At 44.0% G+C, this 144,179-nt stretch overlaps 1 protein-coding gene across 2 annotated transcripts; it reads left to right on the forward strand.

The window, feature by feature from the left end:
- The first annotated feature begins 9,533 nt into the window (after window positions 1-9,533).
- LOC115109542 (uncharacterized) lies at window positions 9,534-105,943 on the forward strand. 2 transcript variants are annotated; one of them, XR_003860527.2, is made up of 3 exons: window positions 9,534-9,631; window positions 65,422-65,658; window positions 103,776-105,943. XR_003860527.2 is itself a non-coding variant. In XM_065009800.1 (3 exons), exon 3 carries the CDS (start codon window positions 96,499-96,501, stop codon window positions 98,185-98,187), a length of 1,689 nt encoding a protein of 562 aa, XP_064865872.1. In that variant the 5' UTR covers window positions 9,534-9,631; window positions 65,422-65,658; window positions 96,307-96,498; the 3' UTR covers window positions 98,188-98,488. The 2 variants fall into 2 exon arrangements, 1 of the variants encoding a protein (XP_064865872.1); XM_065009800.1 differs by lacking the exon at window positions 103,776-105,943 and adding an exon at window positions 96,307-98,488.
- Window positions 105,944-144,179: the final 38,236 nt, after the last annotated feature.

The raw sequence follows: 144,179 nt of genomic DNA on the forward strand, positions 1-144,179 counted from the left end.
CTTAAACCACCATTCCTCACCGCTCTCCTAACCGCCACCCTTAAACCACCATTCCTCACCGCTCTCCTAACCGCCACCCTTAAACCACCATTCCTCACCCCTCTCCTAACCGCCACCCTTAAACCACCATTCCTCACCGCTCTCCTAACCGCCACCCTTAAACCACCATTCCTCACCGCTCTCCTAACCGCCACCCTTAAACCACCATTCCTCACCCCTCTCCTAACCGCCACCCTTAAACCACCATTCCTCACCCCTCTCCTAACCGCCACCCTTAAACCACCATTCCTCACCGCTCTCCTAACCGCCACCCTTAAACCACCATTCCTCACCCCTCTCCTAACCGCCACCCTTAAACCACCATTCCTCACCCCTCTCCTAACCGCCACCCTTAAACCACCATTCCTCACCCCTCTCCTAACCGCCACCCTTAAACCACCATTCCTCACCCCTCTCCTAACCGCCACCCTTAAACCACCATTCCTCACCGCTCTCCTAACCGCCACCCTTAAACCACCATTCCTCACCCCTCTCCTAACCGCCACCCTTAAACCACCATTCCTCACCCCTCTCCTAACCGCCACCCTTAAACCACCATTCCTCACCCCTCTCCTAACCGCCACCCTTAAACCACCATTCCTCACCCCTCTCCCGAACCCCTCCCTTGAATGCCATTAAAAATCGAGGATGACACAAAAAAGTTTTAAATGTTTTTTTCCATTGTGGTCCTCGTGAAAATATATGGAGATGAATATATACACAAGATTATAACATTTACGTGTTTTTTATCTAAAATTAATCTCATCAACAGGGAGGAAACCGTATAAGGAAAACAATACATTACCTTGTAACTTTCATTGAAACAAATATAATTTTTTAAGCCTGTGTAGTTTTAAAGCATTTAGTATATAAACCATTTCTTAAGGTTTACATTTAAACTCCCTAGCGTAGGGATGGATTTTATATGGTTTGGTACACTATTCCATTCCACTGTAGCAGTGTTAGGGAAAGAGCTTTTTCCAGCCATGCTCCTTTAGCCCATGGGTCAGATATTGGCAACACTGGCTCTGGTGTGATGGCTAATAAAAGTGTCATAACCAGATAGGTGACTGGGGGCAAGGTCATGTATGAATTTAAAAACAATCAACAATTTGACCTCCGCCACCTGGAGATCAACTGGATGCCGGTTCTGCCCTGAAATGATTATTCTCATTAGTTTGTTTTGGGCTGGTTGAAGTTTGTCCTTCCGATTACTTGTTATGCCACTGCACCATGAGAAACAAGCATAGTCATAGTGGCACTGTATCAGAGATGTTGCCAGGGTCCTCATAGTCTTTGTATCCAGGAACTTGGCTACCCTTGCCAGGAACTTTGTCCTGGAGTTTACCTTCCCAATGTTACATCTGCTTCTGCCAAGCCTTCTACTTCTCAACCTGTGCCTCCCTAACCTCTCTCTCTGTGTGTGTGTGTGTGTGTGTGTGTGTGTGTGTGTGTGTGTGTGTGTGTGTGTGTGTGTGTGTGTGTGTGTGTGTGTGTGTGTGTGTGTGTGTGTGTGTGTGTGTGTGTGTGTGTGTGTGTGTGTGTGTGTGTGTGTGTGATTGTGTGGGCGGAGACAGGTGTGCTGGAGGCAGAGCAGATCCCCCACCAGTTGTAACCTGTTCCAAAATCAAGACCTCTACAAATACTCAACCCTGCCACTTCCGCGCTGCCAGATCACAACCTCTGCTCAGCCAGTCTGTGATTTTTAGAAATTTGATCCTGCTTAAATCCTGTTTTCATGTTATGCTTGTTTTCCCTTACCTGACGCTGTTTTCCTCTCCGTTACTGTTTTGCTCGCTCTGACTTTGGTATCTGTCTCCAGTCCCACGTCTCATCAGTCCTGCTACACTGTCCTGGACCCCCACTCCACTGCGTCCTTGGATTCCTCTCTGGACCTGCTTACCCTGTCCCAACTCCCCTCGCTCCAGCCTCGGCCTCCACACTGGGCTTCCTGCAACCCGCCCGAGCTTTCCCTGGCCTGCAACCCATATTCCCTCTGTGTTTCAATGAATACCTTGGTTACCTCATTCCAGTCTCCTCGTCTGAGTCTGCTCTTGGGTTCACCTGTTCCGCTCCGCGTGACACTCAATGACCTTTAGAGCCATGAGTTCACCTGTCATGTCACTTTCCAAGTATATAACAGAAAATGTTTCCTTAAACGCCACACCATTACACTTGACCGAGGAGTTGGAAGCATTTCTCACTTTGTGTTTGGAACCAAACAGGATACTTTCTTTCTTGCCTAAATGCAAAGACAGTTTGTTGTCGGATAACCAGTTACTGACTTGAATCAGTTCGCTGCTTAGGGTCTTTTCAACAGTCTCCTTTTTCTTATGTAAAACCAAGAGGGCAGAATCATCTTCATACAGGAACAGAGAGCATGAACAGGCAGAGTCCATGTAATTTAGGTAGAGCAAAAAAGCAAAGGCCCCAAAATGCTCCCCTGGGGGACACCACAGTTTATTGCCTTTAGCATCAGCCAGTCCCACCCATATCCATCCTTTGGAGCTCATCAGTTAGGTATGACTTCACCCATAATAAGAAGTTTGTACAACAAAATATCATGGTTCACAGTAGAACATGCTTTTTGTAGGTCAAGCATTACCATACCACATAAATTGCCCTTGTCAATGTCTTGCTTGATAAAACCTGTCAAGTACAGTAAACAAGTGTTGGTAGAATAGCATTTTCTAAAATGGACTGAATATAAAATGTTATGGTCTTCAATGTACTTTAGGATCTGTTCTGCCAATCCTTTTTTGAAACCTTGTTTCGTAGGTGTCTATTTACCACCACAATCCGATGCTGGCACTGAGACTGCATTCAATAGCAAACAAGAAAATGCGCATCCAGAGATGGCACTCCTAGTGGCCGGTGATTTTATTACAAGAAAACTGAAATCCGTCTTACCTCATTTTTACCAGAATGTACCTGTGCAACTAAAGGCGGAAAAACTCTATATCAGCTTTACTCCACACACAGAGATGCGTAGATCTCCCTCGCCCTCCATTTGACAAGTCTGACCATAACTCTATCCTCCCGATTCCTGCTTACAAGCTAAAACTCAAACAGGAAGTACCAGTGACGTGCTCAATATGGAAAGTTCCAATGAAACAGATGCTAAGCTGCAGGACTGCTTTGCTAGCACAGACTGGAATATGTGATCGAAGTATTTTGTACTAACAACAGCAGTCAAGCACCCCTGTAAAGACCTTTTATTATACACAGATTCAAAATAGATATTGATAACAAATGTGTATATTGTGGTTGTGACCAAGAGCCTCTTGATCATATATTTTGGGACTGTTATATCAGAAGAATTTGAAGTGAGTTAGAAGATTTATATTTTAAAATAAACTACTATTAACGTTATTTCATGACAGATTCTTTATCCATAAAATGAGGTAGGTGGAGAACAAGCCCCTCTTCACATTGTTATAATTTAAATTGTTATCATTGAAGATATAATTGAAATATTATTTTGAAATGATCAGTAAGTGTAAAAACAAATAATCTATGAAAATCTAAAATGTTTTGAAAAATAAAAAATGTATCTCAATATGTAATGTCTGTTATGTCTGTTAGGTTTATGTATTCTTGTTTGTATATTTCTGTTTTTGTTCATAATAATAATAAAAAACAGTCAGGCACCCAAGCTAACTTGCTAGCTACTTCCAGACACAAATTAGAGAACAGCTCACTGAACATATTGTGTGTGTTTGGGGGGGGTGATATTTAACAATTTTAGAGTGATTATTTTTTTAATATGATTTTTCAGTACATTATGTAAATGTTTTGCTGATACAGTGGTTCAGTGGTCCAGCAGAGCTGGTTAGGCTGTTATGTTATCCAGAGCGTTGGTGACTGCAACTGTGCTGTCAGATTGTCAGTTCGTAAATTCAGAGCGTTTCGCTCTCAGTGCATTCAAGCACACACTGGACGTTCTGGCCAAGGAATAGGGTTGATCCGAGTGTTCGAACCTCACAACGGCAGTCAAGCACCAAAGCTAACTGGCTAACATTGGCTAGCTTGCTAGCTACTTCCAGACACATAATGAGAGAACACCACACCCCACCCATTTTACTCACGCTAGCAGAGCTGATTAGGCTGTTTTCATGTTCTCCAGAGCATTGGTGACTGTAATTGTGCTGCTGGCAACAATTTAATTACACGTTTACTGACACTGGCCATATTCAATGGGTGTTGAGCGTTAGTAAATTCATCAGTTATTCTGTGCTCTGGCACACTCAGATGAGAGTCTTTTGTTAAGACATGTAGCTAGCTAGGTAAACAATGAACTATAATCCCAACTAATGATGCTGCTACCCTGCATGAATCTGCAGGTAGTTAACCGACCCTGTTCAATGTTAGCTAGCTAACATTAGGCTATAACTAGTCAAGCAAATGGGTCTGAGATACGAATAATAAGAACATCCATGTAAAGTTAGCTAGTGAGCCAGCCAGGCCTGATCACTGACGACGATGAGACAGCCTACAGGGAAGAGGTCAGACACCTGGCAGTGTCGTGCCAGGATCAACAATCTCTACCTCAACGTCAACAAGACAAAGGAGACAATGTGAACTACAGGAAACAGAGAGCCGAGCATGTCCCCATTCACATTGACGGGGCTGTGGTGGAGCGGATCTAGAGCTTCAAGTTCCTCTGTGTCCACATCACTATGGATCTATCATGGTCCAAACAAAGACTTCAGTCAAGTCATAGACTGTTCTCTCTGCTACTGCACAGTAAGCGATACCGATGCATCAAGTCAGGAAGCAATAGGACCCTGAACAGCTTCTACCCCCAAGCCATAAGACTGTTAAATAGTTAGTTAAATAGTTAACCGGACTATCTGCATCGGCCCTTTTTGCATGAGCTCATCACTGCTACTCTACTGTTTACTATCTGTCACTTTATTCTTAGTTATATGTACATATCTACCTAAATTACAAGATACCCCTGCACATTGACTCTGTACTGATACCCTTGGTATATAGCCTAGTTATCGTTAGTCATTGTGTATCTATTAATACTTTTATTATTATTATGAGTTTTACTTTTCTATTATTTCTCTATTTTCTTTCTCTCTGCATTGTTGGGAAAGGCACGTAAGTAAGCATTTTACTGTTAGTCCACACCTGTTGCTTATGAAGCTTTTGACAAATAAACATTAGTTTTGTTTTATTTTATTGAGTTCTTTCTGACATTATTTAAATCCCTACTGTGATTGCTGTAGGCCTGTTGTATGCAGCCATGACTGGGCGAGAAGTTGATATTCTGTAGACCTGAAAGTGTGCATGAGAGAGGAGGGGAATGCGTCTATTTGAGCCGCTGGGCCAGGGGGAGATAATGGGTTTATGGAATTGAAAGATGACCATACGGCAGGGAGTGTGTGTGTAAGTTGTAAGTATAAGTGAGAGGGAGAGAGGAACCCTGCCAGATTCTCAGTGGCTAAGTAATGACTCATGGGATCAAGGCCCCCTTGTCCATGAACAGGATTTATCTCAAAATTTGGCCGCTGAAATGCACGCCAGGCATGCATAGTCTGCGTCTCAAATCTCATCATATTGCGTACGTAGTGCATTACTTTTGACCAGAGCCCATTGGGCAATAGTGTGTGTGTGTACTACTTTTGACCAGAGCCCATTGGGCAATAGTGTGTGTGTGTACTACTTTTGACCAGAGCCCATTGGGCAATAGTGTGTGTGTGTACTACTTTTGACCAGAGCCCATTGGGCAATAGTGTGTGTGTGTGTGTGTGTGTGTGTGTGTGTGTGTGTGTGTGTGTGTGTGTGTGTGTGTGTGTGTGTGTGTGTGTGTGTGTGTGTGTGTGTGTGCTACTTTTGACCAGAGCCCATTGGGCAATAGTGTGTGTGTGCTACTTTTGATCAGGGCCCTTTGGGCTCTGGTCAAAAGTAGCACACAGACACGCACGCACGCACGCACGCACGCACGCACGCACGCACGCACGCACGCACGCACGCACGCACGCACGCACACACACACACACACACACACACACACTATTGCCCAATGGGCTCTGGTCAAAAGTAGCACACACACACACACACACTATTGCCCAATGGGCTCTGGTCAAAAGTAGTACACACACACACTATTGCCCAATGGGCTCTGGTCAAAAGTAGTACACACACACACACTATTGCCCAATGGGCTCTGGTCAAAAGTAGCACACACACACACACACTATTGCCCAATGGGCTCTGGTCAAAAGTAGTACACACACACACACACTATTGCCCAATGGGCTCTGGTCAAAAGTAGTACACACACACACACACTATTGCCCAATGGGCTCTGGTCAAAATTAGGGTCACACTTTATTTGGATAGTTAGGATTTTCCATCTGTAGATGCTCTATAGATCAAACACAGTCTGTTGATAAGCAACTGCTAGCTAAGATTATGCTTAGGTTTAGGTTTAGAAAAAGGTTTAGGGTGAGAGTTAAGTTTAGGGTTAATATAATGCTTAAGGTTAGAGCTAGGGTTAGGTTTAGTAGATAGTTAGTTGTGGTGCTACTGATAGTCTGTAGTAAGTCTGTAGAGCATCTACAGATGGACTATCCAAATAGTGTTACCAAAAGTAGTGCACTGTAAAGGGAATAAGGTGCCATTTGGGACACATTCTTTGTCTGCTTTGCGTTTCTACTGTCGTCTCCCCACTCGGAGGGTAGAAGGGTGACAAAGCAGGAGATGAAAAGAGCGGAGGAGCAGAGGTTTGGGCAAGGATAAGAGCCCATGTCATTCCCTATTAGGGGAACATCCAGTGAGAAAGATACATCAGTGGATCCTCATGAGATGATAATGTGGATGAGGTGATACTAATGTAATTCTGTGAGCAGTAATCAGGTCTTGATTTCATCCACAGTAGGAATGTGACTAAAGGTGAAGGGTTTGGGCTGAAGATCAAGTGATGGTTGTCAACACTTTTCTCACACTGATGACCATAGAGTATGATTGGGCTAATGTGAGTGAGGTAGTATCTCCTTCTCTCAGTCAAAAGTCACTCTCTCTGATGTTCTCTGTATAAGTCCCCACTTAGTGTTTAAGATTATGTTTTGGGATTAGGAATCACAGAAATCAAAGATACTGTTATGAAGGAGAAGACCTATGTGTGAAATAGGCTACTAAGGTTATACAAAGGTCCTTACACTATACACTTTTTTAAAACTTCACCTCTTCTCCTCTTATCTGAGGTCATGGCCAATGTTCCCTCTAAGCTGCACGCGGGCGCACAGCTCCCCTGGGACTTCCGTGCAGAAGAAATATCTGCCCCTGTGGAGAAGCACTTGATTGTACTTCACTCAACTTTCTAGTTTTCCCCCTTGGTTAACACTATCAACATTTCCTTTACTGTGGGAATTGTGACCGAATAAACACAATATTAGATACTTTCAAAGCAACATACCGGAAAACTATGCAAGACTTAGTATCCAAAACTAACTATGCAAGAGATCTTGATGTAGACAGAACGCTTCGAAGTAGGATTCTATTGCATTGACATGCACCACGTACTCTACACAGTCCGGTGCGCATAACCAATCAGAGCTGCAGTAGGACTATATTCAGATAGACCATTGCCATATATGGATCTGTGCCATTCACTTTGAACTGGACTGTGTTTACAATATGAGTGGTCATGTGCTTGTTTTGAGATCAAAGTGAGAGCTGCATGTGCACATAGCCACGTGTGCACATTTTGTTCATATCCTTTGCTAGTTAGTGAATTGTTCGCCCAGTTATAGATTATTTGTTGTCAGCAATGGGGGAAGGATTGCTTCCTACAAGAACACAAAATGTCTACATTTCTAGACATCTCTGAAAAGCTAGTCTGACAAAGAGATTTTTTTGTCTTAAAGGGGCAGTTTTGTATCTAAAAACAGGCTTGAATAAGGTAAGTATCCAATAGCAGAGGGTAACATAATTTGTCTGATTCTCTGTAACAATGGTATGGGAATAGCAATGCATTTTATTTTGTAAAGTGGTTTCTTGCTTCAAACAACACAACAATACTTTCTGGTCACCTCTTTGTCTGAAGGACAAGTGGATCAACAGGTTAATGTCAAGCCCTGCATGTTTTTTTTCTCTACATTGAACACCACACATTGGCTGCTATTGTAGGCTGAATGATAGAACAGCTTTTTCCATGTTAAATTGTTATGGGGTGCATTTTCTCCATTGTTTTTGATGGTAGGCCACTCTGGCAGACCTACATTATGATCAAATAGCCAAATAGCATTATGATCAATATAGCCTCAGTGTTCACAATAAACATGTCCTGGAAGTTGCACAGAATTTTCACAACATTCAAGTTTGCGCTCAGCCGACCTGAAATTTGCTCAGTGCTGGAAAGAATTAGAGGGAACATTGGTCATGACCCTTGAGGAGACTCTAGTGGGCTTGAGGCTTAATGGACATAGTCACCAGCCAATCAGCAGGCTGCATTCCTCACATTCTGGAAAGAGAGTGTCAAGGCCATGAAACCTTAAAGAGAGTGTGTGTTTGTGCGTGGGCACTTTTGTGTGTGAGTGTGTGTCTGCGTGCATTCCTCTGTGTGTGTGTGTGTGTGTGTGTGTGTGTGTGTGTGTGTGTGTGTGTGTGTGTGTGTGTGTGTGTGTGTGTGTGTGTGTGTGTGTGTGTGTGTGTGTGTGTGTGTGTGTGTGTGTGTGTGTGTGTGTGTGTGTGTGTGTGTGTGTGTGTACACTATGTGTGTGTAGGCAACTGCATGTGAGACCGTATTATGCAATGGCACATGCAGTGGCCACGGCATCTGCAGAATTCCATGTTCATTTCTCAGAAAATTGTAGGCCTACGTCTTTTAATGACTCGCTGCTGTTCAGACAGTTCTGGGAACTATACCTTTGCACCAATGACATCACAATTCCTGGAGAAGAGGTGGGAGAAATGAGAGGAAGACATGAAGAGAATAAGATAATTATTTCTTCTTTACCTCCTTTCGGTGAAAATCATCCCCCACTTTAATAAGACCAGAGCAGGTGGGCAGGTGGGCAGGTGTGTGTCCCTCATCGAGCCAGCTGCACAGCAGAACGAGAGAACGAGAGAGAGCGAGGAGAGGAAAGAAAGAAGGGGAGAGAGGGGGATACATATAGAACAGGATGAGTGGCAGGAGTTTAAGAGAGTAAAAGAGGTTCAGAGGAGACTTTCAAGGATCTGTGGAGAGAGGGAACCAAGAAGGACAAGTACAGATTAAGAAAAAAAGGAACAGAGAGAGGAGTGCAGTGAGGAGAGAAAAAGACAGCTTTTGCAGAGTGAAAGACTCCAAATCTTTTTTCTCCCCAGGGTATTTTCCTGAGCCTCACTCATCAGTCTGGGCAGGAATCGCTCGTCACTCTTTTCCTACCTCCCTCCTCTCCCCCCCTTATTCCCTCCTTTCTTCCCTCTCTCACAGCCGTGGAGCGTCACGAGAGCCACGCGATGAGAATAGAATGAGAAGGGAGAGCGAGAGAGTGAGAGTGAGCAAGAGAGGGAGAGAGGAACGAACCAGGGAAGCGAGAGACTTACACACACCACAAGCATTGGAAATTGAAGGAGTTGGTGTGCAGCTCGCAAGGTGGGTGAGGAGCATATAAGGCATGCATGTGCGGCGTGTGTGATTTCTCTGAATGTGCCTGAATGAATGCTGGCATTCATGTCTTGATACTACTTCTATTGAATTGAATTGTGTTTTATTAAGAGTGTGTGACAGGTTTGACTTCCCACTGTTTTGTGTGTGTATCACATTTTGGTGTGTCTATAAATGACCCTGTCACGCACATTTGAGCCATAAAGCATGTGTGTTACTATGCATGTGTGTGACTGTGTGTTAGTATCACTTTAGTAACACCATAGTATCACTTTACAGTGAGTTAAATAGATCCAGACAGTTATTGATTGAAAAAATAAACGGATACAGACAGCGAATTAGAACAGTCATCAATCAAAATAGGGTGAAAAAAAGGGAAAAAAGAGATTGAGATGAAGAGAGGTAAAGAGAGTTATCTGTGCAGAGTTTGAAAAGTCAACGAGTGACCGTCATGTACAGTAACTCAATCTCCAATGGTCCTTGTCGTGGCGTGTTGAATGTACATGGTCAAATGCATGGATGAATCTTTGTAGTTAATAAGATGCTAACTTGCATTTCCTGTGGTGCAGGAAAATTGTTTGCTGCAAGGACGTGATCAAATTAAGATCCCATCTGTTGACTCTTGAGTTTCTGTCATTCAAGTTTTCCATGAAGAACATAACACATGTTATATTGAGCCCAGCAAGTGAAGCGGAGAGAGAGTTTTTGAGGTTAGAGCTATAATTATAGTGTAAGAGATAGAGTGAGTAGTATGCTACTGTCAGACAAAGTTGAGGGTGAGTCTATGGGTCAGCAGTGTGTGTGACACTTTAAAGCTAACATTGAGTCTGAGTTGGAGCCTAGAGTTTGCTCTGAAGAAGTTGGAGGAGTTGGAGCAGTGCTGTGTGAGTGTGTGAGTGCATGTATGAGGTGCAGTTTGTCAAAGGCAGCAATTTTGCATGGTGTGTGTGTGTGTGTGTGTGCGAGTGTGTGCGAGTGTGTGCACGTTAGTGTGTGTGTGCTTGCATTAGTGTGTATGTGCACGGGTGTATGTTTGCATGAGTGTGTATGTGCGTGGGCGTATGTCTATGTGTGTGGGACTGCTAACGCATGTGAATACATGTTTGTGTGTGAACTGTATACCCTAGTGTGTCAGATCAAAGGAAAGACAGAGGCTGACTCTTCTTTACATGCTATGTAGCGGTTTTACGTACTGTAACAGTTGCAGCAGAAGTGCCCTTTCCATGTCATTGAGTGTACCCTCAAACACATCGCTTTTAGTTAGTGATTTTTCCCTGACAGCTTTGGATAGGTACAATATGGCATTTCGGCATAATCTCCTTTTTTATTTATATATCATATTTATTCCGCTGCTGCTACTTGCTGTTTATTATCTATGTATAGTCACTTTACCCCTTACCTACATGTACATATTACCTCAATTACCTCCACTAACCTGTACCCCCATACATTGACACAGTACCGGTACCCCCTGCATATAGCCTCGTTATTGTTATTTTTTGTGTTACTTTTTTAACTTTAGTTAATTAGGTAAATCTTTTTCTTAATCTGTATTGTTGGTTAAGGGCTTGTAAGTAAGCATTTCACAGGGTGTCTACACCTGTTGTTTTTAGCGTATGACAAATCAAATTGGATTTGATTTGATATCCCTTCATAGTTTGTCCACTGACAATAAGAACAATGTTTTGGAGCTCTGCAGGCTTGATGTTTTAGTCGCGCCCCCAGCCCTCCTTGTTTCTCTATGCCAGAGTGATTCCTCCCTCCCTCCCTCTCCCTCCCTGACTTATGAATGAGCAGTCTCTCTCTCCCTCTGTTCCTCTTAAGTTTCACCCCCAGCGATGATGTGCACGGCCAAGGGGCATGGCTCAGGTAGCCCTGGCAGGCAGCGAGGTCACTCTTGCAAGGTTAGGCCAGGTAATGGAATGTTAGGTATTTACTGCTCACAGCCCTGGCTGTGTCCCTCGCTCCCTTCCACCTCTTCCCCCCGCAGCCCTTCTCACCCCTCTTCGTCTCACCCCTCCCACATCCAGGAGCGTGTATCTGTGCAACATGCTGGGTCATGCCACCCTCCCAAGCCGTGCCGGGGCATCAACACGTTTGTATAAGTGTTGGAAAATCACCCGATGGCATTCCCCATGGTAAAAACCAAACAGAGAAAAGACAGACGAGATTATAGATGCCCAGTCTGCTGTTTATGGTTGCTGCGTGACAACTTTGTGCCAGCGGCATGGGAACCCTGTGTATCTGCTGTGTGGCACTGGCACCGGAGATTAGTGTTGTGTGAGCTCATATCAATGCAAGCAGATATTTTACCTCCCTCCCTCCCCTCCTCCTCCTCACCATGGATACTGTGCTCACTGGGCCTGTATCAGTGTTATGTGGTTCTCATCAGCCTATTATAGAGCCCTCTTCCCTGACCCAGTTCTCTCTGCTCCCTCTCTCTGACTGTCACCTGCTCTCTGTCTATATCTCTAGCTGTCTCTCATGGTCTCTCTGTCTCTCTTTCCCGGCTTTGGCCTCAGTCTGTGTACCCAGAATCACATATTCTCAGAAATACAAGGGCTTTCACAGGTGGGGAAAGCTAACACAGACAAGCTCTCACATGTAAGATTGTACTGCTTGTATCGTATGTGCATGTGCACACAAGCACCAAAATGTATATATAAATTAGAATTACCTCCAGGCGCACATTGAAACACAACCATATACACACCCTTCCGCATTGCCCACAGCCATGCACATGGACACGCACACAGGGTTGGATAGATTACTTTTTTAAATGTAATCTGTTACAGTTATTAGTTACCTGTCCAAAATTGTCATCTGAAACGTAACAATTTGGATTACCCAAACTCATTAACGGAATCTGGTCACTTTGTAATTTTTTAGATTACTTTGCCCTTAATAAATCTTGTTAAGGACGTGGTACCGAAGTGGGGACCACAATCAGCAGAAATGCTCAAGAGCGCCACCATGGAGGTTGATAAACCTCAAACTTTTATTAAAATTGACATACAATATACTGAATTAAAGCTACACTCTTTGTGAATCTATCCACCAAGTCAGATTTGTAAAATGCTTTTCGGCGACAGCATGAGAAGCTATTGTCTGATACCATGCACCCTCAAAATACTGCAACGTCACTTAAAACGACAGATTTTGCGTTCGCCGTCGCAAACGAAAACGCTGAAATAATATATAAAACATTCATTACCTTTGACGAGCTTCTTTCTTGGCACTCCTAGATGTCCCATAAACATCATTTAGGGTCTTTTTTAGATTAAATCGGTCCATATATAGGCTAGATATCGTTCTATGTAGACTGTGTGATAAACGGAAAAAAAACAGCGTTTCATAACGTAACGTAATTTTTTTAAATTCAAAAAGTCGACGATAAACTTTCACAAAACACTTTGAAATACTTTTGTAATGCAACTTTAGGTATTAGTACACGTTAATAAGCGATAAAAATCCTCAGGAGGCGAAGTGAAATTAATAGCTTGTCTGTGGAGGAAATGCTGTCTTCAAAAGGTCGAACCAAAATCTGGGCGGGGACAGTAGGAAAGGAGTTCCTTTGTTTCGGTTAGACCAAGAATCAATTGCGCAACAAATGACGTGACTCTAGACAAGCTGGGGAAGCTGTAGCCAGCTCTATGTAATTCTGTTCGCTTTTAACAATTGCCTGTCGTCGCGGAAGAATATATTTTTCCATTTTCAGTGAACAGATTTTCATGCACTATTCGACGAAACGCACGTTCTGTAAATGGCACAGGCGTGATTTAAACAGTTTTGGAAACGTCTGAGTGTTTCCTATCCACACACACTAATCATATGCATGTACTATATTCCTGGCATGAATAGCAGGGCGCTGAAATGTTGCGCGATTTTTAACAAAAAGCTGCGAAAATCTGCATGAATTCTGAACTTCCATAAGAGGTTAAAAAGGCATTAGAAGGAGACAAAAAATAATATTACCAATTGAGCGACATCTTTTGCAGGATAAATCAATGTTAGAGTTTACATACCTGGCCATAACAGCCAGGTCGCCCGTGATACAAGTCAGGATTCAACATCCAGCCAGATGGGTTTTCAGTTCATCGCACAGACAGGAATAAAGAACTCTCCTGGAAGAAGAATGGCGGGATGTATGTTTCATGATTAACTACTCATGGTGTGATTGTGATGACATACAGAAACTCAAGTCCTTTTGTTCACCAGACCTAGAATACCTCACAATCAAATGCCAACTGTATTACCTCTAAAGAGAATTATGTTGGTTTATAGTCACAGCCGTGTATATTCCCCCTCAAGCCAATACCACGACGGCCCTCAAAGAACTACACTTGACTTTAAGCAAACTGGAAACCACATATCCTGAGGCAGCATTTATTGTAGATGGGGATATAAACAAAGCAAATTTGAGGTAAAAGCTACCGAAGTTCTATCAGCACATTGACTGTAGTACTCACGACTACATCAGATCACGACTACATTTTGCTCCTCCCTTCCTATAGGCAGAAACTCAAACAGGAATTACCCATGCTAAGGTCTATTCAACGCTGGTCTGACCAATCAGAATCCACGATTCAAGATTGTTTTGATCACGCGGACTGGGATATGTTCCGGGTAGCCTATGAGAATAACATTGAATTCAGTCACGGACACGTTGACTGAATTCATCAGGAAGTGTTTTTGTGTGTTTTTTTTTACAATTTAACCTTTATTTAGCTAGGCAAGTCAGTTAAGAACAAATTCTTATTTACAATGACGGCCTACACCGGCCAAATCCGGACAACACTGGGCCAGTTTTGTGCTGCCTTATGGGACTCCCAATCACAGCCAGTTGTGATACAGCCTGGAATCAAACCAGGGTGTCTGTGGTGACGCCTCAAAAACATAGATGAAGTGCCTTAGACCGCTGCGCCACTCGAGAGTATAGGGGATGTTGTTCTTACGGTGACTATTAAAACCTACCCAAATCAAAATCCGTGGATAGATGGCAGAATTTACATAAAACTGAAAGCTCGATGTAACTGAACTAAATGACTATCACCCCGTAGCACTCACTTCTGTCATCATGAAGTGCTTTGAGAGAATCGTTAAGGATCATATCACCTCTGCCTTACATGACACCCTAGACCCACTTCAATTTGCTTACCGCCCCAATAGATCCACAGACGATGCAATCACCATCACACTGCAAACTGCCCTATCCCATCCAGATAAGAGGAATATCTACGTCAGAATGCTGTTCATTGACTATAGCTCAGCCTTCAAACCATAGTACCATGCAAGCTCATCCTTAACCCTACCCCTTGCAACTGTGTCCTGGACTTCCTGACAGGCCGCCCCCAGATGGTGAAGGTAGGAAACAACACCTCTAATTCTCTGATCCTCAACACAGGGTCCCCAAAAGACTGTATGTGGAACACAATACTGTGTTTAGAAGGGAGGAACTCTCTCAAACTTTTATTCCATAGACTGGGATCTGCATTGTAGAATGCAGCTGTTGCAATAGAACATTTTTCACTGGCTGGCCACTGATCGCAAAACCAATGATTGACAGGCAGCTTCACCTTCTCAAATTCAACCATTATTGTGTTAAATTACACATATGAGTGTGTGAACAGCCATCCACAACAACCACAATCTGTGTTGCGCAAATAGCTAAATGAGAGGACAGCAGTGTGATTCACGTCATTGCGCTGTATATGTCAATAATAAATGATATCTATATCGCCCGTAGGCTACACCACTGCTGTCATCCTTACCTCCAAGCATTTATTCAAACAGGATATATAATCGTTGGATGCTGACCGAAATAACACCATTTGAAGTCAAAGCTTGGACTGTAGCGTACAAAAGCCCACTCCTGCTGTTTTCCTGTCATCCATCAAACGCATTTGGTGTGTCATCATAGTGGTTTTTTCAATGTTGATTTGAATGTCATTGAGAAAACAAAAAGGTATCATAAATAACTTTTTCCGCAAACATCCTTTCTGAACTTAAAAGTAACCATCTAGTTTTTCAAAAGTTTCTGTAATCTGATTACAATATTTTTGCTGGTAACGGATTGCAGTAACAGTTTTTTTGTTATCAGTGACATGTAACTGATGTAATCCATTAGTCCCCAACCCTACGCACACACACACACACACACTTCACATTTGTTAGGATATATTGTCAACGTCACCTATGGAAGACATTGTAATTGTGGACGTTCCTCTACAAAATGACTGCAGAGATTGGTCTGAGCTGCCAAAACAATGTGAATTTAAGGCAATTTTCACAGTCGGTTCTCACTTCGTTCCAATAAGTACAAATGGATATCGGTCATCCCCGTGGCAGAAACTGATCAATTGGCAACCTTCATATGACTTATGCCTTTCTCTTAGATGTTAAATCCCCTATAGGGGGGACTGTGAGCGGTTCTGGACCGGCGATAACTGACATTTTGATGTACAAAATGTTCGGTGAATGTTAGTCCAGTGATTTATAGTCCCAGGATGCCCCATCTGTCTGCTCTCCACTGCCACTCTATCAGTAGAGCTGACTTGAAGTGTCAGGTTTCAGACCCCACATTTTCATTGGGAATGACGTATCAATTTTCTGGCCTGTCTGGACAAAGAATCGATTTGCTCTCCATCTGAGCAACGGAGCCCAGCCTGGAGATTGAATATGAAAGAGGACAGTCAAGCATATCATCTCATTGTGATATACAGTGGCTTGCGAAAGTATTCACCCCCTTGGCATTTTTCCTATTTTATTGCCTTACAACCTGGAATTAAAATATATTTTTTTAGGGGTTTGTATCATTTGATTTACACAACATGCCTACCACATTGAAAATGCAAAATATTTGTTATTGTGAAACAAACAAGAAATAAGACAAATAAACTGAAAACTTTAGCGTGCATAACTATTCACCCCCCAAAGTCAAGACATTGTAGAACCACCTTTTGCAGCAATTACAGCTGCAAGTCTCTTGGGGTGTCTCCATAAGCTTGGCACATCTAGCCACTGGGATTTTTGCCCATTCTTCAAGGCAAAACTGCTTCAGCTCCATCATGTTGGATGGGTTCCGCTGGTGTACAGCAAACTTTAAGTCATACCACAGATTCTCAACTTGATTGAGTTCTGGGCTTTTACTAGGCCATTCCAAGACATTTAAATGTTTCCCCTTAAACCACTCGAGTATTGCTTTGACAGTGTGCTTAGGGTCATTGTCCTGCTGGAAGGTTAACCTCCGTCCCAGTCTCAAATCTCTGGAAGACTGAAACAGGTTTCCCTCAAGAATTTCCCTGTATTTAGCACCATCCATCATTCCTTCAATTCTGACCAGTTTCCCAGTCCCTGCCGATGAAAGACATCCCCAAAGCACCATGCTTTACTGTGGGGATGTGGTTCTCGGGGTGATGAGAGGGGTTGGTGTGTTCCAGACATAGCGTTTTCCTAGATGGCCAAAAAGCTCAATTTTAGTCTCATCTGACCAGAGTACTTTCTTCCATATGTTTGGGGAGTCTCCCATATGCTTTTTGGCAAACACCAAATGTGTTTGCTTATTTTTTTCTTTAAGCAATGGATTTTTTCTGGCCACTCTTCCCTAAAGCTCAGCTCTGTGGAGTGTATGGCTTAAAGTGGTCCTATGGACAGATACTCCAATCTCCGCTGTGGAGCTTTGCAGCTCCTTCAGGGTTATCTTTGGTCTCTTTGTTGCCTCTCTGATTAATGCAATCCATGCCTGGTCTTTGAGTTTTGGTGGGCGGCCCTCTCTTGGCAGGTTTGTTGTGGTGCCTACATGTTTTAATAATGGATTTAATGGTGCTCCGTGGGATGTGGGATCATGTGACAGATCATGTGACACTTAGATTGCACACAGGTGGACTTTATTTGACTCATTATGTGACTTCTGAAGGTAATTGGTTGCACCAGATCTTATTTAGGGGCTTCATAGCAAAGGGGGTGAATACATATGTACGCGTCACGTTTCCATTTGATTTTTTATAATTTTATTAAACAAGTAATCTTTTCATTTCACTTCAAATCCAAATAAAAATCAATTTAAATTACAGGTTGTAATGCAACAAAATTGGAAAAACGGCAAGGGGGGTGAATACTTTTGCAAAGCACTGATTATTTCGAGCTCTCAACATGAAAAAAAATAAGTCATTTCTCTTGGTCACTTTGTGCTTAAAGCTGTAGTTGAAACAAGTCTACACGTATTTGAATGGTATCTCTGTGCCGCTCAGTAGACGTTTAGGAAAAAAGTCTCTATTGTCAGTTATATGATATGGTGCCAATATTGTACTGTCACAAAGTATTATCATATTTTTTTTACAGTTATAAGAAAGATGAAATCTCATAGTAAGACATTTATAATTTAATGTGTTACTATATTTAGAAAGCATTTTAGTCATTTCAAGCCCTATTGCCCCACGTTTGTTGAATAAGAAAAAAATAATATATACATTTTCATATTTTCATAAGGTTTTTACTATGTACTTGAGCTTGTGTCCTTTAAACTGAGTACACCTCAGCAATTTGTAACTATTTTTACCAGAATGGTGAGTTCCAGACTTTTCTAAAACTTTGGAATATTACCATTTATTGTTTATGGGCATCTCATGAAAAATCATTACATTTGGTTATGTCTATTTTGGCGGAAATTAAACATTTGGCCTATAATTCAGGTGGTTTCAGGGTAACCACATAATTAAGGGAATACATGTTTTGTCTCAAACCCCCCAAAAGTAAAATAATAGGACTAAATCAAATCAGACTTTAAATGCACTTTAAATAAAGTTTAATTTGATTTAGTTCTATTCTTTAACTTAGATTTTTGCTTGGGATGGAAATGTCAATCCAACATATCAATTATTAGTGACGGAACTGTTGACGCAGAAGATACATCTCCTTCAAATGTTGAGATTAGCTTCCGTTGATAAATCATTTGAAATCAACCAGAGCTTAAAATGCTAAGCCTATTGAATTGTCGATTTTACGTTGAATTTTGGGTTCAATTGAAACATTAGCTATTGATGAGTTTGCTAGTACTAAATAGGCCTAAATAGCTTGCCTGGCTACCCAGACTTCTTGCTTCAGAAAAAGGTTACAGGAGCAATTGGGGTTAAGTGCCTTGCTTAAGGGCACATCAACAGATTTTTCACCTAGTCAGTTGAGGAATTTGTCCCGAGGGTCTTAACCACTAGGCTACCTGCCGCAATGTGTCTGTATCTGAATACCTCCCCGACCCTTCACTGAATGCGAACACATTTGGTGCCATCTGATTGGTCCAGAAACCGATGGGTTGGGCCAGAGCCAGAATACACGTGGGTTAAGCATCGGTTTGAAAATACGTCATTGGCTTTGATACTCTGATTTATTAGAGACAATCCAATTGCTTATGACTTTGTCTTGTACAAACGACGTATGACCCTCCCATGTTAAGCATGTATCGATGCAAGCTTCAACGGAAATTATGCCCAGAAATATGACGCAACCATGTAAAAACGATGCAAAATCTCTTGAAATCAATAGCAGCCATTATTTGAGCTGAAGCGAGAGAAAATAATCCTCGGAATGAAATATTGCCCATTTACATCTCACATGTTGCACAAATACAATATTTTATCATGTTACATTAATAAATACATACTGTGTTAATTTTAGCATGTTTACCTGCCTACAATAACCACTGTAGATTGCAAGCCCATAGTAAGTCAATTGGGCTAATGTTAACTGGCTAGCTACTGCTGTTAGCTAGCTAGCTAGACAGCCACAAAGAATTGGCAGCTAGCTACACACTAATTTACATCTACTTAAAAAAACATCAGTTTTAGGTCATTTTTGCCTGTTAACCTGTTGCGACGAGCCATCCCGGATCCGGGATCGTGAATACAGCCTCAAGCTCATTACCATAACGCAACATTAACTATTCATGAAAATCGCAAATGAAATGAAATCAATATGCTAGCTCTCAAGCTTAGATTTTTGTTAACAACACTGTCATCTCAGATTTTCAAAATATGCTTCTCAACCATTGCAAAACAAGCATTTGTGTAACACTATTGATAGCTAGCGTAGCATTTAGCGTTAGCATTCAGCAGGCAACATTTTCACAAAAACCAGAAAAACATTCAAATAAAATAATTTATCTTTGAAGAACTTCAGATGTTTTCAATGAGGAGACTCTCAGTTAGATAGCAAATGTTCAGTTTTTACAAAAATATTATTTGTTTAGGACAAATCGCTCCGTTTTCTGCGTCACGTTTAGCTACGAAAGAAACCTGTATCCAGGATTGTGTAAATCTATCCGCAAGCTCATTAGCATAACGCAACGTTAACTATTCATGAAAATCGCAAATGAAATGAAATAAATCTATTTGCTCTCAAGCTTAGCCTTTTGTTAACAACACTGTCATCTCAGATTTTCAAAAATATGCTTCTCAACCATTGCAAAACAAGCATTTGTGTAACACTATTGATAGCCTAGCATAGTATTATGCCTGACATTCAGCAAGCAACATTTTCACAAAAACCAGAAAAACATTCAAATAAAATCATTTACCTTTGAAGAACTTCAGATGTTTTCAATGAGACTCTCAGTTAGATAGCAAATGTTCAGTTTTTACAAAAATATTATTTGTTTAGGACAAATCGCTCCGTTTTCTCCATCATGTTTGGGTAAGAAAAAAAAAGATTAATTAAATTAAGTCATTAAAACGCGAACTTTTTTCCAAATTAACTCCATAATATCAACAGAAACATGGCAAACCGATGTTTAGAATCAATCCTCAAGGTGTTTTTCACATATCTATCGACGATAAATCCATCGTGGCAGTTGACTTTCTTTTCTGAAGAAATGGAATGCACATGGACCTAGAGATTACGCAATAATTTCGACACAGGACACCGGGCGGACCCCTGGTAAATGTAGTCTCTTATGGTCAATCTTCCAATGATATGCCTACAAATACGTCACAATACTGCAGGCATCTTGGACGAACGGCAGAGAGCTCAAGTTCATTCATGGTACATTCACAGCCATATAAGGAGACGATGGGAAACAGAGCCTCAAAAATTCTGCTCATTTCCTGTTTGAGGTTTCATCTTGGTTTCGCCTGTAGCATGAGTTCTGTGGCACTCACAGATAATATCTTTGCCGTTTTGAAAACGTCAGAGTGTTTTCTTTCCAAAGCTGCCAATTATATGCATAGTCGAGCATCTTTTCGTGACAAAATATTGCGCTTAAAACGGGCACGTTTTTTTTATCCAATAATGACATAGCGCCCCCATAGGTTGAAGAGGTTAAACTATCTGGTTAGCTTGATTATTACGATTCAGATATAGCTAGCTGATAGTTATGAAGTCAATGTTTGCTTTGTGTGTGTCTTGTTTCATCTCTATTGTTGCCATTGTCCTGGCTGGAAGAATGTTCAGTGAATGGGAGGTGCAGCATAAAGTAATACTGTAGGTGGAGTGCGAGTGCTTCTCAAATGTCATTTTTTATTTCTTCTTCACACTCTGGTCCTCACAAGAATGTACTTAAGAGAGTGTGCTCGGAGAATGCATGCTCGGAGAATGCACGGTAGTATGCATACTGAGAGACATCTCTGATGAAAGACATTGCAATTATTGACATTCCTTTACAAAACAATTGCTGGGATTTATTTGTCTGTGCTGCCAAAACAAGGGGAATTAGGGTTATAGGTCAGCGCCGAAACTGAACAATGGGTTACCTTCACATGATATAGGCCTTTAATCCAGGGTAACCACAGAAGTAAGGAAATCATTTTTTGACAATCATACATTTATATAGTCAAAATTATACTCACATGTTGGGAAAGCAAGAAAACTGTATGAAAACGAACAATGTTTTCATTACAAAAGTAAGCTTAGAAGTAATAAGTCCTGGATAACTGCATCTACCCGTCTCGTACAATGTCAGCCAGTCATTAGACTAATGTTTACTCTGCTATTATAACACCTATGTCATGAAAAGCATGTCCCTTTAACAATGACAAAATGACATAAGCCCTCACTAAGAGCTGAGCTGAGTCGTCGTCATCAGGCCACTGTGACTGTCTTTAGAGCAGTAGGGTAAACAGCTGTAGGATATTTAGCTGAGTGGTCCCTTCGGGCTGTGTAGCTCCTAGCGCTAACGCTAGCCGAGAGAGGAGATGCTATAGTGTGATAAGGTAGAGGTTGTTGCGTGGGAAGGCAGTGCAGAGGCTGGTTGTTTGTTCCTGTTTTCCTCAGCTGACAGACATCAGAGTCGGGACTCTCCAGTGGAGCGAATAAAGTGCCAATCTAGTTAAATTGCACGAAATCAGAAACATATGGGAGCCGAGCCCACAAACCTTGGCTGGGGCGCTGCCAAACTCTTACAGAGGAGCACCACAGAGTCTAGAGTCTCTCTCTCACATGCACGCATGCACACACATACACACACACACACACACACATACACATACACACACACGCACGCACACTAAAACACACACTAACACACACACACACAGACCCGAGACTCAGCATTTCCTACCCATTAAGCGCTTCCTCCCCAAGTCTTTCATCATCCAAAGTGAATAATCTGGTGGAGGCCTATTTGGTGTGAGCTGAATATTTTGACTGCTTTAACCACATGGGAGGCAGTAAGAATATTTGGATTGCCGAATTGTTTTGTGTTGCAAGCAATTTCAGATGCCAATCCAATTTGTGTCTATTTAAATATTTTGGTCTGATTTAAATATTTTGGTTGTAATGGTTGCTGTGTATGAATAAGTATGCAGAAACGATATGATTATAGTAGAAGAAAAATATGACCGACATCTTCCCGACATTTTCCCCACGGTCTGTGTTCAGAATTCTTTAACGTCGTTGGTATGGTAATGTACGTTGGTATGGAATTCATGTTTGTTAATGTTTCTAAAGCTGTGTAATGTTGCTTTTTGTTCCTTCATGATATACCTGGCATCTGATCAAACTGTTGATAGATTTAAAGGTCTAACTCAGGTAGACTATTCAACTTCACAAAATTATTCACCAGAGAAAAATGTCCCTCTAATATCAGAGTTTGACTAGCTACTCCGTGTGTGTGTGTGTGTGTGTGTGTGTGTGTGTGTGTGTGTGTGTGTGTGTGTGTGTGTCTGTGTGTGTGTGTGTGTGTGTGTGTAACAAGTTATCAAAATGTGACCCCTGATCTTAGTCAAGCACCTTCCCTTGAGGTGAGAGTGGGTGGAGTGTGAGTGGGAGAAGGGTCCTGGTGATGAGGCCTCAGTCTTTTAGCTGCCTTTGAGACGGCACACATTAATTCTTTGCCTGGAGCAGCAGCCAACCCACCTCTTATATCAATTGTATGTTTATTATGACGGTAGTTAAAATATACGAGCCCTACCTGGGCACTATGTGAAACAGGGGGAAACAGTGGGGGAGAGAATGGAGGGAGCAAATGAACTAGCAATCACTAACGCTCTGGTTCTTCAGACCAGGCTCCAGATTGCATCATCCACTTCACCTGATGCAGACGCCGACACACTGAGATCATACACCTTAGCTGTAGGGAGGGTTAAGGAAAGTACCAGAGTCAGCCCAGGCCACTCACAGACACGCACACACACACGGACACACGCATACACACATGCACACACACACATAAGTGTGTATGAGGGTGTGTGTAGGCACACTGGTATACACACTGCTGATACGCTATAAGTATCCATTAATGTTTGTGTTTGTGTGTGTTCCCGCATCTGTAAGTGTTTTATGGTTATGTTGTATATAATTACATGGCGTCAGATGGTGGCAGGTTTGATTGGCAAACTTAATGTGTCCATACCGTGGTGTGTGTGTGTGTGTGTGTGTGTGTGTGTGTGTGTGTGTGTGTGTGTGTGTGTGTGTGTGTGTGTGTGTGTGTGTGTGTGTGTGTGTGTGTGTGTGTGTGTGTGTGTGTGTGTGTGCTTACTGCATATGTGTGAGGCAGGCCTTCTGAACCTAGCTGTGGTTCCACAACAAGACTGATAGGAAGGGAGAAGTGCTAAATCAGAATCGGCAGGCAGTGTACAGTAGAGTATTGGCCTGGGGCTGGGTGTTCTCTTCTTGGCCCCACTACCAGGGAAATGAGAGTACGGACAAGAGAGCAGCCGAGATGCGAGTCAAGAGTTCTACTGCTCTTTCATTAGTTTGTTATTGTCCATTTAACAATTCTTGATATCCCAATTTGTGCCTTGCTTGAACATTGTTATTGTATTTGTCACTTTCATTATTTTTCTTGGTAAATCCTAAAAGCCCCCATGCAGCCTTTGAAACAAAAAACGTTTTAATCATCATTAGTTGTCTAGTAAATCACTGTGTATTTATTTAAGTAAAATAATTTATTTTCATGAGCCTCCTTTTAGCCCTTAAAATGTTTATTCCGATTGTGTGGGCATTAGGAAACAAATTTGAAGATATTTACATTCACAGCCCTGATTGGCTGATAGGATGGTCTAGAGCCCACCCCCTTACCCAGATGAACAGTCATTACTGTGGGTCAAAAGTTCTGTCCCACCTGAACAGGCTGAAGTTCCAGTATTTTTCTTTTCAAACAGCTACACAAAAATGGCATTATCATAATTTTCACAATTTAAAGTGTTCTTTCTACCTCATAGTATGGAAATATCATAAAATCAACAGGAAATCACGTTTTTGATTGGACTAGGTCTTTAATAAAAATATTAATGAAAAAAAGAGTTATACAACTCTCCGTAGTTCAGGTCTTAGTAGTAATTTGTCTGATTAAGCGTATGTCAAACACAGTTAGTGTCAGTGGTGGAGACGGGATAGGCTAGCTAAGTGCTAGGCTATAAAGGCATGCTAAGCTATATAGGCATACTAAGCAGGTTTGACATGCTATTCTACAGTAGGGAAAACAGGTGGATGTAAATATAGGGACTGGACTGAGGAGAAGTGTGGAAGTGATGCAAGTATGCCATTGGAGGCTCTTTAGTGTGTTGAGTTTGTGGTAGGGCGGCCCCATTCTGGGCAAACAGTGTGTGTGTGTGTGTGTGTGTGTGTGTGTGTGTGTGTGTGTGTGTGTGTGTGTGTGTGTGTGTGTGTGTGTGTGTGTGTGTGTGTGTGTGTGTGTGTGTGCGTGGTGTTGATAAGCATATTGGACGAGGAAGAAAGGGCTACATTGAAGTGTTTCTTGAGTGTGGAGGGTAAATGGTGTTGAGTGGGTTGTGTGAATGGTGTTGAGTTGGATGTTTGGGGTGGTAGGGTGTGGTGAGGATGAGACCAGTGATGAGTACTAAATGAGGAATAGGCAGTGTCTTGCGCTGTTGATACTAGTAGGACTGACATGTTATCTTTAGGTATTAGATTTTAGAAAGCAGTTGACTCTCCTCGGAGGAGGAAGGGGAGGACCATCCTCCTCAGTAAATGTAATGAAAATACAAATAGTGAAACATTTAAGAAGTTATCCTTTAAATAAAACTATGCTAAATATATTCACGTCACCAAATAATTGATTAAAACACATTGTTTTGCAATGAAGGTCTACAGATGCCTCAGCAGCACTATGTAGGGTAGCACCATGTTGTAGCTGGAGGAGAGCTAGTTTTCATCCTCTGGGTACTTCAATACATAACCTAGGAGGCTCATGGTTCTCACCCACTTCCATAGATTACACAGTAATTGTGACAACTCCTGGAGGACTTCCTCCAACCTATCAGAGCTCTTGCAGTATGAACTTACATGTTGTCCACCCAATCAATGGATCTGGTACTGAACACATAAGCTACAGCTAGCTAGCATTTCAGTGCATCAAATGTGGTGAGTAGTTGAGTCAAAGAGAGAGAAAGACAATAGTTTAATAGCTTTGAGTTTAGCTGTGTTTAGTGGTTATTATATGGTTAGGCTTGGATTTTTTCTTTGTCTGATCACATAGAATTAGAATTTGTGTTGTGCATTGAAGTCCACAAGTGAAGGAAAAAGGTGAGTGGAGGAGAGTGCATAGATGCAAGAAATAGTACAACGTGGCTGCTATGATGTGAACTGTGTTTACGTGCGACCAGAGGTCAAATCAAATCAAAGTTTATTTGTCACGTGCGCTGAATACAACACGTGTAGACCTTACAGTGAAATGCTTACTTACAGGCTCTAACCAATAGTGCGAATAAAAGTGTGTGTGTGTGTGTGTGTGTGTGTGTGTGTGTGTGTGTGTGTGTGTGCGTGCGTGCGTGCGTGCGTGCTTGCGTGAATTTTGCTGCTAGGGAGCAGTGCTGACGAGGCAGGAACATGGGGACACTCCAGTTACCTCAAGATCAAAACCCATAAACCCAGTTTAGTGTGTCATCCGCTGTGTCCATCAGTAAAGAAATAAAACAACAGTAAAAAGACATTTGAAAATAACAGTAGCAAGATTATATACAGACACCGGTTAGTCAGGCTTATTGAGGTGTGTTCATTCCTCTGATTCTGTTGACAAACGTTTCTTAAACGGAAGCAACCGGTATGAAACTGGGATAAACACACCTGAATTTGGCCAATAGAAACTCTCATTTGCAACTGTTGGACTAATGATTACACCCTACTGTAGATCAGCTAGATGCAGGCACAAGTGTGCAAGTCACTATTCCATGTATCACTGTCTGTCACCTCAAATTTTCCTCTCGACCTGTGTGCACCTACATTGTAAACTTTCATTCATAGGCTAGGTTGTAGCAACCTCATGATGTGTATAGTAGCCTAAACCTATCGATTTTACATACAACTGAGTGAATGGAATTTGAATGACAGTTATCCAAACGGGACTGACCGCCATGCTTAGAGAGGGATGAAAACTTGGAAGAGGAGAGGAGAGGAGAGGAGAGGAGAGGAGAGGAGAGGAGAGGAGAGGAGAGGAGAGGAGAGGAGAGGAGAGGAGAGGAGAGGAGAGGAGAGGAGAGGAGAGGAGAGGAGAGAGTAGCATGATGCCACCATCTGTTAGCCACATGCTACACCTCACCGCAGTTCCATAAATCTCAGCAGCCCTCAGCAATGCAAGGCCACATTCCGCCTGGCTAAACGTACAGGCATCAAGCGCAGTAGCTACGTCCTCAGAATTCCCAAAATGTTTACCTCATCCCTCATAGAGAGAGACAGCGAGGCAGGGAGGGGATTCATACAGTGAGAGGGAAGAAAGGGGAGAGGGGGAGACAGTAAACACAATGCATATCATTACATAAACCACCAGGACATAGGACTGCTGTGAAGAAGGATAGTGTGACTGGGCTTCAAATCAATCTTTCTGTGGTCTGTCTGGCCTAAATAGAAAGGTTTAGCTTATTTTTAGAGAATATATATATAGTATATCAACAGTGGCTCTCTATAAGTATTCAGAATGACACACGCACAAATACACACACGTACAGTCACATGTGCACACACACAAACATACACAGCTATAGATTATTCGGATCAAAGTCAGGTCCTGCAGTGTTGTCTATAGATGGCCTGGAGTGTGTGTGTGTGTGTGTGTGTGTGTGTGTGTGTGTGTGTGTGTGTGTGTGTGTGTGTGTGTGTGTGTGTGTGTGTGTGTGTGTGTGTGTGTACATGATAGAGTGTGTATGTGTGTACATGACAGAGTGTGTGTGTGTGTGTACATGACAGAGCGTGTGTGTACATGACAGAGTGTGTGTGTGTACATCACAGAATGTCTGTGTGTACATGACAGAATGTGTGTGTGCGTACATGACAGAGTTTGTGTGCGTGTGTGTGTGTACATGACAGAGTGTGTGTGTGTGTGTACATGACAGAGTGTGTGTGTGTACATGACAGAGTGTGTGTACATGACAGAGTGTGTGTGTGTGTGTGTGTGTGTACATGACAGAGTGTGTATGTGTGTACATGACAGAGTGTGTGTGTGTGTACATGACAGAGTGTGTGTGTACATGACAGAGTGTGTGTGTGCGTACATGACAGAGTGTGTGTGTGTGTGCGCACATGACAGAGTGTGTGTGTGTGCGTACATGACAGAGTGTGTGTGTGTGCGTACATGCCAGAGTGTGTGTGTGTGCGTACATGACAGAGAGTGTGTTTGTGTGTGTGTACATGACAGAGTGTGTGTGTGTGTGTGTACATGACAGAGTGTGTGTGTGTGCGTACACGACAGAGTGTGTGTGTGTGTGTGTGCGTACATGACTGTGTGTGTGTGTACATGGTGTTGTGACCATGTTCCTACCAGGCTAGTTGTTTTTGACAGTGCTGTAATAACGCTGGCTTGTGTGTTTGTGTCCTGGAGAAAGAAGGCCACGATGACAGCTCCCATCGTCTCCATCCGCTCTCACACCCTCAGCCCTTTGCTGTTTGTACATCTTCTCTATGCACAAGCACGATCCCCAGGACACCACGCCTGCCTGCATATGTGATCCCCAAGATAGTGTATGGAGTGTGGTGTGCAGTATTCTGTGGCAGTATTCTTGTGAAGTATCAGGTATGTGCACACACCTTAATCAGGATGGATGCCATACTGGCATACTGCGTTTGTATCCAAATATCTCTTTCTTTCCATATTTTTCTCTATCCCTCCCTTCCTTTGTATGGACATCGTTTCTGTATCTATTACAAGAACACAGGGCTTGTCACTTAACCTCTCTTTCTCTTTCAGATTCAAGTTCAGATTGCTTTATCGGCATGAAATACAATGTGTAGATATTGCCTAAGCAGTGATACAGCATTTCCGTAAATACAGTACAATGCAATGATTCTCTATCTCTCTCTCTTTATGGAGATAGATTCTGTACCTATTATAATAATAGTGTTGTTGTCTCTTCTGCCAGTTTGGGGTGTTTGAGGCCCAATACTTTAGAGCAGGGCTGTTCAATGTCGGTCCTGGCGGGCCGAAACACTTCTGGTTTTCAACCTCTTTTTCTAATAAGGGACTAATTCAGACCTGGGACACCAGGTGAATGCAATTACAGTAACTACGAGGTAGAAACAAAAAACAGAAGTGTTGTGGACCCCCAGGACCAACACCGAACAGCCCTGCTGTAGAGTATCTATCTGTAAGTGTGCAGTTGGCAAACTTTGTATAAGTTTCTTAAATGAGTCGTGATCTTGTCCGTTTCATACCACTTTTTAGTAGCTCACCAGCTTACAGTTTTGTAGGCCTGTGCGTGTTACTGTGGTGATGTCTGGAACTATGAGGTGGAGGCTGGAGGTCAGGAGCAAGATGAACACAGTATGACCTTTGACCCCCAGGGTTCAAGAATCAAAGACTCCATATAAACTCAATTTAAAGATTTTGTAAAGAAATCTGTTTACATATTATTTTGATTTTGGTGAAGGTTCGAAGCACCTTCTGTAACTATCTGAACTCAGCAAAAAAAGAAACGTCCTCTCACTGTCAACTGCGTTTATTTTCAGCAAACTTAACATGTGTAAAAAAAAATGTGTTTAGCTAACTCCCACATACCTGGTAGGAGTTTTGATGAAGTCTGTCTCTGCTACTGGGTTTACAAAGATGTTTAAGTTTGATGGTTAGGTCTTAGGAGTTGTATTCCAGTGGATTATAATGTATTGTTCTCTGACATGTTAAATGTTTGCGTTGAGTGTTCTTGGGTATCTTTAACCTGGTTTACCTAAATAGCATTTCTGAAAGCCGTATCCAAATTATGTGCAAATATATGTTGGTTATGAAAGAAATGTGGATGTAGGAAATCTTCTTTTCCATCCCTTTGAGATGCAGAGGAACCACATTGTTTTTGGCTTTCGGTCTGATTTCATGGAACTTTAGATCGATTGAAATCATTTTGGTGAAGAAATTATATAATAACATGGTGGCCAGAGATGAGTCACCACTAATTTTATGTTCTCCTTAAAACTCTGGCGTCCAACTGGTATTTGTGTCCTGTACTAGAGCTGTGGGTGATCCGAGCACAGCCAATAGGAGAGCCTGACAGTGACATCACAGTCATGCAATGTGTTGAACCGATAACGATGAACGTTCCAGAACAAACAGAAAACCAGAGAGACGATGGAGAGATGGAGTGTGGCAAGCAGAAAACCCCTGCCTCATTATTCATCCATCAAAAACGAGTGTGTGTGTGTGTGTGTGTGTGTGTGTGTGTGTGTGTGTGTGTGTGTGTGGCGTGTGTGTGTGTGTGTGTGTGTGTGTGTGTGTGTGTGTGTGTGTGTGTGTGTGTGTGTGTGTGTGTGTGTGTGTGTGTGTGTGTGTGTGTGTGTGTGTGTGTGTGTGTGTGTGTGTGTGTGGCGTGGTGTGCATGTGTGAATTTTGCTGCTAGGGAGCAGTGCTGACGAGGCAGGAACATGGGGACACTCCAGTTACCTCAAGATCAAAAACCATAAACCCAGTTTAGTGTGTCATCCGCTGTGTCCATCACCACCACTATATACAGTGGGGCAAAAAAGTATTTAGTCAGCCACCAATTGTGCAAGTTCTCCCACTTTAAAAGATGAGAGAGGCCTGTAATTGTCATCATAGGTACACTTCAACTATGACAGACAAAATTAGAAGAAAAAAATCCAGAAAATCACATTGTAGGATTTTTAATGAATTTATTTGCAAATTATGGTGGAAAATAAGTATTTTGTCACCTACAAACAAGCAAGACTTCTGGCTCTCACAGACCTGTAACTTCTTCTTTAAGAGGCTCCTCTGTCCTCCACTCGTTACCTGTATTAATGGCACCTGTTTGAACTTGTTATCAGTATAAAAGACACCTGTCCACAACCTCAAACAGTCACACTCCAAACTCCACTATGGCCAAGACCAAAGAGCTGTCAAAGGACACCAGAAACAAAATTGTAGACCTGCACCAGGCTGGGAAGACTGAATCTGCAATAGGTAAGCAGCTTGGATTGAAGAAATCAACTGTGGGAGCAATTATTAGGAAATGGAAGACATACAAGACCACTGATAATCTCCCTCGATCTGAGGCTCCACGCAAGATCTCACCCCGTGGGGTCAAAATGATCACAAGAACGGTGATCAAAAATCCCAGAACCACACGGAGGAACCTAGTGAATGACCTGCAGAGAGCTGAGACCAAAGTAACAAATCCTACCATCAATAACACACTACGCCGCCAGGGACACAAATCCTGCAGTGCCAGACGTGTCCCCCTGCTTAAGCCAGTACATGTCCAGGCCCGTCTGATGTTTGCTAGAGAGCATTTAGATGATCCAGAAGAAGATTGGGAGAATGTCACATGGTCAGATGAAACCAAAATATAACTTTTTGGTAAAAACTAAACTCATCGTGTTTGGAGGACAAAGAATGCTGAGTTGCATCCAAAGAACACCATACCTACTGTGAAGCATGGGGGTGGAAACATCATGCTTTGGGGCTGTTTTCTGCAAAGGGACCAGGACGACTGATCCGTGTAAAGGAAAGAATGACTGGGGCCATATATCGTGAGATTTTGAGTGAAAACCACCTTCCATCAGCAAGGGCATTGAAGATGAAACGTGGCTGGGTCTTTCAGCATGACAATGATCCCAAACACACCGCCCGGGCAACGAAGGAGTGGCTTCGTAAGAAGCATTTCAAGGTCCTGGAGTGGCCTAGCCAGTCTCCAGATTTCAACCCCATAGAAAATCTTTGGAGGGAGTTGAAAGTCCGTGTTGCCCAGCAGCAGCCCCAAAACATTACTGCTCTAGAGGAGATCTGCATGGAGGAATGGGCCAAAATACCAGCAACAGTGTGTGAAGACCTTGTGAAGACTTACAGAAAACGTTTGACCTCTGTCATTGCCAACAAAGGGTATATAACAAAGTATTGAGATAAACTTCTGTTATTGACCAAATACTAATTTTCCACCATAATTTGCAAATAAATTCATTAAAAATCCTACAATGTGATTTTCTGGATTTTATTTTTCTCATTTTGTCTGTCATAGTTGAAGTGTACCTATGATGAAAATTACAGGCCTCTCTCATCTTTTTAAGTTGGAGAACTTGCACAATTGGTGGCTGACTAAATACTTTTTTGCCCCACTGTAGGTATGCATCCTCTGTAGAACCTCTGCCAGAACCACACTCAGAATAACGGAGATGGTACCAACATGGCCGCTTTTCATCCAGATAAAGGAAGTTGAGTAGATAGCCACCCACAGAATTGTCATTGTCATTACAGAAATGAGGCTAAAGTGTTTGGTGATTGTGAAACTATAGGACCATTCCAGACAATGACAGACTTAATGGCAGACCCAAGCTGCCAATCAGATAAAATAATATTAGCTCTGGGACAGTATCCATCCAAAGACAGATCAGAACAGATTTTGAGCCGGGCCGATCGACCATTGGGTGACTTGCTGAGTGCTGTCTCTGTACAGTACCAAGTCCAGATTCATGGAACAGTGTTTTCATTGGGATAGGTTGATCCAGCCAGTCTCATAGCAAGCAACGTCAGGACAGGGACAGAGCATGCCTTCCCCCCAGTCCCCTGCTCTATCTGGGGCTGGAGCCAAAGCTCCTCACAGCTGATGCCCTCTCAGGGCTACCTTATACAGACTGAAGTATCTTACTGAGAGAGAAGTAGCAATAGTATAGAGTTGTCATTGTCACTATCTGGCCAAGGTGCAAAGCCAAAAAAACAAAAAGCTACTTTTTGTGTTCATATGTTTTCACGATATAGACAATTTTGACTTTGCAACTTAGCTGTGTAGAGAGAACCTAGTTATAGGGACCGTTCTTCCTGATCGGGTAACTTAGTTAGGGCAAATTCTAGAACTAAATCCCCTTAGCTATAAGAGTTTGGAGTTTTTCCTGGTCAGGTCATGGTCAGATCTCCTGGCCTTCCTCCTAATCTTGTTATGAGGGGTGTTAACCAGCATACTTAGCTCACTGAAGGCCAGTTCATGTCCTCAGAACCAGAGATGATGAGCAATCAAGAGTAGATGCAGAACGCACATGAGAACAAACCCAATGGGGGATGAAATCACAAAATCACATCCAACCGAAAGCCTAGGAATTTAGTCAGCAGGGCTGCATTTCTCCTCGACTTTATCAAATAAAGTGTAAAACGCGATTGGGTTTTAAGAGGTTTAACAGTGCTTAAACTTCATTACTGAAGGATGATAAGATGCACCGAGGCAATGAAAGAATTCTACCTCTTAATGTTGACGCCAAGGGCCTGCGCTTCGCATCAGCACCACGTTTGTGTATGTGTCTGTCTGCGTGTGTGTACCTCGGAATGCATAAGACTGGGTGTTCATCCCTCTCTCTTTCTCTCTCTCCTTTCCCTTTCTTTCATCCTCTGCCAAAATAAGTTTTGGACATGTAAGATGGTCAGAGAAAAAAAGAAAGGGAAGGGAAAGAGGGAAAGAAGAAAGAGTGGACCGTTCTGGAGGAATATGGCTCATATTAATCTGGAAATATTGCTTTACCTCATCTGAACTAAATTACGCTGCTCTGAACTCGCTGTCCTCGGAGTTCGGGCTCAGCTCCACCGGCAGCCCAGATGGGCAAGGATACGGCAGTGCTGCGCAACGCGATCCAACAGATCTGTCACCGCGGCGACAGCAGGCAATATAAACCCTGGGTCCGTTTGAGCTCCGTAGATGCCCTTTTATATGTCGGATCAAGAGTGTCTTTCTTGTTATTGTTGGGCTCGGCTCACTGTGCTCAGGGGCAGTGACACCGAGATGGCTCCCAGAAGAGTGTCTTTCTTGTTATTGTTGGGCTCGGCTCACTGTGCTCAGGGGCAGTGACACCGAGATGGCTCCCAGAAGAGTGTCTTTCTTGTTATTGTTGGGCTCGGCTCACTGTGCTCAGGGGCAGTGACACCGAGATGGCTCCCAGAAGAGTGTCTTTCTTGTTATTGTTGGGCTCGGCTCACTGTGCTCAGGGGCAGTGACACCGAGATGGCTCCCAGAAGAGTGTCTTTCTTGTTATTGTTGGGCTCGGCTCACTGTGCTCAGGGGCAGTGACACCGAGATGGCTCCCAGAAGAGTGTCTTTCTTGTTATTGTTGGGCTCGGCTCACTGTGCTCAGGGGCAGTGACACCGAGATGGCTCCCAGAAGAGTGTCTTTCTTGTTATTGTTGGGCTCGGCTCACTGTGCTCAGGGGCAGTGACACCGAGATGGCTCCCAGAAGAGTGTCTTTCTTGTTATTGTTGGGCTCGGCTCACTGTGCTCAGGGGCAGTGACACCGAGATGGCTCCCAGAAGAGTGTCTTTCTTGTTATTGTTGGGCTCGTCTCACTGTGCTCAGGGGCAGTGACACCGAGATGGCTCCCAGAAGTATCCGGCCTCTAGGTTCTCTCTCTTTCTCCCTCCCTCCCTCCCTCTCTCTCTCGCTCTCTCTGTCTCTCGTTCTCTCTCTGCTATATATATCTGTATATTAAGAATAAAAATACATACCAAGATGGGGATAGATTATGTGTGTTTAGGAAGTGTTTACATGAATGTAAAAGGTGTTTCGACACGTGTAATTTATGGATACAGTAGGAGAGAGTTGTAAAGAAACTTTCATTGTTTATGGATAGTGTCGTAATATTTCATTTACTTCATGCCATAGCTATTTCCTCTGCAGGCTGTATGAGTATGCAGAGGCACCAGTGTGCGGTTTGTTACTGTGTATATGCGCGATTCTGGGGGCCATGAGAGCTATAGTAAGTAGAGCGGAGATGGCTTACTCTTTACTGTACAGCAAGGCTCAAAGCTCGCCAAGGCTTGTGGTTTCCACTGGTAAGAAACAGAGGCAGGTACAAGTGGCTGCAACTTCTCAGCTTCTCTCAGAGGCATTTAAAGGTGCGATAACACACGGTCAAGAGTAAATACAGCCACATCTGTACTTACTCACTGTCTACGCAACTGGCAGATAGGATTTCACAACACTTACTGTAGTAGACGATAATAGAAAACTTTAAAGATAGGCCTCTGATGCTAATGGCCAATGGCAGTACTGTATCTCATGCAGGCTTACTAACGTGCTCCTAACGCCTCATATTTTCACCTGTCAATGGTAGAGAAAGTTAGGGCAGCCTGTCAGGGAAAGAGAGATTAAAAGACTGAGGGGTAGAGATGCTGAAGGAAAGCCAGTCACATTTCATGAGTCTGATTTAAACAGACGTAACAAATAGCACCTATCAAAAAGCTCAACTGCCAAAGGTATAATAATTCGGAGAATTTCGCAATGGAACACTGAAATTCCACAGTGTGTAGGCTACTGCACGCAGCTGATTTTAGAATTTTTCAGAGATATTCCAGTGTGAATGGTGTAAAATCAACATGTAGCCGAGAGCTTCAAATCAAATCAAATCAAGTTGCATTTGTCACTTGCACCAAATACAACAGGTGTAGACCTTACAGTAAAATAACAATAGTGAGGCTATATACAGGGGGTACCGGTACAGAGTCAATGTGCGGGGGCACCGGTTAGTCGAGGTAATTTAGGTAATACAGTGGGGCAAAAAAGTATTTAGTCAGCCACCAATTGTGCAAGTTCTCCCACTTAAAAAGATGAGAGAGGCCTGTAATTTTCATCATAGGCACACTTCAACTATGATAGACAAAATTAAAAAGAAATCCAGAAAATCACATTGTAGGATTTTTCATGAATTTATTTGCAAACTATGGTGGAAAATAAGTATTTGGTCAATAACAAAAGTTTATCTCAATACTTTGTTATATACCCTTTGTTGGCAATGACAGATGTCAAACGTTTTCTGTAAGTCTTCACACACTGTTACTGGTATTTTGGCCCATTCCTCCATGCAGATCTCCTCTAGAGCAGTGATGTTTTGGGGCTGTTGCTGGGCAACACGGACTTTCAACTCCCTCCAAAGATTTTCTATGGGGTTGAGATCTGGACACTGGCTAGGCCACTCCAGGACCTTGAAATGCTTCTTACGAAGCCACTCCTTCGTTGCCCGGGCGGTGTGTTTGGGATCATTGTCATGCTGAAAGACCCAGCCACGTTTCATCTTCAATGCCCTTGCTGATGGAAGGAGGTTTTCACTCAAAATCTCACGATACATGGCCCCATTCATTCTTTCCTTTACACGGATCAGTCGTCCTGGTCCCTTTGCAGAAAAACAGCACCAAAGCATGATGTTTCCACCCCCATGCTTCACAGTAGGTATGATGTTCTTTGGATGCAACTCAGCATTCTTTGTCCTCCAAACACGACGAGTTGAGTTTTTACCAAAAAGTTATATTTTGGTTTCATCTGGCCATATGACATTCTCCCAATCTTCTTCTGGATCATCCAAATGCTCTCTAGCAAACTTCAGACGGGCCTGGACATGTACTGGCTTAAGCAGGGGGACACGTCTGGTAGTGCAGGATTTGAGTTCCCGGCGGCATAGTGTGTTACTGATGGTAGGCTTTGTTACTTTGGTCCCAGCTCTCTGCAGGTCATTCACTAGGTCCCCCCGTGTGGTTCTGGAATTTTTGCTCACCGTTCTTGTGATAATTTTGACCCCATGCGGTGAGATCTTGCATGGAGCCCCAGATCGAGGGAGATTATCAGTGGTCTTGTATGTCTTCCATTTCCCAATAATTGCTCCCACAGTTGATTTCTTCAAACCAAGCTGCTTACCTATTGCAGATTCAGTCTTCCCAGCCTGGTGCAGGTCTACAATTTTATTTCTGGTGTCCTTTGACAGCTCTTTGGTCTTGGCCATAGTGGAGTTTGGAGTGTGACTGTTTGAGGTTGTAGACAGGTGTCTTTTATACTGATAACAAGTTCAAACAGGTGCCATTGATACAGCTAACAAGTGGAGGACAGAGGAGCCTCTTAAAGAAGAAGTTACAGGTCTGTGAGAGCTAGAAATCTTGCTTGTTTGTAGGTAACCAAATACTTATTTTCCACCATCATTTGCAAATAAATTCCTTAAAAATCCTACAATGTGATTTTCTGGATTTTTTTTCTCGTTTTGTCTGTCATAGTTGAAGTGTACCTATGATGAAAATTACAGGCCTCTCACATATTTTTAAGTGGGAGAACTTGCACAATTGGTGGCTGACTAAATACTTTTTTGCCCCACTGTATGTATATGTAGGTAGAGTTATTAAAGTGACTATGCATAGTTACTGCTTGGCCTCTGACCGCACGGCAAGCGCTCCGGGACCACTTGCTGTGCGGTTGCAGAGAGAACAGTCTATGACTAGGGTGACTAGAGTCTTTGACAATTTTTAGGGCCTTCCTCTGACACCGCCTGGTATAGAGGTCCTGGATGGCAGGAAGCTTGTCCCCAGTGATATACTGGGCCATATGCACTACCCTCTGTAGTGCCTTGTGGTCAGAGGCCGAGCAGTTGCCATACCAGGCAGTGATTCAGGATGCTCTCGATGGTGTAGCTGTAGAACTTTTTCAGGATCTGAGGACCCATGCCAAATCTTTTCAGTCTCCTGAGGGGGAATAGGTCTGGTCGTGCCCTCTTCATGACTGTCTTGGTGTGCTTGGACCATGTTTGTTGGTGTTTGTTGGTGATGTGGACGCCAAGGAACTTGAAGCTCTCAACCTGCTCCACTATAGTCCCGTCGATGAGAATGTCTCTCCTTTTCTTGTAGTCCACAATCATCTCCTTTGTCTTGATCCCGTTGAGGGAGAGGTTGTTGTCCTTGCACCACACGGCTTGGTCTCTGACCTCCTCCCTATAGGCTGTCTCATCATTGTCGGTGATCAGGCCTACCACCGTTGTGTCATCGGCAAACTTTAATGATGGTGTTGGAGTCGTGCCTGGCCCATCCGACCCTCCCTACCCAGCCCAGAGGACCAGAGTTGGAGATTTTACAAAGAAGCTTTCTGTCTTTCATTGTGCCAGGGAATTTAAAGGGGTTCTCTTTCTTTTTGTTCTCTCATCATCCCCTTCTTTCACCTTAAACCATTTACAAGACAGACAGAGGCTTTGATATCTCAAACTATTATCTCTCCCTGAAAAAAACCACATAAACTAGCTGACAGATGCTGTGCGTTGACAGAACGCAGCAGGAATGCGAAGTATGAGTCCAACAGTGAGGTAAACATTGTGGCGCCCCTCCTGTCCCTCCCTCACTTGTACAAGGGGGCATGTCCCATGTAGCCTGTCCCCAGGCACCCCGTCCTCATGCAACCCGGCCCGTGTGTGACCTCTAACCTACGCCCCTGTGCCCATGGGAGAGGGAAACCTGGCTGAGAGAGGGCCATCTGAGGGGAGTGGTTTATACCCAGACTGGCATTATGCTGCATCTCTCTCTTGCCCTGTAGTCACAGAGGACAGCCAGGGGCCCTAAATATAACCTACCATTCTGAGGCCAAGGAGCCTCCTCCTTCTTCCTACCCAGGCTCCTCTGGGCTGGGTAGGGAGGGTAGGATGGGCCCACGCGGACCACTGCTTAGGCCGAAAGCCAATGACACGACTGCCATTGCTGCCGACCTCCTCGGAAAAGTATTTTTAAGGTCAATTACAGGGTGCAGCGGCTTCAGATGGCCGAGTGCTGCTTAAGAGGCCTTATATTAAAGATTTATGTGGAAAGCGAGAGAGGAATTGCTGAGAAAGATCTGCTTCTGGTTACTCAGAGTCCCCTAGTGTGTCTCTCTCCATTGTTACTTACCACACACAGCCACAGGAGGCGCAGTGCTATTGTGAGACATGGACACATGCCCCAGACAGTTAGGCCAGGATTTAATCCGAGGCGAGCTATGGAGCAGCACACAAGACAGCCGACAACCCACCTTTTAAAGGTTGAGCTGACATTCAGAGTGTGTTCCATGAATATCAACTGTCCAATGCTGCACTGTCATGTGCCTCCGATTGAACCCCAGCCTTTGTGTCTCTGTGTGTGTGAGAGAGAGGGTATCGCACGATTCCGTACTCCAGCTTTCATCTTGAAGATGTTTTTGTGTTGTGTACTGAGTTCTTATAACGAGATTCAGTCTTGTGTTTTATTCTGGGATGACTGTTTTGTTTGAAATGTGTGTTTTATTTATGTTCTTCTGGAGTGAGTTGGAGATTACTTGTGGAATGTGCCAGGGTGAATGCTGCATTAGATGTTTGTTTGTACACTACAGTATGCAGATGTCTTGGGTCTGCATGCAGTGTGTTTCCTGCTGGCCAAAGATTGCAACAGCCTTATGGAGACAGGTGATGATGAGGGGAATGAATAGATTACTGGTGATATGTCTGCATTGTGTGTGTGTGTGTGTGTGTGTGTGTGTGTGTGTGTGTGTGTGTGTGTGTGTGTGTGTGTGTGTGTGTGTGTGTGTGTGTGTGTGTGTGTGTGTGTGTGTGTGTGTGTGTGTGTGTGTGTGTGTGTGTGTGATACCTTGGACCCAACATGTGTGTTATCTTAATCAAGATGTTTCATCAGTGCATGTATATTTATGATGTGACTCAGAGTTTGCTGTGTTTTTCCAAACCCAGAGCTAAGCATCTGTTGTTAATATTGTGTTTATTTGTGATATTAGCGGTGGTCCTAATCAATGTTCCCTCTAATACTTTGGGGCACTGAGCAAATAACTTGAACATCCAGGGCGCGTTTACAGTGAACACTGAGGCTTGTACCCTTACAGTTTAAGACAGTAGCTAATAGGCTATTGTGGCTATTGGAGCATAATGTAGGCCTACCAACGAAACCAATGGAGCAAATCCCATAATATTTTCACATGGAAATAGCTTTTAATTTCTATGATATAGCCTACAGTAGCCTATATGTGGTGATCAATGCAGGCCTACATTGCATGAGACTTTTAAAGACATTGTAAAAATATTATGAAGGATTTTGACATTAATTCATATTTTACTTGGCCTGTAACACCATGGGCCAAGTAGGTGACTGTAACTTTGATTGTATTGTGATGTATGATGAAAGAAACCACTTTACAAAATACAACTAATTGTTATTACTATACAGAGAATTAGACAATGTAGACTACCCCTCCGTATTTTGGCTTATTTGCATATTCAAGCCTGCCTCAAAACACAACACTGCCTCTTTAATTAAAACATAAACGTTTTACCTGACAAAGACAGTTTGAAATGCAGCCTACATGTTTATTTCTCTTGTAGGAAGCAGTAACTCCTCATTGCTGACCTATACTCAGGATTGGGGAGTAATGAATTACATGTAATCTGGATTACAAAAAACGGTAACTGGTAATCTGTTAAATTACCAGCAAAAATATTGTGATCGGATTACAGATACGTTTGGAAAACTAGATGATTACTTCGGGGATTACTTGTAAATTCAGAAAGGATGTTTGCGAAACAAAATATTTGACACAAAATATTTGACAATATTTGACACATCCATTTTTTGACTTATAAATGATATATACTGTTTATATATATATATATATATATATATATATACAATTGAAGTTGGAAGTTTACATACACCTTAGCCAAATACATTTAAACTCAATTCCTGACATTTAATCCTTATAAAAATTAGAATCACCACTTTATTTTAAGAATGTGAAATGTTAGAATAATAGTAGAGAGAATGACTTATTTCAGCTTTTATTTCTTTCATCACATTCCCAGTGGGTCAGAAGTTTACATACACTCAATTAGTACTTGGTAGCATTGCCTTTAAATGGTTTAACATGGGTCAAGCGTTTCGGGTAGCCTTCCACAAGCTTCCCACAATAAATTGGGTGAATTTTGTCCAATTCCTCCTGACAGACCTGGTGTAACTGAGTCAGGTTTGTAGGCATCCTTGTTAGCACACACTTTTTCAGTTCTGCCCACAAACGATTGAGGTCAAGGCTTTGAGGTCAGATCAAGACATTTCTCCAAACAGTACAATCTTTGTCCCCATGTGCAGTTACAAACTGCAGTCTGGCTTTTCTATGGCGGTTTTAGAGCAGTGGCTTCTTCCTTGCTGAGTGGCCTTTCAGGTTATGTCGATATAGGATTTTTTTTACTGTGGATGTAGTTAATTTTGTACCAGTTTCCTCCAGCATCTTCATAAGGTCCTTTACAGTTGTTCTGGGATTGATTTGCACTTTTCGCACCAAAGTATGTTTAACTCTAGGAGACAGAACGCGTCTCCTTCCTGAGCTGTATGACGGCTGTGTGGTCCCATGGTGTTTATACTTGCATACTATTGCTTGTACAGGTGACTGTGGAGCACAGAGAGGAACAGAGAGGAACAGAGAGGAGCACAGAGAGGAACAGAGAGGAACAGAGAGGAGCACAGAGAGGAACAGAGAGGAACAGAGAGGAGCACAGAGAGGAACAGAGAGGAACAGAGAGGAGCACAGAGAGGAACAGAGAGGAACAGAGAGGAGCACAGAGAGGAACACAGAGAGGAACAGAGAGAGGCACAGAGAGGAACAGAGAGGAACAGAGAGGAGCACAGAGAGGAACAGAGAGGAGCACAGAGAGGAGCACAGAGAGGAACAGAGAGGGGCACAGAGAGGAACAGAGAGGAACAGAGAGGAACAGAGAGGAGCACAGAGAGGAACAGAGAGGAGCACAGAGAGGAACAGAGAGGGGCACAGAGAGGAACAGTCCTACGTGGTACCTTCAGGCGTTTGGAAATTGCTCCAACGGATGAACCAGACTTGAGGTCTACAATTTTTTTTCTGAGCTTGGCTGATTTCTTTTGATTTTCCCATGATGTCAAGCAAAGAAGCACTGAGTTTGAAGGTAGGCCTTGAAATACATCCACAGGTACACCTCCAATTAAATCAAATGATGCCAATTAGCCTATCAGAAGCTTCTAAAGCCATGACATCATTTTCTGGAATTTTCCAAGCTGTTTAGAGGCACAGTCAACTTAGTTTGTTAACTTCTGACCCACTGGAATTGTGATACAGTGAGTTATAAGTGAAATAATCTGTCTGTAAACGATTGCTGGAAAAATTACTTGTGTCATGCACAAAGTAGATGTCCTAATCCTAACTGACTTGCCAAAACTATAGTTTGTCAACAGGAAATTTGTGGAGTGGTTGAAAAATGAGTTTTAATGACTCCAACCTAAGTGTATGTAAACTTCTGACTTCAACTGTATATATCCATTGATTTTAAGAATAGAATTTATAAAATGCCACATGAGCTTAGTTCAACTGTCACACTCCATGAGAACCCAAAATATAAGCTTGTTTTCCTCCAATGTTTGTAAACATTGTAAATGTAAACAAACATTGTATAGCCTCATAACAACATGGTTGAAACAATCATGTTGATATCATGGACGGTCAGTCCTTGCATCCACAGCTCTGTCTGTTAATTTGAGAGTGGTTACATTTCTCCAGGCCCATTCCTCAGCTTTTTACCAAAAGAGAAGCAAGGGGTCATTTTGTTATTGTTTCATCTGTGGATTTGTCCTTTAAATATGATCAAGATATCAAAGTGTCACCAACAAAAAGGTAAGCAATAGGCCTATAGCAAATGCAGCATTCAGTATTCATTTTTCACATGTAAATAGTCATTTTCAGTAGTGCTCAAAGCATACCATGAGCGCAACATTTATTTTAAATCAACGGGCCCAATCAGTCCTCCATGACAACAAAATCATAAACAACAGAGTAGGGCTGGCTAATAAGTCCTTAGTTTTGGGGTCATTCTCAGGTAAAACCATTTGGCTGATCTATACTTCCTATTCTTGAAGATCAAGTGGTATAACATTTAATGGAATGACTGGAATTCTGATAGACTTTGGTTTTTAATGTAAAGATATAATTTAATCATATTATTATATGTAGTAGAAAGCAATGGGTTAGAAGGAGCCTACTGTACATAACCAACCCATAACGTAAAGTTTAACATCCATATAAGGCCAGCTATGTAAACTTTAACATTGATTTATCCTGCCAGAGACGTTGTTCAATTGGTAACATACATTTTTGTCTTCTTCTAATGCCTCTTAAGGGGAAAAGAATCTATAAGTAACTGAATGTAATCAGATTACGTTACTGAGTTTGGGTAATCCAAAAGTTAAGTTACTGAAGTCCTAATGATAGTCATCCAGATCATCTCCCAGGGGCCTCATTGAATCACCTTATACACAGCAGGTAGACTACACAATGACTCACACATGCCTGCATGCACATGCGCCTTTGCAAACACGAACATGCTCACACACCCATATATACACACTAGCACGTATACACACACACACACACACACACACACACACACACACACACACACACACACACACACACACACACACACACACACACACACACACACACACACACACACACACACACACACACACTGACAACACAGGCAGATAATACATACAGTGCACACTATACAAACAGACACTTGCCCAAATTAACACACCAGACTATGGCTGCACCGTGCGTACACACACACGCCAGACAGAATACACACATACACATGCGACCACACAAATGACACACACACGCTATAAAAATGAACATCCCAAGAGATTATATTTGTATTTTTTTATGATTCATTCATGCCATTGCTGCCTTGTCCCTGACCATACTGTAAATATTGAGCTGTCGAAATGTGCTATACCACACAGAGAAGGGGGTACAGTAGGCACCATTCACCTGTGTGTGTGGTTGAAGGGGGTAGTGGTGGGCTCTGGTCTCCATGAGAGTACACTATTGATGGAACAAAAGTGTGGGTGTGATTCAAAGGCCTATTTGTGCCAGGTTGAATACTGTTGGCTTTGCTGTGGGTCAGAGGCTCCAATACTGGAGCTGGGGCTGAAAATCTGCCTAACTAGTACAATCCATATCCTCTATATTGGCATTTTGTGTTTTTCCGTAGGCCTAAAGACAATTGGAACATGTCTTAGTTCAATTACACTCCTTCACAGTGTTCCTCACATTCTGAGGTGGGAACCTATCAATTAGCTGGACTCAGCCACCAGTCTGGAGAGAAGTTTGACACACGGCTCGTTTTGTTTTTACTATGTGTACGTCTTGACTACTCAGGTTGTTCCTCAGGCCTGTAATTGGCTGTGCCTTTGGGCTATGGTGGAGCACCATAAATATAGCTTGTGTCAGTAATATGCGTCTTTAGTGGTGATGATGAGGCTATCACCTTATGAGAGTCGTTGTAGGCTCGGCCCTAATTTATGTGCTCTCTGTCGTCAAATAATACCTTTTTTTGCATTCTCTTCTCTTGGCCATTTCTTGATCTTGGTCAGCTAAACTCGTAATATTGATTTTGATTGCACAGGTTAAACTTTAATATGGAGTCAGAGAGTCAGATTTATTAAATGTAGATTGTTAAATGTTATTTAACCCTACAGTAAATGGTGACCCAGACGTGATATTACATTAGGAACGGACGCGGGTGAGTTCGGACACGGGTGAGTTCGGACGCGGGTGAGTTCGGACGCGGGTGAGGATTGACCCTTTAGTGTGTATATACCCGCCGATCTGCAGACAGCTTTTATTGAGACTGCCATTTGATTCCATGATATGTAATGAACATGTAGCCTACTCGATGGGATAAGGCGTAAGCTACAGACCTTTTTTAGTTATGGGAATCTCATATTAATGATTTGGCTCAAAAGCTGATGAAGAAAGATAAGAATGGCCTTAACATTAATTAGACAAGCGATGAAATACTTTATTACTGGCAAACAACTGGCATGCATAAAAAGGAGGCGGAGAAAATACAAATTCTCAAGGTTAGTGTGCATTTGCCTAGCAAACACCGAAACAGGGAATTGAAAGAAAATATAGGTGATGGTGGCAGCTGCATCCATGCCTCTCTCCAGTAACCAGACAGACCAAGCTAGTTGAACGGCTCCTGACTAGTTCGTATTACAATGCATATTGTGCATATGGCCAAGTTCATCTCAAATGTGAAGATGTGTGTGACTTACTGTATGAGTTGTGTCCCACCCCTCTGCTAGCCTGTGTCTGGCTGGGTGGGTGGCTGTTTATTGATAAGCTACACAGGATGGTCTAAGGTAATTGATATGTTTCCTATGTTTACATTTGTTTGCTTATTGGTCTAATGAGGATTGACTCTTTTCCCCTTACACTGCAAAGATTCGTTTCGATTTCAGATTTGAACTTTTTTGACCTAAACTATTGCTGTTGATTCTTTTTCAAGCATTTGAGCTTTTCACTGACAATATGGAAAGCTAAGTCCTTGGATGGATTTATTTGCTTCGGCTTGACGTCCCTTTAATGTGCAAAATGAAAGGGAATCACTTCGGTCTGGCTGGTTTTCCATACCAAACTTAGCTCTCAATGTGAGACAGTGTATTTTAATGCGTTTTTTGATGTGAGATGATATTTCTCCCCCTTTTGAACTGACTTTAATAGAAGTCCTTGGCCAAGGCAACTCCTTCCCTTTGTCCCATACAGTGCCTTCAGAAAGTATTCACAACCCTTTGCTTTTTCCACATTTCTTGTGTTACAGCCTGAATTGAAAATGTATTAAATTGATCTGCACAGAATACCCCATAATGTCAAGGTGGAATTTTGTTTGTCGAACATTTTAGAAATTAAATGTATTGAAATGTATAATCAACCTCTTTGTTATGGCAAACCTTAATTAAGTTCAGGAGTAAAAATGTGCTTCACTAATCGCATAATAAGTTGCATGTAGCATGTATATATATATATATATATAGTTTTTTTAATATATTGAAAAATTTAAGCTGAAATGAGATGGTTTGGGATGAGTTGGACTGCAGAGTGAAGGAAAAGCAGACAACAGGTGCTCAGCATATGTGGGAACTCCTTCAAGACTGTTAGAAAAGCATTCCAGATTAAACTGGTTGAGAGAATGCCAAGCGTGTGCAAAGTAGTCATCAAGTCAAAGGGCGGCTACTTTGAAGAATCTCAAATATAAAATAGAGGTTTGGTTCCATAAGCTGGACTGAAGACTCAAGAACAAACTCTTGTGGTGCGGGCCGTTTCTTCCTTTTTCAGACACATTCTGTACATGTACAGTTATGTACAGCTTCTGTCCAGGGGGGATTTGTAGGCCCGGCCCTAATTTATGTGCTCTCTGTCACCTCTGGCCGTATCACCCTACAAAACACAAAATACTTTTAGGGGCCGGTCACCCTTCCCCCTGTTGAGAGGCTAAACTGTGTCTTTCTCTCTATTACGTTATCCAGCAGACTGACAACTGGAACGTGGGAATAATACTACAGCAGCCAGGTTTGGTATCTATCTGAACTTTGATGCCATCTATATGGATGAATGATCCCTGTAGTTACTTGTAGTTGTTCAGAGTGAAATCTGACGACACTGAGTACATAGATCTCTTTTTCCTCTCAGAAATGCTGTCTTATCTTAATTGTACCCAACCCACCCCCTCAGGTCATCAAATATAGATGTGACCCCCTTCCAAGAGGATGTTGGCTGGTTCAATATGTTTGGAGACCTTAAGTTTTATTATATTTGGTTTGGTTTGTGGTTTGGTCAACAATTGATTTTGAATATAAACAAGTCAGATCTGGTATAAATGGAATGGAAATATTTTCTTATTTTCTTCTCTCTCTTGCTCATGTTATCCACTCTACAGGAAGGTTGTATGGACATGTTGTTTTTCTTGTAGGCTACTTGGCCTTAGGCCTGAGTAGACCCTTTATGTTCATGCTTTGCTTTGTGCCTCTAAGATCTTCATGCCTAGAATAATGTAATGCTTGTTAAGGCTTTGTAACAAGCGTTATGCCTTGTATGTGAATCCATTCATTTTACAAAGTCATTAAAATATACTTGACACAGTGCTTGATTTATTTTTACTATGTGTGCGTCTTGACTACTCAGGATGTGCCTCAGGCCTATATTTGGCTGTGCCTTTGGGCTATGGTGGAGCACCATAAATATAGCTTGTTTCAGTAATGTGCGTCTTTAGTGGTGATGATGAGGCTAGCACCTTATGAGAGTCGGTGTAGGCTCGGCCCTAATTTATTTGCTCTCTGTCATTAAATAATACTTGTGTTTTGCATTCTCTTCTCATGGCCATGTCTCTCATGGGGTGAACTTCCACTTCAGTCACATTTTCACATAGTCTCCCATTGACATTGACATGCATGACAAAGTGAACGTTAGGATTCGCCCCTAATGCATATTTCTGGGGGTTGATAGGTTCGAGGTGTAAAGGTGAGCCCTCCCTTCTTCAGCTCTGGTACCCTGATCCAACAAATGCACACACACATATCCAGCCCCTGTTGTCTCCCTGGGAACATCCTCACTCCCGGTCAGCACGGCGGGGCGAGTACACATCACCCTAGTGCTAAGTCCACAGCGTCCCCTGTTTGCTCTGGGAGGGAGCATCTGTTGGTGGCCGCCCGGCCCAGGCCCGCGGGGTCAGAAATGGCACACTAGGGTGCGATTGGCCGAGTCGTGACGGTAGTGGCAGCCATCTTAGGTGTGAAATTCGCAGAGCAAAGGGAGACTGACTGATACTAGAGTGACTGGTCCTAGAGCATCTCAGCTTCGGAATGACAGAGTTAGAGAGGAGAGTTGGAGTAGAGGCTGTGAGGGAGGATTTCTAGCTCAGGGTGTGCATCCGTCTATGTGTTTGTTAAACTGTATGAGGGCTATGGTAATACACAAAGACTGTATGCAACTGTGTTAGTGAGTTTTACCCTCCACCGCTAATTACAAATATTTCTGTGTATTTCATATCCTTCAGTTTTTACTAGGCATCTCAGGTGTGTCGCAGCCAAAGGAGTAGGCAGAAATTGCTGTGTGGCTGGGTCTGAGTAAAAGTGACTGGGCCAACATTTTCCTGCACAAATACAGCAAAAATACCCAGACATCAGTGGTGTAAACGTGGTGCACAGAGAAGTGGGTATACTCTATTTTTGCAAAGAAATTCCCAAACGGCCTGCCTGGTGAATGAAAGGTGCTCTGTGTGAAAAATTCTATGAGAAACTGATGTAGATTACTCTGAGTGACCTAAAATCATGGCAATGCGAAACACATCCAGCATGATATCCAGAACCAGAATCCACATCCATAGCATTTATGACTGATATGATAGGCTGGGACCAAATAAGTGTAGTGGTAAGAAAAGGAAATGATTTCTGTGGTGGTGCGTTACATGAGAACGGGATACTCGAGGAGTTCCTACACTTCACAGCAGCTGAAGGCTTGGATGCTAGTCGCTGCTGATTCACCTGTATTTTGCGTTTTGCTAGAGGAGATTTATGGGTTACAGAAAAAGGCCTTGGCTACATTAAATTCCATATTGCTACCGGATAGAGTCAGGGCCCTAGAGGCTAGGATAAACTGTAGAACTCATGAGACATGGGAATAAATGCACAATTCTCGTTGCGAATGCAACTATCAGGAGTTAGAGAACAGAGCGGAGAGTGGAGCTGTCCGGTGCTGAAATCTTTGATCCAACTTTGGCAGGCTCAGCCAGTGCCGGACAAGCCGCATTACCTGCCTGTGGTGCTGAATAATAATCTGCTATGGTTTGTATACGCAATGCCACTGAAAAAAAGTGGGTATATGGCATATACCTTCGTATAGCCTTCCCTCACCACTGCCCGACATATGCAAGCGAAAATGTATGCAATCACATTGCATCATTTAACACATAACACAGGATAAAAGTGACCATAAAACACAACAAATGTCCCTTGACAAACCAGCCTTTTATAAATAAACAGTATTGAGGCTTACCTTTCTTGTGTGTTTTAAGTTTTACAGCACAAGGCATAAGAAGATGTTGAAGATGGAGTTTATTTCATAATAGTCCAAAGAGTCACTGAGTTCCCTTTCAAAGGACAACAGGGAAAAATTGTTGAGATGTGCAGTCAGCATGCAAGATCTGGTCGATGTTTTGATACAGTATGAAGTCATAGGAAGGGTGATGATGGCCCTTAGTAGTCTATTGATGTTAGGAAAAATGTCAGGGCTGCAGCTTCCAAAACTTCAATAAGGGATGGGAATTCCTGACCTCCCCCATTTTCCGGTGCAGTTGCTGAATAAACACGGTTAATTCAGCATCTTAAAACAGAGATATGGCATCACATTGGACCAGCAGTGAGGGAGACTGCTGACTCAAGCAGCTAGTTTTGAATATCTGGACTCATGAGTCTAGTGTTTTTGGGCAGCTGCTGTAGACGATTTGAGCATTTTTGGATCATATTTGGATATGAATTCAAACATTTTCAAAAAGCCCATATTAAGGCCCTCTTCCTAAAACCACTTTGTCGTGATCATGACTCCTCTGTACAAATGAATAGCACATGGACTCGTGATTAGGTTGATTTGAAACATTACCCCGGCTTTGATTGTGATGGCTTGCACTGTAGCCTTTACATGTTTACAGTGCAAAAGAGTGGGGTTTTCTAGCCTGGTGCTTGAAGCATGCCTTGTGAAGGTGCTTCCGATCCTTACATCCATATCTAACAAATTAGCCTTTCAGACTGGCCTGGATTGACCTGATCCATCCCCATAGAAATAGGATTCATTTAGTACTTTGCCTGTTCTAGTATTTCTAATTGTAAGTCTTCCCATACAAGCGTGCCCACACTGACAACATACAGTATTATGACCGTGGTGATTGTGACGGTGTGACCACACCACCACTATCATTGTCTTATCTCTTTTTGGCAATTGACCGCACAGTTTTACTCCACTTTAGAAGTGCAGTCACCATGGCAACAAAGGATGGTTCAACCAAGAGAGATTGGTAATAGACTGTCACATGCTTCATAAACAACAGGTGTAGACTAACAGTGAAACACTTGCTTACATGCCTTTCCAAACAGTGCAATGAGAAACACCTAGAAAAAATAATAACACGAGGAATAAATATAGAATGAATAGCGATAACATGGCTATAAACACAGGGTACTAGCCCCGAGTCAATGTGTAAAGTTATTAGGTTACTGAGGTAGATATGTACATACATTACCAGTCAAAACTTTGGACACACCTACTCATTCAAGGGTTTTTCTTAATTTGTACTATTGTCTACATTGTAGAATAATAATGAAGACATCAAAACTATGAAATAACACATATGGAATCATGTAGTAAGCAAAAAAGTGTTAAACAAATGAAAATATATTTTATATTTGAGATTCTTCAATGTAGCCACCCTTTGCCATGATGACAGCTTTGCACACACTTGGCATTCTCTCAACCAGCTTCACCTTGAATACTTTTTCCAACATTCTTGAAGGAGTTCCACATATGCTAAGCACTTGTTGGTTGCTTTTCTTTCACTCTGCGGTCCGTTGCATTTGAGTGACAATGACATGAACATACACTACATGAACAAAAGTATGTGGGCACCTGCGCATTGAACATCTCATTCCAAAATCATGGACATCAATATGCAGTTTGTTCCCTGCTTTGCTGCTATAACAGCCTCCACTTCGAGGAAGGCTTTCCACCAGATGTTGGAACATTGCTGCGTGGGCTTGCTTCCATTCAGTCTTAGTGAGGTCAGGAGCATTAGTGAGGTCAGGAGCTGATGTTGGGTGATTAGGCCTGGCTCGCATTCGGTGTTCCAATTTACCCCAAAGGTGTTCGATGGGGTTGAGATCAGGGCTATGTGCAGACCAGTCAAGTTCTTCCACACCGATCTCGACAAAACATTTCTATACAGACTTTGCTTTTTTTCATGCAGAAACAGGAAATGAAGCTCCCGACAAACAGTTCTTGTGCTGACTCTGCTGCCAAAGCCAGTTTGGAACTCGGTAGTGAGTATTGCAACCAAAGACAGACAACTGTTACGCACTTCAGCACTCTGTGGTCCCGTTCTGTGAGCTTGTGTGGTCTACCACTTCACGGCGTTGTTGCTGCTAGACGTTTCCACTTCACAATAACAGCATTTACAGTTCACCAGGGCAGAAATTTGTCAAACTGACTTCTTGGAAAGGTGGCATCTTATGACAGTGCCACGTTGAATGTCAGTGAGCTCTTCTGTAAATCAAATCAAAATTAAATCACATTTCTTTATATAGCCCTTCGTACATCAGCTGATATCTCAAACTGCTGTACAGAAACCCAGCCTAAAACCCCAAACAGCAAGCAATGCAGGTGTAGAAGCACGGTGGCTAGGAAAAACTCCCTAGAAAGGCCAAAACCTAGGAAGAAACCTAGAGAGGAACCAGGCTATGAGGGGTGGCCAGTCCTCTTCTGGCTGTGCCGGGTGGAGATTATAACAGAACATGGCCAAGATGTTCAAATGTTCATAAATGACCAGCATGGTCAAATAACAATAATCACAATAGTTGTCGAGGGTGCAGCAAGTCAGCACCTCAGGAGTAAATGTCAGTTGGCTTTTCAAGGGATCTAAAATTAAGTAGTCCTATTTTGAGATGTGAGGTATCACGATCTCCTGCAATAATGGCAGGAATGGAGGAGGTCTTTTTCATAGCCGATCATTAAGAGTATCTCTACCATTCCTGCTGTCTCTAGATAGTTGAAAACAGCATGTTTGGGACAGGTAGCATGTCTGGTGAACAGGTCAGGATTCCATAGCCGCAGGCAGAACAGTTGAAACTGGAGCAACAGCACGGCCAGGTGGACCGGGGACAGCAAGGAGTCATCATGCCAGATAGTCCTGAGGCATGGTCCTAGGGCTCAGGTCCTCCGAGAGAGAGAAAGAAAGAAAGAGAGAATTAGAGAGAGCATACTTAAATTCACACAGGACACCGGATAAAACAGGAGAAGTACTCCAGATATAACCCCCTAGCCCCCCGACACATAAACTACTGCAGCATAAATACTGGAGGCTGAGATAGGAGGGGTCAGGAGACACTGTGGCCCCATCCGATGATACCCCCGGACAGGGCCAAACAGGAAGGATATAACCCCACCCACTTTGCCAAACCACAGCCTCCACAGCCTCTTCAACCACCAACTTACCATCCTGAGACAAGGCCGAGTATAGCCCACAAAGATCTCCGCCACGGCACAACCCAAGGGGGGGCACCAACCCAGACAGGAAGATCACATCAGTGACTCAACCCACTCAAGTGACGCACCCCTCCTAGGGACGGCATGAAAGAACACCAGTAAGCCAGTGACTCGGGGTTAGAGGCAGAGAATCCCAGTGGAAAGAGGGGAACCGGCCAGGCAGAGACAGCAAGGGCGGTTCGTTGCTCCAGAGCCTTTCCGTTCACCTTCACACTCCTGGGCCAGACTACACTCAATCATATGACCCACTGAAGAGATGAGTCTTCAGTAAAGACTTAAAGGTTGAGACCGAGTCTGCATCTCTCACATGGGTAGGCAGACCATTCCATAAAAATGGAGCTCTATAGGAGAAATCCCTGCCTCCAGCTGTTTGCTTGGAAATTCTAGGGACAATTAGGAGGCCTGCGTCTTGTGACCGTAGCGTACGTGTAGGTAGGTACGGCAGGACCAAATCAGAGCGATAGGTAGGAGCAAGCCCATGTAATGCTTTGTAGGTTAGCAGTAAAACCTTGAAATCAGCCCTTGCCTTAACAGGAAGCCAGTGTAGGGAGGCTAGCACTGGAGTAATATGATCAAATTTTGGGGTTCTAGTCAGGATACTAGCAGCTGTATTTAGCACTAACTGAAGTTTATTTAGTGTTTTATTTGGGTAGCCGGAAAGTAGAGCATTGCAGTAGTCTAAGCTAGAAGTAACTAAAGCATGGATTCATTTTTCTGCAATTTTTGGACAGAAAGTTTCAGATTTTTGCAATGTTACGTAGATGGAAAAAAGCTGTCTTTGAAACAGTCTTGTTTGTTCGTCAAAAGAGAGATCAGGGACTAGAGTAACGCCGAGGTCCTTCACAGTTTTATTTGAGACGACTGTACATCCATTAAGATTAACTTGTTATGGAAGCGCTTCCCCATTGGGAATCGAATTTTCTGAAATTTCAAGTGCACCACGCATAGTTTATGATAAAAATCAAAATTTCATAAAAATTGACATCCAATATACCAAATTAAAGCTACACTCGTTGTGAATCTATCCACCGAGTCAGATTTGTAAAATGCTTTTCGGGGAAAGCATGAGACGCTATTATCTGTACCATGCAGCCTCACATACTGCAACGTCACAAAAACGACAGATTTTTCGTTAGCGCTCGCAAACGAAAAGGCTGAAATAAAATATAAAACATTCCTTACCTTTGACGAGCTTCATTCTTGGCACTCCTAGATGTCCCATAAACATCATTTAGGGTCTTTTTTCGATTAAATCGGTCCATATATAGCCTAGATATCGAGCTAGGAATACCTTGGAATTGGAGGAAAAAATTTGCATTTCATAACGTAACGTCATTTTTTAAAATGCCAAAAGTCGACGATAAACTTTCACAAAACACTTCGAAATACTTTTGTAATGCAACTTTAGGTATTAGTACACGTTAATAAGCGATAAAATACCTCAGGAGGCGGTGTGAAATCGTTAGCTTGTCCGTGGAGAAAACTATGTTTGGAAATGGTCGACCCAAAATCTGGGCGGTGCCAGTAGGAAAGTAGTTCCCTTGTTTGGGTTAGACCAAGAATCAATTGCGAAACTAATGACGTAACTCTAGACAGCATGGGGAAGCTGTAGCCAATGAGAACTCGGCTCTATTTAATTCTGTTCTCTGTAAACAATTGCCTGCAGGCGCGGAAGAATATATTTTTACATTTTCAGTGAACAGATTTTCATGCACTATTCGAACGAAACGCACGTTCTGTAAATGGCACAGGCGTGATTTAAACAGTTTTGGAAAGGTCTGACTGTTTCCTATCCACACACACTAACCAAATGAACGTACTATATTCCTGGCATGAATAGCAGGGCGCTGAAATGTTGCGCGATTTTTTTTAAAGACTGCGAAAATTCGCATGCTCCATAATTGTCAGATTCAACAGAAGAACTCTTTGTTTCTTGGGACCTAGAACAAGCATCTCTGTTTTGTCCAAGTTTAAAAGTGAAAGTTTGCAGCCATCCACTTCCTTATGTCTGAAACACAGACTTCTAGCGAGGGCAATTTTGGGGCTTCACCATGTTTCATTGAAATGTACAGCTGTGTCATCCGCATAGCAGTGAAAGTTAACATTATGTTTTTGAATGACATCCCCAAGAGGTAAAATATATAGTGAAAACAATAGTGGTCCTAAAACAGAACCTTGAGGAACACCGACATTTACAGTTGATTTGTCAGAGGACAAACCATTCACAGAGACAAACTGATATCTTTCCGACAGATAAGATCTAAACCAGACCCGAACTTGTCCGTGTAGACAAATTTTGGTTTCCAATCTCTCCAAAAGAATGTGGTGATCGATGGTATCAAAAGCAGCACTAAGGTCTAGGAGCATGAGGACAGATGCAGAGCCTCGGTCTGATGCCATTAAAATGTCATTTACCACCTTCACAAGTGCAGTCTCAGTGCTATGATGGAGTCTAAAACCAACATTTCGTATACATTGTTTGTCTTCAGGAAGGCAGTGAGTTGCTGCGCAATAGCCTTTTCTAAAATGTTTGAGAGGAATGGAAGATTCGATATAGGCCAATCGTTTTTTATATTTTCTGGGTCAAGGTTTGGCTTTTTCAATAGAGGCTTTATTACTGCCACTTTTAGTGAGTTTGGTACACATCCGGTGGATAGAGAGCCGTTTATTATGTTCAACATAGGAGGGCCAAGCACAGGAAGCAGCTCTTTCGGTAGTTTAGTTGGAATAGGGTCCAGTATGCAGCTTGAAGGTTTAGAGGCCATGATTATTTCCATCATCAAGAGATATAGTACTAAAACACTTGAGTGTCTCTCTTGATCCTAGGTCCTGGCAGAGTTGTGCAGACTCAGGACAACTGAGCTTTGAAGGAATATGCAGATTTAAAGAGGAGTCCGTACTTTGCTTTCTAATAATCATTATCTTTTCCTCAAAGAAGTTCATGAATTTATTACTGCTGAAGTGAAAGCCATCCTCACTTGGGGAATGCTGCTTTTTAGTTAGCTTTGCGACCGTATCTTAAAGAGATTTCGGATTGTTCTTATTTTCCTCAATTAAGTTGGAAAAATAGGATGATCGAGCAGCAGTGAGAGCTCTTCGGTATTGCATGCTTTCCAAGCTAGTCGGAAGACTTCCAGTTTGGTGTGGCGCCATTTCCTTTCCAATTTTCTGGAAGCTTGCTTCAGAGCTCTGGTATTTTCTGTATACCAGCAAGCTAGTTTCTTATGAGAAATGTTTTTAGTTTTTAGAGGTACAACTGCATCTAGGGTATTGCGCAAGGTTAAATTGAGTTCCTCAGTAAGGTGGTTAACTGATTTTTGTCCTCTGACATCCTTGGGTAGGTAGAGGGAGTCTGGAAGGGCATCAAGGAATCTTTGTGTTGTCTGTGAATTTATAGCACGACTTTTGATGCTCCTTGGTTGGGGTCTGAGCAGATTATTTGTTGCAATTGCAAACGTAATAAAATGGTGGTCCGATAGTCCAAGATTATGAGGAAAATCATTAAGATCCACAACATTTATTCCATGGGACAAAACTAGGTCCAGCGTATGACTGTGACAGTGAGTAGGTCCAGAGACATGTTGGACAAAACCAACTGAGTCGATGATGGCTCCGAAAGCCTTTTGGAGTGGGTCTGAGGACTTTTCCATGTGAATATTAAAGTCACGAAAAATTTGAATATTATCTGCTATGACTACAAGTTCAGGGAACTCAATGAGGAACGCTGTATATGGCCCAGGAGGCCTGTAAACAGTAGCTATAAAAAGTGATTGAGTAGGCTGCATAGATTTAATGACTAGAAGCTCAAAAGACAAAAACGTATTTTTTTTGTTGTAAATTGACATTTGCAACACCTCCACCTTTGCGGGATGCATGGGGGATATGGTCACTAGGGTAACCAGGAGATGAGGCCTCATTTAACACAGTAAATTCATCAGGCTTAAGCCATGTTTCAGTCAGGCCAATCACATCAAGATTATGATCAGTGATTAGTTCATTGTCTATAACTGCCTTTGAAGCAAGGGATCTAACATTAAGTAGCCTTGTTTTGAGATGTGAGGGATCACGATCTCTTGCAATAATGTCAGGAATGGAGGAGGTCTTTATCCTAGTGATATTGCTAAAGTCGAACACCGCCATGTTTAGTTTTGCCCAACCTAGGTCAAGGCACAGACACTGTAAGGCCATTCTACTGCCAATGTTTGTCTATGGAGATTGCATGTGCTCGGTTTTATGCACCTCTCAGCCACGGGTGTGGCTCGAATTAGCAGAATCCACTCATTTGAAGGGATGTCCATATACTTTTGTAATTACTGTATAGTATATATTCAGCATGACATTCACGTGAGCATTATAATATGATTACACAACCCAGAAGTCATGTGAAATGAACTCCTAACTTGACAGCAATATATTTAGACTACTTTGCATTTGTCTGGGCTTGCTAGCTGTAGCCAGTAGCCACTAGCCAGCCAGAAGTCCTGGGCGGAACATCAAATCAAATTTGATTGTCACATACACATATCTAGCAGGTTATTGTGGGTGTAGCGAAATGCTTATGTTCCTAGATCCAACAGTGCAGTAGTATGTAACGATTCACAACAATACACACAAATCTAAAAGTAAAAGAATGGAATTAACACATATAGAAATATTAGGATGAGCAATGTCAGAGTGGCATTGACTAAAATACAGTAGAATAGAATACAGTATATAGTATGAAATGAGTAAAGCTGTATGGAACATTATTAAAGTGACTAGTGTTCCATTATTAACGTGTCCAGTGATTCCCTGTCTATGTATATAGGGCAGCAGCCTCTAAGGTTCAGGGTTGAGTAACCGGATGGTAGCCGGCTTGTGATGGCTATTTAACAGTCTGATTTCCTTGAGAAAGAAGCTGTTTTTCAGTCTCTCTGTCCCAGCTTTGATGCACCTGTACTGACCTCGCCTTCTGGATGGTAGTGTGGTGAACAGGCCGTGGCTCGGGTGGTTGATGTCCTTGATGATCTTTTTGGCCTTCCCGTGACATTGGGTGCTGTAGGTGTCCTGGAGGGCAGGTAGTTTGCCCCTGGTGATGCGTTGGGCAGACAGCACCACCCTCTGGAGAGCCCTGCGGTTGCGGACAGTGCTGTTGCCGTTCCAGGCGGTGACACAGCCCAACAGGATTCTCTCAATTGTGCATCTGTAAAAGTTTGTGAGTATCTTAGGGGCCAAGCCAAATTCATTCAGTCTACTGAAGTTGAAGAGGCACTGTTGTGCCTTCTTCACCACGCTGTCTGTGTGGATGGACCATTTCAAATTGTTAGTGATGTGTACGCCGAGGAACTTTAAGCTTTTCACCTTCTCCACTGTGGTGACGTCGATGTGGATAGGGGCGTGCTCCCTCTGCTGTTTCCTGAAGTCCACTTTTCAGCTCCATCATTTTGTTGACAATGAGAGAGAGGTTATTTTCCTGGCACAAATCCTACAGGGCCCTCACCTCCTCCCTGTAGGATGTCTCGTCTTAGTTGGTAATCAGGCCTACAACTGTTGTGTTGTCTGCAAACTTGATGATTGAGTTGGAGACATGCGTGCCCATCCAGTCATGGGTGAACAGGGAGTACAGGAGGGGGCTGAGCATGCACCCTTGTGGGGCCCCAAGCTTAATGATGAGCTTAGAGGGTACTATGGTATTTAAGGCTGAGCTATAGATAATGAACAGCATTCCTACATATGTATTCCTCTTGTCCAGATGGGATAGGACAGTGTGCAATGCGATGGCGATTGTATCGTCTGTGGGTCTATTGGGGTGGTATGCAAATTGAAGTGGGTCTAGGGTGTCAGATAAGGTAGAGTTGATATGATCCTTAACTAGCCTCTCAAAGCACTTCATGATGACAGAAGTGAGTGCTATGGGGCGATAGTCATTTAGTTCAGTTACCTTTGCTTTCTTGGGTACAGGAACAACCTCGGCCAGGGAGAAGGAGAGCCCACAGTCCGACGGCACTTGTGTTATCCTCAAAGAAGAAGGCGTTTAGCTTGTCCGGGAGCAAGACGTCGGTGTCCGCCATTTAAGAAAAAAACTTTTAAACAAAAGGAAACTTCTTGGCGTGGAAAAAACTTTTTTTAATAATCTAGGTGTCATAACCAGACATAAAATAACGCAATATATGTCACCACAGGTGTAGATATATAGGTCATGACATATGTTCTATTAACTTTTTCGGATCATTGGGACACTAGCGTCCCACCTCGACAACATCCGGTAAAATTGCAGTGCGCGAAATTCAATAAACAAAAGTAGTAATATCAAACATTCATAAAAATACAAGTGTTATACAGCATTCTTTAGCTTATAATCATGGTAATTTGTCCGATTTGCCATAGGCTTTAAGGCGAAAGCATAGCATTTGATCGTCTGAGGAGAGTGTTTTCTATCCAGTACTACCATATGCATATCCTAGCTCCTGGGCCTGAGTAACAGGCAGTTTACTTTGGGCACCTCAGTCATCCAAACTTCTGAATACTGCCCACTAGCCTTAAAAAGTTCAACTGTAGGGAATTGCTTTAAAAAGGTCAAACCAAGGATCATTTTGCTGCTTTATTTAGAAATGTCTGACCCATTTATAAGAAAATATTTGGTTAAAAAATGTTTTGTACTTACTGCTATTAGCCCATACAAATTAATTGAATAAGAGATTCACTACATGGAACAACAGATTAAAAAGGAAGGTTGCTCTGAAGTGTCTGTCCTATATCTGAAAGATCAGGAACGTTTTTTTAAACTTGTATTTAACCCCTTATTTTTCTAAATTAACAGTCTCCAAATATACTTCCATACATTTTTCAACTGGTACCAGGGGATTTTCAGACAAGTCTTGTGAGGCCTGTGGGCATCCTAAAGCAAAACAACCGACATGTACATGTTTGTGAGAGTCTCACAATTTGGCAGATCAGCTGTACCGACTTTACGAGTCCCAAGACGCTTTGTGAGGCTCGTAGAGCAAAATTGAGAACACCATCGTGAGAGTCTCCTCTTTCCATAGAGTGGTCATAATAGTTTGTTGGCCAAACTGTTCGGACATCTCATGGTCTCATGGTCTGACAAACACCGCTCTAGCTCTGCCACCTTTCCCCGCAGATGCACAAGTGCGACATAGTTGGATGCGGTGGATTGTGACACTCTAGCTTAAACTGATATTTTTAGGGGGCTTTTATTATGCTAATTATTTTCCCACAGGGCACGGACTTCGACCTTATGGGGTTAAAGTGGCGAAAAGGAGTTTGAAAGCATCTTTATTTCTGAAGTAAACTCTGTCGTTGTTTTATAAGGAGACAGTTCCAAGTAGCAATAAGCTTTTCCCATGGATATATTTAGCATAAAATACATTTAATTAACAGGCAATAACATTACAGTGAGTCAATAATGCCTGTCTCACAAAATGCTTCTTTAATTAGCATTTTAACCCAGAAATAAATGTGACCCCTCGCAAGGGAAATGTTTAAATACCCAGGGGTCATTAATACACATTATAAACTTTATATATGTACAGTGCATTCGGAAAGTATTTCGACCCCTTGACCTTGTTCACATTTTGTTACGTTACAGCCTTAATCTAAAATGTATGAAATTATTATTTTTCAATCTAAACACAATACCCCATAATGACAAAGCAAAAACAGTTGTTTTTTTATTGTTCCAAATATATATACAATTTACATAAGTATTCAGACCCTTTACTCAGTACTTTGTTGAAGAAACTTTGGAAGCGATTACAGCCTCGAGTCTTCTTGGATATGACGCTACAAGCTTGGCACAGCTGTATTTGGGGAGTTTCTCCCATTCTTCTCTGCAGATCCTCTCAAGCTCTGTCAGGTTGGATGGGGAGCATTGCTGCACAGCTATTTTCAGATCTCTCCAGAGATGTTCGATCGAGTTCAAGTCCGGGCTCTGGCTGGGCCACTCAAGGACATTCAGAGACTAGTCACAAAGCCACTCCTGTGTCGTCTGGCTTTGTGCCTAGGGTCGTTGTCCTGTTGGAAGGTGAACCTTTGCCCCAGTCTGAGGTCCTGAGCGCTCTGGAGCAGGTTTTCATCAAGGATCTCTCTGTACTTTGCTCCTTTTAGCATTCCCTTGATCCTGACTAGTCTTCCAGTCCCTGCCTCTGAAAAACATCCCCACGGCATGATGCTGCCACCACCATGCTTCACCGTAGGGATGGTGCTAGGTTTCCTCCAGAAGTGATACTTGGCATTCAGGCCAAGAGTTTAATCTTGGTTTCATCAGACCAGAGAATCTTGTTTCTCATTGTCTGAGAGCCCTTTAGGTGCCTTTTGGCAAACTCCAAGTGGGAGCCTTTTACTGAGGAGTGGCATCCGTCTGGCCACTCTACCATAAAGGCCTGATTGGTGGAGTTCTGCAGAGATGGTTGTCCTTCTGGAAGGTTCTCTCATCTCCACAGAGGAACCCTAGAGCTCTGTCAGAGTGACCATCGGGTTGTTGGTCACCTCCCTGACCTAGGAAGAGTCTTGGTAGTGAATGTTAGAGACCACTGTGTTCGTGGGAACCTTCAATGCTGCAGAAATGTTTTGGTATCCTTCCCCAGATCTGTACGTCAACACAATCTGTCTCGGAGCTCTACGTACAACTCCTTCGACCTCATGGCTTGGTTTTTGTTCTGACATGCACTGTCTACTGTAGGACCTTATATAGACAGGTGTGTGCCTTTCCAAGGCATGTCCAATTAAGTTGTAGAAACATTGATTGTAGAAAGGTTTATCAATGGAAACAGGATGCACCTGAGCGCAATTTCAAACTTTATTTAATCAATTTTAGAATAAGGATGTAAAGTAAAACGATGTGGAACAAGTCAAGGGGTTTGAATGTTTTCCGAATGCACTGTATGTTTTATTTGCATTTTATTATGTTTTTCAGCAGTAGGAATATACAATTTTAACACCTGAGGCTGCTGTGTGAGTAGGAGAATGTGTGTTATATAGTCAAATCTGAAACGGCTATTCTACTGATCTTTGCTGCGCACCAAATGTGCTTGTTTGGACTAGTATTATACAAGCCATTATTGTCCTTGCATGAACAAGCTCCAGGACCGGACTGGAACAATCTCCAGATTCAGTCTGGAAACATTGAGGATGTTAAGTTCTAAGTTATTTATTCACTTTGAAACATCACAAAGGTTTTCTGTGTGCAACACAGCATTCCTTCCCCCTATTCCATCTGTCTCAGGCTCTGCTTCAAATTCAGGCCCTTATGGGTCAAATATCAATTTCACAACAACATTAGATGAATCCCAGAATCCTTACCAAAACCTGACCACAGCTAAACATGCACCCCCACCCACTCTCTTCTAAAATCAATACAATCTTTACTGCAGTATACTGGAGTATTAAGATTTACTCCACTTAGGTGTGATCTCAACCCACAGTTCACTCTTAAAGTGCTTCATTATGACACAATACCCTTTTGGTCCAATCCCAGCCTGTCAGTGTACCTGTCTGTTTACATCGTGTGTTTGGTTCATGACTACAGTGGCCTTGTCAGAGACCCATGGCATTACGTTGTACACACATAGACTTTTCCCCTGGGCATTGAAACCTAATCACAGACACTGCGTGTGTGTGCATGCGTGCGCATGTGCGTGCGTCACGATCACACTTGTATGTGTGCATGTGTCAGTCTATTTTTATACTGTGCAGTCCTTACTCCTATGTGATGCTGGTGTTGTCCTTTCTCCGGGGGCCTGCCTCTGGTCTATGTACATTGGCTTCTCTAAAGACACCGTGTGTGTTTGGATAGCGACTCCTATAGCTGCAAAATCTGATATTGAATGTTGTCCTTTTAATCAGGCTGCTATTATGGTTGTTTTCATATGCAATCAGGCAGGCTTTTGAAGCATGCTGCTGTGTCCCTGTTTTGAGTGTAAATAGACACTTAATAGCCACGGTTCAAGGCCTGGTGTATGCACTGTTTGTATCTGATTATAGTCACAACATTAGTTCACCAGTAATTCAAAAGCTCAGAAAATCTCACCTTCTTTGTCTTTATTGTGCTCGCTTGCTTTCTCACTCTCCATTCCCTCTGTCTCTGTCTGTCGCTCTCTCACCTCTGTCTCTGTCTGTCGCTCTCTCACTTCTGTCTGTCGCTCTCTCCCTTCTGTCTGTCGCTCTCTCACCTCTGTCTCTGTCTGTCGCTCTCTCACCTCTGTCTCTGTCTGTCGCTCTCTCACTTCTGTCTGTCACTCTCTCACCTCTGTCTCTGTCTGTCGCTCTCTCACCTCTGTCTCTGTCTGTCGCTCTCTCACCTCTGTCTCTGTCTGTCGCTCTCTCACCTCTGTCTCTGTCTGTCGCTCTCTCACTTCTGTCTGTCACTCTCTCACCTCTGTCTCTGTCTGTCGCTCTCTCACCTCTGTCTGTCGCTCTCTCACCTCTGTCTCTGTCTGTCGCTCTCTCACCTCTGTCTCTGTCTGTCGCTCTCTCACCTCTGTCTCTGTCTGTCGCTCTCTCACCTCTGTCTCTGTCTGTCGCTCTCTCACCTCTGTCTCTTTGTCTGTGTGTGTCCGTATCTGTCTCTGTATCTCTCACTCTCCATCCCCCTCTCCACTTCTCCCATCTGCCTCTCTTTATTAGTTTGTTTAAGTCAATACTGTGGGCTGTGAATTAACCAGATGCTTAGAATAAAGGTGGGACATATTGCTCCTGACAAAGACCCCTAACTCCGACAATCATCCATCTGAACTGACAGGGACCACTGGCCATTCAAGTAACCTCCGTTACCGTTACCGAGACAGAAAAAGAGTGGCAGACCAGGTTCTTTATTATTTTGGAACTTTTTTAATGTTCACTGTACATTTTTTATTGTTTATTTCACTTTTGTTTATTATCTATTTCACTTGCTTTGGCAGTGTAAACATATATTTCCCATTCCAATAAACCCCCTTAAATTGAAATTGAATTCAATTGAGAGAGATTCCGAGAGAGTGAGAGTCAGAGAGAGAGACAGAGAGAGAGAGAGAGAGCGAGAGAGAAACTTTGACTCAACTCTGCCTTAGAGTGCCTGCTTTAGAGCAACGCAACAGAGCCCCTACTGGTCGATTGGTAAGACATTCGCCTCACTGTGTCCCAGTGTGCTTGTGAATCTCTCTTTATTGCAATGCCATGGCACAACAACTAAGGGGTTTTAAAGACTTAAGTGAGTGTCAGACAAAGAGACTCGTTCCTCCTCCCATTGTCGTATTGTCTTCCCACTGTTGAATGCTGCTGTCATGTCTTCACAGAGCTTCACAGAGTTCAAGTAACAGACACATCTCAACATCAACTGTTCATAGGAGACTGCGTGAATCAGGCCTTCATGGCAGAAACCTCTACTAAAGGACACCAATAAGAAGAATAGACTTGCTTGGACCAAGAAACACAAGCAAATGACATTAGACCAGTGTAAATGTGTCCTTTGGTCTAATTTGAGGTTTTTGGTTCCAACCGCTCTTTATTTTTTGTATTTTACTAGGCAAGTCAGTTAAGAACAAATTCTCATTTTCAATGACGGCCTAGGAACAGTGGGTTACCTGCCTGTTCAGGGGCAGAATGACAGATTTGTATTTTGTCAGCTCGGGGATTTGAACTTGCAACCTTTCGGTTATTAGTCCAACGCTCTAACCACTAGGCTACCTTGCTGTGCTGGACTAATCTGTGCTCTGACTTTTTGAGATGTAGTGTGGGTGAACAGATGATCTCTGTATGTGTATTTCCCACCGTAAAGCATGGAGGAGGAGGTGTGATGATGTGGGAGTGCTTTGCTGGTGACAGTGTCTGAGATTTATTTAGAGTTCAAGGCACACTTAACCAGGATGGCTTCACAGCATTCTGCAGCGATACGCCATCCCATCTGGTTGGGCTTAGTGGGACTATCATTTGCTTTTCAACAAGACACTTTTACCAAGAAGGAGAGTGATGGAGGGCTACCTCCGATGACCTGCACTCCACAAATTGAGATGGTTTGGGATGAGTCAGACCGCGGAGTGAAGGAGAAGCAGCCAACAAGTGCTCAGCATATGTGGGAACTCCTTCAAGACTGTTGGAAACGCATTCCATGTGAAGCTGGTTGAGGGAAGGCCAAGAGTGTGCAAAGCTGTTATCATGGCAAAGGGTGGCTACTTTGAAGAATCTCAAATATAAAATATAATTTGATTTGTTTAACACTTTTTTGGTTATTGCATGATTCCATATGTGTTATTTCCTAGTTTTTAATGTCTTCACTATTATTCTACAATGTAGAAAATTGTAAAAGTAAGGAAAAACCCTTGAATGAGTAGGTGTTCTAAAACTTTTGACCAGTAGTGTAAATTGGTTAAACCACATTTCATGCCCCATGGAGTCAATGAATTAATATTCAGACTTAAGGTTACCTATAATAGTAAGAAAACGGACACAGGTAAGACGGATGTAGTGACATTGTGTTGTGATGGTGGCTCTTTTTAATTGGATCATGGCCCTGACTAATGCAATACCATGAACTGGAGCATGACCTGAACGCTTTCCGGACGAAATTGAGGGTGTTGGAAAACAAGTTTTGGGAATTTCGCAGTGCTGTCTGAGCGCAGGGAGGTCGAGTTGCAGTTACAGCTTGAGGAAGTGGGATGCAAATAACGTTTTTGGTTCCTTTTCTGTTTTGCAATCATCTCCATGTAATTCTGACTGAGACCCAATCCCCACTCTCTGTGATGTTTCTGTAGTTTCATGAATACAGATTTTGAATTTATAAGTCTCTTTCTCTTTCTCTGTCTCTATCTCTCTCTCACCCTCTGTCTGCCTTCTTTCTCCCTTTCCTGTCCTATCTCTCTCTCTCGATGTCCCTTCCCTCCTTTCTCCTTTCTCTTGCTATGTCTCTCCATTCTCCTCTCTTTTCACCCCTTCTTTCTTATTTTCTCTCCTTCCCCCTTCTCTCCTTTTATCTTTTACTCTACCCCCCCCCTCTCTCTCCTCTTTCTCTCCTTCTCTCTGTGCCATTCCCTGGTTTGGCTTGGTCTTCTTGGGTCTGTGTGTGGTGGCATTGGGGGCAGGGCTTTCTAACTGCCTTGCCTGCCTGGCTGACTGGTTGGGTTGAGTGCAGTCAGTGTGCCCGGCCCCTCTCATAATTATAGACAGTAAACAGCCAGTCCTTTAAGGCCCAGTTTCCTGTCTGATGGGGCGAGCGTTCACAGGAAGAAAAAAGAGGGAGCCAAGGAGAAAGGAAAGGAAAAGGAGAGGAAAGGAAAGGAAAGGCAAAATGGTGGGCTGAAAGCTGACCAATGTAAAGTAGGGAGAGGAGAGGAGTTGGTGACACACATTCCTTCAGTTCCAGAAAGCCAAGCAGCCTGTTTGATTGGATGTTTCCTACAGCAAACCCTAATTAGAACCTCCAACATCCCCCTGATTGAACCTTTTTCTCTCTCTCTTTTATTCCTCTTCCCTTCTCTTTCTCCCCCTATCTGTGACAGCTGTCTTCTTCCTCGCTTTCTCTTTCCTTTCTCTTTTTCTCTGTCTCCCTCCCATCAAGCCCCCCTGCTATCACACACATGTTCTCTTCTATTCCCTTCTCTCTCTCTCTCTCTCTCTCTCTCTCCTTCCTTTTTACCTTCCTCCTCTCATTTACTCTTACTTTCTACATCTCTTAATCTCTTTCTCCGTATTCCTAATCTTCCACCGTCTCTCTTATTTTCTCCAGCCTTCTTCCCTCCTCTCTCTCTCTCTCATGCCCTTTTTCTCGCTCACACTTTCTCTCTCTCACACTTTCTCTCTCCCTCCCTCTCTCCTTCTCCCTTTCTCCCTGTGCACTGCACTGGCAGGCGAGTGGGACTTGAGATTTTCTTTGGCAGTCTGATCCCCCTCACTTGGCTGGGACAAGACCTGGAGCGTGCTACTGGCTGGGAGTGTGGAGGGGAGGGAGGGAGGGAAGAGGGGAAGGGAAGGAGGGAGAGGAAGGGGGACTGAGGGAGGAGGCGTGTTCTGCAGCTGGTAATGAAGACTTCTCTTTTCATCCTCAGAAGGCAGAGTCTGTGTGGACGGGCCCAGGGGCTGCACAGCTCCAGTGCTCTCTCTGCTTCTAACGTGTGCTGAGCCCTGCTCTGCTCTGCTGTGCGCTCCACTACGCTCTACGCTGCTAGCCTGTGTGACTGGCTGTCTGCGCTCAGCTGAGAAAGAGAGAGAGAAAGGGAGAGCAACTACTACTGCTACAGATGTGAGGCTTTCCCCAGTGCTGGCTATACTATACCGCTCCTGAGGTAAGAGTTTAGACTACTACAGCTGCTGTTGATGTGTCAGTGTGTGTTGTCTGCACCAGTGAAGTCTGAATGTCTGTCTGGATGTCTGTCTATCTAGGCGTGCGTGAGGGGTGAGGGGGTGTGGGGGCAACTTCCATTCATCCCTCTTCCCACCGCAAACAAATTCAGACACACATACACAGACGCATACACACACTCTGTCACAGATCTTTTTCCATGATGTAATCTTCGTATTTTGTCCCTTTTTGACAGTTTGGTGATGCTGACAGTGTTCCTTTTCATATGTTTGTTAAATTCACTCATAATGTGATTTTAAAAAGGACTATAAATACTGAGAATTCTCTACCAGGCCTGGACTGGACTGGGCTGGGCTAGACTGTCTGGACTAGACTGGGCTGGGCTAGACTGTCTGGACTAGACTGGGCTGGACTAAACTGCCTGAACTGGGCTAGGTTGGACTAGAATGGGCTGGACTCAACTGGGCTGGACAAGACTGGGCTGGACTTGTGTGGGCTGGACTCAACTGGGCTGGACTAGGCTGGGCTGGACTCAACTGGCTGGGCTGGGTTGGACTTTTTTCCAGATTTGATAAACTAGTCTGCAAACATGGCTGGACTGTACAATGATTCGTATCTCTTCTGACCTACTGTAAACTTCTGAACTGGACTAGTCTAAACTGTTCTCTGCTGTACTTAGCTGAACTGTGCTGGACTAATCTGTGCTAGGCTGGGTCAGGCCCTCTCCTGTATGTATGTGTGAGTAAGAATAAGAGAGAGAGAGAGAGATAGAGAGAGAGAGAAGAAGAGAGAGAGAGAGAGAGAGAGAGGGAGAGGGCGATATAGACTATGTGTGTCGGTGAAAGACATAGTGTGTGTCAGTGATAGTGTGTTTATTTGCTCTGCTGCGGGGCAGGCCGATCCTCGGGGCTGTTTGGAGCTCATCTCTGTAAATAAGACAGAAGGAGAGAGAGAGACAGAGTGGAGAGGGAAAGGAGACAGTCTGCATGCGTTCCTCATCTGCAGCCCAGTGACAGCAGCTTTGATGTGAGTCCTACTGCATCTGTCCCCTCTCCCCGCCGGGCACCACCGGCCCCAGCCCCACCACTTCACCCCACTCGCTTTCATCCACATTCCCATGGAAATCCGTCCATATGCACTACTTCAACTCCCCCTCTTCTAATCCCACTATCCCCTTCAAGTGCACACTGACACCCTGCGGTGAAGCCTTCACCCCTATCATCACAGACTCCTATATGCTTCCCAAGTAGCACCCTATTCCCTATATAGTGCACTAGTTTTGACCAGAGCCCTACGAGAATAGGGTGCCATTTGGGATGGAGTATATGCCTCTTGCTTTATTTTCTCCTTTTAATCGTCTGGTCTTCTCTGATCGTGCTGCTACTACTGCTCTGTTTCTGGGGCTTCTAGGGGGAATGGGTCTTTCTGAAGCCTCTCCCTCAAGGAGGGAGATCCTAAGTGACTTTCCATTTGTTTTCTGCCTATGCCGGCCAAATGCTCTCCTGAATAGTGTACAGGAGCCTGGGTTAATTGAAAAAACATAGGCTTACAGTCTGGTCTGCCATGAAGGAGGGAGAGGAGACGGTCCTTGTGTCACTGTGTGAATGGACTTTCCAGAGCTGGCTGGAGAGAGGGGGAAGGAAAGAAAGAAAAGAGGAAGGAGAGGAAAAGGAGGACACAGAGAAAGACGATTATGAAAGACAGAGAAAATAAGAGCAGAGGGAAAGGTAAAAATAGACAGAAGGACAGAGAGAATAGAGTGAAATAGGGGATACGTCATGTAAAGAGATTTAAAGGGCAAGTTAAAAAACCTCCACAAAACAAAGAAAGAGAACAATCTTCAGTAGACTTCCTTGGTTACAGAATAGGATATTTTATTTCTGTAAGGAGTCTATAGTGTGCAACAGTAGTGTGTTTAAAAGAGGGTTATAGGTCTGTAGAAGACTGGGATGACACACACACACACACACACTGGGAGAAGAGAGAGCATCATGGTATCGTTGGCTGGTCATTAGAGCCCCACTCGGCAACACTAAAAACCACTTTACTGCAGTCCACCCAACAGCGCTGTTTGTGCCATAATCTTCTCCATGGGGAGTCTTTGCAGGAGTTAACACCACTTTACTGCAATGCCCCTCAGCAGTGAGAGTGTCTGTACTATAATCAGCAAACAGTAAAGACCTGATTACTGACATCAGGTCTTTAGGGCAGTTTTTTTCTGCTTTACTGCACTTCCTCTTCCGTCAAAACTGTAAGTAGAGAGAGATTGTATCTCACTCTACAGTGTTCTGCCTGCCTGCCTGCCTATCTGTCTTCCTAGCTCTCTCTCTCTCTCTCTCTTCTCCCCTTAACCCTATATCCCTCCCCCATTTCTGCATTGTTTTCCTGTTTGCGGTGCAGTCTTGTTTGGTGCTGATTGCAAAACTGTCACTGGGTACAGATGGAATATTTATTGCACACATGTACTGTATGCCAGTGGCTGCTCTAGTTGCCGGTGGCTGTTGGTTGTTGCCAGGGAGGCCCCAGGGTTTACAAAGGAAGGCATCTCTTGTTGACTTCCTCTCTGGGTGGTTGATGCCTCTGTTTGTTAGGCCCCCAAGCCGTCCCCAAGCCCTCCTACTGCCTTTCCCTGTGTTAGTTAATGTAACATTACACTTCACCCCAGTAAACCTTATTATACCCAGACAGACACACATACACAGGCACTAGTGGTCACGAGCACAGACAGACATACATGCACGCGGTATGGAAAGATGAACAGTGTCATCAACGCAGGGTGGCAGGTAGCCTAGCAGTTAGAGCATTGGGCCTGTAACTGAAAGGTTTACAGATCGAATCCCTGAGCTAACAAGGTTAAAAAAATATGTTGTTCTGCTCCTGAACAAGGCACTGTTCTTAGGCTGTCATTGTAAACAAGAATGTGTTCTTAATCTTAACTGACTTTCCTAGTTAAATAAAAATAAATAAATAAAAACACATCTTCAAAGTCTCCTAGAGGGGGGTATCACCATTAAACCAACCCCCCTTAGCTTAACCCTCAACTCAGTGAGGAGACAACAGGGTGAGGTGGGGTTAACCTCAGGAGCTGGGATCAAATCCAACAGCACAGGAATAAATGACTATAACCCCAACTACAGTTGTAGGATCTTACTTTGATCGACCTGTTGTAGGAGAACTTTCCGGCAATTCAAGAAATGTAAAACCTGCAGTGTCTGTTAATTATAATCCATGTAATAATTAACATTTCCTGTTGCTGCATGATTATTTTCCTGCTGTTTCAAATTAAGATCCTACATCTGTACTGTGATTAAGGGGTTAAGGGGCAGAGTCCGTTTGATCTCACCCTGACTAAAGTGAAGACTTCAGTGATGTGGTCTAAATAGGGGCCAGGAGTTTTTTTTGTCATGAACTGACCAGGAACAACTCTGGGCCCTAGTTATAGCTATATATGGCCAAGTACCTCGAGATCAGATCAGTCTGATTTGCCTTAGCTACTGTGTAAGGCCAGGAGTTTTTCCTAGTCGGGTGGGTCACATGCACATGGTTGGAAAAAACTCCTGGCTTTATCATATGCATAAAGGACATGGTCATGGACAATGTTGTTTACCATATCAACAATGCGGATGTTGGAATGGTTATGTAACATGACAAAGATTATTGAAGCCTTAATTCCCCACCTGAGTGTCCACCGTGTCTCACCAGTATTGAAAGGAGTCTGACCCGCTTTTAGCTGCGGTAGTGAGTGTCTCACACACACAAACACACACACATGCATGCACACATACACACAAACACACACAAACACGCACACACACACCGGCCACGACTTGAAAAGAAAGAAAACTGGGAACTCTGAAAAAACAAGGTAAAATCATGATGTCAGTGATCTTCTGGTCGGAAAGTCATAGTTCTAGAAAGAGACCGGAGTTCCGACTTGGAATTTCAAGTTGGATGACCTTTCAACACTATTTTTCAGAGTCGGAGCTCATTGTTTTCCGAGTTCCCAGTTGTCTTGAACTTACTGAAGTCGGAAGTCAGAGATTTCCGAGATCCCAGTTCCCGGCAATAGTTGCCCTTTGTGACCGATGGGGATGTCATGGTTACGTCACAGGAATGGCATATTGTGAAATAGTGAAATGTGTATTTCTAACCTGATCCTAGATCTGGTTGTGCTGTCTTAACAACTCCTATTGTCATTGTTAGGAGTTGGCAAGACCTCTAACAGCTTTGGTTAGATACACGTACATGTGAAAATAGATGGGCTCTTGGTAATGTTAGGTGATCAATTTTATGTGGGATGGTATGTTCTTAAATAGGATGTGTTCAGTTCTGACTCAGTGTGGTGTTGAGCTCCAGTAAGTGATCTTCTGTGAAGCATCTGCTTGGTACAACACAACACTGTTCCTCAGCAACACATTCACCATCTATTACACTGCTTACTCACAGAACAACTTATATATACACACACACGCACGCACGCACACACACACACACACACACACACACACACACACACACACACACACACACACACACACACACACACACACACACACACACACACACACACACACACACACACACACACACACACACAGCCAGGCTGGGCACACACTGCAGGTCTGACTGAGCACACACACCGGCGCATGCACACATGCACACACATGGGCATGCACACATCACACACGCACACAATCACCAAGAGCCAGCTTGGGGCATTATTTCCTAGCTGTGTCCAGCAGCAGGCAGCAGCAGGTATGTACAGTGGAGAGAACAAGTATTTGATACACTGCCGGTTTTGCAGGTTTTCCTACTTATAAAGCATGTAGAGGTCTGTAATTTTTTATCATAGCTACACTTCAACTGTGAGATACGGAATCTAAAACAAAAATCCGGAAAATCCCATTGTATGATTTTTAAGTAATTAATTAGCATTTTATTGTATGACATAAGTATTTGATACATCAGAAAAGCAGAACTTAATATTTGGTAGAGAAACCTTTGTTTGCAATTACAGAGATCATACGTTTCCTGTAGTTCTTGACCAGGTTTGCACACACTGCAGCAGGGATTTGGCCCACTCCTCCATACAGACCGTCTCTAGATCCTTCAGGTTTCGGGCCTGTCGCTGGGCAATACGGACTTTCAGCTCCCTCCAAACATGTTCTATTGGGTTCAGGTCTGGAGACTCCAGGACCTTGAGATGCTTCTTACGGAGCCACTCCTTAGTTGCCCTGGCTGTGTGTTTCAGGTCGTTGCCATGCTTGAAGACCCAGCCACGACCCATCTTCAATGCTCTTACTGAGGGAAGGAGGCTGTTGGCCAAGATCTCGTGATACATGGCCCCATCCATCCTCCCCTCAATACGGTGCAGTCGTCCTGTCCCCTTTGCAGAAAACCATCCCCAAAGAATGATGTTTCCACCTCCATGCTTCACAGTTAGGATGGTGTTCTTGGGGTTGTACTCATCCTTCTTCTTCCTCCAAACACGGCGAGTGGAGTTTAGACCAAAAAACTATATTTTGTCTCATCAGACCACATGACCTTCTCCCATTCCTCCTCTGGATCATCCAGATGGTCATTGGCAAACTTCAGACGGGCCTGGACATGCGCTGCCTTGAGCAGACCTTGCGTGCGCTGCAGGATTTTAATCCATGACGGCGTAGTGTGTTACTAATGGTTTTCTTTGAGACTGTGGTCCCAGCTCTCTTCAGGTCATCGACCAGGTCCTGCCGTGTAGTTCTGATCCCACACCTTCCTCATGATCATTGATGCCCCACGAGGTGAGATCTTGCATGGAGCACCATACCGAGGGTGATTGACCGTCATCTTGAACGTCTTCCACTTTCTAATAATTGCGCCAACAGTTGTTGCCTTCTCACCAAGCTGCTTGCCTATTGTCCTGTAGCCCATCCCAGCCTTGTGCAGGTCTACAATTTTATCCCTGATGTCCTTACACAGCTCCCTGGTCTTGGCCATTGTGGAGAGGTTGGAGTCTGTTTGATTGAGTGTGTGGACAGGTGTCTTTTATACAGGTAACAAGTTCAAACAGGTGTAGTTAATACAGGTAATGAGTGGAGAATAGGGGGCTTCTTAAAGAAAAAACAGGTCTGTGAGATCCGGAATTCTTACTGGTTGGTAGGTGATCAAATACTTATGTCATGCAATAAAATGCAAATTAATACTTAAAAATCATACAATGTTTTTTGTTTTGTTTTAGATTCCGTCTCTCACAGTTGAAGTGTTCCTATGATAAAAATGACAGGCCTCTACATGCTTTGTATGTTGGAAAACCTGCAAAACCGGCAGTGTATCAAATAATTGTTCTCCCCACTGTAGATGATGTGTAATGAATAGGATTTGGAGGCTGAGGCTCTTGAAGCTGAGCAGACTCAGAACAGAGCTAATGCAAAACACATGACAAAGAGAGAAAGAGGGGGAGAGTCCTTCCCTTCCTCCTCCTCACACAGAACACATTTACCCCAAAAATCAGTCCTACCATATGTCTCTGTTTGTCAGGTCACACCTTCCATGTGAAGAGCCTCTCCTCAGCTCCCCCACAAATCCCCCCAAAAACAGACCTGACTGGACTGGGGAAGAGACTGCTGGGGCTGGCTGGCTGGCTGGCTGGCTGTGTGTGTGTGTGTGTGTGTGTGTGTGTGTGTGTGTGTGTGTGTGTGTGTGTGTGTGTGTGTGTGTGTGTGTGTGTGTGTGCGTGCGTGCGTGCGTGCGTGTGTGTGTGTGTGTGTGTGTGTGTGTGTGTGTGTGTGTGTGTGTGTGTGTGAACAGAGTTCTGTGTGTGTGTCTGTGTGGTTCTTTTTCTGTGTATGTTTGTGTCTTTCTCTCGCTCTCTTTCGTTCTCTCTATCTCGCTCAATTCAATTTCAGTACGATTTTAATTCAATTTAAGAGCTTTGTTTGCATTGGAAGCATATATTAACATTGCCAAAGCAAGTGAAAGAGATAATAAACAAAAGTTGCAAAAGAATAAAGACGTCAAATGTCATTATGTCAACATACAGTGTTGTAATGATGGGAAAATAGTTAAAGTATAAAAAGAAAAGAAATAAACATAAATGTAGGTTTAATTTACAATGGTGTTTGTTCTTCACTGGTTGCCCTTTACTTGTGGCAACAGGTCACAAATATTGCTGCTGTTATTGCACACTGTGGTATTTCACCCAATAGATATGGGAGTTTATCAAAATTGGATTTGTTTTCAAATTCTTTGTGGGTCAGTGTAATCTGAGGGAAATATGTGTCTCTAATATGGTCATATATTTGGCAGGAGGTTAGGAAATGCAGCTCAGTTTCCACCTCATTTTCTGGGCAGCGTGCACATAGCCTGTCTTCTCTTGTGAGCCAGGTCTGCCTTCGGCGGACTTTCTCAATAGCAAGGCTATGCTCACTGAGTCTGTACAAAGTCAAAGATTTCCTTAATTTTGAGTCAGTCACAGAGGTCAGGTATTCTGCTATTGTGTACTCTCTGTTTAGGGCCAAATAGCATTCTAGTTTGTTCTGTTTTTCTGTAAATTCTTTACAATGTGTCAAGTAATTATCTGTTTTTTTCTCATGATTTGGTTGGGTCTAATTGTGTTGCTGTCTGTGGTGTCTGTTTGTGTTTGTGAACAGAGCCCCAGGACCATCTTGCTTTGGGGGCTCGTCTCCAAGTTAATTTCTCTGTAGGTGATGGCTTTGTCATGGAAGGTTTGGGAATCGCTTGCCTTTGAGTGGTTGTAGAATTTAACGGCTCTTTCGTGGATTTGGATAGTTAGCGGATATCAGCCTAATTCTGCTCTACATGCATTATTTGGTGTTTTACGTTGTACACGGAGGATATTTTGGTGTTTGTCCCATTTTGTGAATTCTTGGTTGGTGAGTGGACCCCAGACTTCACACCCATAAAGGGCAATGGGTTCTATAACTGATTTAAATATTTTTAGACAGATCCTGATTAGTATGTTGAATTTTATGTTCCTTTTGCCTTGTCTCTCAGATCGTTCACAGCTTTGTGGAAGTTACCTGGGGCGCTGATGTTTTGTCCGAGGTATGTATTGTTTTTTGTGTGCTCTACGGCAACGGTGTCTAAATGGAATTTGTATTCGTGGTCCTGGACACTGGACCTTTTTTGGAACACCATTGTTTTTGTCTTACTGAGATTTACTGTCAGGGCCCAGGTCTAACAGAATCTGTGCAGAAGGTCTAAGTGCTGCTGTAGACCCTCCTTGGTTGGGGACAAATGCACCAGATAATCAGCAAACAGTAGACATTTGACTTCAGATTCTAGTAGGGTGAGGCCGGGTGCGGTAGACTGTTCTAGTGCCCTCACCAATTTGTTGATATATATATTGAAGAGGGTGGAACTTAAGCTGCATCCCTGTCTCACCCCCCGGTCCCGTGGAAAAAAACGTGTGGTTTTTTTTGCCAATTTTAACCGCACACGTTTTGTTTCAGTACATGGATTTCATAATGTCATATGTTTTTCCCCCAAAACCACTTTCCATCAATTTGTATAACAGGCACTCATGCCAAATTGAGTCACAAGCTTTTTTTAAATTAACAAAGCATGAGAAGACGTTGCATTTGTTTTGGGTTGTTTGTTTGCCAATTAGGTTGTGCAGGGTGAATATGTGGTCTGTGGTACGGTAATTTGGTAAAAAGACAATTTGACATTTGCTCAGTACATTGTTTTCGCTGAGGAAATGTACGAGTCTGCTGTTAATGACAATGCAGAGAATTTTCTCAAGGTTACTGTTGACGCATATCCCACAGCAGTTATTGGGGTCAAATTTGTCTCCACTTTTGTGGATTGGGGTGATCAGTCCTTGGTTCCAAATATAGAGAATATGCCATAGCAGAGGATGATGTTAAAGAGTTTAAATATAGCCAATTGTAATTTGTGGTCTGTATATTTTATCGTTTAATTTAGGATACCCTTAACCCCACAGGCCTTTTTGGGTTGGAGGGTTTGTATTTTGTCCCATAGTTCATTCAATTTAATTGGAGAATCCAGTGGGTTCTGGTAGTCTTTAATAGTTGATTCTAAGATTTGTATTTGATCATGTATATGTTTTTGCTGTTTACTCTTTGTTATAGAGCCAAAAAGATTGGAGAAGTGGTTTATCCATACAACCCCATTTTGGATGGATTATATGGATTCTTCAATTACATTGAGCTGATTTCTGACGTGCTATTCCTTCTTTTTCCTTTTTCTGTATTATTTTTGTGATTCACCATAATGAACTCCTCATGACTCATGACTCCTGCATGCTTTGTTGACAATAAACCTTCTTGTTTACCCAACCGTGGGACAGACTATGTCTGTTCCCACACTCAGGATTCTGACTCTCTATTGGTTACACAGATTTTTGGCCTCCCATCCTATTCTAACCACCTCTCGCCGGCTTTGTAGTCATGTTACCTGATGAAATTCTTGTATAATATGGTGTTGTTGCCATCTAATGCACATTCAAATGTCATACATCAACACTGTAGAGCTCTCCCTGTCCTCTGCCGTGCCTTGATTGTATTACTGTTGATGATATCTGGAAATATGCATGTACACCCTGGCCCATCTACTGTTGCTAGCCCCAAATCTGACTTGTGCTCTGATATTGCTTTCACTGATTTTTGGTCTCGTAAAAGCCTGTTTTTTTCTGCACGTTATCACTAGAAGCTTATTACCTAAAATGGGTCATTTGAAAGTCTGGGTTCACAGCTCCAATCCAGATGTGTTGAGACGTGGTTAAGAAAGAGTGTTTTGAATACTGATATTAACCTTTCTGGTTATAACCTTTTTCGGCAAGACAGATCTTCCAAAGGTGGGGGAGTGGCAATCTTTACCAAGGATTTCCTTCAGTGCTCGGTTGTCTCCACCAAGACTGTCTCCAAACAATTTGATTTGCTGGTTTTAAGCATTACACTTTCAAATAGCTTTTTGATGACTGTTGCTCGGTGTTATTGTCCTCCATCAGCACAGACCTGTACCCTACCTGCCCTAAGCTCTCTCCTGGCCCCTTACACTAAGTCTGAATTTTTCCAGCTAGGTGACCTAAACTGGGACATGCTTAAACCACCTGGCCAAGTGCTAAAGCAATGGGACTCCCTAAATCTTTCTCAGATTATTACCAATCCCACAAGGTATGACTCCAAACACCCAGAAAAGGCTGCCTGCCTCGATGTTATCCTCACAAATAATCCTGACAGGTATAAGTGTGGTGTTTTCTGTAATGACCTTAGTGACCACTGTTTTACAGCCTGTGAAACGACCTGTCCTGATTTGTCATAGACGCTTGCTAAAAACTTTAAGGAGCAAGCCTTCCTTCATGAACTGGCCTCTGTAAATTGGTATAGAATCAGCTTGATCCCCCTCTGTCGAAGACGCTTGGACCTTCAGTGATATGTTTAACAAAAACACCCCCATAAAGAAAATGAGAATTAAAAACAGGTTCAGCCCCTGGTTCAACCGTGATCTTGCAGAGTTACTCCACCTCAAGAATTGCATTTGGTGAAAGGCTCGGCACACACATACTCATGCTGACTGGCTCTCGTTCAGGCAAATGAGAAATAAGTGCACTCAAAGTTAGTTACTTTAAGGAGCAGTTCTCTCTCTGTGAGTCTAACCCCAAGAAGTTCTGGAAAAAGGTTAAAGACCTGGAGAATAAACCCTCCACCTCACAGCTGCCAATGTCCCTTAAAGTTGATGATGTGGTTGTTACTGACAAGAAACACATGGTTGAACTTTTTAATCACTTCTTCATTAAGTCAAGATTCCTATTTGACTCAGGCATGCCTCCTTGCCTCCATCTAATATTTCCTCATCTCCCACCCGTTCTAATGTGACTAGCCCCAATGCTCATCCCTCTTTTTCCCCAGCCCCGCTTCAAAGTTTCTCCCTGCAGGTGGTCACTGAGTCCGAGGTGCCAAAGGAACTCCTTGAACTTGACCCCAAAAAAGACCCTTTCTTCTTTAAGGTTGCTGTCCCTATAATCGCCAAGCATATTTCTGACCTTTTTAAACTGTCTCTCCTATCTGGGGAGGTTCTTATTGCTTGGAAGGCAGCCACGGTTCATCCTTTATTTAAAGGGGAGATCAAACTGATCCTAACTCTTATAGGCTGGATGTGATACAGCCTGGATTCAAACCAGGGACTGTAGTGACCCCTCTTGCACTGACATGCAGAGCCTTAGACCACTGCGCCACTCAGGAACTGTCACTGCAACCTTAAAGGTCCTCAATGATGTCACCATTGCCCTTGATTCTAAGCAATGTTGTGCTGCTATTTTTATTGACCTGGCCAAAGCTTTTGATATGGTAGACCATTCCATGGGCCGGCTAAGGAGTATTGGTGTCTCTGAGGGGTCTTTGGCCTGGTTTGCTAACTACCTCTCTCAGAGAGTGTAGTGTGTATAGTCAGAACATCGGCTGTTTCAGCCATTGCCTGTCACCAAGGATGTACCCGAAGGCTCGATTCTAGGCCCCACGCTCTTCTCAATTTACATCAACAACATAGCTCAGGCAGTACAAAGCTCTTTCATCAATATATATGCAGATGATACAGTCTTATACTCAGCTGTTCACTCCCCGGACTTTGTGTTAAACGCTCTATAACAAAGCTTTCTTAGTATCCAACAAGCTTTCTCTACCCTTAACCTTGTTCTGAACACCTCCAAAACAAAGGTCATGTGGTTTGGTAAGATGAATGCCCCTCTCCCCACAGGTGTGATTACTACCGCTGAGGGTTTAGAGCTTGAGGTAGTCACCTCATACAAGTACTTGGGAGTATGGCTAGACGGTACATTATCCTTCTCTCAGCACATATCAAAGCTGCAGGCTAAAATTAAATCTAGACTTTGTTTCATCTAAGGTAATCCCTCCTCCTTCACCCCAGCTGCCAAACTAACCCTGATTCCTACCCATGCTAGGTTACAAAGACATCATTTATAGATCGGCAGGTAAGGGTGCTCTCGAGCGGCTAGATGTTCTTTACCATTCGGCCATCAGATTTGCCACTAATGCTCCCTTATAGGACACATCACTGCACTCTATACTCATCTGTAAACTGGACATCTCTGTATAGTTCCCAAAGCACACACATCCCTGGGTCGCTCGTCATATCAGTTCGCTTCAGCTAGCTACTGGAACGAACACTCAAACTGGACAGTTTTATCTCAATCTCTTCATTCAAAGACTCAATCATGGACACTCTTACTGACAGTTGTGGCTGCTTTGCGTGATGTATTGTTGTCTCGACCTTCTTGCCCTTTGTTTTGTGCTGCAACCATGTTGTGCTGCTGCCATGTTGTGTTGCTACCATGTATTGGTCATGTTGTGTTGCTAACATCCTGTGTTGTCATGTGTTGCTGCCATGCTATGTTGTTGTCTTAGGTCTCACTTTATATAGTGTTGTGTTGTCTCTCTTGTCGTGATGTGTGTTTTTTCATATATTTTTATTGAATTTATTTTTATTTTGAATCTCAGCCCCGTCCCCTGCAGGAGGCCTTTTGACTTTTGGTAGGCCGTCATTGTAAATAGTAATTTGTTCTTAACTGGCTTGTCTAGTTAAACAAAGGTAAAATAAATAAAAAGGCATTGGCTCAGGTTTTCTGGGCCTCTACGTTTTCTGTTGGATACCTTTCTGAATGTCTTTCTTAGGTTTTTGCCTTCTTCATCAAACCATTTGTCATTGTTGTCAATTTTCTAAGATTGTCTGCTTGACATTTTTAGATTTGATAGGGAAGCTCAGAGGTCAAATATACTATTTAGGTTTTCTAAAGTTTACACATTCACCATTACAGTGAAACATAAGGGATTGAATTTGTTGTTGCCAAATAGTTTTTGGTAGATTTACACCCTACTTTCTCTCTCAATCTCTCTCTCTCTCTCTCTCTCTCTCTCTCTCTCTCTCTCTCTTTCTGTATCTACTGACAGATGCCATTCCTTAAAATACCCATAACTTTTTATTAGATGCTTTGTCCAGCAGGCAGATAATTGGCCTGAATATTTGTGTGGCTCTCATAGTGCAGAGCACAGCATAGCTCTGATTACTTCTGACAGGGACAACAGGAGTTCAGACTGCCAAATAGAGGCCTTCTGAGAACCTCATCCACTATCTACAACATGCACCCTTGGAGCGAGAGACATAGAAAGAGGGGAGAGAGAAAGATAGACTGAGAGAAAAAGAAAGAAAAACACAGGGCAAGAGAGTAAAAGAGCATAGAGAAAGGGAGAGACAGACAGAGAGAAAGAGAGAGCAAGGGGGGGGGGGGGATGGGGCTTTGGAGGGTTTCAGACCCGAAGCTCTGGGATCTCTCATAAAGCTCCCAGTCTATGTGGGACTGTGTGATCTATACGTATGGCATACCACTGTGTGGCTGTGCTGGTGAGCTGAATGGTATGTGTGCATCTGTTGAAGAGAGGACTGTTGTTGACTTCGGTTGCCTGTTTTGTTTATCTGTGGTTTTGAACTGGGGGTTAAAGAAGACATGTAGACTGTACTTAGACTGAGAGTAGACTATAGTACTCCAGCGGAGTGACTGTTGTGTTGTAGTGGTGTGAGGGCTGTCGTTCTGTAGCAGAGTGACTGTTGTGTTGTAGTGGCGTGAGGGCTGACGTTCCGTAGCAGAGTGACTGTTGTGTTGTAGTGAGGTGAGGGCTGTTGTACTGTAGCAGAGTGACTGTTGTGTTGTAGTGGTGTGAGGGCTGTAGTACTGTAGCAGAGTGACTGTTGTGTTGTAGTGAGGTGAGGGCTGTAGTACTATAGCAGAGTGACTGTTGTGTTGTAGTGATGTGAGGGCTGTCGTTCTGTAGCAGAGGGACTGTTGTGTTGTAGTGACGTGAGGGCTGTCGTTCTGTAGCAGAGTGACTGTTGTGTTGTAGTGGCGTGAGGGCTGACGTTCTGTAGCAGAGTGACTGTTGTGTTGTAGTAAGTCGCTCTGGATAAGAGCGTCTGCTAAATGACTTAAATGTAAATGTAAATGTAGTGGTGTGAGGGCTGTCGTTCTGTAGCAGAGTGACTGTTGTGTTGTAGTGGCGTGAGGGCTGACGTTCTGTAGCAGAGTGACTGTTGTGTTGTAGTGAGGTGAGGGCTGTTGTACTGTAGTAGAGCGACTGTTGTGTTGTAGTGGTGTGAGGGCTGTAGTACTGTAGCAGAGTGACTGTTGTGTTGTAGTGAGGTGAGGGCTGTAGTACTGAAGCAGAGTGACTGTTGTGTTGTAGTGATGTGAGGGCTGTCGTTCTGTAGCAGAGGGACTGTTGTGTTGTAGTGACGTGGGGGCTGTCGTTCTGTAGCAGAGTGACTGTTGTGTTGTAGTGGCGTGACGGCTGTAGTACTGTAGCAGAGTGACTGTTGTGTTGTAGTGAGGTGAGGGCTATAGTACTGTAGCAGAGTGACTGTTGTGTTGTAGTGAGGTGAGGGCTGTAGAACTGTAGCAGAGTGACTGTTGTGTGGTAGTGACGTGAGGGCTGTCGTTCTGTAGCAGAGTGACTGTTGTGTTGTATTGGCATGAGGGCTGTCGTTCTGTAGCAGAGTGACTGTTGTGTTGTAGTGGTGTGAGGGCTGTAGTACTGTAGCAGAGTGACTGTTGTGTTGTAGTGAGGTGAGGGCTGTAGAACTGTAGCAGAGTGACTGTTGTGTTGTAGTGACGTGAGGGCTGTCGTTCTGTAGCAGAGTGACTGTTGTGTTGTAGTGGCATGAGGGCTGTCGTTCTGTAGCAGAGTGACTGTTGTGTTGTAGTGACGTGAGGGCTGTCGTTCTGTAGCAGAGTGACTGTTGTGTTGTAGCAGAGTGACTGTTGTGTTGTAGTGATGTGAGGGCTGTCGTTCTGTAGCAGAGTGACTGTTGTGTTGTAGTGGCGTGAGGGCTGTAGTACTGCAGCAGTGTGACTGTTGTGTTGTAGTGATGTGAGGGCTGTCGTTCTGTAGCAGAGTGACTGTTGTGTTGTAGTGACGTGAGGGCTGTCATTCTGTAGCAGAGTGACTGTTGTGTTGTAGTGGCGTGAGGGCTGTCGTTCTGTATCAGAGTGACTGTTGTGTTGTAGTGACGTGAGGGCTGTCGTTCTGTAGCAGAGTGACTGTTGTGTTGTAGTGATGTGAGGGCTGTCATTCTGTAGCAGAGTGACTGTTGTGTTCTAGTGGTGTGAGGGCTGTCGTTCTGTAGCAGAGTGACTGTTGTGTTGTAGTGACGTGAGGGCTGTCGTTCTGTAGCAGAGTGACTGTTGTGTTGTAGTGGTGGGAGGGCTGTAGTACTGTAGCAGAGTGACTCTTGTGTTGTAGTGGTGTGAGGGCTGTAGTACTGTAGCAGAGTGACTGTTGTGTTGTAGTGAGGTGAGGGCTGTAGTACTGTAGCAGAGTGACTGTTGTGTTGTAGTGGCGTGAGGGCTGTAGTACTGTAGCAGAGTGACTGTTGTGTTGTAGTGTTGTGAGGGCTGTAGTACTGTAGCAGAGTGACTGTTGTGTTGTAGTGGCGTGAGGGCTGTAGTACTGTAGCAGAGTGACTGTTTTGTTGTAGTGAGGTGAGGGCTGTAGTACTGTATCAGAGTGACTGTTGTGTTGTAGTGATGTGAGGGCTGTAGAACTGTAGCAGAGTGACTGTTGTGTTGTAGTGGCGTGAGGGCTGTCGTTCTGTAGCAGCGTGACTGTTGTGTTGTAGTTGTGTGAGGGCAGTCGTTCTGTAGCAGAGTGACTGTTGTGTTGTAGTGATGTGAGGAATGTCGTTCTGTAGCAGAGTGACTGTTGTGTTGTTTTGATGTGAGGGCTGTCGTTCTGTAGCAGAGTGACTGTTGTATTGTAGTGGCGTGAGGGCTGTAGTACTGCAGCAGTGTGACTGTTGTGTTGTAGTGATGTGAGGGCTGTCGTTCTGTAGCAGAGTGACTGTTGTGTTGTAGTGACGTGATGGCTGTCGTTCTGTAGCAGAGTGACTGTTGTATTGTAGTGAGGTGAGGGCTGTAGTACTGTAGCAGAGTGAGTGTTGTGTTGTAGTGAGGTGAGGGCTGTAGTACTTTAGCAGAGTGACTGTTGTGTTGTAGTGAGGTGAGGGCTGTAGTACTGTAGCATAGTGACTGTTGTGTTGTAGTGAGGTGAGGGCTGTAGTACTATAGCAGAGTGACTGTTGTGTTGTAGTGAGGTGAGGGCTGTCGTTCTGTAGCAGAGTGACTGTTGTGTTGTAGTGGCGTGAGGGCTGACGTTCCGTAGCAGAGTGACTGTTGTGTTGTAGTGAGGTGAGGGCTGTTGTACTGTAGCAGAGTGACTGTTGTATTGTAGTGGCGTGAGGGCTGTAGTACTGCAGCAGTGTGACTGTTGTGTTGTAGTGATGTGAGGGCTGTCGTTCTGTAGCAGAGTGACTGTTGTGTTGTAGTGGCGTGAGGGCTGTCGTTCTGTAGCACAGTGACTGTTGTGTTGTAGTGACGTGATGGCTGTCGTTCTGTAGCAGAGTGACTGTTGTATTGTAGTGAGGTGAGGGCTGTAGTACTGTAGCAGAGTGACTGTTGTGTTGTAGTGAGGTGAGGGCTGTAGTACTTTAGCAGAGTGACTGTTGTGTTGTAGTGAGGTGAGGGCTGTAGTACTGTAGCATAGTGACTGTTGTGTTGTAGTGAGGTGAGGGCTGTAGTACTATAGCAGAGTGACTGTTGTGTTGTAGTGAGGTGAGGGCTGTCGTTCTGTAGCAGAGTGACTGTTGTGTTGTAGTGGCGTGAGGGCTGACGTTCCGTAGCAGAGTGACTGTTGTGTTGTAGTGAGGTGAGGGCTGTAGTACTGTAGCAGAGTGACTGTTGTGTTGTAGTGGTGTGAGGGCTGTAGTACTGTAGCAGAGTGACTGTTGTGTTGTAGTGAGGTGAGGGCTGTAGTACTATAGCAGAGTGACTGTTGTGTTGTAGTGATGTGAGGGCTGTCGTTCTGTAGCAGAGGGACTGTTGTGTTGTAGTGACGTGAGGGCTGTCGTTCTGTAGCAGAGTGACTGTTGTGTTGTAGTGGCATGAGGGCTGTCGTTCTGTAGCAGAGTGACTGTTGTGTTGTAGTGGCGTGAGGGCTGTCGTTCTGTAGCAGATTGACTGTTGTGTTGTAGTGGCGTGAGGGCTGACGTTCTGTAGCAGAGTGACTGTTGTGTTGTAGTGAGGTGAGGGCTGTTGTACTGTAGTAGAGCGACTGTTGTGTTGTAGTGGTGTGAGGGCTGTAGTACTGTAGCAGAGTGACTGTTGTGTTGTAGTGAGGTGAGGGCTGTAGCACTGAAGCAGAGTGACTGTTGTGTTGTAGTGATGTGAGGGCTGTCGTTCTGTAGCAGAGGGACTGTTGTGTTGTAGTGACGTGGGGGCTGTCGTTCTGTAGCAGAGTGACTGTTGTGTGGTAGTGGCGTGACGGCTGTAGTACTGTAGCAGAGTGACTGTTGTGTTGTAGTGAGGTGAGGGCTATAGTACTGTAGCAGAGTGACTGTTGTGTTGTAGTGAGGTGAGGGCTGTAGTACTGTAGCAGAGTGACTGTTGTGTTGTAGTGAGGTGAGGGCTGTAGAACTGTAGCAGAGTGACTGTTGTGTGGTAGTGACGTGAGGGCTGTCGTTCTGTAGCAGAGTGACTGTTGTGTTGTAGTGGTGTGAGGGCTGTAGTACTGTAGCAGAGTGACTGTTGTGTTGTAGTGAGGTGAGGGCTGTAGAACTGTAGCAGAGTGACTGTTGTGTTGTAGTGACGTGAGGGCTGTCGTTCTGTAGCAGAGTGACTGTTGTGTTGTAGTGGCATGAGGGCTGTCGTTCTGTAGAAGAGTGACTGTTGTGTTGTAGTGACGTGAGGGCTGTCGTTCTGTAGCAGAGTGACTGTTGTGTTGTAGTTGTGTGAGGGCTGTCGTTCTGTAGCAGAGTGACTGTTGTGTTGTAGTGATGTGAGGGCTGTCGTTCTGTAGGAGAGTGACTGTTGTGTTGTAGTGGCGTGAGGGCTGTAGTACTGCAGCAGTGTGACTGTTGTGTTGTAGTGATGTGAGGGCTGTCGTTCTGTAGCAGAGTGACTGTTGTGTTGTAGTGACGTGAGGGCTGTCATTCTGTAGCAGAGTGACTGTTGTGTTGTAGTGGCGTGAGGGCTGTCGTTCTGTATCAGAGTGACTGTTGTGTTGTAGTGACGTGAGGGCTGTCGTTCTGTAGCAGAGTGACTGTTGTGTTGTAGTGATGTGAGGGCTGTCATTCTGTAGCAGAGTGACTGTTGTGTTCTAGTGGTGTGAGGGCTGTCGTTCTGTAGCAGAGTGACTGTTGTGTTGTAGCGACGTTAGGGCTGTCGTTCTGTAGCAGAGTGACTGTTGTGTTGTAGTGGTGGGAGGGCTGTAGTACTGTAGCAGAGTGACTCTTGTGTTGTAGTGGTGTGAGGGCTGTAGTACTGTAGCAGAGTGACTGTTGTGTTGTAGTGGTGTGAGGGCTGTAGTACTGTAGCAGAGTGACTGTTGTGTTGTAGTGGCGTGAGGGCTGTAGTACTGTAGCAGAGTGACTGTTTTGTTGTAGTGAGGTGAGGGCTGTAGTACTGTATCAGAGTGACTGTTGTGTTGTAGTGATGTGAGGGCTGTAGAACTGTAGCAGAGTGACTGTTGTGTTGTAGTGGCGTGAGGGCTGTCGTTCTGTAGCAGCGTGACTGTTGTGTTGTAGTTGTGTGAGGGCAGTCGTTCTGTAGCAGAGTGACTGTTGTGTTGTAGTGATGTGAGGAATGTCGTTCTGTAGCAGAGTGACTGTTGTGTTGTTTTGATGTGAGGGCTGTCGTTCTGTAGCAGAGTGACTGTTGTATTGTAGTGGCGTGAGGGCTGTAGTACTGCAGCAGTGTGACTGTTGTGTTGTAGTGATGTGAGGGCTGTCGTTCTGTAGCAGAGTGACTGTTGTGTTGTAGTGACGTGAGGGCTGTCATTCTGTAGCAGAGTGACTGTTGTGTTGTAGTGTCGTGAGGGCTGTCGTTCTGTAGCACAGTGACTGTTGTGTTGTAGTGACGTGATGGCTGTCGTTCTGTAGCAGAGTGACTGTTGTATTGTAGTGAGGTGAGGGCTGTAGTACTGTAGCAGAGTGAGTGTTGTGTTGTAGTGAGGTGAGGGCTGTAGTACTTTAGCAGAGTGACTGTTGTGTTGTAGTGAGGTGAGGGCTGTAGTACTGTAGCATAGTGACTGTTGTGTTGTAGTGGTGTGAGGGCTGTCGTTCTGTAGCAGAGTGACTGTTGTGTTGTAGTGATGTGAGGGCTGTAGTACTGTAGCAGAGTAACTGTTGTGTTGTAGTGATGTGAGGGCTGTCATTCTGTAGCAGAGTGACTGTTGTGTTGTAGTGGCGTGAGGGCTGTAGTACTGTAGCAGAGTGACTGTTGTGTTGTAGTGATGTGAGGGCTTTAGTACTGTAGCAGAGTAACTGTTGTGTTGTAGTGACGTTAGGGCTGTCGTTCTGTAGCAGAGTGACTGTTGTGTTGTAGTGGTGTGAGTTCTTCAGCTATCTCCATAGAGGTTCCCCTTGCATTCCTCCCACGAGCCCTCACGTCACTAGAACATATACAACAGCCCTCGTGGGTTCCATGTAGAATCCGCTGTAGAAAGGGATCTACATGGAACCCAAAGGAGTTCTTCAAATTGTTATCCTGTGGGGAAAAAGAGGCTTGAAGGCTTGAATGACGTAAGGGCTATAGTACTTAAGCAAACTGTAGTACTCCAGTGGTATACAGTTTGTATATGTTGTAATGTTTATAGTGACACGAGGGCTGTTGTATATGTTCTAGTGACGTGAGGGCTCGTGGGAGGGCTGCAGGGGGAACCACCAGTAAATTAGAGTTCAGGCACATCCCCAGACGCCTTGGCCAGGGTCCTGAAAAGTTGGCTTCTTCCCCCATTTTTTAATCTCCACTTTTCCGCCACATTCCTGTTCTTCCCCTCTCTCTCTTCTCTGTCTCCTTCACTCCTGCATCTTGCTCCAGATGTGGCATTGTTTGGACCTATTAGTTTTTGACTGCAGCCTGCAGAAATGCAGTTCTGATGTCAAGCTCTATTTAAAGGGAAAGGCCATGTGAACTTGGTGGAAGACTACTTGAGAAGTGTGTGCCAAACTTTAAATCTTTATAGGTTATGTCTGTTTGTGTCTGCTGACTGCTGTTATGGCACGGGAGAGACTGGACTATGTGTCATGGACATGCGACAGCATTCAGTTCCCCCAGTGTTGAGTTATAGGTCGTTTGAAAGGCTTCCGATGAAAGAGGGTACTGTGTCTTTCAGCCCAATTGTAGATCTGATTCTAGATCACGTGTGACAACAACTATAGGAGTTACATAATGCATGTTTTTAGAAATGATGTTAACACTAGCATATACAGTGCATTCGGAAAGTATTCCCATTGACATTGCATGTCAGAGCAAAAACCAAGCCATGAAGTCAAACGAATTGTCCGTAGAGCTCAAAGACAGGATTTTTGTCAAGGCACAGATCTGGGGAAGGGTACCAAAACATATCTGCAGCATTAAAGGTCCACATGAACACAGTGACCTCCATTATTCTTAAATGGAGGAAGTTTGGAACCACTAAGACTCTTTCTAGAGCTGGCCGCCCGCCCAAACTGAGCAATCAGGGAGGTGACCAAGAACCCAATGTTCACCCAGACAGAGCTCCAGAGGTCCTCTGTGGAGGACAACCATTGCAGCACTCCACCAATCAGGCCTTTATGGTAGAGTAGACAGATGAAAGCCACTCCTCAGTAAAAGGCACACGACAGCCCGCTTTGAGTTTGCATAAAGGCACCTAAAGGACTCTCAGACCATGATAAACAAGAATCCCTGGTCTGATGAAACCAAGATTTAACCCTTTGGCCTGAATGCCAACCGTCACGTCTGAAGGAAACCTGGCACCATCCCTACGGTGAAGCATGGTGCTGGCAGCATCATTCTGTGGGAATATTTTTCAGTGGCAGGGACTGGGAGACTAGTCAGGATCGAGAGAAAGATGAACGGAGAAAATAAACCCTGCTCTCAGACTGGGCCGAAGGTTCACCTTCCAACAGGACAAGAACCCTAAGCACACAGCCAAGACAACGCAGGAGTACCTTCGGGACAAGTCTCTGAATGTCCTTGAGTTGCCCCACCAAGAGCCCAGACTTGAACCCAATCAGACATCTCTGGAGAGACCTGAAAGTAGCTGTGCAACAACGTTCCCCATCCAACCTGAGAGAGTTTGAAAAGTTCTGCAGAGAAGAAACGTAAAAACTCCCCAAATACAGGTGTGCCAAGCTTGTAGCAACATACCCAAGAAGACTGTAGGCTGTAATCGCTGCCAAATGTGCTTCAACAAAGTACTGAGTAAAAAAGGGTATGAATACTTATGTGAATTGTATATTTCTAAAAACCTGTTTTTGCTTTGTCATTATGGGGTATTGTGTGTATATTGATGAGGGGAAAAAACGATTGAATCCATTTTAGAATAAGACTGTAACGTAACAAAATGTGGAAAAGGTCAAAGGGTCTGAATACTTTCCCGAATGCACTGTACAAGCCAATGATGTCATTGACGTTGAGATACCAAGTCAGATCTCTGAGTATCTGAGTTAAGCGTGCAAAGCTGATGGCATCTCTCGCTGCATCTTTGTTTGTAAAAACCACACTGTCATTCTGAATGTTGCTATATTATGAACTACTGTGCCTATTTTCTGTGTATGTACCCGTTATCAAAACAAGAGTCAACAATTCAACAATGTATAGAAAAAGGAGTTGGCAAGGCAGCACAAACAGACCTAAGACCAGGCTAACTGCTCTAAGCACAGTGATACAGAGACAGTTTCATCTAAATGGATTTTATTTAACCTTTATTTAACTAGGCAAGTCAGTTAAGAACAACTTCTTATTTTCAATGACAGCCTAGGAACAGTGGGTTAACTGCCTTGTTCAGGGGCAGAACGACAGATTTTTACCTTGTCAACTTGGGGATTTGATCTTGCAACCTTTCAGTTACTAGTCCACTACCTGACGCAGACCACGGGACCACAAACCTTAACACAAATCTTCCATTGATATGAAGGCCTGATTTACAGTACCAGAGATATTTCATTAATGTACAATATGCCTACCAGCTCAAGTTGGGCTTTGGCTCGAGTCCATGCAGAGATGTGATCATAGTGCAATTGATAGTAAGTTGATACTGCAGTAACTACAGTGTAGTTCAATGGTTTGAGAAGTGCCCTGTGCCCATTTTTTATGGGAAAGGATGGCATTGGCAGAGCATGGCAGAGGGCACTGTTTCTCATGATCGAGTCACATGCTCCCTGCCCTGCTAACCCTGGCTCTCTGCTGTAATTGGTCCTGTCAGTCACTGAGTCTGGCACCTCATGCCACTGTGGAATGGGATAATGAAGCTCCCTCAGTATGTGTACTGTGTGTGTGTGTGTGTGTGTGTGTGTGTGTGTGTGTGTGTGTGTGTGTGTGTGTGTGTGTGTGTGTGTGTGTGTGTGTGTGTGTGTGTGTGTGTGTGTGTGTGTGTGTGTGTGTGTGTGTGTGTGTGCGCGTGCATGTATGTGTGCGTGTGTGCGTGTGTGCATGTGTGTGTGTGTGTGCGTGCGTGCATGTACATGTCGACTACTCTGTGTGTATGTACATGCATTCATGTCTAACTGTGTGTGTCTGTCTCTGTGTTTGTCTGTCTGTCTCTGAAGAATGCTTGATGTTATATGTTAATATGTTAATATGTTAATGTTATTTAGATGCACTATTGTAAAGTGGCTGTTCCACTGGATGTCTTAAGGTGAACGCACCAATTTGTAAGTCGCTCTGGATAAGAGCGTCTGCTAAATGACTTAAATGTAAATGTAAATGTAATGTTAATGACTCACACGTTCAATATTTAGGCTATAACAATCTCATTGACTCTGTCTTCCATAGGAATTGATTGTTTCCTCTCCTTAGGGAATTAACATTTCAAATGGCACTGCCTCTATGATGACTGAGCTGATTGTGCCTCTTTATTGAGCCTGTCTACACAGCAGAGGTCCCAGCTAACAGCAGCAGCAGCTGACTATCAGGCCCCTAGATAGCTGTCAGATTCCCCACGGGAATGTTCCCTTCAACACTGTTTGTGCTTCAAACACACATGTTCTTTCTGGGTCTGTCCTTGTACACCCTCGTCAAACATCCATGAGGGCCATAATGGTTTCAGTTCGGTTGGCCCTAGCCGAAAATACCCTCACCGAAGTCCAAAATTAACAGAAATGTCACAAAATGTCATCATAATATATGCACAAATTCTTCAGAACTGTTTTGGCTGGGAAGCGTGCAGCTGTTTTAAGGTGACAACCCCTGTGTGAATGCATGTTTACCAGAAAGGGAGTCTCTCTCTCTCTTTCCATTGTTACTTCTCTTTTCCCCAGTTTGGAGTGAATGAAGTTAGTGGAGTGAGGGCAGGGAGTTATGGGCATGTTTCCATTCAGACATTGACATGTTTGAGTATACTCACACATCCATAAAGCAGGGGAAAGCCTTACCCCTGAAAACACACACACACTTTCAACCCCCACCCCCCGCTTCAACCCCCACCCCCACCCCCGCTTCACCCCACACACCCATAAAGCTGTGTACCTGTGAAACATAGTAATCAGCTGGCTGCTGTTTGTTTGGCCTCTCCCTGACCCTGCTCCCTCAAGATTCTGCCTACTGCTGTTGCAGCCACATCCATACAGGGCTCACAGCCTTCCACCACAGCTTGTTTTTCACAAGCATTGTTGCTCTAAGACACTCAGCTTTGAGGGTTTTAAAAGGGCAGCCCATTTTATGATCCCCTGGGTTTGAATGTAAAAGTGTCCGTCTAAGAAAACAGGGGTTTGAATGTTTTAAAAGCATTGGAATCGATCATCGCTGTGGAATAAGGGTTTTGAGGTCTTGAAAGCCCAGGTGATCCGAGTTGAGGCTGTGAGGTGATCTCTCAGGTGTTCAAGGCTGTTTTTGAACAGACGTTTGTGTTGTGCTGTAATCATCTAAAGAGCTGCGTTTAAGACGTACTAGTGTGTCTTTATCAGGTGTTCAAGGCTGTTTTTGAGCAGACGTTTGTGTTGTGCTGTAATCATGTAAAGAGCTGCATTTAAGACGTACTAGTGTGTCTTTATCAGGTGTTCAAGGCTGTTTTTGAGCAGACGTTTGTGTTGTATTGTAGTCATCTAAAGAGCTGCGTTCAAGACATACTAGTGTTTCTTGGTCTGGAACAAAAATACTGTGTTCCAGCAGCGCAGCAGCTTAAAGATAATTTGGGTGTTGCTGTTTTATGTGTGATGTATTTGTTTGACTGCAGATGTGTGTTTGGACCCAGACAAGCTGCATGTGTCCCTCTCTCAGAAACAGAAACACAAAGTGTCTTGGATGCTGTACAGATCACCGCCCCTGCGGTCAACATCAAAGGCTCACACACACACACACATACACACACACGCACGCACGCACGCACGCACGCACGCACGCACGCACGCACACACACACACACACACACACACACACACACACACACACACACACACACACACACACAGATCCCCCACCCACCTTTCCAAACACACTCTTTGACTGGCCTCGTCCAGCACTGCGCCCTTTTCTCCTTTCTCCTCCCCTGGCCAAATCTTCCACATGACCAAAGCATAACAGTGTCGTCTCGAGGGCCAGGTGGTCAAACACATCTAGGTGATCAGTGCTTCGTGCTCCACATTCTGTTTATGAGGAGATGTGTATTACACAGCACACATCCCTGAGGGGGGAGTGTATAAACCCCACACCCAGCCCAGAGCTGGCACGGCCAAACATTCACAGGCTCAGTGTGAGGGGGAGGAGGGAGGGAATGTGGGGGAGGGTGGAGGGTGGAGGGGTGAGATCACCCATCTGAGAGGGATCCTCACTGCCACATACTCATAGACCCTCCCTCCCTCCTTAACGCACCCATAAAGCTGTGTACCTGTGAAATATAGTAATCAGCTGGCTGCTGTTTGTTTGGCCTCTCCCTGACCCTGCTCCCTCAATGTTCTGCCTACTGCTGTTAGAGCCACATCCATACAGGGCTCACAGCCTTCCACCACAGCTTGTTTTTCACAAGCATTGTTGCTCTAAGACACTCAGCTTTGAGGGTTTTATACGCGCAGGCCGTTCTATGATCCCCGGGTTTGAACGTAAAAGTGTCAGTCTAAGAAAACAGGGGTTTACAGATCAACCCCCCTGTGGTCAACATCAAAGGCTCACACACACACACACACACACATGAACACACACTGATCCCAACCCACCCACCTTCCCACATACACTCATTGACTGGCCCCTTTTCTGCTCTCTCCTCCTAACAGTGTCATCTCGAGGGCCAGGTGGTCAAACACATCTAGGTGATCAGTGCTTCCGCTCCACATTCTGTTTATGAGGAGATGTATATTACACAGCACACATCCCTGAGGGGGGAGTGTATAAACCCCACACCCAGCCCAGAGCTGGCACGGCCAAACATTCACAGGCTCAGTGTGAGGGGGAGGGTGGGTGCGGCGCATTCACACACACACACACACACACACACACACACTTTTGAATGCGTTGTGAGCACAACCGATCACATATACACTATAGACACACAACCATACACCGATAGGCTGATAGTCACACACATACACAAACACACACACACACACACACACAGAGAATATACAAAATACAAAGATTACGCATCATTCATTAAACAGCCAATTAGAGCAGATGGTGTTAACAAACTATTAGACTTTCTTGTATGGAAGTGTGCATGTGGCGAATGTGTGCCTGTGTGTACGTGTTATGTGTGAGTCTATGTGTTGGAGTGCCAGTGCATGCATGTTTCAGTGTGTGGGTAGAGTCCAGTGTGGGTGCATAGAGTCAAAAATAGTTCATGCAGGGTCAGTGCAGATAGTCCGAGGAACCTATTTGGTTAACTATTTAGCAGTCTTATGGCTTGGGGGGTAGAAGCTCTTCGGGGAGCCTTTTAGTCCCAGACTTAGCAATTTGTGTCTGCCTGGTATAGAGGTCCTGGATGGCAGGGAGTTCGAGCCCAGTGACGTACCAGGCTAAATACACTACTCTCTGTAGCGCCTTGCACTCGGATGCCGAGCAGTTGCCTCACCAAGTGGTGATGCAGCCAGTCAAGATGCTTTCAATGGTGCAGCTGTAGAACTTAAAGTATATATCCTGCCTAGTGGCACGTGCTGTTGAGGTTTGGCTGCATTGCAGGACTGTGACAGTCACAAAATGTCTTTAGCCGGTGAATGTCAAGCAAATAACTGTCGATCACACGGTAATTGACCATTAACAAAATCACATTTAGCATCTCCTGGCTAATAAATCCATGTGATATAGGCAACACCTTCACAATAAATCCATTATTTATTTTAGACAGGTCTAAAGTGGCATGATATGAAGAAAATGTAGTCTATTTCAGAAGAACAGAATAGCACACTAAGTTGTCTTTATGTTAGGTCCCGATGTGGCTATGCCAAATAGCGGTGGGCTACACTAGTTTCTTTAGCAGACAAAACTTGCTTATAATTCCATGGCATTTCTTTATATTATTTTAAAGTATGAAGAATACAATAGAACAACGCTGAATAAAATTGAAATATTCTCTACAAACGATTTGAGGGAGCTCACACTTGTGGCTATTCTGTGTTGAGCGGTTAACAAAGAAATAGGTATTCCTATATGCTTAATTTAGAGTTATTAATGTAACTTTAGTTGTTCTACAAACAGCTATATGTTTTGATTTGAAATACATTGTAAAGCTGCATGATAAGATTCTAATAATGATTTGAAAGAAGTTGCTTGAAAGGCATGAGCTCTGTTTTGTTTTTTTGTGCAGGCTGTACACACTCCAACAGTCTCTCATTCACAATTTGACAAGCACTTGATAATGCCTCAGATTTCATGGCGGCATCCCCTTTGTGGCGGTAATGCACCCTAAAAAAATCCATGCCTTTTGCGGCCCGGAGTGCTGCCTGTTGTGCCCTTTTCCCTGAGTGTGCTGCGCAATCGGAAGCCCTCTCACTCATATGGCTCTCCGTCACGTTATCAGGTCTTTCTCACAGGCTACAAGTGAAGACAGACACATTGGGGACGCAACTGCGCGCGTCCTTATCCAATTCCGAGCTGCATATTGGAAGAACTGTCGACATGTACTTTTTGTCAGCCAACAAGATGAGTAGGTCTAACGAACAGCAAAAGCACTAGCCTATGTCAATCTAAACAAAAAATAAGTTAACATTTATGTACAAATATTATTTTAATAAAGGCTTTAGATTTATGGCAGCATAATGCAGCGAATAATATGTGATCATTGCTACAAAAGTCAACCTATTCTATTCTATGCAAGAAATAAATATTCCAAACATAGTCTGGGACAGTTGTGGGATGCGATAGATCAAAGGTAATACAACCACTAGCATCAAAACACCTTTTTTATGCATTGTTGCTGACTCAACAAATCAGAACATTTAGCTTAAAATGTTGATAAACTAGGCTATTTATTCACATTATAAGCACAGCAATGTGCACATGGTAGAAGGCTATAAGCGCAAATGTTCCATTAACGGAAAACACCAATATCAAAAGTTGCCACAAATGCAATTATTTATCTAATGCTTTTATTATAAAGGTGCATTTTTATGGTGAAAATGATCTTCCCCCAACTTGAAACTCACGCGCTGTTTATGTATGCCAGTTAGGTTCTACATCCCTTGTAGAGCGGATTAATGTGCTTAATTTTCAGAAGTTATATGGCCACTTTAGTTGTGATACAAACCTTATTAAAACATATAGGCCTATGGGTTAGGCTACATGAGGTGTGCTACTATGATTCGAAAAAAGTCTCAAAAAAAGGCATTGTTTCTTATGCTGGGCATCATTCACAAGTGATAGGCTAATATTGTCACCCATCAGAATTTTCTTGATTTAATCTTGTCTACATATACAGGACCATTATCATGCACCTGTCTCGAAACAGGCACAGCAGAAAAAAATACATGTCATGCACTTAATGTCACGTTCGTCGTATGAATTGGACCAAGGCGCAGCGTCGTATGCACACATTCTTTATATTATAAGAATGAACACTGAACAAACTGACAAAAATAACAAAACGACACGTGAAGCTATACAAATGAGTGCTGACAGGCAACTACACATAGACAAGAACCCACAAACACCAAAGGGAAATGGCTACCTAAATATGATCCCCAATCAGAGACAACGATAAACAGCTGCCTCTGATTGGGAACCATATCAGGCCACCATAAACATACAAATACCTAGACATACAAAAACCCTAGACATACAAAAACCCTAGACAATACAAAACCCCTAGACAATATAAACCCCCTAGACAATACAAAAACTAGCGTATCCACCCTAGTCACACCCTGACCTAACCAAAATATAAAGAAAACAGAGATATCTCAGGTCAGGGCATGACACTTAAATAGCGAATGGAGGACGCTTTTCCCCATGGCTTATTTTCATGCCAGCCAGGTAGGCTATACACCTGTTGTAAATATAAGCAGTGTGCTTAATATTAGGAAAGTTGAGAAATAAATATAGTAGGCCGAGCCTATAGAAAGCTGATGGGATCCTCGTCTTTTTATTAGTGGCCATCACGTTTTATCCCGCAATTGCACAGCCTATAGAAATGTTGCGCAACATCAGCTTATGGGCTCTCATGAAGTGTTTGATTAGATTTTCTATTACATTTGCATTGATGTCAGAGTGATAAGAGGGACAATCGAGGACTGAGTACCAGGCAGTTAGCAAGTTTGGTAGGCTACTAATGACAAGGAGCAGCATCAGAGCTTGGCTAAACCGTGACTAATCAGTCATGTGGAATTTGATTGCCTCCATGACTCGTGACCGCCGGTGTGGCGGTAATAAGGTCACCGCAACAGCCCTAGCTGCATGATACATTTTTCTTTACTATTCAGCTTCAGATAAGAAATGCCTGAGGATGTGTTTTTGGTGTAAGGTATACTATGCTACAGTATATGCTATTATATTTGGTTGTATTATGAGAAATCAAATGAATCATTGTGTGATCTTGCGAGACATTTCTGTCGATGGTCAAATAAATGATCAATATTTATATATTTTATTTGGAAGGGCAAGGAGGTACTGTAGGGTGGACCAGGCCCCCTAAGCCCGCCCATAACACCAGACCTGCCTGCCAGTCTATCCTCTCCTCACCACTCTTCGATTAAGCCAAACGTGATAACGTACTGTAGAGTGATGTGGGTGATTTCATCTGGGACGGAGGGGGAGCGGGAGGAAGGGAGAGAAGGATGGAGAGAATGGGGAGAGAGGGAGAGAGGGAGAGAGCGAGAGAGTGAGAAAGGGGAGAGAGGGAGATAGATGAGGGGGGAGAAGAGTGAGTGTGTGTGTGAGAGAGAGAGGAACGAGAGTTAGAGAGAGAGAGGGAGAGAGAGGGGGGAGAGAGAGAGAGGGAGGGAGGGATATTGAGAGAGTGAGAGAGAGAGTTAGAGAGGGAGAGAGAGAGGGAGGGAGATCGAGAGAGTGAGAGAGAGAGTTGGAGAGGGGGGGGAGGGAGGGAGGGAGGGAGGGGGGGAGAGAGATAGTGAGAGAGGAAGAGAGTTAGAGAGAGAGGGAGGGAGAGAGAGAGAGGGGGAGGGAGGGAGGGAGGGAGGGGGAGAGAGATAGTGAGAGAGGAAGAGAGTTAGAGAGAGAGGGAGAGAGAGAGAGTGAGAGAGAGTGAGAGAGAGAGTTAGAGAGAGAGAGAGAGAGTGAGAGAGAGAGGGAAGAAGGAACAAATGGAAAGACTCCAGGTGTGTCCCATCTGAGTGTGCTGTCCCACTCCAGGGAAAGAGGTGTGGTTTGCCAACCCTCCTTATATGATTCACACACACTCTTTACGAACCCACTTTTACATACTGTACACACTTTAACAAGACTAAAACATGTTGTCCAAGCTGGAAAGATGGGTGGTAAAGAGAAAAAAGAGGGTCAAATTTAAGAAGTGGAGTAATGAACGACAGTAGACTATCGTCTCTCTTTGTATTTTACCAAGCTAGAGTGTTTTCAAGTGTCTGTAGGCCTAACATGTAGTTCTACCAGCCAGAAAGAGAAGATAGTGCATCTGTTTGGATTATTTATCTGAGAGATTATATAGCTATTTCCCCTATGGTGGGCATGCTAAATCTTGCAGTGCCATTTAGTTTTCATCGACAGCAGAAATAGTTTAAAATAGTTTAAAACCAGAGAAGGAAGGTGAGTTGTCATCAATCAAGCAGCCTGGATGATGAGCAACAGACCCTAAGGCAGGGCGCTGGATTAACTGTTTCTAGTAATCATTGGCATTACTATAATGGGATCACATTTACGTAAGGCTCAAAGCACTTAATATTGTATGGTAGTAAGTCATCACAATCAAAACCAATATGTGCCTGATATTTTTTGGCTTGCATGAATATGGTTTGTTTGGTTTGAGCTCTTTACTGTGACCTTTGGGACATATTTCTCACAAACAACCATGGTATGTGTGTCTCCCCGTGCGCATGCTTGCATACCTGTGTGTGTGTGTGTCTGCACGTGTGCATGCCTGCATACCTGTGTGTGTGTACATGTGTGTGAGAACCACTATTAATGCCTCCTCTCCTGCCCTCCTGTCCTCTCTCTGTCATCTCTACATAGGACAGTGCATGGCGACTCCTGTACCCCTGCCCTTTAGCATTCAGCCTCCGTGCAGCGGTGTACGTCTCATTTCCGTTGCTGCATGTAGCTCTAAACGGCCAAGGATATGAGAAGAAAGAGATATGTTATGTGAACCATGTGTGACTCCCGACGCAGATGGAATGAAGGGCAAAAAATAGGGGAGCTCAAAGGATGCTGCGCCCCTCCAACCTTTCCATCACTCCATCTCTCCATCACTCCATCTCTTCATCACTCCATCACTCCATCTCTCCATCATTCCATCCCTCCATCTCTCCATCACTCCATCTCTTCATCACTCCATCACTCCATCTCTCCATCACTCCATTCCTCCATCTCTCCATCACTCCATCTCTCCATCACTCCATCTCTCCATCACTCCATCTCTCCATCACTCCATTCCTCCATCTCTCCATCACTCCATCTCTTCATCACTCCATCACTCCATCTCTCCATCACTCCATTCCTCCATCTCTCCATCACTCCATTCCTCCATCTCTCCATCACTCCATCTCTTCATCACTCCATCACTCCATTCCTCCATCTCTCCATCACTCCATCTCTCCATCACTCCATTCCTCCATCTCTCCATCACTCCATCTCTCCATCACTCCATCTCTCCATCTCTCCTTACCTTCAGCTATACATCTCTCTATTCCTCCATCTCTCCATCACTCCATTCCTCCATCTCTCCATCTCTCCAACACTCCATTCCTCCATCTCTCCATCACTCCTTACCTTCAGCTATACATCTCTCCATTCCTCCATCTCTCCATCACTCCATTCCTCCATCTCTCCATCTCTCCATCACTCCATTCCTCCATCTCTCCATCACTCCTTACCTTCAGCTATACATCTCTCCATTCCTCCATCTCTCCATCACTCCTTACCTTCAGCTATACATCACTCCATTCCTCCATCTCTCCATCACTCCTTACCTTCAGCTATACATCTCTCCATCACTCCATCTCTCCATCACTCCATTCCTCCATCTCTCCATCACTCCATCTCTCCATCACTCCATCTCTCCATCTCTCCTTACCTTCAGCTATACATCTCTCTATTCCTCCATCTCTCCATCACTCCATTCCTCCATCTCTCCATCTCTCCAACACTCCATCACTCCATCTCTCCATCTCTCCTTACCTTCAGCTATACATCTCTCCATTACTCCATCTCTCCATTCCTCCATCTCTCCATCTCTCCATCACTCCATTCCTCCATCTCTCCATCACTCCTTACCTTCAGCTATACATCTCTCCATTCCTCCATCTCTCCATCACTCCTTACCTTCAGCTATACATCACTCCATTCCTCCATCTCTCCATCACTCCTTACCTTCAGCTATACATCTCTCCATTCCTCCATCTCTCCATCACTCCATTCCTCCATCTCTCCATCACTCCTTACCTTCAGCTATACATCTCTCCATTCCTCCATCTCTCCATCACTCCTTACCTTCAGCTATACATCACTCCATTCCTCCATCTCTCCATCACTCCTTACCTTCAGCTATACATCTCTCCATTCCTCCATCTCTCCATCACTCCTTACCTTCAGCTATACATCTCTCCATTCCTCCATCTCTCCATCACTCCTTACCTTCAGCTATACATCTCTCCATTCCTCCATCTCTCCATCACTCCTTACCTTCAGCTATACATCTCTCCATTCCTCCATCTCTCCATCACTCCTTACCTTCAGCTATACATCTCTCCATTCCTCCATCTCTCCATCACTCCTTACCTTCAGCTATACATCACTCCATTCCTCCATCTCTCCATCACTCCTTACCTTCAGCTATACATCTCTCCATTCCTCCATCTCTCCATCACACTGAAATGCCTGTTACCTAGATGCTAACTGGCGATCTATAATTAATAATAATTTGATAGGTGCTTATACGCATGTGTGAAATGGAAATGTGTTGTTTTTGCATATCCCAACTCCCCCTGAGATACCTTTGGAGAACTGTTCTGATCATTGAGTCCTACTGCTTAAATACAGATAACTGTCAAAATAAACTAAATGAGGGATACAAAGTATATCGAAAGGGTGTGTGTGTGTGTGTGAGATTCTTATGGGAGATTCTGGAGCGTGCCTGAGACAGTGTTTTCGACCACCATCAACAAACACCAAATGATGGAATTTCTCATGGAAGTTCCAGACACTTGAATCAATGCCAAGGCTCATTGAAGATGTTCTGGCAGCTCGTGGTGGCCCAACGCCCTATTAAGACACTTCATGTTGGTGTTGACTTCATTTTGGCAGTTACAGTACCTGTAGATAGACACACATTTGTCCCGTGGTTCAGTAGGTCGAGGTTGGCCCTTGCAACGCCAGAGTTGTGGGTTCAATTCCCACGGAGGACCAGCACAAAGAAGTATGAAAATGTATGTACTCACTAGTGTAAGTTGCTCTGGATAAGAGCATCTGCTAGACTAAAAGGTGATATAGATGAGGTGTTGATCTCTATTTGGCTTTACTTACTCGCTTTAGGTCACACAGAAACCCAGTTGCTCTCTCTTTTCTTTAGGGCCCAGTGTTGGGAATGTATGGGAAAGTAATTCTGCTTTGAAAGTTGATCAACTTGTAAACTCACTTTTGAGAAAATCGCCATGGGATGTTTTGGTATCTAGTGAAGAGCTCTTCTTTGTCGACACCCATTCAGCATCGTACACACCCTCTTAAGCTTTAGCCCCACCCATCTCGTTTCGCTCTCGGAGTGCACACTCAACACTCTGGCCGAGGATTTTTTTAACCTCTGGATAACATGAAAACAGCCTAACCAGCTCTGCTGGCAACAATTTCATTACGCTTTTTTTGCAGACGTTTACTGACACCTGCCATATTCAATGGGTGTTAGCTAACGAGCCAGCCAGCTAACGCTAACTAGGTAAACAACAATGTACAAAGTGCCAACAATGAACAAAGTGCCAGCAATGCCTAACAATGCCTAACATTAGGCTCTAACTAGAAAAGCAAACAACTCTGGGAAACAAATAGTAACGTGATTCAGCCAGCTAACGTTAGCTAGCTAGCTAACAGTACAGTTTAGCTTAGGACATATAGCTAGCTGGCTAGGTAAACAATGAACCTAGCTAGGTAGACAACGTTTAAGATCACACACGTCACGTAATGTTAGCACGTCACGTAAAGCTAACAAGCCAGCCATCTAACATGAGCTAGTTTTGCAAATCAAACACATTTTAATACACACCAAAAATCTATGAATAAAACATCTGAGAACAGTAATATTTTACGCACACATGAAGGTACCCAGAAGCAATCATTTCTGGTGACAAAACACATGAAATATTGGTGCATTTCGAGTTTTGGAAATAAATTCTTCATTTGTTTGAATCCAGACCTTGCTGCTTTCATACAGGTATGACATAGATATAGGTCTTTTAGAGAGGATTGACTCCAAATGTGACTTTTACATTATTACCTCACACATACTATTTTAGTAGCTTCCCTTCTACATTCCCTCATATTGTCTGATATGAGTAGCAGATAGATAGATCGACCAGACCAGATCGCAGCCAGCCGGATATGTTATCACAGATGATAAGGGGAGCGTCTCCCCTACCCTTTCCTCCCAGTGAGTGAGCGTGGGCCCGCAGCGGGAATGCCCTTTTTAGTCCGTCTGCATTGGGCCCTAGTTGTGTTTGTCTAGCCCTGGGATGGCCCTCCCGATCCATGTTAACACAGTATTAAATCATGACCATGTCCACAACATTATTATAACCTTGTTGATCCTGGCCATACTATTGTTCCAACTCATCCAAATCCCGCAGAGTTACGAGAGATATGCTATGCATACCATAAAACACACACACATTAGCATAACCCATACCTCTGTGCATCTCATACTTTACACAACAGGGGCATTATTGATTTAGCATCTTAGAGAAGAAGGGCTGATTTAGAATCCGTTTAGCCTTTTAGATCATAATGAATAAGATTACATGGATAAGGGGGACCTGATCCACTCTGTCTTTATCTCGCGTGCGTAATGTGAGACAGACAGCCGCCTGCTGTCGCAGCACAATACAGCCACTCAGCAGTTACAGTACTAGAACTGCAACACCGTTGCTTTAGTTTACAACCACCTACTGTAGCACATTGAGCCAATATAGCCTTTACGTAAGCACGGTAGCTTGCCTCTGCAACTGAGAGACGCAGGGTTGAAGCTAGCGTTAGTATTGTGTCACGTCAGGTTACGGGCCTCGGTTAGGGCTATAAAATACAAGCTGAATAGAGAAAAGAGGGATCGTTTAAATGAAGCCCTGACAACTATGAGGCCTATTGTCTGTGTATGTGTTTCAACGCACTAGGACTTCTAAGCCAGCTTCCTTTTAACCTTATTTACCTCAACCAAAGCATCATCAACCTCACCAGCCTACCGTGGTATGCGGTCGTGTCGGATTGAAGAGACTACCTTGAGGAACGAAGAACTAGAAGCCAGCGGCTTTAGCATCCATTCTTTAGCTACTCTCGGTTATTATCAATGCATAGCTACTTTAATAACTCTACCTACATGTGATTAATTACCTCAATTACCTCGACACCGACACACTCTGACTCTGTACTGGTACCCCCAGTATATAGCCCTGCTATTGTTAATTATTTGACTCATTGACACATTGACTCTGTACTGGTACCCCCAGTATATAGCCCTGCTATTGTTAATTATTTGTTATTCTAATCTCATGCTTTTTTTAGGTATTTTCTGAAAAACTGCATAGTTGGTTAAGGGGTTGAAAGTAAGAATTTCACTGTAAGGTCTACTACACCTGTTGTATTCGGTGCATGTGACAAATAACATTTGATTCGATTTTTAATGGCCAGCAGCTAATGAGAATGCTCAATTTCTGTTTGAATTCTCCAAACATTCTTAGAAAGAACAGCCAGGTCCATTCATAGAAGCCACAGCCTCAGCCTCAAACCCCTCCAGCCCTTCGTTCCCATCAATCCCATACAAACTCTTGGCTGAATGAGACACACACACACACACACACATAGTGGTGGTCGGTGCCGTTTAAGCTTAGGGATGATTTTGTTTTTCATGAGCATGGCCTTATTTTTATTACAGCATGTTGGATGATTGTCATTCATATTCAATTCACCCAGCTCAATGTAACATCGATAGGTTTAGGCTACTACATTATACTAGAATTTGCCCTATACCGATCATGATGTTGCTACAACGTAGCCTACAAATTAAAGTTTCTAACATAGTTGCACAGGTCGAGAGACAAATTGGAGTAAAGATGACAGACACTGACACATTCAATACCGCCTTGCACACTCTTGCCTGCATCTAGCTGATGTAGGGTGTAATCATTACTCCAAACACTTGAAAAACTAAAACGAGAGTTTCTATTGGACAAATCCAGGTAGATCTGTCTCCATTTCGTTTTGTTCGCTTCCATTTAAGAAACGTTTTGCAACTAAATCAGCTAAATGAACACACCCCTGATCATAGCAGCCACATAGGCCTGCAGCATCATCACTTTGCTTGTTGTATAATTCCTTCTGTCATCTACTGTATGTGCTCTCCTCATCTCACCTTTTCCCTTTGCTTGTGGACTTCAGTGCATAACGCAACAGCTGTCTGTGCCACAACAGCTATCTGTGACCAGGCAAAAAACACTCTCCAAGCCAAAGCTTCATACCATAACCACTACACAGCCTACATTGTTGTCACCATATTATTTAACGTCATAGTCAACATAGCTACTAGATCTAACACGTTAGTAAACCAACAATCACGCAGTACAGTGAAGGCTCCAGCAAGCAATTTAGCAGTTACACCGGTGGGATTTTTCTTCTATAAAACGAAAAGCTTACCTTGACCTAGAAGTGTTGCAGTGTTGGAGCTTACCTTGACTTGGAAGAGTTGCAGTGTTGGAGCTTACCTTGACTTAGAAGAGTTGCAGTGTTGGAGCTTACCTTGACTTAGAAGAGTTGCAGTGTTGGAGCTTACCTTGACTTAGAAGAGTTGCAGTGTTGGAGCTTACCTTGACTTAGAAAGTTGCAGTGTTGCAGACTTAGAAGAGTTGCAGTGTTGGAGCTTACCTTGACTTAGAAGAGTTGCAGTGTTGGAGCTTACCTTGACTTAGAAGAGTTGCAGTGTTGGAGCTTACCTTGACTTAGAAGAGTTGCAGTGTTGGAGCTTACCTTGACTTAGAAGAGTTGCAGTGTTGGAGCTTACCTTGACTTAGAAGAGTTGCAGTGTTGGAGCTTACCTTGACTTAGAAGAGTTGCAGTGTTGGAGCTTACCTTGACTTAGAAGAGTTGCAGTGTTGGAGCTTACCTTTACTTAGAAGAGTTGCAGTGTTGGAGCTTACCTTGACTTGGAAGAGTTGCAGTGTTGGAGCTTACCTTGACTTGGAAGAGTTGAAGTGTTGGATAGCCTTAGCCAGCTAGCTAACATAAATAGCATTCCTCACTGTCAGGTTGTTGAGTAGGCTAAATTAGCTGCATTAGTTAGCTAAGTAAGTAAGTGAAAGGCCAACTGGAAGAGGAATACAACTAAATATAGCTAGTTTTCTATCGCACTGATGCTCCTCCTTCATTTTTTAACAAATGTATTTGTTCAAAACTGTTCAACTATTGTCTTTCTCTCTCTTTGAGTTAACTACTCACCACATTTTATGCACTGCAGTGCTAGCTAGCTGTAGCTTATGCTTTCAGTACTAGACTCATTCTCCGATCCTTTAATTGGATCGACAACATGTCAATTCATGTTGCAAGAGCTCTGATATGTTGGAGGACGTCCTCTGGAATGGAAAGAGCTGTTGAGGCCACTGTAGACCTTCCTTGCAAAACAGTGTGTTTTATTCAGTTATTTGGTCAAGTGAATATATTATTATAGATTTATCTAAAAAGGATAACTTTTTAATGTTTCACTATTTTAAGAAAATAATTGAGTAGAATGGTCCTCCCCTCCTCTGAGGAACACACACACACACACACACACACACACACACACACACACACACACATACAAATCCTGAGGCGAGCGAGGCAGAGCTTCAGGTATGCTAACAACATAAACGCTGTGCTGTTTTAGCCCCGGAGCATGAAGAGATTTTTCTGCTGTGGTTGCGGCCCTGAAAATGTCAAACCTGGGGGCTTTCAGGGATCGTCTTCCTTCCAACAATAGGAAGACTAATAGCTAGATCATCTCCCGTGACCACAAATGCCTCTCTGTACATGCTACTTATATTAGCAGAGCTTAAATGTGATTAAGGTGACTTAGCATGCAGCTGAGTGACGTATGCAGGTGAGGAAGAGGGGCAGGGGATCCTATACTGTATCTCATGAGATCACCTTGACGTTATCTCTCTTACTCACTATTTTTTCCACTTTCTGTAGCTTTTCTCTAGCTTATTTGCTCAATATTGTTTTCTCTCTCTTCTCCCCTCTCTCTGTTCCTCCAGACACAAACACAGCCCCTCCGTCTCTCATACCCCAGCAGGGTAAACCACCAAGACCCGAAGAGACCCCATATTTGTCATGTTAGTCCTCATCTCTCTATGTCTTATCGTGCTACCTATGTGGTCCCGTCTCCACTCTACAAAGTCGTCTTCTAATGGGACACACTCAGAGGGTGGAAGGGAGAAGGGAGAAGGGAGTGGAGTTGAGTGGAGAGGGTAGGCCCAGACCAGAATGCCTGCTATTTGGTTTCCCAATAGGGTCCGTGCAAGACCCCTGCCATAGTCCTCCTCTGCATGTTCCCAGAGACACTTTACTAGCATCCTGATTATTAAACAACACACTTGGGCTGCCACTAGTCCATTTCAGCCCCATTATTATGGAAGATAGTCGCCATTACTGCTGACATTCTATGTTCCACTAGAGAGAGAGAGAGAGAGAGAGAGACAGACAGAGAGAGACAGAGAGAGAGAGAGAGAGAGAGACAGACAGAGAGAGAGAGAGAGAGACAGAGAGAGACAGAGAGAGAGACAGAGAGAGAGAGACAGAGAGAGACAGAGAGAGACAGAGAGAGAGAGAGAGGAAAGAGAGAGAGAGAGAGAGAGAGAGAGAGAGAGAGAGAGAGAGAGAGAGAGAGACAGAGAGAGAGAGAGAGAGAGAGAGAGAGACAGAGAGAGAGAGGAAAGTGAGAGAGAGAGAGAGAGAGAGAGGAAAGTGAGAGAGAGAGAGAGAGAGATAGAGCCCATTGCCCTTTATGGTTGTGAGGTCTGGGGTCCGCTCACCAACCAAGACTTCACAAAATGGGACAACACCAAATTGAGACTCTGCACGCAGAATTCTGCAAAAATATCCTCCGTGTACAACGTAAAACACCAAATAATGCATGCAGAGCAGAATTAGGCCGATACCCACTAATTATCAAAATCCAGAAAAGAGCCGTTAAATTCTACAACCACCTAAAAGGAAGCGATTCACAAACCTTCCATAACAAAGCCATCACCTACAGAGAGATGAACCTGGAGAAGAGTCCCCTAAGCAAGCTGGTCCTGGGGCTCTGTTCACAAACACAAACACACCCTACAGAGCCCCAGGACAACAGCACAATTAGACCCAACCAAATCATGAGAAAACAAAAAGATAATTACTTAACACATTGGAAAGAATTAACAAAAAAACAGAGCAAACTAGAATGCTATTTGGCCCTACACAGAGAGTACACAGCGGCAGAATACCTGACCACTGTGACTGACCCAAAATTAAGGAAAGCTTTGACTATGTACAGACTCAGTGAGCATAGCCTTGCTATTGAGAAAGGCCGCCGTAGGCAGACATGGCTCTCAAGAGAAGACAGGCTATGTGCTCACTGCCCACAAAATGAGGTGGAAACTGAGCTGCACTTCCTAACCTCCTGCCCAATGTATGACCATATTAGAGAGACATATTTCCCCCAGATTACACAGATCCACAAAGAATTCGAAAACAAATCCAATTTTGAAAAACTCTCATATCTTTTGGGTGAAATTCCACAGTGTGCCATCACAGCAGCAATATTTGTGACCTGTTGCCACGAGAAAAGGGCAACCAGTGAAGAACAAACACCATTGTAAATACAACCCATATTTATGCTTATTCATTTTATCTTGTGTCCTTTAACTATTTGTACATTGTATAAATATAATAATATTTGTAATGTCTTTACTGTTTTGAAACTTCTGTATGTGTAATGTTTACTGTTAATTTTTGTTGTTTTTCACTTTATATATTCACTTTGTATGTTGTCTACCTCACTTGCTTTGGCAATGTTAACACATGTTTCCCATGCCAATAAAGCCCTTGAATTGAATTGAATTGAATTGAATTGAGAGAGAGAGAGAGAGAGAGAGAGAGAGAGAGAGAGAGAGAGAGAGAGAGAGAGAGAGGAAAGAGAGAGAGAGAGAGAGAGAGAGAGAGAGAGAGAGAGAGAGAGAGAGAGAGAGAGAGAGAGAGAGAGAGAGAGAGAGAGAGAGAGAGAGAGAGAGAGAGAGAGAGAGAGAGAGAGAGAGAGGAAAGAGTAAGTGATATGGATATGCAAAACGTCATTTTTTCTTGTGAAGTTGAGAGCATGCGTTTTGGAACACATTAGTTCAAGTGTACATCTTCCTCCTTAGATATTCATTCAACATAATAGACTATTAGTCCTCGCGCATTGCTGATCTGCTGACTTGGAAGTCCCAAAAACATTCAGCTTGAAGTCGTTAGATGTGAACTTAACTTACTGCTGGCTGCTCTGTGATTACCCTATGCCATTCCATCACTTTGCCTTGATCACTTTTTCTCCCCCTTTACAAGCCACATCCTCTCTCTTTCTTCCTTTACAAACACTCTCGCTGTCTCCTTTCAATTTTCTCTCCACTTTTTACTTCATGGCGCTTGTCTTGAAAGTCAATGGATAAAAGACCCAAAGATCTTTTTGAACAGTCACTCAGAGACCACGGAACTTTCAATCAAAGATGTCAATCAAATCAGACACTCACCAGTCTACAAGATCTCCTCTGAATTCTTCTATCGACTCCTGCTGGGCCTGTATTCATAAAGCGTCTCTGATCTAGGATCAGTTTTTCCTTTCAGATCACAATAAAGAAGACCAATATGAACAACAGGGGATCTGATCCTAGATCAACCCTACTCTAAGACGCTTTATGAACCACAGGCCATGCTGGTTTTCAGCTCAGTCCCCCGCGCTAATGGCATAGAACAGTGATGGATGGAGTGTTGCTACTCCATACGATGATTGCTCAGTAATCTTGAAATATCAGTATCTGTCTCCATACCCTTCAGTCATCTAGGGCCCCAAATGATTTTTTACTAAATATTTCCTGTCTCTCTACCCTGCCAGCCATGCTAACAATTCTAGGGTGAGAGAACGTCCCATGAAACGTGTCTAGAACATTAATATAGGATATTCTGAGAACATGGTAAGTTCTGTTTGACATGACTCAAGGGTATAGAGACAGATACTGATAAAAGGAGATCCTTTCCAGATGGATTGACTGTGTGTGATACTGAGCAACTATCGTATGTTGTAGGAATACTCCATCCATCACTGTTTTATGCCCTTAGTCCCGGGGACTTAGCTGAAGACCAGCAAGGTTTTGCAGCTTTCCCATGAAACGTGTCTAAGAACATTCAAATCTTATATTTGGAGAACATGGCAACCATGTTCTGTGTAGGTTTGGTGGGATATTGATGGAATATTCTCCTAACCCTCAGAAAACTGGACACATTATTGTCCTTGCAACATTAATGTCCTTCCTTCCCATGAAATGTGTCTAGAACATTAAAGATGCACTATGCAGAAATCTCTCTGCCATTTCCTGGTTGCTAAAATGCTAATAGTTCGCCTAATGTCAAAGTATGTGACAAAACAAGCAAGCATGGTGCAGAAAATCATTGTACCATCTAAACCGCTGTGAAATATATCTTCCATAACCCAAAATATTGTGTTTTCAGCTGTCTGAAGCTGGTCTACAAAACCGAAAGTACAAAACACAAAAAACAAACCTTAAGAACGGGAAGCATAGAAATAGCGCACATAGAACAGATCTACCGCTTACTGTCAGAATGACAGATCTATTTAATGTACCCTTTATTTAACTAGGCAAGTCAATTAAGAACAAATTCTTATTGACTACGATGTCCTACCGAGGAACAGTGGGTTAATTGCCTTGTTCAGGGGCAGAACGACAGATTTTTACCTTGTCAGCTCGGGAATTCGATCCAACAACCTTTCGCTTACTGGCCCAAAGCTCTAAGCATTAGGCTACCTGACGCCCGATCTAACACACATTTCAAATCAAATCAAATCAAATGTTATTTGTCACATGCGCCGAATACAACAGGTGTAGTAGAACTTACAGTGAAATGCTTATTTACAAGCCCTTTACCAACAATGCAGTTTTAAGAAAATACAAAAAAAGTAAGAGATAAGAAAAACAAATAATTAAAGAGCAGCAATAAATAACAATAGCGGGGCTATATACAGGGGGTACCGGTTCAGAATCAATGTGCAGGGCACCGGGGTCGAGGTAATTGAGGTAATTATGTACATGTAGAGGTTAGGTAGAGTTATTAAAGTGGCTATGCAGAGCAGCAGCGTAGCGGAGGAGGGGTACAAATAGTCTGGGTAGCCATTTGATTAGCTGTTCAGGAGTCTTATGGCTTGGGGGTAGAAGCTGTTTAGAAGCCTCTTGGATCTGGACTTGGCGCTCCGTTACCACTTGCCGTGCGGTAGTAGAGAGAACAGTCTATGACTAGGGTGGCTGGAGTCGTTGCCACCCTGGCTGGAGGGCCTTCCTCTGACACCGTATAGAGGTCCTGGATGGCAGGATGTTTGGCCCCGGTGATGTACTGGGCCGTACGCACTACCCTGTGTAGTGCCTTGCGGTTCGGAGGCAGAGCAGTTGCCATACCAGGCAGTGATGCAACCCGTCAGGATGCTCTCAATGGGGCAGCTGTAAAAACCTTTGAGGATCTGAGGACCCATGTGAAATCTTTTCAGTCTCCTGAGGGGGGAGTAGGTTTTGCCCTCTTCACTGTCTTGATGTGCTTGGACCATGTTCGATGGTTGACGATGTGGACACCAAGGAACTTGAAGCTCTCAACCAGCTCCACTACAGCCCTGTTGATGAGAATGAGGGCGAGCTTGGTCCTCCTTTTTCTGTAGTCCACAATCATCTCCTTTGTCTTGATCACGTTGAATGAGAGGTTGTTGTCCTTGCACCACAGGGTCAGGTCTCTGACCTCCTCCTTAAAGGCTGTCTCATCGTTGTCAGTGATCAGGCCAACCACTGTTATGTCATCAGCAAACTTAATGATGGTGTTGGAGTTGTGCCTGGCCGTGCAGTCATGAGTGAACAGGAAGTACAGGAGGGGACTGAGCACGCACCCCTCAGGGGCCCCCGTGTTGAGGATCAGCGTGGCGGATGTGTCGTTACCTACCCTTACCACCTGGGGTAGGCCCGTCAGAAAGTCTAAGATCCAGTTGCAGAGGGGGGAGGTGTTTAGTCCCAGGGTCCTTAGCTTCGTGATGAGCTTTGAGGGCACTATGTTGTTGAACGCTGAGCTGTAGTTAATGAATAGCATTCTCACATAGGTGTTCCTTTTGTCCAGGTGGGAAAGCGCAGTGTGGAGTGCAATAGAGATTGCATTATCTGTGGATCTGTTGGTGCTGTATGCAAACTGGAGTGGGTCTAGGATTTCTGGGATAAGGGTGTTGATTTGGGCCATGACCAGCCTTTCAAAGCATTTCATGGATACAGATGTGAGTGCTACGGGTCGGTAGTCATTCAGGCAGGTTACCTTAGTGTTCTTGGGCACAGGGACTATGGTGGTCTGCATGAAACGTGTTGATATTACAGTTGACCTGTTTAAAGGTCTTACTCACATCAGCTGTGGAGAGTGTGATCACACAGTCATCCGGACCAGCTTGATGCTCTCATGCATGTTTCAGTACTTGTCTCGAAGTGAGCATAGAAGTTATTTAGTTCGTCTAGTAGGCTCATGTCACTGGGCAGCTCCCGATTGTGCTTGTAGTCTGTAATAGTTTGCCAGCCCTGCCACATCCATCGAGCGTCGGAGCCGGTCTAGTACGACTCGACTTTAGTCCTGTATTGACGTTTTGCCTGTTTGATGGTTCGTCGGAAGGTATAGCGGCATTTCTTATAAGCTTCTGGGTTAGAGTCCCGCTCCTTGAAAGCTGCAGCTCTGCCCTTTAACTGTAATCCATGGCTTCTGCTTGGGGTATGGGTCACTGTGGGGACGACGTCCACGATGCACTTATTGATAAAGCCAGTGACTGATGTGGTGTACTCCTCGATGCCTTCAGAATAATCCCGGAACATATTCCAGTCTGTGCTAGCAAAACAGTCCTGTAGTTTAGCATCTGCTTAATCTGACCACTTTTTTATAGACCGAGTCACTGGTGCGTCCTGCTTTAATTGTTGCTTGTGAGCAGGAATCAGGAGGATAGAGTTATGGTCAGATTTGTCAAATGGAGGGCGAGGGAGAGCTTTGTACGCGTCTCTGTGTGTGTGTGAAGGTGGTCTAGATGTATTTTCGCTCTGGTTGCACATTTAACATGCTGATAGAAATTTGGTAAAACGGATTTAAGTTTCCCTGCATTAAAGTCACCGGCCACCAGGAGCGCTGCCTCTGGGTGAGCGTTTTCTTGTTTGCTTATGGCGGAATACAGCTCATTGAGTGCGGTTTTGTGCCAACTTTGCTCTGTGGTGGTATGTAGACAGCTACGAAAAATACAGATGAAAACTCTCTAGGTTGATCGTGTGGTCTACAGCTTATCATGAGATACTCTACCTCCGGAGAGCAAAACTTTGAGGCTTCCTTAGATATTGTGCACCAGCTGTTGTTTACATGAAAGCATAGGCCCTCACCCCGTGTCTTACCAGAGGCTGCTGTTCTGTCTTGCCGATAGAGTGTATAACCCACCAGCTGTATGTTCTTTTTATTTTTATTTAACTAGGCAAGTCAGTTAAGAATAAATTCTAAGTTTCAATGACGGCCTAGGAACAGTGAGTGAACTGCCTGTTCAGGGGCAGATTTGTACCTTGTCAGCTTGGGGATATGAACTTGCAACCTTTCGGTTACTAGTCCAACACTCTAACCACTAGGCTACCCTGCCACCGCAATGTTGTTGTTCAGCCACGACTTGGTGACACATAAGATATTACAGTTTTTAATGTCCCGTTGGTAGGATAAACGTGCTTTCAATTCATCCCATTTATTCTCCAGCAATTGAACGTTAGCTAGCAGAATGCAAGGCAAGGGCAGATTAGCCACTCGCGGCCTGATCCTCGCAAGGCACCCAGATCTTTTGCCTCGAAATCTCTGTTTCTTTCTCCAGCGAATAATGGGGATCGGGCCTGGTCGTGTGTCTGCAGTATATCCCTCGCGGTAGCCTCATTGAAGAAGAACTCCTTCTATTCTGAGAACATGGTAACCACGTTCTAGGTCAATTCTGTTTGACAGGGAATGGTCCCATGGAATCAGTCCTTGCACAACACTAGAACGTTAGGCAATGACCTAATGAGACTCTTAAGGCAACATTTTGTTTGTTGTTAGCAGGGAGCCAGTCTCCCATGAAGCTACTTCAGAAACTCTTCAGGCATGAGGTCCTCGGTTTAAATCAGGAGGGATAGAGAGAGATGGTGGCCATGTTGAAAGCTAAAAACAGCACACACAAAAAACAGCTAGTCTCTCTGCTCCTGGAGAGATTGCCTGATACCAGATCTGTTAAGATCTGATAAGTTGACAAGACAGGACAAGCAGATCTAGGATCAGGCTGGTGGAGAGACTCAGTAACAGCAACCAGGTTGCATCCCACTATATATGGAATAGGGTGCCATTTGGAGTGCATCCCAGGAAACAGGGAGTGTAACCGTAGTAACCTCCTGCACTTAGACTTAGTAGTCACAGACATGGTTCAGGGAGATGCAGCCTAGTAAAACCCACAGGGCCGTGTCTCCCCTCTCTCACTCCATGGCCCCAGGCCAGGGATGATGTGACCCACACAGGGGGAGGAAGGTAGAGTGGCGGGGCGCTGGATGGGGATACTGCAGAAGCAGTGGAAAAAAATGAAAAAAGAGTTAGGAGCCCGGGCTGAGAAAGTGCAAGAGGGGAAAAATGCTGAAGTACGCTCCGGCGGTGATAACGGCGTCATATCCCAGACTCCCTTACTGCTGGAGAGGCGCGGCGCCCACTTACAAGATGAGCTGGCTGCTAAATTACAGCTGACGCGTTACAGCACCCTGATTTATTCCTGCTTTTCACACTTCTTCAGATGAGTGTGTGTGAGCATACACACCGCATGTCTGCTGTGGTGTAGGGAGGGGTGTGTGTGTAGCACTGGGAGAGGTCATTTGGGGAAAGCTGCTGTGCTGCTGATGTTGTGGGGATGTACTGTAGTGCATTAGGCTTGTTTTCCTGCAGCCCCAGCCGTGTGTTCTGACAACATGTTTTACTCTCTTCCCACCCCTGATGTGTGAGTGTAACAGGGGCACAGACCCACTTGACTAGCTGGCCCTGTACAGTATAGTTTAGCTCATCCTAGCATTTCTCTGCTCCGCTTCGGCAGGGGGTAAGAATCTTTCTGTCTGACCAATGATCAGGGTTCTGGAGAGGATAAGTGTGGAAAAGAAGGGAGGGAGAGACCGAGGGAGAGGGAAAGAGTGTGACGAGTCTGAGGGTGGACAGGGGGAGAGAGGGGGGAGGGACAGGGGGTGAGGGGGGTAACCTGAGAACCCCTACTGAGAAGCTGATCTCCATCACAGACCGAGGGAGAGAAAGGGGAGGAAGAGAGAGAGAGAGAGAGAGAGAGAGAGAGAGAGAAGACTACACGGGATGAGGAAATAGTTACACTTTTAATCTGTATGCACATCTAAAAATAGCCTCCGCCTTCTCTGTCTGCCGCTGCCCACTGGGGCACGCTTGTTAAAGTCTGGTCTGCTTGCTGAGAAAGAGAGAGAGAGAGAACACTAGAAGCAGAGTTTTGGAAAGACTAACAAACAGAAGAGAGAAAGAAAGAAAGACAGAACCGAAGACAGAGCGCTGGGAAAAAGAAGCCGGGGAGAAAGAGAGGAAGCTTTCAGAGAGAGTGCGAGTGAGTTTATAAAGCTTTCCTCCCTCCCTCCCCAGTCTGTGTGTCTGCTTGGGGGATCAGACGTACAGCCATGCTTCAATTGTTCCCCCTCATTCAGCCATCATCCTTCCATCTATCCAGACTGCCAAGTAGCCAGTTGGGCTACGCACATCACCATTCCTCACCTATTTGGCCCCCGGGACTTTTTTGTGAGCTTTACTGTAGCAATAAAAAGCACCTAGCGCTTAGAAATGTTCAACAACAGACAGGATTTTACAGGGCCCGGTGGCAAGGACCTTCTCTGAGAGGTTCACCACACACACAGGCCATGAATCACATCATACACAACCACAGAGTCACCCCATTCTTTAAATGCCGGTATGCCTGCCTCCTCCCTGCCTTCCAGTCCCAGTGCTTGAGTCACGACAAGCTACTGTATCAGTGTAACCAGCATCCTGCTTCCGTCCCAGGCTGCATCTGACACGGCACCGTATTCCCTGTTTAGTACTTTTGACCAAAGCCCTTGAACAGGGTACTATGGGTCCTGGTCAAACATAGTGCCCTAGATAGGGAATAGGGTGCCATTTGGGACGCACTCCTCCCAGTCTCTGTCCCAGCCGCGTGGCATGCCTGTAAAGGTTCAGTCTGATGTGTAATCTCTCTCTTTCTCTTTTTCACTCTCTCTTGCTCTCTTTTTCTCCACCCCCCCCCCTCTCTCTCTCTCTTTCTTTCTCCCCCCCCTCCTCTCTCTCTCTCTCTCTGTTACTGCTATGTCTGTTGCGTCGCTCTTTTTCCGACTTCCAGGAATATGAGTGGAACAGGACAGTGTGCCCCTGTTTGTTTTGAGTGGGGATTTTTCCCAGCCTGCCAAAACCTTATGAAAGGCTTCTCTAACGCAGAGAGAGAGAAAGAGAGAGAGAGAGAGAGAGAGAGAGAGTATACTCTTAAAATAGCAGGATTCTGTCTAGGACTCCCTGAGTTATTGAGATCCTCCATCCCTGAAATCCAAAACAATATTTCTGTCTGTCCTATTCAACCTCTCATCTAGTACAAACAAATATAATATAATAGAGCACAATATAATAGAATATATGGAATTGCCCATCAATAATGGTAGAAATGGAAGTTTAGCACCAGTCAGACATTGCTGATTGTATGAGATTTGATGGCTCTCTAGGCTGAGTGCTGGGTATCGCACAGTGTCATACCTCTCTTTCACATGGACCAGACTGGAACACATCTGGTTTAGGGCCAGTAGTAGAGGTGATGAACCCTGATGCTTCTGATGAGCACCTATAACACTCTCTCACTCCCTCTATACACACCCAGGTCACTTCACTCTCTCACTTCCTCTATACACACCCAGGTCACTTCACTCTCTCACTTCCTCTATACACACCCAGGTCACTTCACTCTCTCACTTCCTCTATACACACCCAGGTCACTTCACTCTCTCACTCCCTCTATACACACCCAGGTCACTTCACTCTCTCACTCCCTCTATACACACCCAGGTCACTTCACTCTCTCACTCCCTCTATACACACCCAGGTCACTTCACTCTCTCACTCCCTCTATACACACCCAGGTCACTTCACTCTCTCACTCCCTCTATACACACCCAGGTCACTTCACTCTCTCACTCCCTCTATACACACCCAGGTCACTTCACTCTCTCACTCCCTCTATACACACCCAGGTCACTTCACTCTCTCACTTCCTCTATACACACCCAGGTCACTTCACTCTCTCACTCCCTCTATACACACCCAGGTCACTTCACTCTCTCACTCCCCTCTATACACACCCAGGTCACTTCACTCTCTCACTTCCTCTATACACACCCAGGTCACTTCACTCTCTCACTCCCTCTATACACACCCAGGTCACTTCACTCTCTCACTCCCTCTATACACACCCAGGTCACTTCACTCTCTCACTTCCTCTATACACACCCAGGTCACTTCACTCTCTCACAGGTCACTTCACTCTCTCACTCCTCTATACACACCCAGGTCACTTCACTCTCTCACTCCCTCTATACACACCCAGGTCACTTCACTCTCTCACTCCCTGTATACACACCCAGGTCACTTCACTCTCTCACTTCCTCTATACACACCCAGGTCACTTCACTCTCTCACTTCCTCTATACACACCCAGGTCACTTCACTCTCTCACTTCCTCTATACACACCCAGGTCACTTCACTCTCTCACTTCCTCTATACACACCCAGGTCACTTCACTCTCTCACTCCCTCTATACACACCCAGGTCACTTCACTCTCTCACTTCCTCTATACACACCCAGGTCACTTCACTCTCTCACTCCCTCTATACACACCCAGGTCACTTCACTCTCTCACTCCCTCTATACACACCCAGGTCACTTCACTCTCTCACTCCCTCTATACACGCCCAGGTCACTTCACTCTCTCACTTCCTCTATACACACCCAGGTCACTTCACTCTCTCACTTCCTCTATACACACCCAGGTCACTTCACTCTCTCACTCCCTCTATACACACCCAGGTCACTTCACTCTCTCACTCCCTGTATACACGCCCAGGTCACTTCACTCTCTCACTTCCTCTATACACACCCAGGTCACTTCACTCTCTCACTTCCTCTATACATACCCAGGTCACTTCACTCTCTCACTTCCTCTATACACACCCAGGTCACTTCACTCTCTCACTTCCTCTATACACACCCAGGTCACTTCACTCTCTCACTTCCTCTATACACACCCAGGTCACTTCACTCTCTCACTCCCTCTATACACACCCAGGTCACTTCACTCTCTCACTTCCTCTATACACACCCAGGTCACTTCACTCTCTCACTTCCTCTATACACACCCAGGTCACTTCACTCTCTCACTCCCTCTATACACACCCAGGTCACTTCACTCTCTCACTTCCTCTATACACACCCAGGTCACTTCACTCTCTCACTCCCTCTATACACACCCAGGTCACTTCACTCTCTCACTCCCTCTATACACACCCAGGTCACTTCACTCTCTCACTTCCTCTATACACACCCAGGTCACTTCACTCTCTCACTTCCTCTATACACACACAGGTCACTTCACTCTCTCACTCCCTCTATACACACCCAGGTCACTTCACTCTCTCACTTCCTCTATACACACCCAGGTCACTTCACTCTCTCACTCCCTCTATACACACCCAGGTCACTTCACTCTCTCACTTCCTCTATACACACCCAGGTCACTTCACTCTCTCACTCCCTCTATACACACCCAGGTCACTTCACTCTCTCACTCCCTCTATACACACCCAGGTCACTTCACTCTCTCACTCCCTCTATACACACCCAGGTCACTTCACTCTCTCACTCCCTCTATACACACCCAGGTCGCTTCACTCTCTCACTCCCTCTATACACGCCCAGGTTGCCAGCAATTACATTTGTTCAGACATTTGCTCAGACGACTTAAAGAGCAAGCGCATCGCCTGCCAAGGACAAAATTACAGGGGCACAATTACTCCCCGGCATAGCTGATAAATGACTTACGGGCCCTTTAAACTTCAAACTTCACAATGGCAGCGAAATCACAAAACTATGCTGGCTCTGATCTGTCTCTGGCTGGTTGGCCCCGGCATCGCAGCAGTGATGATTCACATACTCTCCGGGTGCCTTTTTACTGCCCTGTTGCCGTGGATGACGTCATTCTTCCCATTCGCAACCATAACTATTTTTCTTTTTTTATAATGGAACATCAGCTGGGGAGGGATGGAGGGATTGTACCACTGATGAGAAGGAGAGGTTATGGAAGCCTGCAGTCGAGTAGGAGCAGAAGCAGCGGCAGCAAGAGGCGTAAGGCCAAGTGCAGCCCAGTGCTGACTGACCGAACCCCGACATTCTGACCAACCAGAACACACACCATTCATAAATTCTCCCTTAGTCAAGAGATTTGCACGTACAGGGTCGACTGAAGTGTGGATTGTGTGGAGTGTAAATAAGGACTTTATAGCTTGTATAGCTATATAGCTATCACACGCACACACACCCACACACGCACACACACCCACACACGCACACACGCACACACACCCACACACGCACACACACCCACACATGCACACACACACGCACACACACACCCACACACGCACACACGCACACACACGCACACACGCACACACACACACGCACACACACACACGCACACACACACCCACACACGCACACACACACGACTCTGGCCCACTGCCTTCTCCTTTCCTTTCCTTTGGTCTCTTGCCTCACCATACAAAGGAAGTAAGATATGCCTAAATCCTAATTCTGATTGGAATGTACCCGCACTGTGTCCTTAGGTAGATGTTTACGTCTCCATCCCTCTAGTTGGGATATTATCTGGGGCGCTTTAAAGGGCAATTGAGAAGATGTGGATTTTACGTCCTCCAAGGTGGGTCAATCCTTTTAACGTTTCAGATCCTCTTAAAACTTTACGACCTTGTATTTCATTTGAATTATCCCCCCTTCTTCATCTCATCTGTCTGGATGCCTGATAGAGAGATTAATAAGGAGGGATAGAGAGACTAAGAAAGACTCTTCCTCTGGAGATGAGTTGTTGCAAGGATGGGAATGTTTCGGGTCATTTTTTCCTGGAACTCTTGCAAAAATATTCCCTCCCCTCCACATACACTATTATTTACGGTAAGACCCTGCGAGACCCTCAGAAATGTAGAAATGTTTAACTAAGCTACTTTTAAACGTACTGTACCAGGCAGCTTCCACAGTGGCTGTATGCCTGAATATGTTAAGCTGTTGAAAGAATCAGCTAAATGTTTAGTTTAAAGTACATTCAAGCTCTTTCTATCACACACAGTTGGTGTCTGTACTGCATTTGTGTGTTTGCGTGTGTGAGATCTGGGCTGTATGTTTTTATCCCCCTGCATGTGTTACTAGAGAGTTCAGGCATACAGTATGTCATTTAAAGCAGGGTCACCGAGTGTGTGGCAGTTTGTCTCTCTCTCTCTCTCTCTCTCTCTCTCTCTCTCTCTCTCTCTCTCTCTCTCTCCCTCTCTCTCCCTCTCTCTCCCTCTCTCACCCTTTGCCCCTAAACCCTCACTAGTCCTAGATTAATGGACTTCCTCTCTTCTCGGCCCAGGGATGCTGCGTGTGCCAACACAAATGCCCGGCCACGCGATGCTGGGCGGCATGACGAATGGCAGTCAGTGAGTGCGAGAGCGTGGGTGAAGGCAGGCAGGCAGGCAGGCAGGGTATTTCTATACGGTAGCTGAGGGGCGTGGGGCTATCCTGGTCATGGTGGTGCAGTGCGCTCAAGTCAGGGACCACAGAGGCTCCACAGACCCTGGCTTGTCCCTGCATCTGGGCCCTGTAATGGACTGTGACCGGGCTTCCGATCTCAGGAGGCCCATCCGAATGCTTTATAAATGGTTTATTAATATGTTAGAGATGATGTTTATAAGGATTTACTGTGAGGAGTGAGGTGAGGAACACCTGCTACCTACTTTAAACCTAACCCGAAGGTGCATCATAATATAGAGTAGTCTCCTCTCCTTCCATTTGGACTGACCACAAATAGCTGAATGTATCTGATGAAAGAAGATCCTCTGATCCCCTGATCTATCCTGTTTTCATCATATCACTGCAGGAAAGAAGATGAAGATAGGAAGCCATTCTAGACTATGGAGATGTACCCCAGCAGTTTTTCTACTTCTTCTTCCACTTTTCAGCTTTCATTTCCTGGTTTGTGGAGCTGCTCCTTTCTCTGTGGTGACCCGTAAACTGTCCCCACCCCATCAATGAGCCCAATGCCTCCTCAGCTCCAGGGGTATAATGTTTGTTTAAATGCTCTAAGTGTGTTCTATAAATGTACGGTTTCATACCTTGAGCATAGTGACTGTTCTACATGACAGTCTTATTTCCCCCCCTGCTTTTCTGTCAACTCCCAGCCAAAGGGGAGCATAGGGCATAAGACTGGAAAAGCAGTGCTACAAACTTCCTCCTCTAGACCGTGTGTGTGTGTGTGTGTGTGTGTGTGTGTGTGTGTGTGTGTGTGTGTGCGTGCGTGCGTGCGTGCGTGCGTGCGTGCGTGCGTGCGTGTGTGTGTGTGTGTGCGTGTGCGTGTGTATATCTGTGTGTGCATGTATGTATGTGCGTGTGTATGCGAGCGTATGTGCCCACATTTAGTGCGTGCTCACACATGTGCTCGCGTCCGTATGCAGCATGCATGCGTGTGTGCATAAGTCAGAGGGTAGACTGTGTTGTTTATGTGTGTGGAAGGAGAAAGACTGTGAGAAAGTGAGTGGAGAATGCTCAGGATTCTCTGGCTGTTCTCACTCAGCGAGGAGCAGCAAAGCGTTCGAGCAGATTTGGTTGTGAGCAGCTGTAAAAATAGGAAGGAGGAGAGAAGGAAAGTATGATTCATGTGATGGAGGACAGAATCACTCAGCTGTTTACAGCTTTATGTATCCCTCCAACATAAAGAAGAGTTACCTGGTTTCACCACAGCCACCCCATATCTTTCAGCAGCACCAGGTAAGATGGTCCATGTCGGGATCAAAAGAGAAGGGGTAGATCTGAAATGAATGCGGTTTCTATCAAGGATTAGATACCGTAGCTGATGCTACCTATCATAAGTAGTAGGATAGGAGTAGTAGCACAGTTTATCTCTGAACCCAGAACCACATATTTGGCCTTTTCACACTGCATTGTTCTTAGCCCTGGACTAGTTTAGCCTGTGTTCACACAAGCATGTGTTAAGTCTGGTCTAAGATTAGCCCTGGGCTAAGTATTCACTCTTAGCCCAGGGCTAACGGACAAACAAAACACACAACCAATGTCACATTCTATCTCTCACACATGACCAATATTACATTCTATCTAGAGTCCTGCTGGAGCATTACATTTAAGCCCAAACCCTACCCATACCCGTGACCTCAGGACCTGCTTTAACCCAAATCAGAAATACAGTAACGTCGTCTGTAAGTTAACTAGCTGTTTGCCTCTGTCTGTCTGTCCCTCGCTCCTCACTGTGTGTGTGAGTAACCATAGCATCGGCTACCCTGTAAAAAAATAAATAAAATAAAACATAGCAACGGCTCCGCTTTGTACTGCTCCTCAAGTGAGAGCAGCTGTTAGTTGACATTAGCTAGCTACATTTGGTCACCAGCAATTATTATTTTCTGTCAGATAATCTCTCCTGTTGACATGGACAATGTTTTGGTCATTGAGGTAGCCTAAACAAGAGTGGCAGGTGTCAGGAGCATTTGTAAATTAAGTGAAAGTGCAGCTTTTGTAATTGGACACTGAACATTCTATACGTAATTGTTCTTGACCCTGTTTGACACGGGCTATTTTGGCACTGTGTGTGTATACCTGTGTGTAGGAACCCCCTAAAAAACTATGCTAACCCTGCTCCGGAGCAGGGCCAGCTAGCCCTGGGCTAAGGTTGGTGCTAGCCTACTTTAGAAGTGTAAACACTCAGGAGGCTCTTAGCTCTGGGCTAAGGTGCAGTGGGTACTCTAGCCAGTTACTTTACACATACAGTGAGGGAACATTTTTGATATGCGTTTTTCTGGATTTTTTGTTGTTGTTATTCTGTCTCTCACTGTTCAAATAAACCTACCATTAAAATTATAGACTGATCATTTCTTTGTCAGTGGGCAAACGTACCAAATCAGCAAGGGGATCAAATACTTTTTTCCCTCACTGTATAAGACTGTCACCAGACTATATAGTAGTAGAATGTGGTGTTTTGAGAAATCCAGTGGGTTTCATAGGGCTGCCATGTGGCATAATGCATCCATATACTTCATGTTGGAATTGACAGAAAGCAGTGGCAGAAAGTACATCCACTCCGAGCGCTACCCAGCGGGATTTGATCATGTTCTGCTTAAAGAACTTTCACACTCTTAGGGGTTTGGGTCCCTGGAGTGGTTTCTATCTCTACTACGGTCAAATTGTTGAATTATCATAGAAAAGTTTTCTTTATCAAGGTTTACATAAATATTAAGTTCCTCTTGAAAGGCAACATAAGTCCCCGGTTATGCGAAAAACGTCATCAAAGTACACAGCCCTCTCCCCGGGTCGCTCTTGGCCTAGCTGCCCACCTCACACGCAGGCTCCGGGAGCCAGAGGGTTGGGCTCCAGCGGCGGACAGGCGCACAGAGGACCATTTTCTCTGACTTGCTCAGTGTCTTTCCACCTTCAGGCCTTCAGTCCTTCAGGCCACCTTCAGTCCTTCAGGCCACCTTCAGTCCTTCAGGCCACCTTCAGGCCTCCAGGACTGTCCACACAGACGGGGAACAGAGTGGGAATAGAGGCAGCCTCTGCCAGGGGGTTATGACTTTGGTCTGGTCCAGTTGCCTCCAGCCAGCCACTGACCCATACTAAGACGCCCAGGCCGTCATGGCACATAGGGAACATTTTGTCTGCCGGCCGAGGGGGTCTCACACTCTCAGAAAACCTACATGATCTTTTAGCTTTCCCAGATATCAGTCTGTTTCAAGAGGAGATTCACTTCAGTCGATCATTCAGATATAATGTCCATACAATCCACTTCTTCCTCACCAGGAGGTATGTGTGTGTCTCGGTCTGTAAGCAGTTGTTTGATCTGCTAGACCCCTCCCTTTTGCTTCTCTTCATGTTCTACTCTCAATACGGCTCTGCCTTCAAACTCTGATATAGACAGCAAGTAAATATACATACAAATAATCAACAAATTTGAAATATGCCATACAGGAAGAAATAAACACTGTTGTATATAAAAATCATATTCTAAACTCTGACCAACCCATTCATAATAAATCATCTCTAATATGGTAGCTAAATTATTCAGTCACTTTTCTACATAGTAAATGGTATCTTTGTATTGGCACAAGGGAGAAATATGTTTGCTTTGATAGTTTGTTACTGTATACACTGAGTTTACAAAACATTAACAACACCTTCCTAATATTGAGTTGAACTCACTTTGCCCTCAGAACAGCCTCAATTCGTCAGGGCATGGACTCTACAAGGTGTCGAAAGCGTTCCACAGGGATGCTGGCCCATGTTGACTCCAATGCTTCCCACAGTGTCAAATTGGCTTGATGTCCTTTGGGTGGTGGACCATTCTTGATACACACGGGAAACGGTTGAGCGGGAAAAACCCTGCAGCATTGCAGTTCTTGACACACTCAGTCCGATGCGCCTGGCACCTACTACCATACCCTGTTCAAAGGCACTTAAATATTTTGTATTGCACATTCACCCTCTGAATGGCACACATACACAATCCTTGTCTCAATTGTCTCAAGGCTTAAGAATTGTTCTTTAACCTGTCTCCTCCCCTTCATCTACACTGAATGAAGTGGATTTAACAGGTGACATCAATAAGGAATCATAGATTTCACATAGATTCACCTGGTCAGTCTATGTCGTGGAAAGAGCACAGTGTTCATAATGTTTTGTACTCTCAGTATGTATTGCAGGTAGGATACCTTTAGCTAGCTAATTTAGTTAGCTCTTAGCAAGTAGGATTTCATTAGCTAGCTAGCTCTGATTTGGTTAGTGGTTAGCTAGCGATAAGCTTGCTAAATCCATTAGCTCTTCATTGGCAATGTGTCACGTGGGGCAGATGAGGCGGATAGCATCAACAATATCCAAGAGATTTGCATACAATTCTGTTATTTAATGTCACAACAACATATCATATCAGTTAGCAAACAATTCACATGGTCGCTTTCCCATTGTATGGTTGTTTTAGTACATTTTCATTAAGTAAGTCAGCTCCAAAATGCAGCTGTTTAAGCCTCGCACAGTGCTTTCTGTAGTGGGGGGCAGACACTGTCTAGGCGTCGTTGATCGCCTCTGGTTGCACAAGATTTGCTCAGTGTGCTGTCGCCCATTGGGACACGACGTCACTGCAGCACATGCTGGGAGAGCTAGCCAGCAAAAGCCCATTTTAGGTGCTCCATTGGTTTACAGTAGAAGTGCCCGCCCACGAAGGCTCATTGTCATTGGCCACAGCTAAATCAAGGTACTCTGCCCGGTAACTTTGATTGGACTGATGTGTCAACTTCATAGCTAGTTGTTTACCATACACTGTTACCACGTCTTCAAGCTAAGTAGCTTAGCTAGCTGAAACATGTCAACTAGCTTAGCTATCGCCTAGTAAATATGTTTCAAACCTAGTGTTAATGAAGAAAATTATAGAGTTAAAACATATCGGTGCTCATTAGCCACCTAAACTTTAAAATAAGGCCATCCATTAAAATATAGGATGCTGGAAAAGAAGATTCAAGTCAAGTGGTTTGTGGTGGATCATGGAGCAGAGGCTAACATCAGTTTTAAGGTAGTCTAGCTAGAACCACATGTACAAGAAGGGTTAGTTAGATGGAACTGTTACTGCAGTAGATGTAGTGAGGGAATAGCATTATAAATGTTGCATATTGTTGACTGGGCCCCTTTGTTACAGGCAGGCAGACGCACACAGTGTCGCAATATTGCAGAACAATTACTAGCTAATTTACTCTATAAAAGGATCCTCGACTGCTGTGGTCTTCTGTGAAATAAGAGCTAAAGAAATGGATAGCCATCAACGGATCATAAGTCAAATGTTATTACGTTTGTGTGTGTTTCCACTGATCTTGCCTAGATCTAGGAAGGAACTGAAGGTGTGTGTCTGATTCAGTGCAGGTGTTGTCTTAGCCAAACGGTTTGAACTAAAGGTGCTATTTAGAACCTAAAAGGCTTCTTTGACTGTCCCCATAGGCAAACACTTTGAAGAACCCTTTTTGGTTCCAGGTAGAACCCTTTTGGGTTCCATGTAAAACCCTTTCTACATGGAACCCAAAAAGGTCCCACCTAAACCAAGAAGGGTTCTCCTATGGGGACAGCTAAAGAACCCTTTTGGAACCCTTTTTTCTAAGAGTGTACCCATAACCGTTCCCCCAGTCTACTGCTGAATGACTGGTGGTGTTATGTCCCTGTCTAGTCTGTTCCTACTGGTGATCTGACTGGATGGATCTCTGAATGATGTCTTAGTATTACTACTGACCCTAACTGTCCAGTGGAAGCAAAGGGACTGGATCAATACCTGTGTTGTGTGGCTATTAGGGGTCGCTAGGGGCTCGCAGGTCTGGGATCAGTGATGGTTCTGTTCTAGCCACTGTGGGTCAGTGCTGTACGCTGCTCTACTGTGGCTGGGGCTGGGGCTGAGGCTGAGGCTGAGGCCTCGATGAATGGCTCCTTGCAGTGGCTGTACAGAGCGTCATTCTTCTCCAAGCCTCATCTGGGGCTGAAATCCGAAGGGGGGAAGCCCGGGGAGCAGGCAGGGGCCAATGTTTTTCTATCCCCGGTAAAGGAATGGTGGACATATCGGGTGCTGTTTTAATGCGTTTAACGAAGAAAAACAAGGCCATGTCCATTGACGGAGAGGGAACGGATGGAGGAACGAACGACAAGGACAGTAGTGAAAATATTAGGCTTTAGGGTCTCCACCTCTCTCTCTGTCTCCCTCTCATTCTCACTTTCTCTCTCGCTCTCTGTCTTTCTCTCTCACTCTCTTTCTCTGTCTTTCAACCCCTAAGATGAGCTGGTGGTGGAGTGAAGGAAAAACATCCAGCCCAGAGAGTAACTCCAGCTCCATCATTAATGCCCCAGGGTTTGTTTGTGTTAAGAGTTATTTGCCCACTTTGCCATTTCCCCAGGAATCTTAAATACCCCCCCCGTCTCCTCTGCTGTGGTCAGGACCAGATGGGACAAAGTGGAGCATTCTAGGAATAGCACCCCACAATGACCATCATCCCCTTTTCCTCCTGCTGCTCGCTCACCTGCACCTCCACCTCCCCACACACACACACCTCACTGTGGTGACTCTGGTGTGTGGGGGGGTTGATATGGATCCCCACATAGCTACAGCTTTTCCACAGGAAGCTTCAAAACCCATGGAGCATCTCTAGAACTCTTTTTATCTGTGACCCCTCCTTACATAACGAAGTAGAGGCCCAGTAGTGTTCCCTCCTCAAAGACAAACAGACAGACGGACAAACAGTCCTTGGTCTCTTTCAGACGGATAGACAGACAGCTCATATCCCCAACGCTTGAATCAACACTTACACCCTTCACATTCTTCTGCCTGCCTGCTGCAACACTGACACAGGCCAGATGTCAAGCACTCACCATTGGAAAGCAGGAATGAGTGGTTGTTGATCCTCAGTGCCTCTAAAGAGAGGAATATTTGTGACTTAAAAAAAATAATAAAGTGGAGAGGGACCGGAGGGGTGGAGAGGGGGGCAGAGGGAAGGAGTGAAGGGGGATGAATAGGATCCTGTGCTCAGTCCTGGGGCGGACTGAACCCCTCTGTTTGGGCTTTTTTCAGCACGGGCACACAGGGTCGCCTGTGAGGAGTGGGTCGGAAGCAGGAAGTGGCCGTGTAAGGCGATCCACCAGCCGATGCAACAGAGCCCCTTTTCAGCCAGGGAGAGGAGCGAACGCATCCCTCGGTCCCATCCCCCGTCGTTCCCCATCTCGCACAGCAGCGACACATCGGGCAGTCCTCCGGAGGCTTGCACAGCCTGTCCCCAAGGCCATAGAGTGAGAGTGGGGGATCAGATAGGAAAGGGGGGAAAGCTATTCAACAGAAGACTGACACAGTCTTTGCCAGAATATGACATTCAGGCTACTAAGTTCTACTAAGATACGAATGGCACTATTTGACAGTGAGGAATCAGCATTTTCTAGTTGCGCTAGTGCATCACAGATGATAGTCAATGGTGAGAAATGAGAACTAGGAAGATTATTCTGTTAGACGTGTATTTCAATGCAGCGCCTGGCAGAAGAGAATAATAAATCAGTTAACATTTGCGAGGGGACATTGATCTTCACCTCATCACACCGTTATTTCTCACACGAAAGCTTCTGCATGACCCTAGCTTCTCATGACCCTAGCTTGACCTGTATGGAGGGTCAGTGGGTCAGTACTCTGGCCCTCCTCAAGACCTAAGGCCTCTCTCTTTCCTTCCATTTCTCCTTCCTCTTCCTCCTACATCTCTTTCCATCTGCCCTGACCCTCCGCTTCATCTCAGGCATCATAAATGTCCTGTATGTAGCCTATGCGGGATGAGTAGAAAGGCGTTTCTGTTACGCTACATTAGATTATCCTGATAGTGGAGCACCGACTCTCTCTTGATTGGACAGAGAGTCAGAGACCGCCCAAGGTCATGATTGCCCTTCCCCCCCGCTTGGTATTTATAGCCCGGCTTTTGCAGCTGCAAATTAAAAGGACTTCGCCTCCCAAAGGTGGCCCGACGGTAAGGCACTTAGTTTAAGCGCTGGGGAAAGGAATGCAAAGCACTCCAGCCCAGTCCATCGCCTACGTTTTACCCCTTCATTTGAGCTTTAATTGCGTTGGCTATTTCAAAACCATTATCATAAAGTGGTTGTGAACAGGACGCATACCACCTTGTCTCTCCCGCAGTACAAAATAAACAAACACAATAAAAGGATATAGTTCGATTAGCGAACAAAATATCTACAAATGAGAGATGGTTGGGTTGGGATGAATGAGGCGTTTGAATATGATTCCATTGTTATTGTTTCCAGGCATTAGTTTAGGTGCAACTGAGCTACTGAGGTGGACCAAAGTGTGAAGTCCCACGATAGAATGGTAATGTGATGGTAGTGTGTTTGGGCAGAGTGAGTGTATGTGTCGAAGAATTGCTTATGTGTCTACATCCCTCAAACTGAACTCTGGACCTCGAAGCCAGTTCCAATGCGTGTTTTCATTGTTCCCCTCTAATCAGCGACTGATTTAGACCTGGGAAACCAGGTAGGGGAACTTCATTATCGTAGGGTAAGAATTGAATATCCCTGGTATACAGCTTTAGGGTGGTGGTGTCCGTGTGTGTGCGTGTGTCTGCCTTTGTCTGTGCATGTGTGTGCACACGTGAGTGCATCCCACTGGGCACACCACGTCATTTCAACATGGAAATGTTGGTCATATTTGGTTGAGACGTTGATCAATGAGATTTCAACCTTTATTCACCCACTCAAAAAGACAGCCAGGGGTTTGTTGAATTCCCAATGTGTTATTGCTATGCCTTGAACCATCTAAAAGCACAACCAAATTCCAGTGGTGTTAAGTACTTAAGTACTTAAGTACTACTTAAGTAGTTTTTTGGGGTATCTGTACTTTACTTTACTATTTATATTTCACTACATTCCTAAAGAAAAGAATGTACTTTTTTCTCCATATATTTTCCCTGACACCCAAAAGTACTCGTTACATTTTGACAGGAAAATGCCCTACTGCCTCTGATCTGGTGGACTCACTAAACACAAATGCTTTGTTTGTAAATTATGTCTGAGTGTTGGAGTGTGCCTCTGCTATCCATCAAATAAAATTGTGCCATCTTGTTTGCTTAATTACTTTCACTTTTGATACTTAAGTACATTTTAGCAATTCCATTTACTCTCGATACTTAAGTATATTTAAAACCAAATACTTTTAGATTTTTACTCAAGTAGTATTTTACTGGGTGACCTTCACTTTTACTTGAGTTGTTTTCTATTAAGGTATCTTTACTTTTACTCAAGTATGAAAATGGAGTACTTTTTCCACCACTGCCAAATTCCGATGAAAAAACTATCTGGTTTAGTTGTCATCTAAATGTGTTATCACTGCTCTTTCAACCATTCTAAAGCACAACAAAATTCAAATGGGAATACAATGTCAGATATTTTGTATTTGTACAACTTAATGTGTTATCACTGTGCTTCATCTAATAGAAAACCAAATGCCCTGGATTGCAGATGAGATTACATTAAAAGTACATAGTACAAGTGATCAATGCTGTTCGAGATTCTGCACAGATTATAAAAGCAATTGTGAAGATCTCCACAGGCCTGCGACCTTTGCATGCTATCTTGAACATGCACGCTTTCTATGATGACATAAGAAGACAGGCTAACCTCAAAATGTGGCCATGGATGTGTTACTCATTTTGTGCTACCTACCTTGTACTTTATTGATGAATTGTGGTCTCTAACTCCCCTCGCCTGGTTTTCTAGGTCTTAATTGATAGGAAAAACCAGCAGACACTAGGCCCTCCATGGAATGAATTTGACACCCCTGATTTAATGGAAAGAGACAACATTTTAGCACCTTCTTCAGGGAGGGTTGAGGAAGCCACATAGGGTTGGACCTTGGTTCTTTCTATAACCCTAAATGGTTGGACGTATACGGTATGTATAACTTTATTTTTGTAAAGTTTTTTTTTTTTTGGTCAGCATCTCAATTTGGTGCGGTGGGTGGGGGGATGTTATGTATCTACTAATTTGATTAGCTATCATTTGATTAGCTAAAGTGTCATAAACACCTGCTATAAAACAAGACTTGTTTATGCAGGTTTTACTTCTAAAGCTTTTGGCCTGCCAGGGTGGAGGATTAATGTTTTCGGGGGGATAGCCTGTAATAAAATGTGTTCACTCAAATATTTCACTGTAAAGTTTCTGTTATCAAACTACTAATTAAGCATATGGCCATACATTACATCAATGACTTGCTTTCTTGGCAATATTCTGGAGACAAACTTGGAAGACAAGTCTTCAGTTCCACATTGCGACAGTAGAGGTCTCTCAAGTGACATAAATGAAAGCAAAAACAGATGCTTTTGGAGAAATTGCCCTAACATGGAAATCATAGTAGTATTGTTTCTAGTTGATTTGTCTTTACCACAAATGAACATTGCATGTATTTGCAGTGCTGCCATTTAGTTTCCACTCAAGGATTGTTCCAGCAAAGAGGCAACCATGGTACTGTTGGCTTTGGGTAATGTGAGAGACAGTGGGTTATGAGAAATGTAATGAGCTAGCTAGTTGTGGACACAAGCTAGTAGTACTAGCTAGCTAGCTATTGTATCATGTGATACGTGAAATGGCATATAGCTTGCGCAGTACATTTGGTTATCAAAATGTCAATGGAGATGTGAAACAGTTGTTAATACTATGCCTATTTAGCTGTACAAAAAAAAGTAAATCAAATGCGAGGGAGGGTGTAAGAGAGAGACATCCACACGAGCTCAGCCATCCACATAAAGAGACACGTGTAATTATTGAACTAGGAACATTTTCATTGCTGGGAGAAATTTTACATGACATCACAATCAGAACACAATCAGAACGATTAGAAACTTTCACACAGGGAAGATTGTGGAACAGCGGCTAGAATATGCAGACGCTGAGAGAGCGACCAGACCAAACTGTGTTGGAGGACAGAAAGAGACTGTACTACCAACACAGAGGCTCGTGGTATTGTGACATACAGGTAACTGCCAAAATAATGGAAACACTTGAGTAAATGAGGGATATAAAGTATATTGAAAGAATATACTAAGCAATTAACATCCCATCACGCTTAGGGTCATGTATAAAAATGTCCAGTTGCCCATTATTTTGGCTACTATGACTTGGAAGAAAAGATCTCGGTGACTTTGGAAGAGGGGTCTCAAAGGAGAATAGGGGGTTTAAAGGGTGTGTGTGTGTCAGTCACCAAATCACAACCCAATTGAACGCTTATTGGACATTCTGGAGTGTCTGAGGCAGCGTTTTCCACCACCATCAACAAAACACCAAATGACGGAATTTCTTGTTGAAGAATGGTGTCACATCCCTCCAATAGAGTTCCAGACACTTGTAGAATCTATGCCAAGGCACATTGAAGCTGTTTTGGCGGCTCGTGGTGGCCCAATGGCGCTGGGCTCCATTTCTACCACAGCTAACCTATTCAATTGTTTTAAGATGGTCAAGGATAATTTAGCTATTTGATTTTGAATTTTATGACCCCTGTAAGTATATATATAAAAACACAATGAACTATTATTTGATGAAACATTGAATTTGACCTTACTGCTTACTTACTTACTTACTTACCCATAGAAACGCATTGAATAACATATTCATACATGGCACTAAAGTATTTTCATATATACGTTACTTCCATCAATTCCTTTAACTGGTACCGCGCTACCCTCAGGTGAGGCTTGTCAGGCTTGTGTGCATCCTAGAGCAAAATAACCAACATGTATGTCTTCGTGAGAGTCTCACCTTTCAATGGTAGGGTCATATTAGTGTGTCCACTGTTCGGACACTACAGAAAGAAGTTGACAGATTGGCGGTTCCGACTTCAGACGAGTCCCATGATGCTTGTGGGGTTTGTAGAAAAACGGTAAACACCATTGTGTTCGTGAGAGACGTTTTTGTGAGGAGAGCGATTTTCAGGATGTTTCCCGTTCTGACAAACACTGCGGTAGCTCTGCCACCTTCCACTGCAGATGCAGAAGGCCGATATTGGCATCGGCGGATGTGGTGGATGCGGATGCAGCCCATGTAAAAAACAGATATCTCTTACCTTAAACAGACGGATTGTGATGGTTTTTTAAAAATCATGCTAATTAGCTGTCCACGGGGGCGCAGACATTGACTCTAAGGGGTTAAGACACTTGGTGTTTTGTGTTGGTGTTTCCTTTATTTTTGGCAGTTACCTGTAGATGAAAGTGTTATGAGCTGATCTGGTCAAGTCCTCAGCATTCAGCTAGGCTTTGAAGGTCTGCCCAGTCCAGGATACCTCTCAGGACCCAGACTCAACAGACAGAAGCAGACAAAAACACAGACACAAAGACAAACCGCAGACTCCTCGCTCACCATCCCACTCTAAAAAAACAAAAAACAAAAGACAAACACCTCTGAAGGGTTCCCAGAGTTCTATTTCTTACAGGTACATTTTTGGAATGCCACATCATGCGTTGACATACTTAGAAAACGCTGAGTCGTAATGGGGTTGTTTGGACGCTTCCTCGGACTATTTCAAGGCAGGCAGGCAAGCATGGTGAATTAGGAAAATGCTGGTATAAAGTGACTCACACATTCAGTTCCTGTAATTCCCTCTCTTTGGCCTGGAGAACTACTGGTGTTGCCACTGGATGCAAATTGAAATAGAATGTGAAAAATAAATAGAATAATGATTACTGACTGCATTTCAACACTCAGCTTCGACTCTAATATGTGTGTCACCATTTAAAAGTTAGTATGCAGTGTTGCTGTATGTTGTTGGATACCCAAGCCTGCCTTAACAACACTGGATATGTGGGAGTTATATAACCTCTTTTGGAGAACATTTTTAAGTTTGTATTAAAACAACTTTATTGTTACTTTTAACCCTCTCAGATATTTATTCATGAACCTTAGTTATACTGCAAGGTAGCACAACCGGTAGCGACAGAAAATGGTTTCCTTTACCTTAAACAGCAGACCTGCCCCGCCCAGCGAACCTCCTTAACTACTTCTTAAACCTTAAACATACAACCCAACCTACCTGACGTCTTCCTATCCTTAATGTTCCTTCAGGTTTTACATGGTTGCCCCCAGTGTTCAGCAGGCCCCATCTGTCAACCAAATCACTTCAACTCCCAAAGTTCATCGTGACTCATTCAAAACCATTTTCCTTCCTCCCGACCCGCACCTGCCCTTCATCTCCTGTGACCTCATGCGGAATAATGTCTCTCTTTATCTTCTTCTAACAGAACCAAAGAAAAAGCCTTGGAAGTTTGTTGAGCCCGTAGAAATACGATGACTAGAACAGACTAACTCTATTTCTATTGTTGACCCAGTAAGCTGAGGAGAATTATTAGAGAGAAAAAAAAATCTGCTAAAATAAGGTGTTCCATTTATACCCGGCGGCCTGGTTTATCCTAGAAAACAGTATGTGGCTAGTGGCAGGAGGGAAGAAAGATGGATTTGTATGATACTGTATGGACAAGAGAGGAAGCAAAGGATAAAGTAGGACAGGGCTTGAGAGAGAGATCATTTTTCTGTGCTACCATTCTTTGCTCTGCCTGCTCCACCTCCCCCCATGACCTCCCAAATGTAAGTGCACTTTTAACCAGGGCCCTATTTCCTATATAGTTTGGGACAGAGGCCAGGTCATTTGGGACACAGCCACGGTCTCACAATAGTAGTTTCCCTCTGTATTGATAACAGTGCATGAGGTGCCAGGGCTATAAATGTAGGACTTCCTGTCCATCAATCAACCAATCCACTTTCCACTGCGCTGTCTATCTGTGAGTCAGCCTGTGCCATATGTCCTTTAGCCATGTTTGTCTACCACCTTTTAAAATGAATCTACAGAGGTCCGGAAACACTCTTGTCATGCATGCATGTACAGTACACACACTGAAAGACAGCGACTCCGTTTGGGCTGATCTGTGACCCACTAGCACCTCCCGCGGTAAGGGAATAAGGCAACCTCAGAGTTACACACAAGGATACTTTATTGACACACACAGAAAGGTACATGGAAAAGTAGTGGTTCTGTAACAGAAGAAAACAAGAGGCATTGAATATACATATACCGAATGAACACACCAAGGCAAGAATGTACCGATACAGAACCTTACAGAAGAAAGCAGTAATACACGGTAAAGGACTGTATAGAAATATAAGCTGATATGTGGCTGAAGAACTAGCAGTAATATACAAAAATACACAACTCACTTTATACACGCACACCATCCCACATGTGCAGGAGATATGAATAAGTCCAGTTGTTGTGCAGGACAGAGCATGCTGCCTTCTCTGTGACTGCTTGAAGGAGACTTAAAAGTGTGTGACCTGGAGAGTCAGAAGGATGGACAGATGTCCAGCCCTCTAGCAACCGCCCTAGCAACTGCCCTGTCAGCCAATCAGTGACCAAGGCCCTAGGTGTGAAAGGGCAGTTGATGATGTTATGACCCCTAGCCTACTGCAAAGATGAGAACGTTAGTGAGGTTGTTTCTGAGAAAGGGCTGTTAGATGGTGTGCTAATAGTCACAAAGAAGGACATTTGTAACACACATGTGCACACGTACACTCACTCATTCAACAGCCAGAAACTCACACACACACACAAACACACACAGACACTCGCACTCCCGCTCTCACGCTGCCAAACATGAATCCACATTAAAAACCCATTCAGTAATATGTGTGTACTTTTGCATTCACATGCACAAGACTTTTAAACAATAAAATATGCACCTTTTAGCTTTGATGGAGAAGCCTGTTATGAGAGAGCATGATATATACGTAAATGAACAAATAGAATTCTCATAGATGCTTATTAGAAGTAAAGAAGCGTTCAACCTGCATGCTTAGAGGGACTCGGGTGTTACCCATCTAACCTAATGAAACACACCACATACACACATAAACAGGAGAACCGTATCCTGACTCCTCAGTGTTTGTTAGGAAATCATAAAATAGCATTTACACTGAAAAAGTATTTACACTGAAAACTTCTAATGGGAGCCGTACGATGCTATACAACCTACATCTATGTCAGAATCGCAACTCAATCATTGCCTTATGACTGTAGCGAGAAGCAGAAAGTGTTGTTTGAAGCAACACCTAGCCATTCCAAGTAAGTTTGATTGAAAGTGTTTCCCCCACACAAATCCTTAGGAAAACAAAGTCCGGACAAAGTGCATTTTTCTCTTGGGAAGATCTGACATATGTTATTTTAAAATTCTCTCTCTCTCCCTTTCTCTCTCACACACACAAACATGCGCACACACTTGCATGCACGCACGCACGCACACACACACGCATACTGCTTTCCTCCACTTACTCTACACACTAGTCCAGCCTTCAGTTGTATGTCAACATCCCTGCTTCTGCTAGCCTAGTTAGTTGACCCATTGTAGAGAGATGGCTACTGGGTGGGTTGGGTGAACAGTCTCCCATTGATCATAGACTAATTTGTGACTGTATTACAAAGGAAGTGACCTTATTGACACAAGGACTCGTGCTCTGCTCCATTAACATTTACATATCCTCTAACCCAGAGGAAGCCCAGTGGGCTGCAGGAGGTCCCCAGTGCGGATCTCCACAGTGGGGCCCATTCCCACAGACACCTTGGGCCAGAGGGAAAGGCAAGTGAGGCCATTAACAGAGCTAGGAGCTAGGAGATAGGGCCTGCTGGAACAGGGACCCGACCTGCCGACCTACATATCAGAGTGTCAGCGCTCGGGGTAGACAGAGCCCTCCTGACCCCTACCTTAGTGACAGATTATTAGGATAGGTACTTCTAAAGATGATAAAAACATATAGTTTCACGTTCCTGCAGTATATAGTCTCTAATGACTATACATTCAAACGTATTGAGTAAGTGATTTGGGTCTTTGTGCTTTTACGTCCTATAATCAAGTCTTATCCTGTTTGGGTGGAATTTGTAATCAAGTCTTGATTTGTGGCACTCGTATGCAGTAGCTCAGAGGCACTGACACTTAGGGAGGATGATAGAATGATGTAGCAGCACCCATGCCTGGGACTTTTGTGAGGCACTCTGATTGGATCCATGCCTCCGGTGTTCCCAGTCTCTGGAAAATATCTGCCGGTGTGGAAGGTTGGGATGGGACAGGTTGGAAACGGTTACACCATAGAGAGGTGACCTTGGATTCCAATAGGGAGGGAATGTACAGGGAGTTTTGTAAGAGCTTAAAGGGCCCTGCCTGCAGGCCACACTCATGACCTTTGACCCCTAGGGTCGGCCCTTTGCTCATGACTGACTGGCTGTGAGGGAGGGAGGAATCCGTCCACATATCCATCAAACAGGTAGAACATTGAGTGTCAGCATGTACTTTCGGCGGGTCGGGTCCCTGCTCCAGCAGGCCCTATCTCCTAGCTCCTAGCTCTGTTAATGGCCTCACTTGCCTTTCCCTCTGGCCCAAGGTGTCTGTAGGAATGGGCCCCACTGTGGAGCTCCGCACTGGGGACCTCCTGCAGCCCACTGGGCTTCCTCTGGGTTAGAGGATATGTAAATGTTAATGGAGCAGAGCGCGAGTCCTTGTGTCAATAAGGTCACTTCCTTTGTAATACAGTCACAAATGATGATCAATAGGAGGCTGTTCACCCAACCCACCCAGTAGCCATCTCTCTACAATGGGTCAACTAACTAGGCTAGCAGAAGCAGGGATGTTGACATACAACTGAAAGCTGGACTAGTGTGTAGAGTAAGTGGAGGAAAGCAGTATGCGTGTGTGTGTGCGTGCGTGCGTGCATGCAAGTGTGTGCGCATGTTTGTGTGTGTGAGAGAGAAAGGGAGAGAGAGAGAATTTTAAAATAACATATGTCAGATCTTCCCAAGAGAAAAATGCACTTTGTCCGGACTTTGTTTTCCTAAGGATTTGTGTGGGGGAAACACTTTCAATCAAACTTACTTGAAATGGCTAGGTGTTGCTTCAAACAACACTTTCTGCTTCTCGCTACAGTCATAAGGCAATGATTGAGTTGCGATTCTGACATAGATGTAGGTTGTATAGCACTGTCAAACGCTCCCTGAAACACTTCTGCGAGCAGGCCTTTCTAATCGATCTGGCCGGGGTATCCTGGAATGACATTGACCTCATCCCGTCAGTAGATGATGCCTGGCTATTCTTTAAAAGTGCCTTCCTCACCATCTTAAACAAGTATGCCCCTCTCAAAACATTTAGAACTAGGAATAGATATAGTCCTTGGTTCACTCCAGACCTGTCTGCCCTTGACCAGCACAAAAACATCCTGTGGCGTTCTGCATTAGCATCGAATAGCCCCCGTGATATGCAACTTTTCAGGGAAGTCAGGAAGAAATATACACAAAAAAAGTTCTGGGACACTGTAAAGTCCATGGAGAATAAGAGCACCTCCTCCCAGCTGCCCACTGCTCTGAGGCTAGGAAACACTGTCACCACCGATAAATCCACTATAATTGAGAATTTCAATAAGCATTTCTCTACGGCTGGCCATGCTTTCCACATGGCTACCCCTACCCCGGTCAACTGCCCGGCACCCTCCACACCAACCCGCAGAAGCCCCCACCATTTCTCCTTTCCCCAAATCCAGATAGCTGATGTTCTGAAAGAGCTGCAAAATCTGGACCCCTACAAATCAGCCGGGCTAGACAATCTGGACCCTCTCTTTCTATAATTATCTGCCGAAATTGTCGCAACCCCTATTACTAGCCTGTTCAACCTCTCTTTCGTATCGTCTGAGATTTCAAAAGATTGGAAAGCTGCCGCGGTCATCCCCCTCTTCAAAGGGGGTGACACTCTAGACCCAAACTGCTACAGACCTATATCTATCCTACCCTGTCTTTCTAAGGTCTTCGAAAGCCAAGTTAACAAACAGATTACTGACCATTTCGAATCCCACCATACCTTCTCCGCTATGCAATCTGGTTTCAGAGCTGGTCATGGGTGCACCTCAGCCACGCTCAAGGTTCTAAAATCATAACCGCCATCGATAAGAGACATTACTGTGCAGCCGTATTCATTGACCTGGCCAAGGCTTTCGACTCTGTCAATCACAACATCCTCATTGGCAGACTCGACAGCCTTGGTTTCTCAAATGATTGCCTCGCCTGGTTTACCAACTACTTCTCTGACAGAGTTCAGTGTGTCAAATCGGAGGGCCTGTTGTCCGGACCTCTGACAGTCTCTATGGGTGTGCCACAGGGTTCAATTCTCGGGCCGACTCTCTGTTCTGTGTACATCAATTATGTTGCTCTTGCAGCTGGTGATTCTCTGATCCACCTCTACGCAGACGACACCATTCTGTATACTTCTGGCCCCTCCTTGGACATTGTGTTAACTAACCGCCAGACGAGCTTCAATGCCATACAACTCTCCTTCCGTGGCCTCCAACTGCTCTTAAACGCAAGTAAAACTAAATGCATGCTATTCAATTGATCACTGCCCGCACCTGCTCGCCCGTCCAGCATCACTACTCTGGACAGCTCTGACTTAGAATACGTGGACAACTACAAATACCTAGGTGTCTGGAAAGACTGTAAACTCTCCTTACAGACTCACATTAAGCATCTCCAATCCAAAATTAAATCTAGAATCGGCTTCCTATATCACAACAAAGCATCATTCACTCATTCTGCCAAACATACCCTCGTAAAACTGACCATCCTACCGATCCTCGACTTCGGTGATGTCATCTATAAAATAGCCTCCAACACTCTACTCAACAAACTGGATGCAGTCTATCACAGTGCCATCCGTTTTGTCACCAAAGCCCCATACACTACCCACCATTGCTACCTGTAAGCTCTCGTTGGTTGGCCCTCGCTTCATACTCGTCGCCAAACCCACTGGCTACAGGTTATCTACAAGTCTCTGCTAGGTAAAGCCCCACCTTATCTCAGCTCACTGGTCACCATAGCAGCACCCACTCGTAGCATGCGCTCCAGCAGGTATATCTCACTGGTCACCCCCAAAGCCAATTCCTCTTTTGGTCGTCTTTCCTTCCAGTTCTCTGCTGCCCATGACTGGAACAAATTGCAAAAATCTCTGAAGCTGGAGACTCACATCTCCCTCACTAGTTTTAAGCACCAGCTGTCAGAGCAGCTTACAGATCACTGCACCTGTACATAGCCCATCTGTAAACAGCCCATCTATCTACCTACCTCAAATCAAATCAAATCCAAATGTATTTGTCACATACACATGGTTAGCAGATGTTAATGCGAGTGTAGCGAAATGCTTGTGCTTCTAGTTCCGACAATGCAGTAATAACCAACAAGTAATCTAACTAACAATTCCTAAACTACTGTCTTATACACAGTGTAAGGGGATAAAGAATATGTACATAAGGATATATAAATGAGTGATGGTACAGAGCAGCATAGGCAAGATACAGTAGATGGTATCAAGTACAGTATATACATATGAGATGAGTATGTAAACAAAGTGGCATAGTTAAAGTGGCTAGTGATACATGTATTACATAAGGATGCAGTCGATGATATAGAGTACAGTATATACGTATGCATATGAGATGAATAATGTAGGGTAAGTAACATTATATAAGGTAGCATTGTTTAAAGTGGCTAGTGATATATTTACATCATTTCCCTTCAATTCCCATTATTAAAGTGTCTGGAGTTGAGTCAGTGTCAGTGTGTTGGCAGCAGCCACTCAATGTTAGTGGTGGCTGTTTAACAGTCTGATGGCCTTGAGATAGAAGCTGTTTTTCAGTCTCTCGGTACCTCAACCCCATACTAGTATTTATTTATTTATCTTGCTCCTTTGCACCCCAGTATCTCTACCTGCACATTCACCTTCTGCCGATCTACCATTCCAGTGTTTAATTTCTATATTGTAATTACTTCGCCACCATGGCCTATTTATTTCCTTAACTTACCTCATTTGCACTCACTGTATATAGACTTTTTGTTTTTCTTTTGTTCTACTGTATTATTGACTGTATGTTTTGTTTATTCCACGTGTAACTCTGTGTTGTTGAATTGCTACGCTTTATCTTGGCCAGGTTGCAGTTGCAAATGAGAACTTGTTCTCAACTAGCCTACCTGGTTAATAAATAAAAAAATAAAATCGCACGGCTCCCATTAGAAGTTTTCAGTGTAAATACTTTTCAGTGTAAATGCTATTTTATGATTTCCTAACAAACACTGAGTCAGGATACGGTTCTCCTGTTTCCGTGTGTATGTGGTGTGTCCATATATAGACCTAGACTTCGACTCAATATTGTTCCAATCAATTGAGGGCAACTAAATGAAGTGAACTTTGAGAAGTCCACTTAACCAATGCTTTATTAAAGAAGGGTCAAGCGATATATAACGGTCTCTTGTGATGTGTGGTCAGGTGTACGGCCAGGTTAGGAAAATGTTGATGGAGTGTGTTCTTACCTTCCAAATATCTTCCACTTGAAGTAAGTCTGAGCTTCAATATAAACCGTCAGTTTATTCAGTTATATTTATCCGTAGACGATTGTAGACATTGACTTAAACACACTCGTGGTCAGACACACCCAAACACACACATACACACACGCATAGACATAGTTGATGGACTGAGGTCTTTATGGCTAGGGTTACAGATGACTATCGTTAATAAATGCACTTCTCTCTCTTGTTCTCTCTCTCTCTCTCTCTCTCTCTTTCTGTCTGTTCAGCAAAGCTTATTTTACAGCTAATTAAACGTTGCTCCATTTGAGCGGCAACCAAATCCTCTGACCTAGCTAGAAGTATGGACTAGCAAGTATTGATACTCTGAAATTAGGAATGTTGGAGGGTGACCATTCATTTGGAAGGGATCTCTGAAAGAGGACTTTGTTCATTAAGTGTTAGGTTGTCACGGCTATGGACCGGAGTCAGGAACCGTTGTCTACCCTGCCCTTAGTAATATCTTGTGTCTGCAGTCATCCAAGGTTGATATCGCACGCTTTTCCCATCTGTTTCTCTCTCCTACCAACCGCCACACATGACAGATATTCCACTGCCTTGAAGAAATGAGGGAAATTGTGTCAAAAAGAGGGGGAGGGGGGATTTAAACTCACTGAAACAAAGATTCCATAATGTTTGTGGGATTTTGAGTTTAGCAACATAGAAACAGACAAAGTAAAACAAATCCAGCGGTTTGAAAAAAACAACACACTCACAGACATACACGCACACCCTTCTTACCATCTCCCCCACTTTGCAGCTAACCACTGGTGGGGGAGAGACTAGAGAAAACAAGCCTCCAAAGTTGCTCCCTGTTTCATTTCAATCAGCCTTGCCTTGGTTTCTATGGCATCCTGAAAACGGACAGAAACGTCACCCATAACGAGGCAGAGCGACAAATTAAACACTGTATTGAAACATTTTAAAACTTTCATGAATAAGCAACAGCCGTGTTGACACGTCTAACATCCAAACCACTCACTAACAAAACAAACATGTCAAAGCTAGCCAGCTACAGTGGTGGGTGTATAATTAATATGTGTCAGTATTAGAGCTTTTTCTCGCCTTGTCTAATCAGTGTTGCCTGGGTTGTCCCCACAATCCCAACTATACTGACATTTCACTTTTCCCCACCCTTCGGTCCACACAATCCTCAAAATTCTGACATATTATATATATATATATATGCCTTCTTCCCCAGTACTGCCTTCAAAGCAGCACAAGCATGAAGGAGACCTTTAAGGCAAATTGCTTGGATAATGGATGTTTCCAAAAATATAGGAGAGTAGGCAGGCCCCCTGACCGAGGGTTTGGCCCAGCGCCTAGTCAGTTAGTGGCCTTGGGCCAGCTGTTCTCGTTAGCTGCTGAGCATTCCGTTCCCCGAGCCTGAGCCTGGCTGGGCTCGTCACACTGCCACTGGGAGAGGTGTGAGGAGAGCAGTCAGCCTGCCTTCTCTGCTGCTACCTGATCCCTCGCTCCGCATCCCTCAGCTCATAGCGCCCAGCTAGCGCCCACACACACACACACACACACACACACACACACACACACACACTATCTCCTTCCCTACCTCCTTTGCGACTTTGTTACTTCTTGTAGATTCACTCTCCTTCTCATTCTTCTCTTCTTGTCTCATATCATCTCCTCTCCTCATTCATCCCCTCCTTTCATCCTCTTCACTCTTCTCTTTTCTTTGTCTTCCTTCTTGTCCCTTTCCTTCGCTCCTCGTTTCTTCTTCTCTCCCCTCTTTTTCTCTCCACGCTCCTCTGACTCAGGTCTTGGAGGCTACTGTGAGGTGATATTTCACTACAGGCAGCGTCTGGAAAAAGGGACATTTTGGGGAAATGCTACCTAATTCTGCTTATTGATTTACATTGTCATAAAGGGAGCCTTTGTGTGTAGAAGTGGACTGCTCTTCTGTCGGCTGACCTTCCCTTGGCTCCTACTACTCACTGTCTCTGGAGGTCACTGGCTGGAGTATTGTATGCGTAAGTCTACTGTTTGCGTGCGTGTGTGTGTGTGCGTGTGTGTGTGTGTGTGTGTGTGTGTGTGTGTGTGTGTGTGTGTGTGTGTGTGTGTGTGTGTGTGTGTGTGTGTGTGTGTGTGTGTGTGTGTGTGTGTGTGTGTGTGTGTGTGTGTGTGTGTGTGTGTGTGTGTGTGTGTGTGTGTGTGTGTGTGTGTGTGTGACTTGCATAATGGCCTGGAATACCACTCAGTCTTTGGAGGTAATGCCTCACCAAAGGCATAAAGTCCTATAGACGTCGCTAGGAAAATAGCATTTATCTCCGGTAGTCTCTTCCCATAGCTTGTGGTAGACGATAGTAATCGCAGATGACATTGGACCGAATAAAATTGTCATTATAGAATGAATCTGAAATTGAATAGTGTTTAAATTAATCTATCGCCTCTAGTATGATGCATTTAAAAAGGTGTCAAATTTACTGTGGTGATACAATTTTATGAATAGAGCCTATGTCTGTGCAAGAGCCCAATTTTACTGTATATTTCTATACATTACTCAGCATTATGAACTCTTATCTGAATGCTCATAGACAGGTTTTACTGTACATTTCTATACATTACTCAGCATTATGAACTCTTAGCTGAATGCTCATAGACAGGTTTTACTGTACATTTCTATACATTACTCAGCATTATGAACTCTTAGCTGAATGCTCATAGACAGGTTTTACTGTACATTTCTATACATTACTCAGCATTATGAACTCTTATCTGAATGCTCATAGACAGGTTTTACTGTACATTTCTATACATTACTCAGCATTATGAACTCTTAGCTGAATGCTCATAGACAGGTTTTACTGTACATTTCTATACATTACTCAGCATTATGAACTCTTATCTGAATGCTCATAGACAGGTTTTACTGTACATTTCTATACATTACTCAGCATTATGAACTCTTATCTGAATGCTCATAGACAGGTTTTACTGTACATTTCTATACATTACTCAGCATTATGAACTCTTATCTGAATGCTCATAGACAGGTTTTACTGTACATTTCTATACATTACTCAGCATTATGAACTCTTATCTGAATGCTCATAGACAGGTTTTACTGGGAAAGAAGCGCTCGGTGCACCGCGTTCGGCGCACAGAGCTCATGGGGTTGAGGGCTCTTGGAAAATAGAAAATGCTAAAGCAATTATGGGCTGAAGCCATTGATGTGATGGATGGAGTAAAGTGCTAGCAGCGTATTTTCACTTCAACCTACACCACATACATCCTGCACCAGAACGACAAGGGAAAGACTTTCAGGAAATGTTGTTTGCACTCGGCTGGAGTAATAACTTTTCCCCCACTCTGCTGTGAGAGGAAAACAATATAGGCTGTAATAATATATACCATTTAGCAGATGCTTTTATCCAAAGCTTCTAACAGTCACTCCTGCATACATTTTTAAGTATGGGTGGACCCAGGAATCAAACCCACTATACTGGTTTTGTGAGCTCCATGCTCTAGCTACTGAGCTACAGAGGATCACTGTCTACCTAGTCTTGAGTCATACCAACATTAAATACCCTTGCTCACTTAAATACTGTCACTATCTTACTCTCTCTGTAGATTTCTCTGTCTATCTCTCTCTCACCCCCCCCACACACACACACACACACACACACAGAAGTACACTCTATAGTTACGCCTGAATGACACACATACACAGATAGTCAGGCATAAAAAAATATGCTAACAATGGGTTTTGAACGCACACACCGAACCTCATCTGAACTCCCACGCTCAGCACTACAGTGTCTGGGTGGTGTTATGAAACTGTGCTTCCATATGGGGAGCTACTGCTGCTGCTGATGCTGATGGTGGTGAGGCTTAATGATTTGACACCAGGCCTGCAGAACACACGCACACACTGCCTTAATTGACTTGTAAAACCCACTGAAATGCATTTTTATGGGACCAGTCACACGGGATTTGATATTTGCCCGGCTAACAATTCTGTCATAGCCACACGGCCTTTATTCCCGATTCAAGACCACTTTATACTTATATCGGATCAAAAAAAAGAAAAGCGTTTCAAAGATGCCCATCACATTGGCAGATTGATATGTGTAAACCTGGTGTGTGAAGTCATTCTGAGCCTGAAAGGAGACTGACTGTGGATGGAGTATGGCTGGTGTGCTGGTCAGGCCCTACCCTGGAAGTCAACCAGGTAGTTGTAAAGATATAAATGAGTCCGTCCTCTTTGTGAACTGACAGCTTGGACGTGGGTGCTACTTCTGTGAGGCCCCTGCGATCCCTGCCACTGCTCTCTTTGTTGTCGGAGTCCCGTGTTGTCCTCTTACCCCCACTGTGCAAACCCAGGGGCAAACACCAGACGAGGACATCATGTATGGGCTTGGCTGTTGACCGCCCAGACCCTCGGGGTCCAGATCAAGCACTGTGAGGCCAGTTGGGGGGAGTTTTCAATTGGGCCAATTTGCACCCATCTGGCCGACCGCTGGCGGAGAACACGGCAGACACAGTAGACACTCCGGCTTTCAGAGCCCTGTCGAGCTGAAGAGGGGATGTGACTTTTCACAGCCAGGCCCCAGCCCAGCCAGGACCACAGACCCCCAGCCTTCCCTCCCAACCTGCTAAATACCACTCAGAGGTTGGTTGGAGGCTGGACCAGGCTGGACGATAGGGAAACACACATAACAGTGACCTAACAGTAACACTCAGGGCCTGGCTGCATAGAGGGGCGTTTGTATTTGTCATACAGATATTTAGAGCAGGGTTGGGGGTCATATCCATTCCAGTACAGTCAATACAGGAAGGGAAATTATATTTCCATGAGGAACTGAAAATAAATGGAAATCCAATGAATCTCCTCTTTTGAATGGAAATGCAACGCTGGTGCGCACCTCTGGTCCTGGTTGTGGGTCTGTACCCTCTAGATTCACATCTCTCTCACCTGGTGTCTTTCCTCCTCTCTGTAGCAGAGACAGGGCCATGACCCCAGGCTGAATAACAGTCACCTATGGGACTTACAGTCCTGCTCCCACTGTAAAGCTGTCAACACACCACACAGTTTCTCCTAGTGATGCCACCAAGTGCATAAGCCAACTAGACATTATCCCTTATGCTTTTCAAAAGTACTGAGACATAATTGCATTTCATCACAACTATATTTCAACATGATCTTATTTGGTTTTCTTATCGATGTGCCCTTGTGCAAGGCACTTGAACCCTAATTTGCTTCAGGGGGTGACCCTGTAAAAAAAAAAACATTTCATTGCACCTATCCAGTGTGAAAATAAAACATTTTTGGTGCCTGCAGAGCTCATGGAGGCATCACTGTCAGGCATATCAGCACTAATGGTATGAGAGATGAGAGAGCCTTTTTGAGATGATCTGATAGGATCTGAAGGGAAGGAATGTGGGTCTCCTGGCAGAAGTAAAGACTCATTTGTACACGTTACATACATATAGGCTTTAGGCTGTTCCCAATTCACACGCAAGCCAATTGTGTTACTCTATTTTTCTATATTCCCATACTGAACATATTTGAGTCTATTTGTAACTGCTGCATACTGTATGTATTGGCACAGGGAAAGGGATATGCATTACCCAACAAATTCAGTGGAATTGCACAGAAGAATTCAGAAGACTTTTCGTGGCACTTTGGAGCAATATTGTATAATCGGGCATCAGGTTAGTCTCCTCATACCCTGTTGTCTGTTTCAGCTTAGCACATTTCTGTGGGATCCATTTATATTTAGATTGTCATAATTTAGCAGACACGCTTATCCAGAGTGCATTCATCTTAAAATAGCTAGGTCAGACACATGTCAAAGTCGTAGCAAGTACATTTTTTTCTCAAATAAATGATCAGCAAAGCCAGTGCTAGTAGGAAAAGACAAGTGCAAGGTAGCTTTTCGGAGGGGAGGGATAAGACTGAGACGGCTTCATTTTTTTTTAAATTGAAGAGGTAGGTGGCAGGTTGTGTTGGGCAAGTAACCTAAACGTTGCTGGTTCGAAATCCCAAGCTGGCACGGTGGAGAAAACTTGCA

This window comes from Oncorhynchus nerka, linkage group LG25 (assembly GCF_034236695.1).
Source record: "Oncorhynchus nerka isolate Pitt River linkage group LG25, Oner_Uvic_2.0, whole genome shotgun sequence".
NCBI classification, from domain to species: Eukaryota; Metazoa; Chordata; class Actinopteri; order Salmoniformes; family Salmonidae; genus Oncorhynchus; species Oncorhynchus nerka.

Coding starts and splice junctions, on each gene's coding strand:
- LOC115109542 (XM_065009800.1), top strand. CDS start 96,499: ATGCTGCGCCCCTCCAACCTTTCCATCACTCCATCTCTCCATCACTCC.